General features: G+C 41.7%; 1 protein-coding gene across 2 annotated transcripts; it reads left to right on the forward strand.

The window, feature by feature from the left end:
* The first annotated feature begins 11,804 nt into the window (after nucleotides 1-11,804).
* On the forward strand, nucleotides 11,805-104,715 carry WNT7B (Wnt family member 7B). Of its 2 annotated transcripts, none has more exons than XM_056516193.1 (4): nucleotides 11,805-12,183; nucleotides 63,832-64,058; nucleotides 89,682-89,953; nucleotides 101,347-104,715. In XM_056516193.1, the coding sequence occupies exons 1-4, from the start codon at nucleotides 12,113-12,115 to the stop codon at nucleotides 101,824-101,826; spliced, it is 1,050 nt and encodes a 349-aa protein (XP_056372168.1). In that variant the 5' UTR covers nucleotides 11,805-12,112; the 3' UTR covers nucleotides 101,827-104,715. The 2 variants fall into 2 exon arrangements, with proteins under 2 accessions (XP_056372168.1, XP_056372163.1); XM_056516188.1 differs by lacking the exon at nucleotides 11,805-12,183 and adding an exon at nucleotides 19,079-19,161.
* Nucleotides 104,716-144,179: the final 39,464 nt, after the last annotated feature.

A 144,179-nucleotide genomic window follows, 5' to 3' on the forward strand; every position in this document is an offset into this window, starting at 1 on the left:
AGAAATAATACCCACCCTTAAAGCCCTCTAAATATTTGTTGTCCTCAATCAGATTTTCCCAAAACATATACTTACGCTACATACAGAAAACAGATTGCTCTGTGTTACGACAGGAAGAAAAGTAAGATTTTTTTAACAGGGCAAGCTTTACAAGAGCTGACACAGTGCAGTTCTAAAAAAGACAGACAAGTTTCGATTTTCACATTACAATGGAAAAGTACCCATACATCAATATAGTAATTGGAAGGAAACTTCAGGAAATTGCTTTTCTTTCTTCTTAATTGTGAAAAGTTAGGGGACATCTACAGCTGTCAGCCAAAAGAGGGGTTTTTGTCCCTACATATATGGAAGATGCTGTCTATGGGCCATTGCCTTTAGAATCAACCCAAGTTGCAACTTTTTAAAAGAAGAAAAAATGTAGTGGAAAGATACGATAAAAAACAGCCAAGAGACTGTGTTTAGTCAAGGCAATAAATAGGTTCTCACTTTATGACTCATGGAGGCTCAGTAGGCAATCCATAACAATCAACTGGAGTTTGAAAGGTCCCAAATAGCAAAGGGCAAAAGGCTGTATTAGCTCTGTCATGCACAAGAACAAGCCCAGAATGATTCTGTGAATAAAGCTTTTGATCACTTTAGAGGGAATAATTTACTCAGTATGGAATAATTTATTCAGTATAAAATTCTCCCACATCCAGAGATCCCATGGACACAATGTGAAGTAGTGAGGAACATTCCCAAGAGCGATACTGGGTGTTGGAGCTATGCTCTGGATTTGAAAGGATGTTGAGGACTACACTCAGTAATCAGAAATTCTGTGTTCAATTCTGTGAAGATCACAAAGCTAGGCTCCAATAGGAACTTGTAGCAAAATTAATTGTCTGCACCCAAAGAATGAAAGAATTTAATTAACACCCTGGGTTCATCCTACAGGAACATCCTCAAAGATTCTTCAATTCTTCACTTTTCTGAAAGCACAGGAAGGGGTGTGCAGGTACAAGCACAGTGGCACCTATTCTTACTTCCCCCCTTATTTTAAAAAAGCAGAAAGATATATTGATGCTAGAAACCACAGAGAACTAAAGGTTTCCTATGGCAAAGCCATGGCTGAAGACATTTAGTAAGTAGCCTCTGGTCTGTGCTTTTGTTTTTCTCTCAGGTGTGGTAGGTATGACAGGAGCCAGCAGCTGCCAGCCCAGTGCCATACAGGATTGGTTTGGTGTGCTTACCTAAATGACTGTCCCATTCTGGCAGCTTTCAGGGAGATACTGAGTGCGGGGGAAGGCCGGCGCTATGGTGGCCACATGATTTCAGATAAACATGGGATAGTTTAGTGGGATAGTTTGGATTGGAAGGGACCTTTAAAGGTAAGCAAATCCAAGCCCCAGAGCAGGAGTGCAGGTCTCATGCCAGAAAGGCTTAATGGGGAATCTCCTGCCCTTGCTCAGGAAGCCTGTGCTTGGTTTGGAAAGAATTTTTTAATGATTTTTATAATGCATATAGGGCATGTTAGGGCTGCATCCAAACAATCTGTGGAGAGCCTTCAACTCTAAAGGAGGTGATGAAAGAGTAGAGGCTGTCAACACCATGTAAAATTTAAACCCTGGTCTCTACAGATATCTTGTACTGAGTATAAGCAGATGCTGGAGTCAAGCAAAGAGTTAAATCTGTGAAGTATGCACTTTTAAACATCTCATAAATTGCTTGTAACTGCACAAAATACCACAGGGTGCATGTGAGCACCCCCACATGAAGCTGAATTGCAGCCAGATAAAATATCCTGCAGCTTTTGCTGATAATCCTGATGAAAGAGAGGCTTATTGTAATAGAAAGAAAATGTAGGAAAGATTTGTAGATAAGTGACCATTCTAAGTCAGTGACCTGGGGGAGGACATGATACAAATAACATTATTTGATGAATCATTGAAAGCTGTTAAGGTAAGAGTGACAAACCTTTTTAGGTAATTTCCAAAGTCTGGCTGTTCTACTTTGTTATAGAACTGCAGCATGACAGCACAGCTACCCTGATACTCAGAGGCAATGTTTAAAATATCTATGTAAAAGTGACAAATGTTCTGGAAAACAGATGGAGGATGAATGAAGAATAAACTTTGTTGGACACATCCTTATAAAAACTACTCACTAGGGGTCATCTTCACCTGAAAACCTCTTTAATGGGGCATTTATTTTAGATTTAAGACCCTAGAAATATTTCTAACTCCTAAGAAGTAGCCTAATGAATGGATATTTATTTCAGTACTGTAGCTGTAAATAAATTGCAGACTCTCCTAGGTAAGAGCAGTAGATGGTTTTAAATGATGGCTGGGGAAAGACAGCAAGCTAAACAAACCAATGTTCTCTTGTTGAAGTTGGCAACATTAATATCATCAATCCTGTGCTTTCAAAAATAATGTCTGGACTCTCCCTCCCCCCACTTCCATTATTAGATTTACTTTAAAAATAAGGATAATTTTAAATATTGCAACTCTAGATATGCTTTTTTTTCTTAGAAGGCAACAGTTTCTGTGAGCAGGGGAAAAAAAATAATATTTTAAAAAATAATAGTTTTTCTTGGCGTTTCATGTATATGGAACAAAATAATCCAGAGGTTCTCATTTGTCATTTAAAAAGATCAAGCATTGGAAGGCATGTGATTAGCTTTTGAAATCTAGAAATAATGTACTGTCAAATGTATATAAGTACAGATCATCAGAGTAATTTTTAAAAACAACCATGCACAAAATTGAGAGATGATATTTTTATTACAAACAGGAGGGCTCATATTCACACAGATTTATCTCAAAATAGTAAGCAGTATACAATAAAACAGATTAATAATTTCAATATGAATAAAGCCTGTAAAGTCATGTATTTTTATGAAGAGATGGTTATCAAGTCTGTTAATGAGTTATTCTTAGGAGAAAAATGAATGTTTAAAGGCTCAATTACAAGATAACGAATATGACCTAAACATAGGTTTGCTATTACAGTTTCTTACTGGCTGCTGAAATAAGTTGAATATTTTCTTTATATTTTCTTGAGAGGGAAAAAAATATACTCTTGAATCTGCACTATTTGCCTTTTAGGATGTTTGCCTTACAGGAGACTGCGCCAGGTAGCAAGACACAAATAAGCACTATGACTCTAGACCTGAGATTTCTGGGAAGAGTAGTTTAGAAATCAGAAAGAGAAAAAGAAAACAAAACAGGGTTCTTTTTCTCTTTTCTAGATGGTTATTTGCAATTAGTGAAATGACAAAGTTTCTGGTTTTGCAGTTAATGAAGCTGCAAGATTTTGTATTTGCAGTTAGTGAAAATTGAACATTTTTGTGTGTTTACACACAAAACACAGTGATGCTGTTCTTGTCTGGGGGCAATCCCAGAGGCATGTATTTTTTCTGATGACAGAAATGCTTTTAAGCATTTAACTGACAGATTATGAGCAATACCTTTAAAAACAGTAAGATGAATTACTAAAGGAGATTCACATAATTAAGATGTATCACCAGTGATGTATTGACAGATTAAAAAAGTGGTAAACTCATCCATATTGTAGTCAAGCCAGTGGGAAGAGAGTAATCTCCACACTGCTCAAATTAGAAACAAGTATATCTTCTCTTAGTGTGGCAATGAAGCCAGAACATGGATGGATGGAGATGAGACAGCGTAGGTGGAAACCTCATGATACCTTAGAACTCCAAATGTTGATGTCTAACTTGATTAGAAGAGAGAACTATTGTCACATTTTATTTGTCAATTAATGCTCTTCCACCCTGTATTTCTCTTGCTTATTCTTACTAAGGGGCTCTGTCTTCTTACAATGAAAAGTACATCTCTGGAGGGTTACCTGAGGAAGGAATCCAAAGGACCCTGAAACTCTAGACTCACAATCTCTCTGCATACAATAGGGATAAAACCAATATCTAGTAAGGGGACAGCTGCAGTGGTGAAAAACCTACAGCAGGACCTGGTAGGCTTTTCTTTTTGGCAATTGAAGCGTAGAAAGTTTTCTGTCATAACTCTGCTAAGAAGCAATCTTCACTTGGTAGAAGCATTGATAGAAGAGTGCCATGCCCCCTATCTAAAACTTGTCCCCAAATTTGGCACTGTGGCCACTTCGGCCTTGCACTGGGATGCTGACCTGGTGACAAACACTCTGTGGGTCTCACTGTGTCTGAACCAAGGGGAATATGTTGCTTAACTCAATGAGATTTCAAGGTTTCTCCCTGTGATGCAAACTGTAATTCTTAGTAGTGTTTGAAATCTACAGTGATGCAATTTCACTGAAACAGAACATCAGGCCAAACACAGAAGAGGTAGAGCTTTAGTCTTCTCAGGCTGAGTATCAATGCTTATTGGTTTGCAACTCAGAAGCTAAAAAGCATTTTGCATGAGATGGAGTAAGATTACAATAGAGAAGATCAGTTAGGAAGAAAAAACTGCTTAACAATGTGCAGCTTCCCATGTAATATTTACAAGAATTGCAGAACTCAATAGGCAGGCAAAACACAATTAGTATATCACATAAAACTGTTCAGTTCCTTAGCTTTTGAAAGATTATTTTAAAGGTTAACTGTAATCTAAACCCAGATGGTAGTCATCTTTCAAAACCATAGATAACTAAAAATGTATTTTCCCATCTAGACCTGTCTGACAATAAAATAAGAAAATAGGAATGAGCATGTAAATCACAGCAAAAATTACTTCTGACTCCTGATTTTTCCTTTAGTTGCATCATATGTAGTTGTAGGCCTCAAGACTTGCTGATTAGAGATTAAATTACTTAGATTAAATTACTAGTCTAAAATTATTTTAAGTTGATTCCAATAGAAATCTTGCAAAACTCAGTATTTAGTTTGCATTCATTTGATATAAGGCTTCTTTAGTAGGGCTAACCCAGGCAAGTCGTGGACTTGGGTTCAGTGATTGATGTCTCACTGTATTATCTGAAGCATGGATAAAAGTTGTTCACGAAACTTCAGAATCTACAGCCTCAAATCTTAAGTTTGAATTGTTGCACTGATTAGAAATGTGCAAAGGCTCCTTTCATTTGCTTCATGGGGACAGGGGAGAGTGCTTGGTGAAAGGATGAAAGAGCTTGCTTCATGAAATACAGCCTAGAGACAGCTGCTCTGGGTGTTCCTCTAAACTCCTGGATGCAAATTCCATCTCCTCTGGTCAAACTAGATGCTTTCTGAAACACTTTCAGAAGAAGTCAGGAAGCATCTCACCATGCTTTATGAAGGTGAAAGGAATTTTCACAGCACAGTGGTTGAAAAGCAGAGTCACAGAATCATAGGCCCCATGTTTAAAAGGATCCTGGATGTTTCTAGCCTGTGGTAGGATCCTGAACTACTAAATTTCTGTAGATGATTATATAACCTGATCTTAAATCTTGGCAATATTTGCCATGAAACTAATTTTGCCTTAATGCTGCTCAAGTCCATTTATTGCAAGAACAATTCCTTGCCTTGCTGTCTTTGCAATGTATTTTAGTACATTTGAAGACTATTAGACTCTCCCTGCTCAGTTTGTGTTTCTGTAAAGAAAGCAACACAACCTTTCCTCATGGATGATGTTTTTGTTTCGTTGTTGTAGTGGATCATCTTCCTGTTGTTCACCTCTGGGTCATCTCTAGCTGATCTATGTTCTTATTGAAGTTCACTGCCCAGAAGACAATTTCATACATGTCTGAACTTCCTGCTGCTGCAGAGTAACAGAACATGTTATGTTCATTCTCTTGCAACATGCCTGTTTATTCATAGTATTTTTCTTTTTTTTTCCAACCATGTGTTATTGCTGACTCACATTCCTTTTTAACTGCCCGGCTTTTTTCTGCAGAGAGTTTTTCAAATTAATACAGTCAATGAAGTAAGAAGTTAGTTCGCGAAGAACAGAAAAAATAATCTAAAATTATATTAAGTCTAGTGCAACAAAGCCAGTAAACCTTCAGTTATCAAGGGAGGATTTTGTGAGAAAATCTGTAAATTCCATTTCATGCTGCTATAAAGACATGTGTACTGTACCTCTGCTTGAACAGTGACTCTCATCTTGGATGAGACAAGTAAACAGAAATTTTCAAACCAGCATTTAGCTGTAATGAAGCACCTGTAGCAACTGAGCACAGACAACTGTGTTACTTAGTAATCTAATTAGGTGTCTGCTAAACAGGTGGAAGCTTAACAGTCTTGGGAATTACAGGAAGACTGATAGCTTGAGAAAGTGGAACATATTCCAGGTAATGGGATGTAAAAGAGAGAAAAGAAAAAGAGGGAGAGAAACAGGGAAGGAACTGAGGTGAAAAACAGTGGTGATCAAAGATGTGGCCAAATGCTGTTTTCCATTATACGAAGTGAGAGAAGAACTAAGAAAACAGTGGGCAGACCAGTTACTGATTCAAACCTTGACTATGGAGCAGGTTTTATTGCCATTAAGTTGTGCTGTGTAGGACACCATGCAGATGCACATGCCAAAAGCATAATCTCTTACCAGATGAGTTTGGTACCCTTTTGCTCAATCAAAGCTTAAAGACCAGATGATTGAGAACATATCTCAGTATCAGAAGCTCAGTGAAGGACATCCCGAGCCTGAAAAAATCTCTGGCATCAGAGAGTGGGTTTGATAGTCTTTCAGAAAGAATGGGCGTCTTAGACCCAGGAAGTAGGTGGGTAAATAAAATAGTGTGATTTAAAGAAAGACTTAGGCATGGTAACACATGTACAAAATATTAAAGACTTACTAGTATATGCATATATTTAACATGTACATTTGTTAAGAATGTAAGTTGTGTGTAAGATCCTGATCAGATGCAAGATACCTATATTTTTAAAAAATATATTTATTATTATTTATCATTATTATGCTTATTTAAAAAAAAAAAAATTCTTCTTTTTGTTATTTTCCTCTCTCTCTTTTTTAACGCCGTATGCTCTAGGTGTTTCCCCTAAGGAATGTTTTTGTGCAGTTGTTTTTATAGTGATATATGGGGCCTTTGTCTACAACTGCGTGGAGCAACAGTGCCAGAGAGTGGCTGGCTGGGATAAATGCAGCTGGATTTGCCTTTTTTACTTATACTTATTCTTAATATATATACTTTATACTGGATTTGCTTTTGATACTTATAACAAGCACACACAGAATCACAGAATATGCTGAGCTGGAAGGGAGCCACAAGGATTATAGAAGTCCAGCTCCTGGACCAGTGGTTGATCTTAAGCAGTATAAAAAGAAAAGAAAGGCACATAGATAGATAACAGAGTAATTATCTCTGTTGTCTGCATTCCCTAGAAATTTCACTGGATTTACTCTGATTTTGAACACTATTCTTGGAAAAATGCTAGGGAAGATGATGTGAGCTGTGACCAATGGTTCCTTTCCCCTTTGATCCTACTTGCTCATACTTCCATTTACAGAGCTGTTCAGGCTGCAAGCTGTTTCCATACTGTGAGGATTGCTCCTCCTGCTTGGGCAGAGTTCCTTGTTCATGAAACCCTATAAGCCATAGATCAGATAAACAGCACTGTGTCCCTTGTGACACATCTTGGAGTAAATGGGACCCATGCCTGGGCCAGTGACTCTCCTTCCCATTATCTTCATTTTTTAAAGACTTGCATACCTAAGCTGCCCTTGAGTGCCTGCACCCGATATTTACCTTCTGTTGACTAAGCTTTCAGATTCACAGCCTGACCAGTGACTTCTGAAGGTCACTTGGACTCTCCTCCGTAGGTAAAGGCTTTCCAGTTGAAGTGGGGGTAAATGCATTTTTGATGGATTGGGAAACTGAAGATCAATAGGGACTTGAAATATTTTCCCACAGGAGCCACTTTATCAAAAGGCTGTGAGGAGGTGTGGAAGGGTTGTGGGGACCAGCAGCAGTGGGTGTGGGTGACCTTTCCTTTGGCATGTTTTGGAGGCATGAATGTTTGTCAGCAGGTCAGTGGGTGAGAAAGTGAATTACTGGATTTTTAATTGACTATATTCCCTACTCTGCCAATAGTTTTGGATGAGTAATAAATAAGAATTGTATATTAGAAGTGCATTCAGCAAATGGTTTCAACTCACATCTACATTGTATTTAGGAATATTACTTTGCATCCAGAAAGTAATTTAGCGTTATTAAGGTGGTATTTGTTTAAAGTAATTCAATGGGCTTTATATATTTGGCACATAAAGTAATCTCCTGAATCTCTGAATACTAATGTGAGAATTAAGCCTTTTAATATTCTGCAGAGTTTTTTCTTAAATCACAGAATTATAATCCTCAGCCTAAGTTTTCAGGATAGTCAAACTGATATTCGAAGGTAAGGAGATACATCATTTCCCCCCAGTCCAGGATCTTCAAATCAGTTAGTGAAGATAACAGTGGAGTAAGGGTCAAAAATACAGAATTTTTTGCCATCTAAACGATGCTATAATCTAGTCTAGTTTCGGTTGTTGAAACTTCTTGGGTTTGCAATGAAGAATACTCACTAGTTCACAGAAGCAAGGGGGATGTGCTAGCTTGGTAGTCACTGAGGAGACGATTTGTATTCCCACTTCCATGGGGTTTGTGAGAAAAACAGACACGAGGGGTCTGTAGAGGAGACCTGTAACAACAAATACTTGTGATGCAGAGCCCCTCGCTCCTCCTAATCTCCCTGGTCGGTCAATGCCCAGCTCCTGCACAGGGCCGCACACGCGGGGGAGGCAGCCTGCCCCTCCACGACGGTTCCGAACCCACGCTCGGGTTTGTGCCGAGGCAAAGGGAGGTAGCCCTATAGGCAGCCTCCTATAGCCAGCGGCCGCGGGGCTGTCGGCCTGCGCGTCCCGGCAGCGCCGGTGCTCCCGAGCGCATCCCAGCCCGACAGGACGGGGCTGCCCCGCACCCTCCGCTCCCCGAGCCCCGCAGCACCCCCGCCCGGCCCCTCGCACCGCCGCGGGGTGGCGCTGTGAGCCCGCGGGACCGGCTGGGGCTGCGCCGCCTCTGCGGGGCTCGGGACAGATCCCTGGGGCACATCCCCGGGGCAGGGCTCGGGACAGATCTGCGGGGCACATCCCCGGGGCAGGGCTCGGGACAGATCTGCGGGGCACATCCCCGGGGCAGCACTCGGGACAGATCTGCGGGGCACATCCCCGGGGCAGCGCTCCGGACAGATCTGCGGGGCACATCCCCCGGGCAGCGCTCCGGACAGATCTGCGGGGCACATCCCCGGGGCAGCGCTCGGCACAGATCTGCGGGGCACATCCCCGGGGCAGCACTCGGGACAGATCTGCGGGGCACATCCCCCGGGCAGCGCTAGGGACAGATCGCCGGGGCACATCCCCGGGGCAGCACTCGGGACAGATCTGCGGGGCACATCCCCCGGGCAGCGCTAGGGACAGATCTGCGGGGCACATCCCCCGGCCAGCGCTAGGGACAGATCTGCGGGGCACATCCCCGGGGCAGCTCTCCGGGGCACATGCCCGACGTGCATCCCCAGGGCACATCCCCAGGGCACCTGCCCTCGGCATCGCCCGGCCCTTCTTCACGCCTCGTCCCTCCCCGGCCGCAGGGAAGATCTTTGCGTACCCCTCTCCTCCCGCTACCGCATCCCCGCGACTCTCGTGATGGACACATCACACTTCGTTTCCAAAAAGTTTCAAAAACCAGGAAAAAGATTCGCAGGTGGCAGGTGGTGGTCGGGCTGCATATCGTGAATGACCTTCTGGTGTTGGTGGAAGAATTTGGGAGGCAGTTGTGGGTAAAGTTAGGCGGCTGTTGGAGACATGGTTCTGCAGAAGGGAAACAGAATCAAAGAGTCGCAGAATATTCTGAGCTGGAAGGGCCCCACAAGGATCCTCGAAGTCCAACTCACGGACCTGCACAGGACAGCCTCAGGAATTGCACCATATGACTGGGATTCCTGTGGTTCTGTGAAATACTGCCTCATCTTACAAAAAATTTCCTAAAAATAGTGGGAATGAAGAACAAAAAACCCCTTATGCTGGGTCAGGAAAAAAAAAAAAAAAAAAAAAAAAAAAAAAAAAAAAGAATAAATTACATTTAAACACAAGGAAATGAGTGTGAAGGGAAGACTCGGCATTTTTTAAGGACAAATTGTCTGTAGTTGAGTATTGATGACAGTGTAGCCGAGTGGACTGGAGGAGAACTGGCTGTCTCCGAGAGCCAGAGTGATGATTATTAAAGAATAAAACTGAGGAATGCGGGAGGAAAAGAGCCAAACCAATCCGCAGCAGAGGAATCGGAGCTGGCGGTGGAGTGGGAAGTGTCAGCCACCTTCGTCGCTAATGGGGGACGCGTTCTGAGTCCTCCTTCCCCAGCATGGCCCTTCTCTGTCCCGCTTCGCTTTCCCTTCTCCTCACAGGGTGTCCTTCCCCTCTCTGCCTTGAGGTCTCTGCATTATACCTGGAGAGGACCCTGTTCTGTGGGCTGGGTGGGTGATGACAAGGTGCGGACAGCCTTTACTGTGGGAGTCTAAACATGACCTGCGATTTCACACTGCACCTCTTCAACCACGGCAGCCTGGCTGGCCTTTAAAAAATCCTTTGTTTTCTCCGTCAGGATAGATACTTTACGATGAAGTTCTGTATTCAGCCTCTTTTGCTTGCTTGTCACTGCGTGTTTTCCTTTCAGCCTTTCCTGGTGTGTGTTTAGCCGATTCTTTCTGAGAGATGCCTAGAGCCATTTGTGCTGACTGTTGCTACACTTATATGAATGTATATGTAGGAGAGGGCAGAGGTGCACGAGTTTTTCCGTATCTGTGTAACTCCCTACAGCCCACAGACTTGTATCGAAGTGCTATTTAAGCGTGCATATACATGCAGATTTGTGCCTCCGGACAGGCACACATTGGGTAGTAGACTGGAATAGATAATTCCACAGAATGCAAGAATAAACGGAGCAACTCAGAAATCAGTGAGGAAGAAAAATACAAAACAGCAGAGAGAAAAAAAGAAAAAGAAAGAAAGAAAGAAAGAAAGAAAGAAAGAAAGAAAGAAAGAAAGAAAGAAAGAAAGAAAGAAAGAAAGAAAGAAAAGAAAAAACAGAAAAGGAAAAACAAAAACAAAAACCCTTGCTTCACCGTTAGTGTCTGAAAACAAAGTGAGGTTTTGTCCCACCGATTAATCTCTCTAAGACCAGCAAACTGAATATCCCAAACTAGTGTTAAAAGCCAAGGGTATCTGTTTCTCAAAGAAGGAAGCATGTTTTCTTACTGCGGAAAATGGTACCAAATTTGGTGTCAGGCATTTGTGTCCAGCACGGTCAAACAGCCGAAGAAGTAGTCTGGGCACACGTTGTCTTTTAGGATACGGAGCTGCCAGCAAGTGAGGATTAACGCCTGCCTCTGTTTGTTTAGAAGGAAAGAAAGAAAGTTAAAAAAAAAAAAAAAAAAAAAAAGGAAAAGAAAAAAGAGAAGAAAAAAAAAAAAAGTGTAACAGTTTCTTTTGTGAAGTCCGTATATTGGAAATCCTGCCGCGTTACCATACTAGAGGAAATGAAAAAATGCTTCGGTTTGAGGGGACGAGTCCTTTATTTCCCTTATTGGATACGTTTCATGTGTTTTCCCCAACACTGCGGCTTAAGGACATGCCTTTTGAAACACAAACACACGCACAGCTCGCACACGCACACACAGATAAGATATGTATTAGATCCTGACACATGCAGGGTGGAGGGAAGAGCGGGAGGGAGAGAGAGAGAGAGAGAGAGCGAGAGAGAGAGAGAGAGAAAGAGAAAGATAGATCCTCCTACCTGGAGCCATAGATTGCAAGATACGTAGTGTTACCTGGGGAAGTCAGAACAAGTAAAAACAGATTGAACTTCAGGGCTCTATGAGGCAGTTGATCAAGATCTGTGCTTGCTCATTCTCTCCCTCAGACTGTCTGTCTTAGGGTTTTGTTTTACTGTTTTGAGCAGCCCTTTCCGTTTTTTCTTGCTCTTTAGCTTTAATATCGGAGCCGGTTTCGGTCACCATGGCTCTGGGAAGAGCTGCCTATCTGCGCGGAGTTGACTTTTTACAGCTCGGCCGGCTTTGCTTCTGGGTAGCTTCAGCAATGCTCTTGACTGGGATTTAATCGACACGATCACTTCGGCTTTTTGTGCAACTTTTATGGCTCAGTCCATTTTCTAGATCATGCACAGAAACTTTCGGAAGTGGATTTTCTACGTGTTTCTATGCTTTGGAGTCATCTATGTCAAATTAGGGTAAGTCCTTCTGCACGACAAATCTCCTTGGTTTTGGGTCACGTTAGTGCGAGGCTGGGAACAAAATATCGCAGAGAAAAAAAAAAAAAAAAGAAAAAAAAAAAAGAAAGAAAAAAAAAGGTTATTATTTCCCTTTCCGTCCCCGGGTGTCCAAGCGCCGGCAGCCCCCCGAAGCACGGCCGTGGGTCTCCCCCGGTCCCGGACCATGCCCGGCGGCGGGGCAGTCAGCCCGCCCCGAGCCTGCAGGGAGCCGGTCGTGGGTGATGACGGATCCTTTTATTTTGTACTGCTTAAGCGAACTTAAATATTATCTCTGGCTTACAGTACCCTCAGAGGAAAGAAAAAAAAAAAGAAAAGGCAGCCTGACAGAGTTAACTCAGGCGCTGCTGCTGGGACAATAGGGCAGAGCTGAGGTATTAGGCGAAAGGGGCGGGAGGAGGGGAATCCCTGCTCTGAACCTGCGCTCAGGGATTTGGTTTATGCAGGCCTAGACACAATTTGCGTTTCTATCCATCACACGGACGTGTTGAAATTAACTTGACAACTGGTCCGGCTACCTCTGCACTGGTGCTCCCGGGAAGCCAAGCGGGCTCCGGCGAAGGGACCGGCCCGGGGCCCTGGAGGGTGCGGCAGGGGCTCCCGGGGAGCCCGCTGTTTGCTCCTCGGTGTTTGATCACCGCAATCGAGAGCACGCGGTTATTTTGGTTGCCAAGTTTCGCCCTCTTTCTCTCTGCCTCTCCCCCCAGTGCCTGTATGCCCTTATTAATATTGCTCGTCGCAGTAGGCTGACTTGAGTTGAATTTCCACATTCCTGAGCCCCGGCCGAGTCCTTACCTGTCGAGCTACAAACTCTTTAAAGATCCTGTCTTTGCATAGCTGCGGGATTTTTTTTTTTTTTTTTTTTTTAATGATCAAGAATACATAAGGTGAGATGCAATCCAAAAATACTCTCTTCCCACCTTGAAATCAATACATGGAAGAGGAAGGGGGAAGTCAAAGGGCAGCTCCCAAAGGCAGGAAGACGGGCACAGTTCCCCAAAGCGGCGGGCAGGCTGGAGCCCGGCCGGGGCAGCGGAGCGGGAGGGTGACGAGGAGCGAGGAGCGGCCCGGCCCGGCCCTGCCGGCCGGACCCGCCGCCGCGGGCGCTGCTCCGCGCACGACGGCCCGAACAGTCCGTCCCCGCTGTCAGCAGCCCGGGCAGCGGCGGGAGGAGGGGGCGAGGGAGGGAGGGAGGGAGGGAATGTGCAAGTGGGAGCGCGCCAGAGCCAAGGATTAAGGTTAAAGGATTAAGGGGGGAAGGAATTAAACTGGGCTCCTCGGGGATGAGAAGGGGAGCGGCGGGATCTGTATGCCCCATCGGGAGCTCCCGCAGCTGCGGGCGGCAAAGGCAGAGCTGTCCTATTCACAGGGTACCGGCGAGACCCTCGGGCTGCTTCCCGGAGGGTTCCCAGCGGGTTGCTCGGCGGGCACCAGCCGGATCGCATCCCTTTTTGTTTGCTTATTTAGGTATTTCTGGCACGGCTCTCGGCCCGCCCCTGCAGCCGCAGGTGCCGCCGCGGTGGCCGGCGGAGCTCGGCGCTGCCCCGGAGGCGACCCGCGGGGGATACGCGGATGCGGAAAGGGGCACGGAAGATGCCTTCCGCGCTGCCCCCTGCCCTGTCCCGGTGGGGAGCCCGCCTCCGCCCCTGACCGGCTGAGCCAAGTGCCCGGGGGTAGCTCCGATCCTGCCTGGAGACAGGTCCTTTCAGTGCTCTAACCTTTGCGGGGCCGGGAACCTGCGCCGCTCTTTATCGTAGCCGGGGTCGGCAGCGATGGGCTCTGTCCCCCTCTAGGCTCCGATTGACGGGAGTTTAGACATGTAGTGAATTTGTTGAGGCTGTGTATCCATAAATAAAGCGATGTCAGGGTACCAAATCTACATCAATATTGTGAGGACTTTGTAAAGCATATCCCTCACAGAGAGGTAGGAGAGCTCAAAGAAAACGCTTTGCAAAATAAGGACAATGGTACAGCTACTGCTTTCCCTGCGGCGGGAGGGGACAGAGGATTTGGGTACATGTTGCAGTCTGGAAGGCAGATCTCTCTTCGAAATTGATTTTGGCTGTTTTAGATGGGAATTCAGAGCAAAAATCACAAGAATGCTGTTGGACTGAGACTGGAAGTAAAACAGAGCAGACATCAGGAACAGTAAAAGCCTTTGCGGGAACCCTATCAGATCCATCACCATGCCTGTAAGGCGATGAGGATACTTCACTTTCTCTGAACAATAGGAGAGAAATTTGCTCCGAGATCCAGGGCTACTTCTAGGCTAGGCATGTGGGATGCAATTATTTCCTCTTTCATCAGCCACTGGAACTACCATTTTGTTGAAACCATATCCTTTGGGTGTAATGATGCCTTTTCTGGTGAGCTCTTTGCTTTGAAAAGGGGGAGGTGAAGGTGGATAAAATGTTTTCCAGGGCATTCTGTTGATTTTCAGCGGGCAGGCTCTCTAGCCGTCGTGTCAGCCACGGCAAGGAGGGGAGGCTTGGCAGGTTGGTTTTTGTTGTTGAATTTTTCTTTTTTTTTTTTTTTTTTTTTTTTTTTTTTTTTTTTTTCATTGCTGCTGAGCACGTCTTCGTGTCTTAGTACAACGTGTTGAAAGCTCCATTTTCGATGGCAAACGTGACACCGAGGGGAGTGAAAACAACGCAATACATATAGCTGTTGGACGGGCCGGGGTGTTGCATGGGGTGACATGGCAGGGTCGCATGAAGAAGCCACTATCTCCTCCACTTAGGAGAAGAAAGCAGGGTCCCACTCAGGTAGTCCTTCCTCTCGGGGATCTTCCGTTGTTCCGGTTTCTATTTCCGGTCCCCAAGTTTGCTGGAGAAAGAGGAGTGAGGTGAAGCATCTCTTATCCTTTCTGTCGATGACATTTCAGGCACCGAATCATAAAACACCTGCAGCCTTGCTGACTTCATGTAACCCCCCGCGATAACAGGTCACATGAAATATTGACCTCAGGCAGGATTGAAACAGAAATATTTCCTGCCAAGATCGCAGAGCATTCGGATACCGTTTAATTAATAAATAAGTCAGAAATTAAAGTTCACAGCAGTGCCACAGACGCAAATCACAGCGGAAGCTCTGCGGATGGGTGATGTGTCTTTCAGAAAGATGAAGTCACGGACAATATCCGGATCAGAGATCTGGGGGAAAACCTTACCCTTTTCCTCTTTATCCTGGAGGAAAAGAAGGGTGACAGCCGGGCAGCTCCAAAGGGAGCGGGGAAGACCCCCTTTTCTCGCGGGGAGAAGGTCACTATGATGTTAGAGGGGTGGGGCGGCGGGAGCTGGCGCTGCCCAAACGAGCAACGAGAGGTGTCAGCACCCCTTTGGGGGGCAGCAGGGACGCTTCTTTCGTGCCCATTCGAGCTGTGGGCTCAAAGAGCTACGGGCGTCGGGGTCTCCGGCCCATTCTGGGAAGGCCGGGGCGCTCCGCACCCTCTACGGACTCCCAGGGATGGCTGCGGTGGGGAGCGTGAGAGCCAGTCTCACTCGCCTCCCCTGCGGCGAAGTTCGCCTTGGCTTTGCGGCATTTGCAGGAAAGACCAACGAAATCCTGCCCCCCTCGCCGTCCCCGGAGCTGTCCGGCCGCGGGGAGCCCGCCAGGGTCGGTCCTGTCCCCCCGGCCCTCGGCAGAGCTCAGCCTCGAGGGCGGGCAGCACGTGGAGCGCCGGGACCCGCGGCGAGGCCCCGAGAGGAGACCCGAGCGATTCCCGCCCGGAGCGCCGGAAGGTGCGGCCGCGGCCCGGGGCTGCCTGGCGCCGTCCTGCCGGCGGGACCGTGCGCTCCCCCGCCCCTCCACGGGCACCTGCCGCTGTGCTGCCGCCACCGCCTTCCCTGCTCTCCCATCGGCCGGTAATCGCTCATTCTGCGACTCATTGTTGCCTTCTTTCCCCGGGCACCTGACTTGCAGCTCGGTGAGATGCAAGAAATGAACGGTTCCGCCCGGACAGGACCCGGTGTGTTGCCCGCCTGGAGCGCCTTCCCGGCTTCCGACGTGCCCTTCTGCCCGACGTACGGACTCTCCCCAGACTTGGGGTAAAAAAGGAACAGCGGCTGGAAATAGATAGATAATAGGAGAAAAAAAAAAAAATAAAGAAGAAGGAAAAAAACAAGAAAAAACCACAAGAAAACAAAGAGTTTATTAGTGCATGCCCGACTATAGTGTCGGCAACTATTTCAGTGTAATTCTCCCTAATTTTGTCCAAAATGCAGCTGTTTGTGGAAAAATGAGCGACAGATGCTGAAGTGTCCATATTAGACGTTACCGACAAAACCTCTCTTCCTGTGTGACATTTTATTGAAAGGAATGTTTTCGTCTTCAATGAGTGTGGTTCTAGCTGCCTCGGCTGACATACGTATGGAAACCATTTGGATGGAATTTACAAGGTTATTGTCATCATTGTCGTCATAATCGTCATCCTCCTCCTCCTCATCATCATTCATCATCAGTAATTTCTCGACGTAATAACTGGCCCGGGATTTTAGAATAAATATTAACTTCCCGAAAAAACCTGCACGGTTTGGTTTCTTTAGACGACTTTTCTTCCCCTACACAACAAATCTGTGGATAAAGTCAGTTTCAACCTGAAAATTGCTGAAATTGGCAAACCGTCTTGGTAGCAGGTGGAATAGGTCAAACTTTCCCAGCACAAGTCCGAAGTTTTCCAGTGCTAGCATTTACTTTGCATTTTTACAGTTCGCTCTACCCCTCCTATCCCCCCGCAGGCACATCTTTAAAAGCAGACGCTCATTTAAAATACCTATCCGAAGAGAAACAAATGCTAGAAATAAAACATTCAAAGTGGCTACTCGTTCTCCTGTTTTTACGTTCAGCAGAGTTGCCCCAGCCACATGTCTAGCAGGGGAAAGGGCACTGCAGGAGATACATATCTCTAAGTCTTTTGCTATATATAGACTTGCATGCACACTTACAGAAAGTATAAATACGTCCATTTTAGAATCTTAAATAATTACGAATAAGACAGTTCTGGGATGCAAATAATCGTTGAAAAGTTTAAGCTTCCGTCTCTTGTGAATCGAGATCAGCGTTTCTCGAAGGGACAATGACTGCCCCAACGTCTGTGCTGAACTTGCAGATGAAACTGGTTAAAGCAACCAAACCCCGAGAAGATTTTTATCGCATATTGAGTGGCATACAACGTTTTTGCACCAGTTCTGCAATTCCCGTTCCATCTGAGGGAATATTTCGTTGTGTCGCTGAGATAGCTGCACCCATGTTCTGGGACTGGTTAACTGGAGGAGGTGTTACCAGGGTGTTTGGTAGAACTCTTAGCCAAGACGTCTTCCTCAGTCATTAGGCAATCCACCTGAGACGAACATTTACAGACCGAGGACACTTCGGAGTCTGGTTCTTGCTCATTTCAGCTGCATTTCGGTTTAAGTGTCTTCGGTGGCCGTTTCTTTTTTGGGGTTCGTTTTCAACCGCCAGCCCCGGTATCCGCAGCGCACCTGCTTCACCATTGCTCTCCGCATTTCCGAAATAAAGGACAGACGCCCAGCAAAGCAGAGGAAGAACGACTGTCTCCTGCTCGCCTTGGGCTGCTCGGGCTGAAGGGCACCCGCAAGCCGGAGCAGGAAGGGTCGAGCATCTCTTTGCGGCGGGGCGCGGCGGTGCCAAGTGACAGGAGTAGCTCCGCTCAGGGGGAAGGCGGGGGAGAGGCAACTAACCTGCCGGGAAACGTCTCTTCGGACTTGCATCTTCTCGGAAAAGAGAGACGGAGAGGGAAGAGCGGAGACGAAAGCTCTTTCTACGGAGATGGCGAGAGGTGTGGTGAGCCAGGAGCCACCGCCAGCGGCTCCCGGCTCGCTCACTTCAGCGGCTGTTCCACACTAGTCCTTTCCCTTCCCTGCTCTCACGCGAAACCAAATCGCTCCAGGAAGCTACGAGTGTGCATGTCTTTATTTCGCACTCAGTAAGGCTATGACTACATACATGTTCCTTTTTTTCTTGTCGTTGCTCCTGAAATCGAAGCCTAATTTTTAACATCGGGGTACAACAACAGCCAAACTCCCACCGAGGCTGGAGGGAGGACGGAACCCTTCAGTGGAACTGGGACAGCCGGCCACAAAAAAGCAATTTACCGAGAGTGGAGTTGGGAGCTGCCAGCTCGTTCAGTCTCTCCCAGGGCGAGCTGAGGAGACACAGACGCAGGGAGCTCTCAACCCACGGAGCGCTGGGGGGAGTTAAAAATGCCCCACGGAGCGCGAAAGGAGTGCTTGTATGAGAGGAGAAGCGTTCAGCGAGGGCTGAGCCAGGGAGCACGGATTCGTTGCAGCCCGGGCTAGATCAGTGTCTTTCCATTGTCATCCTCCCTCAGGGAAAAAAAAAAAAAAAAAAAAAAAAAAGGAGAGGGAGAGAAAAAAAGTAGGCGGATTGCAGTGACTGACTGCCCAATGGCAGCCCCGGGTCTCAGGAGAGTTACAGAGAGAGAGGGAGAGAGAGAGAGAGAGAGGCACTTTCTGCCATCCAAATCCCTTAAACCATCCTCATTCCAACACGAGAACCCACTGTAACAACTTCCAACCACTGAGACATGACAGGCAGGAGCCCAGAGGCAGCAGCAGCAGCAGCGAGAGCAGCAGCAGCAGCAGCAGCACACACTCTGCACAGGGAGCAGCATTAGCACCAGGGGAATACTACACACAACAATACAAACAAACAAACAAACAAACAAACAGACAAAGGCCCCCCAAGCCCAAGGGACTGGATTCCAACTCAGATTCAAGCCACAGCTGACACCAAAAAGGGTGGGGAATTACGACCAGGGGGGGCCAGAAAGGAATAACCAAGGAAGCGAACTCAAGAGTGTAAACGGGATTCAGCCATGATCCTTTTTTCATCTCGCAGTGTGTTACTCTCAGTGTATTACCCTCAGATTTTCCTCATCCTTACCAGTGGGAGTTACCTGTAAGTGATCCAGACTTTTTTTTTTTTTTTTTTTTTTTTTTTTTCAAATACTGTTTGCAATGCCCCCACTAGCAGCTACCTAGGGGCAATGCGCAGAGCGAGCAGAGGGAGCCGGGAGAAGCCAGCACGGGCGGCAGCTCCGTGCGGTGCGTGGTGGTGAGGATGGTGGTGGTGGTGGCGGCGGAGGAGGAGGAGGAGATGCTGTGCTGGTGGCGGTGCTGGCGCTGCTGGTCGGACCCCGCCGGGGGAAGGGACGCACCGCCAGGTAACTCCCGGGGCTGCCCCGCCGGCGAGGCCGGGGCCCGGCGTGCCCGCAGCGGGGGCGGCGCACCTGGGAGGGCGGCGGGGCAACGGGACGCGGAGCGGCCGGCGTCTCCCCTGGGGACTCCGACCCCGACTCCTCCTCCTGCCAAACCGGAGATGGGCATCTCTTCGCGCCCGTCGGGGGAAGGCTGTATGTGTGAGGAGATCCCGGGGAGCCGGCGGCGAGCGCCCAGCCCGGGCCGCCCGCGGAGAGCCCCCGCCGCCGATGCGCTCGCCGGCCGGCTGCTTTCGCTCCGGAGGGATCTCCCGTCCCGCAGTTAGAGCTGGCTCCAGGACCTTTTCCTTGTGAGGAAGGGGGTGGAGGTAGGGGTGGGGGAAATGAGAGTCGGTGGGTGGGACTGCGAGGAATTTCGGTCTCTTTTTTTAATATCTATATCTGTATCTATCGTTGCGGTGGATAAGAAGCAGCTGGGCTAGTCCGTGAGGGCTGCGGAGAGAGTGTCGGCCGTCGTCCTCCTGCAGGTCCCCCGGCAGGTCTCTGTGCCCGCCGGCCGCCGCGTTAGGGTGGCGGGGGTGGTGGGCCGGGGTCCCCGCGCCGGCCGGAGCGGAGCCGGGCCCGTCTGGGACTGCAGCCGGGGTCCGGAGGGGCTGCCGGGGGACTGTCAAGGGTTTCTGTTCTCCTGCAGTCCGGAGGAGACTTGGCCGCGCCGCGGGGCAGCCGTGCGGAGAGGAGGGCGCTGGGGCGGCAGGTACCCGGCGGAGGGAGCCTCTTTAAAATCGGGAAGACTTCTCCCTCCCTTGAGCATCCCCCATCCCCGGGCAAGAGTTTCCGTGCCGGAACGCGGGGATCTGGCCCAGGGGTGCTCTGGTGCGGTTCGGTGCCTGCCCAGGCTGCCGGGGATGCGGCAGAGGGGTTCACCCCTGTCGGTGATGTTGAACCCCGCTTTGGCATCCCCGGTCCCGCATTTATCTCGGCTGCCGGAGCCGAACGGTTTTCCCTACTCTACCAACCCCCAAGCCGACCTCAGTTTTTTTGTGCCCCGACGGATACGAATTTTAGGTCCTATCCCTGAACTGTATGTGTATTTATATATATTTGTGTTTTTTCTCGGTATGCGCACACAGGACCACATGCACATAAACAAGCACGTGTGCGTTCCTCTCTGTGTGTGTCCGTCTGTTTTCTGTGGGCTATGGAAAAAACATATTCTACTGCTATGGGAGAAAAGTAGGAATAAACACACCCATTAAAAGAAACTAAAAGCCTATTTCTACATTCTTAATTCTTAATGAAATGCACATGTCTTGGCCACCAGTTTTTAAAAGCGCTTAGTTTTATGGAAGCACGTTAGATTATTTCAGCTAGAGCTGTCTGTTTCTTGTTCACAGGCGGGATATGTCTGCTGCGTAGGTGACCGATGGCTTGTAAAAAAGCAAGCCGTGCTATCTTTGGTTGGTTGGGGTTTTTTTGTAGGTTTTTAAATTTTTTTTTTTAATACAGGAGGAAGGAGTTGTAATAAATAAATAAATACACCCTTTTAATATAAGCGTAGCCATATTTTTCTCAAAACCGTAGGAAATTACTATCCTACAAAGCTTTCCTTCTATAAATAGTTCAAATCTTAAAACAAAAGTTTGCAACCGCACACCAGATGCTGGGATGCTGGCGGTTTCCCTTGCTGTGTGACATAATTATAAGGTCCGAAAGCAAAAGCTATAGAAGTATAATAATAATACTAAGGCGATGGCTGAGGGGAAATACAAGGGAAGCAATGCCTGCTTTATTTAAAGCCAACTGCTTGGGGATCTTTTGAGCGCTACCCCGCGACAATGAGAAGTTGTGGTGGATAAATAGTACTCTCTCGCCTTTCCCTGGGCCGTCCCCAGTTCATCCCCTCCGCGGCAGGTCACTCGGAGCTGGACCCGCGGAGCCGGAGCCGAGGTGGCTATTGTAGCCCAGCAGAGCAGAAGCGAAAGGGATCAGGAGGTGAAACCCAACAAAGCGGAGCCCCAAAGCAACGCGCACCTCCCTCCATCCATCACTCCGGAGGGACGGAGCCGGCTGCTTTCCCGGGGAGAAAGCAGCGCGCCCGGGGCCGCCGCGGACAGGCTGCCCCGGATCCGACCCCGCTCTTCTCCTCCGTGCCATCCCCGGCCCCAGCCCCCGGCCACACTTGCTCCATCTCCGCTGTGTCCCCCCCATCCCTCCCAGAGGGCGGGAGAGCCGGGCGGGCTGCGGTGCTTCGCCTCACTGTCCGTAGGAAGTGAAAAGAAAGAGGGGTTTTATTTCAGTGCTTAATGGAGAGTAGCCTACTGAACTTGTGGTGTTTGTCTGGTGGGTAAATATACTTCTCTGGCTTACTAATGGTAGCTTTTGAAGATTAAAGCATAGTAGAGCCTGTTGGAGCATTATCTGCTCGTGTCTGTTTCTGCTACCCTCGCTCTCCGGAGGGGAGGATGCTTCCCAAGCTGCTATTTAGTGAGCTCTCAGGGACTGTCAATGGTTATGTTAATTTTCACCGAGATCTGTAACATCTTTTGGCTTCTGCATTTTGCATTGCTGCTCCTTCAGGGACAGAGAGGGCGAGCAAGCAAATGGAGTGTGGGGTGTCCGTGCTCAGTCTCTGTTGGTGCGGGGAATGCAGGCCAGGGGAAATGGGATGCTGCTCTGTTATTCTGTGAGAAACTCTGTCAGGCAAAAATCCCATTGTGATGAAATGGGATTTTGACGAAACGGGGTTTTTGGGATGGAAAAGGCAATGGTGAAATGAAATGTAACGGGCACCACATCTCAGTGTTTTTTTGTGCAATAGCTCGGTAGAAAGTTAAATTATAGTCATCTACATCCAAATTAATTTTAAAATAGACTCCTTTATAAAATTGATTTTTATATTGTAAGTGTGCTATCTGATAAAGTCATCTTCTTCAGTGTGCTTGTCTGGTAACCTCTGGCCTGCCAAAATTTTACATTGAACGTTTTTACAACCAGAAGAAATTAGTGTCTGACTCTCTGAAAAAGAAAACTGACTGTGGCTCCAATAGCTGATGCATTTTAATGCTGGATGTATTTTGGTAATCCAATTAAATATTTAAAGTAAAAGGCTGCCATTAAATAATATCAGTGTAATTAGTATAAATGTCTAAATGCCAGGATTATGCAGAACACTGGCACTGTTTCTTGCAGTGCATGTGGGAGTGTGCATGTGTCTGTATACATACACATATTTAACTGCTTCTTATGAAGATGGTGCTTGTCAGTTTTCCATTAGTGCACCTCTTTCACTGTTCATCTTATTTAGAGCTGGATGCATTCACCAGCAACATGAGAGTCGGCTCTGAAGAAGTGTATTTGGGGGATTATCTGCTGGCACATTGATACAGTTACTTCAGTTATTTGCTTTAAAATGATTTGGAATAACTCTTAAAAGTATGTGTGTGTATGTAGTGATAGCAGCACAAATCTTCAAAGCAGATACATTCTCTAACACCATAATGCAGCAGATCATTTATATTGGTGAATAGATAAACTCCTTGGTTAGGAAATGTAGGGAAGAAAAATCCTCTGCATGTTTTGCATTCATTCTACTGGTGCTTCCACATCCTTACAATTCTGTGTCCTTAACAACAGGGCTTCTTAACACTTGTGGGAAGCAGATTAGAAGGAATGCTGATTGTTCATATGTCTACAGGAAAGTGGTCATGCTGAATCCCTAGATTAGGACTGCTGTAGAGAGTCTCTGTAGTTTGCCTCTTAATTCATCAGTTCTGGAGGGAGCTGCAGAGGCAGAGAACAACCCAACTGCTCAATGAGGCAGAGCCTTCAAGGGGATAGTGGGCACAGCTTCACCAGTAATGCTAACCAGCCTGACTGATGCTCCTACTTTAGCTGGTGCAGTCAGAATTACACAGGCTGGCCCACTCTTCCCATCCTGGTTGGATCAGGGCGGGATCAACCTCTGTGGTTAAACTGGCTATTACGGGAATGGGATTGTCTCTGGCTCAGTCACTGAGCCGGAGTCTTAATCCATCATTTCCCTGCTTTTGCATCTTGTTCATTTTATAACTGGGACTTTAGGGCAAGCTTGCTCTCTCAGCCTCTAGTTATGCAGTGTAAAATGCCCAAGAAGAGCTCTGTTGAGATCATTAGATTCTTCTTTTACGTAGTAGTGTAATAATGATTCCCTATAAGAGGATTTGTAATAAGACTTCCTTCCACTTTACCATCTCTCAAAGATATGTTCACTTATAGACAGAAAAGGTGAATCTTCAAAGAGTATAAAGTATTTTCAGGCTCATCTAAAGCTAGTGCTTTTGCTCAGCAGAAAAAAGAAAGATAAAGAATATTTTTATGCTGGACTGCCATAAGCTTGGCTTACTTGTCTGACATGGGATATTTCCACATATTGAAGCAGCTACATGAAGATGAGACAATGATTGTGATATGATTTCTTGGTAGCTCTAGAAGGCAAAGTCCAGCACTGTGAGACCCAGAATAAAATTCCCTGTCTAAAACCAGAGAACTCTGGTAAATCTGTGACTGGCCACTCCTCTCCCTGCCAAGGTCTAGATCAAGCACTTGAGTCCTGAATATCCTTGAATCCAAATGCATTTGGATGAAGGAAACTGTCTTAATCCTTTACAACAATCAAATTCCAGGAATCAGCACACCTTGAAATTGAAAAAAAACCCAAAATTACTTTAGAAATTAGAATCCAGAATGTGCAGAATGGCAGGACAGCATGGAATTACTACATATGTTGTATTACTAACACAAAATAAAAGCTGAACACAAAGCAATATGAAATACTCAGATGGTTAGGTAAGGATGAATACAGATGTGTTTGCATATTAAACACCCAACAAGGCTAATCCCTCAGAAAAGTGACTTTGAAAAAAGGTGTTAAAGAGCTAAACAAAATGACCTGCAATTATACAGTTAGACTGACAAACACCTTTTCTGCAATGGGAAAAACATCATGTGTACCTGGAATGTGGTATGCTGAGGGTAGAATGGTGTCATAGCCTTTTTCAGTGCACGGGACTGTGTAATTGGGCTGAAAGGCAGCCAGAGAGCCTCCTGACCCCAAAATACAGTTTAACTCTCTAGTCCTCCCAAGTTACCCCAAGCAATAAAAACCTAGGACCAACTGTAGATCAAAGGAGTTCTACAGATGTGCTGACACTGTGAGTTACAGAACTGGTTAATGTTGCAAGCTCAATTTCTTCAGCCCACAACTTTTGCATGTTGTTTTACCCTCCGTGGACTCTCACCAGTGCCTTTCATGACTGCTGGCAAAGCATGTCTACCTGTTAATTACCTGACAGATGTATTTTTGCAATAGAGGTTCACCTGTCTGTTTGGTTCTTCTCATGATTTTTGCTCTTTTCCCCTTGATGCTTCACTGCCCTTCTGTAGAGCATCTCTCCAACCTACCCCAGGTATGTAACTTGCACAGTGTTACAGTAAAAGTCCGCATGGAAGGGTTCTATGAGAACCAGACAGGCCTCTGTCTGTGAGAACCATGACTGAAATGCAAAATTTCCATGACTTTTTTGTTCTGGAATTGTGCCATGCACATGTGAATACGCTGTCAATGAGCTGAAGAAACTTGTCTCTGAAAGCTTCAGGTATACAAGCCTAGAATTCTGTAGGAGGATAAGAAAGTCCAGGAATGTAGGCACAGGAGTACTCTGAAAGAAAAGCCAAGGAAGGCATGTTTCTAGAGGATGTCTTTCAGTCTTTTAAGGGTTGTTATAACTCTTATAACTTATATGTTATAACTGTTATAACTCTTTTGCTGTCCCTTCAATCCTCCCCCAAATGTAGAAGGATGTATTTTCTCTCCATTGTGAAGAGCTGCATAGAACTTGCTGTTAACTTCTTGCCAAGACAATTCCTATGTATTTGCTTTTGCTACAACATATGCCTAAGGAGCGTCGCAAATTCTGCACTAGCAAAAATGAAAAGAAATTCTAGATATAGAGACCTAGATATTTGCCCAGTAGGTTTTTCTGTCTGTATGCATTTCTATGGCTTCTTCCTTCCATTACTGCCAAAATGCTTTTAGGACAAACCTTTAGATAACATGTTGAGTTGCTTTTTATATGCTTTCCTCTTGGGCTTTCTTTCTAAAAGTCAGTTCTCTGGATGGAGCAGAAAGTTTGCTACCTTCTTCAGTTCTAACAGAGCATGGGGAGTTTTTTGAAGTTAAGATAGTTAAAGCCAAATAGTTGCTCTCATCATAAAAACATCTTTCTTCCACTAGGATCTGATAGTAAGATGATTATCACCTACGAATTATTTTTCAGCAAATCATACCTTCTCTAGAAAATCTCAAGAGAGAGTAAATCAGAGAGTTACTGTGTCTTTTTTTTCTGGAAATAATTTTAATAGCACATACAGTTTCTACCCTTATCGCTGTTACGGTTTTGAACATTTATTTTTGTTCCAGCCTATGCTTGTGGATCAGATTTCCCTTAAAAAAATGACAAACTTCACGTTAGTGCAAAATTTCCACTTAATCATCACGGTGACAATCTGTTACAGCTCTTTGTCCAAGGTGAGATTTTACCCTGAGCTCCTAATACGGAGAAAAAAGACATCCAGTGGTATAGCAAGTGTGCAAGTGAGGGCAGAAGTGAGGGTCAGGTGTTTGATAGGTGGCAGAAGAATTTTCCCTGTGTAGTGGCACCAAGTTCCCTGGTTCCTGTGCATCCCAAATGTTTTATCTGAACACTGTTACATGCCCACTGTTACTAGGCAGTGGCACCTTTTTCAAAGCTGATGGAACTCTGTGGACTTTACTGGCAGATTTGTGATGCAAAAAGTAATGATGGTGAGTTGCGTCTCCACCAGCACGTACTTGGAATACACAACAAAGGCATTCAAAATAATTTCCTTCTGAATGGCCATCACTGTGTAGCGTTTTGGGAAGCTCTTACATTTTGTCTTTTAAGTGTGAAGGGCCTGAGGCTTCTCTCCTCTGAGGCCACAGCTCAGCAAGCTAATAAAGCAGGAGTAACTTTGCACCAGTCAATGGTGTGACTCCAGTGCAATGAAGAGGAGTACGAAACAGAAATTCAGCACCAGCCTATTTCTTACAGTATCCATTTGAATGCAGCCTTGACACAGACTGCTATTTTATGCAATTTATAGGGAATCTGGCCATAGTTCACAAGAACATACAGTGAAGACCATATTAATAGGAGGCACTGCCAGACAAACCCCAAAATCAGTTCCATGGCCCACTGAAAGAATCATGGCCCTTGGAATCAGCAAGACCAGACATAAATCCAAAACCTTATTTAATTTTTTGAGGGGAGAAGCACATCAAAAAGCCTTGCAGCATTTGCTGTTGCGTGTGAGGTATTGCAGAGCACTCCAAAGCTGGAAGTAAGCATAAGCCAGAAAGATATAAACCACTGTCTGCATGCAAGCAGGGCCTGGGAAATGTTTTGAGTTGTATCTAATTTAAAATTTTGAAGTGCTGCAGTACTGGGACTGGATATCATATGCACCTTCCTAATCTGGTTGAAGTAAGACATAATTATCAAATGTGACTACTATTTAATAATAATTTATTTCATTCAGGGATTGTAAGTGAATTACTCCTACCAGTATTCAAGTGAATTGGGCAAAGATAAGCTGTATGGACATGCAGGACCAGCACCAGTCCTGACATTCCTGGCAGCAAGGCAGGAAAGCATCTGGAAAAGCCCAAGCACATCTCTAATTGGTCTGGACCATGGCCAGGGCCAGTCCCTCTAAAGATTGCACTTTTCCATGGTGGGTTTCACTCTGTGGTGAAGATAGGAACGGTCCAAGACTGGGCCGATGTCTGAGATGCTGAATAGCAGTATCGTGCCTTCTGCTGCCTCAGTTTCCCACAGCTTTAATAGGGCAATAACAGCACTGGCAAGGCTTGAAGGTAGGGGAGGGGCAGAAGAGCAAGAGCTGCCACAGCACTTTGGAAAGAGAAAGCGCAGCGTAAGTGCCGCGTCATTACTTTCAGTGACTCTCTTTCTGACCACAAGCAATTGTGTCTCATCTGAAACACGGCATCTCTTCAGCACCGTGCCCAGCCTGGCCCTGGGGAGAGGTCAGGGGAATGGGCTGCTCACCAAAGTCAGGGGCATCATTTCTGACAGTGCCTTCTCCTTCTGTGGGAACCAGACAGCCACTGTGGGCATCATGGAGCAAGTCTTGGCGTCGGAGAGCTCCTGGCCTTGGGGTATGAGGTGGCCGCTGGTGTGCTGGGCAGCAGGCAGGACATAGTTAAGGGAGAGCTGAGGAAAATGGCCACATCTCTCATGACTTCTTTGGCTGCTTGCCAGGGAGCCATGTGACTCCTTGGTCAAAAGAGTCCTCTCAACCATGAGACACTTTCTCCCCCTCTGGATGTACCTTTTATTTTCTGAAGTTAAAAGAAAACAAAACGTTCCCACAAAACTTTCCACATTAAAGTTATATTGTAGTCCGATGACTCAGGGTGAGAAATTCAAGGGGAGTGAAAAGGAAGGGAAACATTCCTGAATCAGGTCTGTTGTGCTGAGCCTTAAAGAAGAGGATGATTTTGCTGAGAACAGCTCTGCTGCAGCACAGTGAGCAAGAAGCAAAGGATGCGACTTAAATCCCTTCCCTGCTGCTGTGGACTACTGCTAAATCTCTCACTCAAACCCAGTGGACTTTGACGCTACCAAGAGGGCTGAGGGTGGGAGCGCAAAAAAAAAATGGCCTCATCTGATTCACAGTAAATTCCTTTTTCTCCACTCCCATGGCCTAAAGGGTACAACTAGCTTTACAGTTTTTGGTTAGCTTTTTTTTCATTGGCACTGCCCACAATAATTAGATTGGCACATCCCTAGTAGACTCCCTGGAGTCTTTTGTTCCTCTGCCTACTCTATCTCTGGGGAGCTCTGCCCAGGGTAGGTGATTCTGAGGGGAGGGATAGGGTCAGGTTATTGTTGTTAATGTCACTCTGGTTATGTTGTAAAAGATGTATCAAAGAGGAAGTTCTTTGCACTGTGACCTAAAGGTCATCAGACTCTGGATTAGGCTAATCTCTAAAAAATTGTTCCCCAGACAGATCCTTTCGACCGAGAGTAACTTACCTCTAGGCACAGAGCTTTGTCATGTGTTTTATGATCTCCATTGTTCCAGAGAAGCTCCACAGCCAAGGCAGAAGTTTGTTCTGTCTTCTCTTGCTGGGCCACAATCCACTAATTGTTGTGTTGAGTTTAGGCTTCACACCTTGAACTAAGGATGAAAAAGAACAGAGGGGAGATGAGAAGGACATGCATGCAGAGGTGCTGTGTGTGGCATAGCCTCACCCAGATGCATGCTGTTGTTGCTGAAGTCAGTATGCTGTTTTCATGGTTCAGAGCACTTTGGAAGTTATAAATTCTGCATCTCACTGTGGCTTTGTCCTCTCTTTGGAGAAAAAGGGCAAAGCTTTTTGAAAACTGCCAGCCAAGAAGTTTTGCAGGCTTGTCTATTTCTTTGGGATGCTTGTAGGATGCACTGAGTGGTTGGAAAATATGTGGATGGAGAACGGCAAATTCAGGGATGTTCATTAACCAGTAACCAGAACACAAAGTGTGCCACGGGTGTGGAGGTGCAGGACAGAATTCAGAAACAGCAATTTCCCCTTCCTTTGTAACCCCAAATACAGACACGCTTCTGAGCAGAGCCAAGGTATCCTCTTGGTGTAAATATTCACTTTTAAGGAATGCACTTAAAACAAGCATGTGTGCCTGGCCCTGTATGCTCCTCTACCCACCCCAGTTATGCAGTGTGCCAAAGTCAGTTCCTCAGCAACAGGAATTGGCAGGTGGCACCTGATGAGATAATTGTGCCCCTGAGACATTAGGAGTCATGAGGTGCAGCCAGGTGCTCCTGATGCATCCATGGGTGTGATTTTCTGTCGTAACCACACCCTCAAGTGCTGTCTTACTGAAATTAGGAAATTTGTTCAGTTTGGGTCAAATACTTCTATTAGGGTGCTCTTCACACCTAACATGTATTGGCATGGGAGAAGCATGTGGACAACCAGGGCCAGGAGATGAATTAGACTGAGGGGTGTTGCTCCAACTAACAGGGAAGAGATCCTACTTCTCACCACCTTGGTCTCCACTTATTTCCAAATCTGGACCTTTCCTTCATGAAGACCCATTAATCTGAGCATTGATTCAGGTGCAAATAATGAAATGGCTGCCTTGGACAAGATGGTCCATTTTGTGTGTAAGAGATGAAGAACTTTTAAGAGTTTGCCACTTTTGCTTCCTGGGATTTCCATTTTGCAAGGTCTTTTAAATCTTAAACATGTCAGGGCCACACAGCAGGAGAGATCAAATGACAGTTCCCTTTTGCAGTTTGAAGATGCCGTGCTGTCCCAGGCTGGCTTGCCTTGCTGCCTTATCCCTGGTAAGGAATGTAGAGATTGAATCAGTCACACCCTCTTATTAAAGATTTGGTGTAGCAAGGTCCAACAGAAAATGAAGTGCCCTGGCTATCAGGGAGGTGAGTAGGAAAGTGAGGCCTCCAGAGAATTGCAGAGTTTGCTCTCTGTGACTTTCTTTGGGCAGAGCAGTCATTGCTTGCCATGTTTGCTGCAGTGCTGTAGGAGGCAAGAAATGAGACAGTTGAGAAGTGGCTTGAAGGGCTGCCAAGTCTTCTGCAACTATGGGGAAGTCTTTCCTGACAGTGCACAGGAAAGTTCTTCCAGCACTGCTTGACCTGCAAGCAGGGGAGGATGGCTCTGTGCCTTCATGCAGGGAAGTGCACGCAAGGCTCGTGCTATTTACCCTTCTCACAGCCAGCTAGGTACTGCCTGAAGTTGAAGTTTAAACTTTGTTCCGCCCAAACATCACCTGAATAACTTCAGGATTTAGCTCACAGTATTTTGTTAGGAGAGTTCTGTTTTTTGCAAAGAGAGGCTGGTGCATTTTACCTCTCCAAAACTGAAGACCTCTTTCAGCACTAACCAAAGTCCTGCTTTTCTTTGTTATGCCCAGATAGGATTTTTTGAGGTGTATCAGATGTTTTTTACATGATAGTTTGCCATTGTATACCTAATTAGAAATCAGGTTTAGCTTTCTGACAATAGCTGGCACAGATTATGTATGCTCTAAAACATCTTGTGAGGTAATTAAAATGTTGACTGAAAACACAGCAGAGCAAAAGGAATGTTTCTCGTAGCAGAGCCACTTTACAGTTTGGTTGTGTGCATTTGGTCAGATGCAGCCCAGGCATAACTACCATGACTTGGATGAATTCCCCAGAAATTGGCACCTTATTTTTTGAGAAAAAAAATCCTGAAATTCTTTCAGTTTCTGGCTCCTTTTAAAATTAAACACATGTATATGAATAAACTGCTTGTGAAGGGTGCCTGAATCACAGCCCTGGACGATGAATTCTTCTTCTTACCCACAAAACCAGCACAGCACAAGCAGAGGGTGTGTGAGCTTCCCCACTCCACCCCATCCTCATGTCTCATCCATGACCTAGAGGGGCAACCTCTAGCTAGGCATAAGCGGGTGGCTTAGTCTCTGTACTTATTTAATCCTTGGCCAACCTGCCAAGGCTGCCAAAGAGGGTGCCAATTGTGGTGGTGGTTTCTGTGATGTGGATAGTCATCCACTGGGAACTGGATTAAGACCATCAACTCATTTCAAATACTCTAGGCCACAAAGCTTCTGCCAACCAGTAACCATTTTTTTGGTCACTACTGACTTGGGTCATGTTTGGATCAGCGATGAAAGGCTCCATATCCCAATACCAAGCCCCTGAGCCATACAGTTTCCCGAAATAATTTTTTAAAGAAGGAAAACATTATTTTTTTGTCCTAGAGTCTACTTTGATCTGCTGATTTTTAATGTGCATATTGGCACTTTAAGAGACATAATTTTCATTACTTGATTGTAGAGGGCTCAGATGATGGGGAGAAGTTTGGAAGATGTCAAGCGGCAGACTTATGTGGTGTGATCCAAAATAAACTCTCTGAGATAGTGGTTACCCTCTCCGGCACCCCAGCTTACATTATATTTTGACCTAAAACTGATTTTACACCTCGAAATTTATCTCACAATCCCTCAGGAGAAAAACTGCCATCGAAATTGAAGGTCAGATTCTCCATTGCTCTTATTCTTTCAGAGATACCTAGTTCTGCATCAGATCTGGTAGCATTTCCAGCAGTTGTTTATATTGTCAGTAGCCCTTGTTGAGCACACTACAAATCTCTGTGCATGCCCACTGGCATCCCGAGTTGTTGGGAGGTGATTTATTTCTCAGAGATAGAGACTAAATCCTTTTGCTCACATGGCCCAGCAGAGCATGGAAATGGAGTGGAGTTCCAGCTTAACCCCCAACCCATAAGTTCTCTTCAGCACACCTGAGAGGAATTAGGGCCAGCTGAAGTAGATTTGTTGGCAATAAATGGTATTGCTTCCTGGGACTGTAGCTCTTGCCCAGAAGAGACACAGCCCCAGAGACCACCAAAAGTGAGCAGCACGTTTTCAGCATGCCAGATGAAAGATTCTGGCTTTTCTCAGGTAATATATAACCAGGCAGTGTTGCCACCATCTCTCCCTTGAGCTGATGCAATTCCTGAAGGGTAGCTGGTTTTGTTTTTCTGGGGGTAAATTACATTTAATCTAGCATGAGGGCATTACTTCAATTGCTTTAATTCCTTGGAACAGTGAGTCACCTGTCTCTCTCTTCCCTATTACACATGGAAGTGACACGAGCTGGGATAACAAAGGAGTGACTGTTAAGATGATAGAGAATTCTGAGCAAATCCATTGCAGCTATGGGTAATCAGAAGCAATAAATAGAAGAAAAAATGACATTTGTTGATGGTATTGTGAGGCTGTGGTACAACCTGCTTTCTCACACACAGGTGAAGTGTCAGAGGCATCTTACCAGTGGTTTATTACTCTTGGACTGTAAAACACACATTTTGGGCTTCCTTTTATTTTGTTAAAAAGAAAGGGAAAAGATTTTATTTTATGTATCCATCTGCTGTGAAAAGTTATCACTGTTAATAGAAATAGTGGAAGATAAGGAGTAGGGTAGAAAGATTCTATGTAACCATATAGATATGCATAGAAATAATAATTTGTTTCTTTTAAATAAGTGTGTCTCTTCTCTTTTAGAAATTTCTCTGCTTATTTGGAGCCCTTTATATATAATTTTTCTTTCCAGAGTAGAAGCTTCCCTTATAGTAACAGCTGAGGCTTAAGTTCATGGAGAGCTGGAAATATGCATGCTTTGAACAGTTTGTACTTGCATTACACATTTAAACAGACCATGTCACACATGTAGAAAACACAGGATATATACAGTGCCCAGCATCCTTGTATGTTCCCTGAGTACAAAGGGATTCAAAGACATGCTTAACTCTTTCCTTAACCAAGCTCTAAATTTGAGTGGCATCTCTCATTTTCACTTTTTCTCTTCCAAACCCATGAAAAGTGAACTGAAAATGTACCTTGTCAGAGAAATCTCAGTTTGGGACACATGAGTTTATGTCAGTCAGATTTTTCCTTTCAGCCCATTGGCTGTGTGTGAAGACCAAGCTTACCATCCTAGGAGTTCTGAGATGAGACATGATGAGGGGTGGTGATGGTATGGGAGGGACAGCCAGGGAAGGGCCTGCATGCTCCTCAGGGAGATGGGAGTGGAGAGAAGGATGGAGTGAAAAAACCCATTTGGAAACAAGATTAACAAGTGAAAGGAAGAAAGTAAGAAGTCCATGAAACCTGGAAAAGATGGATCTGGAGGATGAAAAAGGCTTTAGGATAGCTGCCGGAGAGGGAGCTGGTTCTTGGTTGTTGAGCATTTAGCCAAATAATTTCTCAACCTGTCTTGTTGGTCCAAGCCATGATCCCATCAGCTGGTCTGAAATGTAATCACCTGGCAGCAGCTTTTTTGCCCCTCAGCATGAGGATCACAGCTTGGAGAGAAGCATACCTTGAACCAGAATGAAAGCTGGGCACTAGGAAGTATGATCAGGAGGTGTGAGCAGAGTGGCTCAGAAAGCCAAGCTCAGCCCAGAGACACGTGCTGTGCTGCTGTGGCTTGTTTGGTCCCAGACAGGATGTGACTGACCATTGCTGGCCAGGGAGAGAGACAGCACAGGATAGAGTGCAGGTCACTTCTGGCTAGTTTCAGCTAGCAGAGCACGCTCCCCTTTCTGAGGGGAGAAGTACAGGAGAGGGAATGTAAAAGAGATAAGAGACAAAGCACACTTTACATCAATAAGAGAATTTGGTATTGGAGGAAGATTTTCTGCATGACTGCTCCATATAAATTGTGCTCAGCTTTATGGATGCAGGATTTTGGTGTCTCTGATGAGGCTCTTGAATTGTCCTATGCACAATTTTGCAATTTAGCATCCAGGAAACGTAAGGCCTTATATGGGTGAAGTTTTAAACTTAAAGATTCAGAAATGCTCTAATACTGATAGTCAAAAGAGATATGGAATAAGAGCTGTCTTTACAGGTTTTAATTTGTGGGCATGGGGTAAAAATGCTGTTTGGCCTGAGAGTCCATGACTTCAGTGTATACTGGGAATACATAGTATTGCAGTCTTTGGTGAGACTGAACTCACACAGTCACTACTGAGGAGATGCTGAGCTTTGCCTTCCTCTAGAGCATAAATTCATTTCAAAAGCCAGCTTTCAGGGAGTATAGCATTGTTTGTGTGCAGCCAAACCATAAGGGAGTTTTTTTCCCAAGTTAAATTAATCTCTTTCCTTGCCATCTTTAGAACTATTTTCAATATTTCAGCTGACTGGGATTCAGTTTTTAAAATATATATGGGAGCCTTTGCTTGGCACGGAATAGAGACATTGGATTTTATAGCATCCGTGCACTACAAGGGTCTAGTTTATTACTTTGTAAAGTGTTTTTGGGATATATCTTTCTTTATATAAAACTAAGTTCAGTACAAATCCTATTTCACATCTCTCTTCTCTGTTGTTTTTTTTCATGGATACAAATATATATAAAATATTTATAACCTATAGAAAGACTCCAGAGAAGGTCTGACTTAGTGGTTTTGGGATCTTTTTAGCTTTTCTTAGAGTCCTCTTTGCAAAGTTACACACCATTTTAGTTGAGATTAGTTCCTCATCCGTACATATATGATTTTGGTGTGTGTCCAAGCCCGATCCTTAGAGTTTCTCTCAGTAGTTTTCACCAAGGACATATGTGTGTAGACATGAGACCAGGCAAATGTTAGCATAAGATGGCTGTTGTATCTCATCCCTTTTGGTAACTCAAACTCCTTGAGATTAGGATTGGTATCTGAAGTAAGCTATTTTATCCAGGCTTCTCTCAGTGTAGCTATGCCATATTAATCTTGCCATACAGTTGGAGAGCTGTATTTTCTTTTTCTCCCCCTCCTCTCTTCCCTCTATTATTGTTTCTAATGATCAAGGAAGGAAACAACTGATAGAGAAACACATAAAACTCAAAGGAGGCTCAGAAACCACCTATGATTCCCATTGGTATATTTTTCTATTTGGAATAAACCTCAAGTCACTTACTTTCCCGAATATGTGAACCCCAAAATACACTTCCCAGGGATCAGGAAACACCTGGCAAATACCTGGAGAGAGACATACTCCCATGGTCAGCAGCACATGCAGGCACACACGTGCAGTTGCCCAGGCAGAAGAGTAAATTCTGTCTCCACTGCTTCCAAGTTGAGAACGCATATCTGGGCAAGCATAGGTTATTATAACTCTGGACAGCAAACCACAATGGCATTCAAAGAATCACCACCACAACATTTTACAGAATATTATTACAACTGTCACTAGGAGTTCTCTCAGAAATCTGGAAATTACAAAGGACAAAAATTTAACCACTGAGGAGCAGGGAATTCTCAAAAATTGTTGGCACATTTGACCAGACTGAAAAGTGTCTGGTCTTTGCTGCTAATGATCCTGGAGTGTAAAGAGGGAAAGTAATATCAGACTGATACATGGGTGCCCCTGAATGATACTTATGTGCCCCTCTTCCTTCAAGATCCTAATGCATTCTCTTTAGTGTTTTCATTTCTGTTTGCTCTGCTCCTCTATATTGCACCACCTCTGGGCTGGACTAGCTCCAAGGTCTAACTTCAATACTGTTCAAAATCTCATATCTCATTAGAGCTGACACTTTGGAAACAAATTTGAGTTTTAAGAGAGAGAAAGCAAATGGAGTTGTTCTCATAAAACCTGCAGTGAGATTGCATTTAAATTATATCTGGTTGGACACGACCTCTTGTCTATTAAAAGCCTTATTTTGTGCATTTGTATATTCTGATAGGATGCATGGCATTTTGTGTTGCTTCATATTTTAATTTTACAATACGAATCCTTTCCTCTTGTTTCCTTGATGCAAGAGGCTGTCAGAAGAGAAGTAGGGATTGGGACACAAGGATCTGAAAGGTGGCACCTTTGAAACTTGGGAACTTTCTGTAGGAAAGGATTTTGGTAGTTTGAGTGCTTGGGATATCTTTTAGACAGGAGGTGGAGCAGGGCTGTATACCAAGGTTCAGAGCCTGAATTCCTTCCTGCTGAAGTCCCGCATCAGCAATGGCTCTGAGGAATCTTCTCCATGCTGCATCCCTTTTAGATACTACTTCAACTCAAAATGATCCAGGGGCACATTGCCTGAAAGCTTTTGGTTGCATTACTAGGAGTGAAATGATTAACACACTAATTACCATTTCTGCCAGATTTCAGGAAAAACAGATTTGTGACATGAAATAGCCAGCTCCTATTTCTCTTGGAGTTAAGGTTTCAGGCTCCTTGCAGGCTGAGGGGAGCAGTCAGCTGCAGTAGCTGGTGTGTTGAAGGACTAGTGAACTCACTTTGGAAGCATCAGTGATTAGAACGGGCCTGCAGCTCCAGCAGTGAGTGAGGACATGTTCATGTAGTTGGCCCTGGTTCTGTCTGTGGGAGAGCCTGCCAGTGTGTGTGCGCAAAGTGCTGCTGGGGGTGTGTAGCTGCTGGCAGCAAAGCCTTGCTGCCTCTGTCATCAAGTGTTCCAGGGCTGGCTTTCTTGGAGCCCCACACCTGGCACAAGGAAACTCTGTGGGTGCTCCTGTTTGGAACTGGGATGGGATTGCCCACAGTAAATCTGTACCTGCCTTTTGTGTTCTTCTGTGATGCTCTGTACAGAAAAAGGTTTATCTTGGAAATACCTGAGAGAGTTATGAAACATTATTTTTACTGCTGGTCATGCTCATCTCCCTCCAAAGCCAGGTGTCTCTAATACTGACAGGTCAGGTTCTTGTCTGTAACGCAGTACAGGCACTGTGGAGGTGTGAAAGTGCCCAGTTGTGCAAAATCCTTTTGGCTGGCACTGCCCTGATGACTTGTCATTTGATGAAGATTTGAAAATTGAAGTTCAACTTCAGTTCGACAGGACAAGAGGGTATCAGCTTAAGCTGTGCCAGGGAGGTTCAGGTTGGAAGTCAGGAAGAATTTCTCCATGAAAGGGGTTGTAGACATTGGCTGCCTAGGGAAGTGGTGGGTCTTCATCCTGGAGGTGTCCAAAGAGCATCTTGATTGATAGGGTAGGAATTGGTCACAGGCTGGACTTGATGATCTGGGAGGTCTTTTGCAACCTTAATGGTTCTATGTTCATATCCTCTCATCTTTACCCCATCTGGGACCATTTTGTTGTCTGGTGTTGTTATTTGCAATCTGGAGAAAATTGTATTTTTGCAAGTATAGAAAGCCTCATAAGCTACAGACCACAGAGTGAATGAGAATGTGTGGGACCAAGGGTGCTTTTTAGGCAACCTGAGGCCAGAAGCTATGTAAAATTGTGGATTGCTGCAGAGCCATATGATCCTATAAGGCCTAGAAACAGACAGAAGACAATTCCTAGCTCCTCAGGGATGCTCTTTTCCAGCCAAAATGACTTATGAGGTACTACACATGAAGCCTGTTGGTCATCCAAGGCTGACTATTTTGTCTGACGTAGGAAATACTGATTCTGGGGGGAAATATGTTTATGTATGTGCTGGTGGTTTTATAACTGCTTCTTAGGTTTGGGGCTTCAGAAGTGGCTCCAGGGAGCCTGGATTAATGGGTACAAAGGTGCAGGGTAAGTACTGTAGGAGGATTTCCACAGCTTAGCAGATGATATCACCACAATGTAAGTGATATCAATGTCTTGCTGAACAAAGCAATCTGCTTTACTGGGTTCCTGTCTAGGGTCAGTTCTGGCATTTTGTGGCCTAATTTCACCAAAATGCTCAAGTGTGGGAGTATCCAGACTCTGGTTTGAACTCGGTGGGAGCATATGGGTGTTTAAAACTTTCCACATACAGTTTAGAGCATGTCAAAAGCCCATGCCTGGTGTACTCCAAGGGGCCAGCACCAGGAGGCTGAGCGCCATCAGCAGCCACCAGTGACGTGCATGCTTCAGTCACAGCCTGCTCCCCTGGGTGGGTGGTTGCTTCATCAGACTCTTTTCATTTACATTTTTTTTTCCTGACTGGGGATGTTTTGTTTGTCCCTTTCCTCTTTGCTTACACAGTTCGTGTTGCTCTTTTCAAAAGCTGCCTTTAGCACAGGAGCTCAGACCTCTAGGGAATCTGCCAGCAATCAGCAAAGCTGGAAGCGACGAATCTGCTTTGGGAATGTGCTGAATGTGTAAAGTCACATACTGTCCAAAGGAGATATGTGCTCTTCAGGAAATCAGACTGGAAATATGCCTTTCAACTCTATGGAAAATCTAGCTGCTGGACAGATTTCCTTTTGATTATCTTTCTCTGAAGCATGGCTAAAAGCTCAGTGAAGGTAGTTACCTTCTCTGAAGGCCTGAAGAACATTCATTCCCTTGCATGTCTGTGCTATTGCCAGTACACTCAGCCACAGATGCTCACATTCCCTGGCTATGGCTATAGCCTGGATCTCATCCCAGTGCCTCTTTTCACAGAGGTGCCCCCAGGGCTGCCTCACCACCCCATCCATACACAAAGATGTGGTGTGACTCTTTATTCCTGATCTTCTCCATTTCTGCCCTAGGGGTGGTCACCCCAGCATTGTCCTTTCCCATTCATTACCATTCTAATATTTGCTATTTATTTATTTTAAGCTGGGCTCTACAGCTGCCCAAACTTCTAGCAGACTCACTCACCAGCACCCATGGTGTCATCACCCACTGCTCATCCTAGGGTCTAGCAGGGAAGGAAAGGGGAAAACATGTACTGGCAAGGTCCTGCACGAGACAGGAACACTAATACTAACACAAGACAGAAAGCATGGATACTACTGGCTTCCTAATATACTCATTGCCAGTGAGAACAGTAATTTCTTTGAAGTCCCCAGAGACTTGTAGACTTAAATGGATTTTGGCTCAGGTTGCCTTTTTTTTGATACAATAATTTGCTTTAATGATGCGAGTCAAATTACTCCAGTTCCCTTCCAGTTTGAGACATAGCTGATAGGGAGAGTGTGGAGTTGCAGCAGGGGGGAGGAAGAAGAAATAATCTCCTTTGAAAGCAGATAAATGTTACCACTTCTTCTAATTGCATAAAAATGAAAAGCTAAGCCATAAATTGGAGTGCAAGTCTGAGTTTGCTTGACACCCTGTTATTCAAACGCAGAATGCTGGATGGAGCAGATAGTTTAGCATTGGAAAAGGCACTCATCTTCACTTGTGAAACCCCTGTGTGTGTGAGAAGTCATCCCCAGCCTGGCAAAGGCAGATTAGTGCACACCCATCAGGATTAAAAGGCATGGACACAAGAGACTTTAACACCAGACCTACATGGCCCCTGATGGCACCTCAGTATGGCCATAGCTCAGGCCCCTTTATCATGAAACTTTCGCAACCCACCTGTCTGTCCTGTACTGATGAGCTTGTAAAGGAATAATTTTGCTATGAGAACTGAATTTCCAGTCCAATTAACCCAGTGGAAAGACTCCTGCTATTTTCAGTGAGCTTTAGATCAAGCCCAGGAGTGGCTGATAACATACATCATACACTTCTGCATGGCTCAGAAGGACTGCAGATATTACTGCTAATGTTTGCCACCTCCTGTTCAAGCCAAAGCATACCAGAGTGGCTCCTCAGAGATGACTTGCTGTGGAGTGACAGAAAATTGGCCTTGGTGTTAAAATCCAGAGTTGTTTTCAAAGTCAAGTGGAATACATTATTTGTGTGTCGGATTTTTACCTCGAAAAATTCAATATGCGGAAACCACAATTGCTCTACGATAAGAGAGAGGTAAACAAAGAGAAAAACAAAAGGAGCTGTGGAAGGCATGTTGCAATCTATTTGAATGTTTATCTGCAGCAACATGCAAAGGTGGATTCATGCAGCCAAATTTTGGCAATGAGGAAAGATTCTCTAGTCAGGAGTCCAGTCTCCCTTGGTGCCTCCTGCAGTTAATGGAGAGACAGGTCTGTGGGGTAATTCAATCCACCTCTGCTCTGAATCATCCTGGGAGGTGTCTGACTCTTTCCTTGATGGTAGAGGGAGCCTGGTGTACCTGGTTGCTTCCCTCAGTGGCTTCTGGTGGCACTGTGAATGGACAGAAAACAGGACCTAGTGAAGTAGTCTACCAAAACTCAGGATGTTCTATGATTCTGTGAAAAAATCTGTTTTTAATTCTCATTAAAATTAATTAGACCTAGCCTGGTTGCCTGAATGCTGAGCTGAAAGAGAATTAGAAGGGAGCAAATGAGATGCTAAAGAGGCAGAGGACCAAATTCTGCTCTGTGCCAGTGATCTACCACATATGAGGAACCCAAGCAGTGTTGGGGGAAATACAGCAATGGCAGTCTTAGTGCTGCATGGATTTTTGGGTTTCTAAACTGGAGCTGTAACAGCCCCTCATAAATTGAAATAGTTCTGAGGTGCTGCACCAGTGGCATCCTTCTTTAGGGTGCTGAACTGAGGAGTGTGACAATACTGACAGATGACTACAGTTCTTTGAAGGTGGGAAAGTGTGTCATTCTGAGCTGAAAGGAACAGACAAGGATCATCAAGTCCAACCTCTGACCCCCTACAATCCCACCCTAAGCATCCCTGAAAGCATTGGCCAAACGCTCCTGGAGCTCTGGCAGCCTTGGGGCTGTGACCATTCCCTGGAGAGCCTGTTCAGTGCCCAACACCCTCTGGGGGAAGAACCTTTCCTGATATCCAGTCTGACCCTCCCTGACCCAGCTTCCACTTACACCAATCCACCCCATTCCTGAGGCAAAGTGCTGTTTCGGTTTATCGATATCAAGTGAGAAGGAAGCAGAGCAAAGGTGTTTTCTCAAACAGGTTAGGAGTTCGGCAGCACTTTGGGCAAAGGGAACATAATCTCTAGAGCTGCCAGCGTGTGCTTGGGACTTCCAGGCAGTGAGGGTGAGTCACAGGGAGGGACAGAGAGAGAGAGAGAAGGGAGCTCAGATCTGGGAAGGTAGAGAGTGTGGGTGGAAGGCAATTACCATGAAGAGCGAAGGGCTGCTGTGTGAGTCAATTGAACCCTATAGATACTAATAGTTATCATAAATACCAAAGAGGTTTTAGCAAGCACAGTTTTCAGAAAGTAATAAAGGAAAACTGTTTCCTGTGGTTAGAAGGACCAGAGAAGACGACGTGAGTGGAGGAAGAGGAGATATCAGGACTGTGAATGCAAGGAAAGGAGTCTTGGGGAGGATGACATAATGGAATACGGATTAGCAGCAATTATGTGGCATGGACAACAAGACTGGATGATTAGCTTTTCCAGAAAGATGTTGTGCTGTTTTTCCCAGTAATCTCATATTAAATGGGTGCTAGAATGCATGAACAATACAAGAAAACCCCTTCTTTTTCTAGTGGCTTTTCTTTCCATAATTCAGTAAGTTTTGCCCATAAAACATTGCAGGATACTATTTTTTTTTTCTAGTCCTGCTTCATTTCAGTGTTATGTGTTTTGCTTACTTTGGTTTTCAGGGACTACCTCACTAAATGTGAGGCAGTCTGCAGAAACTTTTTTAACTATTGAAGTTTCTTTTTGAGAGTTCAGTCAATGCAGAGATCTCTGTTTACTGCTTTTACTTAAAACATTATCCCTTACAAAGGCCTGCACTGTGGGGTGCAATAGACTATCAGCAATTCATTTATCTTCTTTCTTTAGAAAATGCATTGAGAGGTGAATAAGCATTATAAGAATCTTTTTGCTCAGCTTTTCGATTTTAATAACAAAACAAACATTGTCAAATAAAAAAGATAGAAGTGCATCTTTGAAGCCAGCAAGACAATGTGTAGGACAATGCAGGGTTTTCTCTAACCTTTTTACAATTTAATAAACCCTAAATTTTGGACATTCTCAAAATTAAGAAGTGGGTTTTTTTCCCATTTTCTGAAGGACAGGATGCAGTGAATTTCAAATGGAATTATCAATAATGCACCTAAGCCATTTCAATGGATTCCTTTTACAGGAAGTAAATGAAGTGTACCAGTACTTAGAATGGATATAAGCATGGGAAACTGGGCCACAGATATGAGTGCTATGCATACAAACCAGAGAAGGTAGAGAGAATTTTTATCTGAAATTATAGGAGGAATTGTTATGCATTTGATATGATGTCAAGACTTTTCCTATTCTGTGACATGAAATTTCTGCCTCAGTAATTTCAGTATGATGAGACAGCTCAGAGGATGCTTAGAAAAGAGGCTACAGAAAGCTAGGCCACCCTGACCTTCATATTTCTGTCATAATATACTTTTGAACAGAGAATTGCAGTTGGTATCCAAGTTGTGTCCAGGTTTGGTATTTGAAAGTTCCCATTTGGATTAAAATTTCAGTCTAGCAGGTTATTTCGGGTTTTTTTTAAATTTTTTTTTTTATTGTTTTGTTTTGTTGGTTTTTTTTGTTTTTGTTTTGTTTTTTTTTTTGTTCTGCCAGCTGCCAATGGATCCTGAATGTGGTTTCCACCTAAGTGTGCATTAGTGTCTGATCTCTAGTCCAGTCACATGTTTCTACAGTATTTCTGCCTCAGGGCATTTACTTCAAGTAGCTTTGGGCTGTAGGCTTTCCTCAAGGGGCTCTGTCTGGGCATGGGCTGTGTAGGGGGAGCAGAAGGCTCCTCTGAGTCAAATATTTGAGTGTTGCTGCATGAAAATTTTTGTTTTTAAGTGAGTAGTAGCTATTCCCTGTATTTGGTTCCTTAATTTAGGCTCCCAGAATGTGACTTGCTGAAATGGGGAATGATCCCAGCTGCAGAAGAAGTCAGAAGAATCAGACCAAAAAAAAAAAATGTTTTGAAGGCTGAAGTCCTAAGAGTTGTCAAATTCAACTCCTTGGACCAGTGAATATTTCAGAGCTAAATCTTACTGAATTTCTAAGGTGGGAGGAATCATGTCTCTTGTCCTCAAAAGGGTATGATGGGATAATTTTTCTGCCATTCTCTCACAGGTTGCATTGATCATCACTATACAAAAGGCAAGGTCAAGCTCAGAATCTTTCAATAAAATGGAGCTTGAAATGCTGGTAAAGCCTGGGTGTGCACATTGAACAAGGAGGAAGCAAGACAATGCAATTCCTCGTCAAGGGAGGGTATCCACCCTGTGCACCAAGTGGATGAGAGGGTCCTGTGGAAAAAAAAGTTGTGTTGCTGTAGAACTGCAGGCTGCATTCCTGTGAATGCACAGGAGACAGGTGAATTCAAGTTTCACTGTCAGTCCTTGTCCTGGTATTTTCTGGCTTGAAAGTGTTTGACCTCATGACCTGAAAATGTTAGTGTAGAGTTGCTTTCTATCACTTAATATTATGTATGCTTAGAGAGATTTGAATGGAGAGAACTGGCAGAATGAATAGGACATAAAACCCTGTTGTAAACTTTTTATCTTTTTTTCCATTTTAAGGAAAAGTTCTTTTCATAGTTGATTTTCTGAGGCTTTATCTATGATATATCATAATATATTGGCTCACTCATTTTTAAATTATCAAGTTAATTGAAACCTGTTAAATCCTAGAGTTTAACAGCTTGGCATTTTAGGGCCATTGCTCAAATTCATCCGTCATATTGCTCTAATGACATTGATATTTGGCTTATTTCACCCTTTTCATTTTGGAAGGCTAATCCTGCTAGTCCTACTCACAGTGAAGAGATACATTGACTTGGGTTATTACACTGGACTCCTTTGTGTCAACACCTCAGTAAACAAAGAGACATATCTAGATGCCTTTGCAGGGAACAAAATAAAAAAAAAAAAAAAAGGAACTACTTTGTGTATTGCCAAAGAAATACAAGCATTCACAGGGCAAAGAAAAACTCTGCTACACGGGTGATGGAAAACCGCTAAGTGATAATTTCAGTAAGTTTGCTAAAGGTTGCACCCTGCTTGCAAGCTCTTGAATAAATCCATCCTAGCTCCTAAACTCTTGATCTAATTAAAACAGGGTGTATTTTTAGATAAAGATGTTAGAACACTCTGTAATTTCTATGGCTGGTTGCACTCTGCAAGAGCAGGAGAGGAAGGTGAATGGCTGGGTGTGTATGAGCATAGGTACGTGTGTACGTGTGTGCCAGTATCTGAAACAAGGTGGAGTCTTAGTTGAAAGAAGAAAATCAGCCTCAGCAATTTCTGGATTTGCTTTGGATGTTTTTTAAAGAGAGAAACCCTTGTAAAAGGTACAGCCTGCAAAGCAGCTTGGCTGTGTTTCCCAGGGTAAGTGAAGAAATGTGGTAGATAGCAGAAGCAGGATATTGAGGCACGTATCTGGATAGAAGAGTGGTTGACCAAAGTCCATTGAACAGAGATCTCCCAGCTTCACAGTGAGCAGCCCAAATTCTGTCTAGAGCAGTATTAGTTGGGGGTCATCACCACACCACAGCTGCTGGGTGGCTGAGGAGAAAATAGATGTTGTGGCTTCACAGCAGCTCTCCCATGGGACCCACCAGGCCACTTCTCTAACCAGTAGTAATTAACACCCCTATTTCCAGTCTTAGCTCCATGGCCATAATGCAGGCAAGGAAAGGTGAGAGCTTTCCCTCTGAGAGGCCCCTGGGATGTGGCTAAACTTGTAGAATGAGCATTGTATTATCCTTTGAACACAAAGAGAGCAGGCAGCTGAGCAGAACCTAAGATAGGGAAAGAGATGGATTAAACTTGCTCTCTTGCTAACTAACCGAGGAAGAAGCAGTGAGATTGGTTAGTGAAGAAAGAGAAAGCATCTATATCTTAAGATGCCACTGTCAGAGTCATAGGGCAGAACTGTATTTTGTATTGCAGATGTTTCAGTTTTGTTTTTGGCTGTCATTTATCTTCTGTGACAAATATGTGTGTCTGAATCAATGACTGGAGGCAGAAAACAGAAAAATTCCTACTTTTATGTTTCAATTGGAATTACTAGAGCAATCTACTAATGGGAAGTAATGGGCTGCTCGTCTTGGAAAAGGCTTATGAAAAATCAAAATCCATTCCAGCATGTGCTTTAAAGCTGGGTTTTTCAGATGAGTAATTTGTGACCTCTTCAGAGGTCAAACGAGGATTTGGGTGGTCCTACAAAGTGTTACATGGCATTGTGCAGCCCCTTGGCTCCTGAGAGAGAGGCAGTGCAGATATGGGTGTCCTGTAGTTGCACCAGCCAAGGCACAACACCATGGCTTCAGTGTATTATAGGAGCTCAGCTCCTTCAGACCTGTGGAACGTGCAGCAGGCAAGGACAGTGGAGCAGAGAAGAGGTGTATTATTGCCAAGTGCAGAGTCAGCACTTAAAAAGTCACAAAATTTGTGCTGTATTTATAATTGGTTCATCTACATTAAGAATTTGAGATTTAATATATCCTGGATGTCCTCATCCTTAGTGGGAGATAGTTGATCCACAAACTAGCATTAGTATCCTAGGCATGTAACTAACATGCTAGTTAGTATATGTCTGTTTAACATGGCTGAATTTGAAAATTATCCTTAAGATAGTACTCCTGAGCAACCTGCAGGAGGTATTTAGGATTTGCTGTGCCTACACTCGTGTACCTTCTCTGGAGCTGGAAAGCACTGACACATGTTTGGCAGGAGTGAGGGGGATGGTTTGTTTTAAAATTACTGCTTTGGCAACAACACCAGCTCAGCTAGGAAAAATCTATGGGCAGCTGGAGAGGCAAAACCAGATTCCAACCCAACGTCTTTCTTCTGTGCAAATGAGTAACAGCAGCTACAGCAAAAATGATCATTTAAAGGAATTTGAAAAGGATAGTTTGGATGGCGGAGAGAAGCACTAAAACTGATGGTACTCTAATTTTTATTGTCTCTCCTTTTTGCTGTCAGCCTGTTTGTTCCTGGTGGTATCTATGTGAGAGTCAGTTGATATATATCTTCCAATTAATTTTCAAATAAATTAATGCCTAGCATTCAGTCTGTAGCATGGAAGAGGTTGCAAGTACAGGCAAGTCACTGTCTTGGCTCACACTCTGTCTAGGAAGTTAAGACTGCAAAGGAGCAGGGAAGCAGCACAAGACAAGGAGGTGGCTCACTCAAAACAACACAGCATATCAGAGCCAAGAGTAGGGCCAGATCTGGTTACTTTGATCCAGTATTGGAGCCACTGGAGAAGTGGCTCTCCATTTCTCAGCTGTGGGTCTTCTGGAAGAATTGGTGAATAGGGAGAGCAAGTTTAGGCTGCTCTTCAGGACCAGGAGACTCAATATCCTGCACCTACTGGAGCATCCTTCCCACAACCTGTCTTAGCTTGTAAACATACAAAGTGAGCTGATGTTCTAGGTGTGAACAGAGCAGTGCAAGATGTGAGTCAGGTTGGCTGATTTTCTATGAGTCTGTGACTCCAGAGGACCATCTCAGATTTTCGTTTCAAATCCTATCCTATGGGATGAACTGGCCTATCATTCCCATGGTTTGATATCACAGTCCTAAGGTCTTTCATTTAGAAAGACAGCAGGAATGTAAATGCTGTGAAATACTGTCCTCAGTGTGTGTCATGGAGACTTCCCTTGCCATTTAGAAGCTGTAAGCTTCTGAAGCGTGGGAGATACTGGAGCAGACAACTAAAACCAGCAAAATGGAATCTCCTGCCCAGCAACTGCTTGGGTTTGATCCTGTAAAGATGTACATCTGCTGGAAACTCTAACAAACAATTTCCTACAAGCTCTTGCGTGGGTTTTCAATCCCTTCCTTTTATATTGCACTGTAATGCTTGGAATTGTCTCCAAAAAAGGATGAGTGATTCTTTAAATTTCAGTAATCACCAAGAAGCTGAGCAAGAGGTTGGTTGACAAAGATGTTGCATGTGGAACATGTCACTAAGTTAAGATGGTAAGGAGCCAATTAAGATAATTTTCATCAGCTTTTTCTTTAAGATTCATTAAAACCTTTGCAAACCAGAGGATGTTTTGGATTAACTGCCACATTCAAATTCAAAACAAACAGCTTTTTGCATAGTACTGTGCTCAGTATTCACATCTTAGAGTCCCACTTCTCATCTATTGCTATTGCTGGGAATTTTAGTATAATTTTAAGACTCTAGGCTTTTCTTTATTTCACACAGGATAGGTTTGAAGACTATTTCATTAGCCTTTACAGTGTCTCACCATGCTCAAAGGAATATTGGATGTTTTGGATCACACCATCAGCTGATGCCAATTAAGAAGAAATTATGGAAATGAACACATTGTAGCCAGGATAAAATTAGAGTTCCTGCAGCAGCACCACTTAATTCCTTGATAAAGTTGCAGTACAAAAATTGCTGGAGTCCAGCTTTGATTCCTGGCTTCAGTAACTCACAAGATCTTCTCAGGGACCTATTTCTTCATGTTTTCTTTTTAGTCAGTGTCAGGTTACAATTTGGCAGCTTTCTAGCCAGCTTTCCTTATAACTATATCCAGGCCAGGACAGCTGTAAGCTTGCAAGTCAACAGCTTGCAATAAAACCCAAGGATCTCAGCCACTAGGAACACAGTCTGTCAATAAGACAAAAATAAAAGCTACCCACCAGTTTACCATGCTTCAGTGTCGGGGACATTTAATTCCACCCCCTTTAGCTTGAAGTAACAGCAGTTTGAAAGTATTAGCTTACTTCTGTGTAAGTTCACCAAATTTAGTGAAGCGTGGGGAATGTGGGTGGAATTTTGGTATTTTGTGCAGAATTTTAAAGCCATGAAGATGCAAAGAATTGGTGGCCAATGAGATAAGTTATTATTGCCAAATATAGTGCAGCTTTTTATTTTCACATTTTTTATTCAGATCAAACTAGTAGTTTGGAACGATGTGAGTTTGGCCAGCCTTGGAATAATTTCCAGAACCCAGAATACCACAGCTGTTATCTGTCATTGCCTCATTGATGGTCTCTACACACAATTCAAGGACTTACTGGTTGTAGAACAGGAACTCTCTCTTCCTTAGAGAAGATTTTTCCAGTTCAGCAGGGAATACAGAAGTCATTGCATGTGGGTAGGGAAATAAAGGAGAGAGAATATCAGTTTCTAGAAACTTACCAAAAGACGAGTGCCAGAATTTTTTTTTTCTCCTTTCACTCTTGCATAAAAAAGAATACACTGGCTATATCTTGTAAAAGCTGAGCAAGAAACTTTTTATAACTGGAAAAAAGCCATCAGGCAAACACTGAATTATCACTTCTTTTTAAATATTGGCTATGCAGTGTTTTATTTTTCTCTGCAAGCCCTGTGTTTGTCACACTGAGTCATCTGAGGTCAAGCAGCTCAATCCTCTCTGCCATAGTGCCCATCTTTTCTGGGATCAACCTTGGCAAGCTGGCACAGTGCAGCTGTTGGCATTCCCAGATCCAGCTTGGCTTGGGTGCCCCTGGCAGTGCAGTCAGTGGTGCCTGGCATGGGCCAGCAGCTGCTTCAGGCCACACCGCATCACTTCCCTCTTCTTGTGCAGAGCTTCTCCTGGTGCTGTCACAGCTGGGAGCACATCATGGACACAGTGACACTGATGGTGGGGAGCAGAAGGTTCACTCTATGACACTTCTTTGTCCCAACATTTCCAGTTTTCTCTGGTCTGTCCTGTTTTATTCCTGGAATTTATTACCATTTCAGCCTTGCTGCAGACTTCAGTCAGTAAAAGTGACTTTAGTTGGCTGCAGTATGTTAGGACTTTATACCACATGGTATTTGATATCTCTTTTCAGTTTACATTTGCCTTCTGAGTGAGTGATTTTTTGGCATGGGAAACATTTTTATTCATGATTAACTTTTCTCTGTGTTAGAGTTTCGTGCAGTGATGCTGTTTGGACATACATGATGATACACTGCTGAATATTTGGCAGAACTGAGAATAATCCCTTCACCTAGGAACTGACTGTCAATGTTTGTCTTTCACTGAAAGACAAACAAATTGAAATAGCACAATGGTGGTTTTGATCTAAATAACCAAACTGGATAGGGAACTTATCATGAATCAAGTTATGATTCAAAAGTAGTCCATGGTGTAAAAATCATTATAAGGTCAAGTTTCCCATTTGAAATCTCTATATCTGTGAATCACTCTTTCCTCTATTAGTAAAACAAGGAGGATCATCTCTTCTGTGCAGTGTGGATTCATTAATTACCACTTCTAGAAAGCCCTGAATAAGCCTATTTAATAAGTCTGGCTCTTTTGCCACCCAAAATTCTTCTTTGGTAGGTTATGGCCAAAATCTATCCTGGCATTGTGTGACTTCTCCAGCTAGAGAGAACCCTAAGAAACACATAAAATTTTATGCCTTTTCTTTTTGAGTTAAACTCACATTCACCTATACTTTGTATGCATTTCATACAGATAAGTCATAAATATACAATATTTATGTCCCCAAATGAGTCTCAAAACAGTTGCAGGCCTCTGACACATGTGCTCATATTTTATATTCATGGGATTGTCCTCTTGGGCCATAGAGTTAAATCTTATGTCTGAACTTCTAGGTTGAGTCATTTGAATCTGAACTGGGAAACATCAATCCTTTATTTAAGCCATTTCACTTAAGTTATCAGCAGATGTCTTGCCCACCCCCCCAAAAAAAGCTAGGATGGTTTTTGTACAGAAAAAATGCAGAAAAACTTTAAACAGAAAGAACAGAAAAATACAACATCTAGTTAATACTTACAGGATTTCTACACAGGCAAGTTTCATTATCTGATTTTCCATCAGTTATTTGATTCCAAAAAATGTCTGAGGATTTTTAACACCACAAGAGATCAAGACCTCTGTTTCATCTGTGGGAGGCAACAACAAACTGTAGGACATGCGTCATCATCTATCACCATCTATTTTCATTGTGAATTAGGCATTTCATATCTCCAGAAAAATGGGATTTGGGGTTAGCATGAAATCTCATTGTTTTGTTCTATAACAAAGACACTGATTTTTGTTAGCTTTTGGGAGTTGGTTTGTGATGTTTGGATTGTATTATCAGGATCATGCACCATATGGGTTAGTTATCAGATCCTTCACAAAGTTATAGTTTTCCCAACACCAAACAAAAAACCCCAGAGGAGTGATTTTCTTACTCTCTTTCTGTAAGACAGAAGGAATGCTGTGGATTTTTTTTTTCTTTTCTGGTGACAGAAAATTTTGAAGCATAACAAACAAGATGCTTAGGAGAGTTCTAAAGCATACTTTAAGACATGGCATTAAGGTATTATTTATAATTATTTTTTTCCTGAAAGCATGCAAAACAATCTCTTCATTAAAGTAGCTGAACAAATACATATGTTGTATGTCTATTAGTGCAGCTAGTTTTTCCTTTAAAACAAGGATTTTTAGCATTCTGGAAGTATTTTTTAGAACATGCCAGAAGACAGAATAAAAGCACTCAGCTTGGAAAACATGGCCAGCCCAGGAAGAGCCTTGGGAAGATGGATTTTTGAACAGCATGAGCTGTGATTTTTTTTTTTTTTTTCCCTGTCTGTGGGGTGGGCTTCCCCACACAGAAAGGCAGTTTGTGTCTTATGGTCAAATTTTCAAAATAAGTGAGAATTCTGTTGACCCTCCAAATGGGTGGCCAACTCATCACAAAGAATTGTCTGTCAACTGAGTAGATTTGTGAGAGGGGTGAGTGGTCCTACTTACGGACTGAACCCATGACCCCCTAATCCTATCTCATGTGTAGTGCCTGCCAGACTGTTCAATGGTCATTAGACCTGGGTGAACAATTTGGACAAAAAAAAAAAAAAAAAAAGAAAAAAAATGGAGCCATTCTGGGGATTAAAGATCCAAAGAAACCAAAACTCAGCTCTCAAGGTTACTCTGGGCTTTCATCTTCCACTCAGTTTTATTTTATAGTAATGTCTTTCCCATGCTGCATGTTTGTTCTGCCATGAAAGTAAACTTTCATCCTGGATCATATAGGCTATCCTAGGAAAACTTGAGGATATGGCACAAATGCTTTATGTGTGAGGTAGAGAAACTGGAGTTTAATGATTCATGTCAATGGCATAATGCAATGGTAATCCAATAAAATCAGGCACTTTGATTTTTACTAGGGATGAAATGCTCAGAATTGGATGAAAAAAATATAAGCACTGGCTTAATTCTACAAGTGTTACTGGATAGAAAATTTTATATCATTCATACTTTATAGAAAATCCACGAATTGCAGAAAATTCAGAAGCATTGAATGATTTGAACTGTAAATCTTAACTCCTAGGTTCCCTTGAATGTACAGACTGGCCTAGAAATTAAACAAAGTGTGACAGTATTTAAGCCTGCAATGAAAAGACATTTTTTCACCAACACATGTAGTTCCTTACAAGAAAAACTTCTCTGGCTTTGTTTGGAGACACAAGAGAATGGCTTAGTAAGGCTGGAAGTGATGCCACCTCATCCTGTTAGCTCACAGATCTCCAGCTGGAGCAATTCTCATTTTCCTGAGCAGTTGCTCTGATTCTCAGAACTGCAATGAAATCAAAACAGGTCAAGCCTACTTTGGCTACTGTTTATTGGGAAAATTGATTCCTGTGCTGTAATTCCACTCAATACTGCATCGAAACTTGGTGTGGATTTATTCAGGCTGTGTATCACTGGGAGGCAATATATGCAATATTTTAAAGACTCTTAAAATAGCTGCTTTTAAAACACAAGCTTTGTGTATTTTAGGTACTTAGTGAAGATATTTTTACTAGACCTGTTTCAGACAGTAAAACCTCCAATGTAAATATTAAGCACAATGTAAGTAAATTGTTTTTCTACACTTTTAACCATACTTCCCCTCCATCTGCCCCATGTTCTCGAAGTCAGATGCTGCAAGTCAAAGGAGTGCTCATAACTGGACACTAATTGCTCAGCTGCTACTGTTCTACTAATGAGCAGGTGAGACACAAGGAGTCAAAATACTTTTGGGTTTGTTTTCACAGCTGCAATGCAGTCCATGTAGGAACTGAAGAACTCAGAAGCAATGGTAATTCACTTTAGAGTGAGGACTAAAGAGCCACTTTAGGTCTCAAGTCTGTTTTATTAAGTGGAGCTGAAGGCACGGAATGGCAAAACTAGTTATTTTATTTTCATATCCCTGAGAGAAGAGAGGAATGTAATTCCAGTCATGATGTGTAGTTTATCTTCTCGTGCAGAAGAGCTTGGACCAGTGGGAGGGAACATTGAAAACGGGGATAGAAATGATCAGAGATCTCATGCATGAGAGGAAAATTTGAATGAGGGCTGTTTTTCTCTGCAGAAGATTTATAAACAACATAAAGGATAGTGCAAGGCCTCTGGGGACAAAATATTCTGTTCCCATTGGGTATCAGAGAGGAAGCTCTGAGCTTTGGTTGCAGAAATTTCATAGAATAGAAACACTGGAATATTCTGAGTAAGAAGGGACCCACAGTGATCATCTAGTCCAACTCCTGGCCCTGCACAGGAGAACCTCAAGAACCTTACCCTATGCCTCAGTTGAGTTCTGTCAGCCTTGAAGCCATGACCATTCCCCAGGGAGCATGTTCAGTGCCCAGCACCCTTTTAGGGAAATTTAGGTTGGATGATTTATAAATTGTATGAAGTGTCAGGAGTGGGAAAGGTGTAGCTGATCCTGCCCAGGGAAGGTGAATGAACTCTGTCTCCTCAAAGTCACGTACTGTCCAGTTTGCTCCCTTCTGTGGACCCTGTGCCTTCCCAGCACCACTCAGACAGACGTGCTCACTTCATTGCTTTCTCACCAAGCTGTCTTGGGGGAATGCAGCCCATTCAGTCTCCAGCATTCATGGCCTCCCAACAGGAGCCTTTCCATGTGAGCACACAGGGGCCGGTTCTGCACTCACAGCTGCCAGTCTGACATGCCTTGGCTGTGCTTTCAGATCCCTTGGTGCAGGAGTTCTGCTGTAGTGCCTAAAGACAGGCGTGCTCTTGGCCTAACACCATGTACAAAGGCATATCACATCATTGGGGTAACCACTGGGGGAACTAAGTGGGCAGGCTGCAGGCTCCATATCTTAGACAATGTCCATAGCTGTCCTTGCCTATGACCACAACCCTTTTAAAACAAACTCATCTTCTGAGTTTACCATAGTGCTTGAAAGATATCTAAGTCATAGAGTTTTATGAAACTTTGGTAATTTCTCAGCTTCCTAATAGTCTGTGATGCTGCTGTTAGCTTAAGGTTTTCTTCTATGGAACTTCTTGTGGAAATGTAATTCAGACAGAAAACTAGCACTTCTCTTTCAATTCCTGTTTTACCTAAGGGTAAAAAGTTAAAAAGTGGCAAAAGAATGGTAGTATCAGGGAGAAAAATGAGGGTAATAAGTTAGTGATGAAAGGAGATTTCTGTGAGAGTGTGGGACTGACTGAAGGTGAAGACTAGAGTGTGACTCAGATGTAGCTGTTAAGCCTGGCTTAACCTGCTCTGAGTGCTCACTGGCTGACACTGTGTGCCACCAGCTGCCTATAGCCCTTATAGATTGCATGTGATTGGGTAGAGCTGTTTTAGTATCACCTCTGCAGGCTCAGCTGTAAATCCCAAACAATCCTTATCACTTACCTCTTTAAATCTCTTCATTCTTTTGATTGCATGGCTATAAAAGGATTTTTTCTTAAATTATTAGACTCAGAAAGAGAACTGGAGGAAAAAGAAATTCAAGATGCTCATAGTCAGCAGCATCTTCAGTTTGAAGGCAAAGAAGGAGCTAAATTGGGGTCAATATGCCACCTAACAAAAGGCAGGTAAATGCCTGTGTGTGTATGATTGAGAGTGTGTGCAGGATCTTTTGAGAGAGGATTTTAGAAGGAGAAGTATTCCATCCAGCTGCTTGCACAAGCTTATTGCGATTTGCAAAACACCAAGGACACACCCAGCACGGGCCACTGGGATAATAACACAGATGCACGATTTTTATGGCTGCATACCAAATTTAGAAACTCCCTCTAGAAAAACAGCTCAAAATGACTTTTGCTAATCCTTCTGAACACCTGGAATAGACTTAACAAGCCAGGGAACTAGAAAAGTTACTGTGTAGTTTACCAGGCCTCTTACATCACTCAGAATTACAATTTTGAAATAAGTAGCTGAAAGAAACCTTAGACATTCATAGACACCCTGTTTGGTGTCTCATTATTTTGTGCCAGTGTTGACAGTTGATTATAAGACAGAGAGTTTTTGTTCACAGAAAGCCCACGTCCTACATACAATAATGTTTTAAATTCTTGGAAATCTGCATAGGGGGTATACTTTTATATTCCACAGTTTCTGAGGGGTTCCCCACTTTTTGCCACACTTGAGACTTTATCAGGCTGCAGCTATTTTATAGTAATATCCAACTTTTAGGTACAGGTTTGAAGGTCTGATCAAACTGGTGATCAAACCCTATTTCCATGTCTAACCAACATGTATAATCTCAAGTAGACAAACTGTCTCATAACTTCAGTAGGATAATTAATGTAAGGAGCTAACCATAAATTATCTATCTGATGTATCAGAATTTCCCTTTGTGTGATCACCAATAGCTAGTGGGAGTTTTGCTGGGTGCAGGGAATGCAGGCCTGCTCCATGGAAGTGCCAAGCAGTTTTGCTTACAGCTGGTGTGGTGGTACAAGAAAGGCTGAAAATAATTTTCTCATCAGGGAACAGACTCAGAAAATGAGAGACAAAATTAGTTAACACACTAAGAGACTATTAAAAAAAAATTCCAGGTGCCTTTTGCTGTTTGCTTAAAATTATGTTGTATTTTTAAATTTTTCTTTTCAATAACGATTAATTAAAAGTATAAAAAACCTACCAAATGTAGCATTTCTGCACCCTGCATTTCTTAGGCAACTTCCTTAGTGTAACACTTCTACCTTCCTAATTTATTTTGGGATCTGGTGTTTAGCATGAAGTCTTTGTACTGGGACATATTCTGGTACAATGACTTGGGCTGACTTTCAGCTAAATAACAAATTTTCCATGGATTTAGATAGAACTACATGACCAGGAAAACACAAAGGGTGTCAGCCACACATCTAGCACCTTGAAATCTGTGCTGTATCTCTTGTATTTAGTAAGCTGGTCCTAAAAGCATTTTCCTTCCTAAATCAAGGCTTTGCAAGAGCTTAGCTGAGCTATGCAGGCTGAAATGGATTTTCAGGGCACTTCTGTTTGAAGTTGCAGCCAGCCCAGGGAAGTAATTTAAAGTTGCCTGTCCAGCCCTAGCACAGCCTCCTGGCTGTCAAACCTGCCAAACCTCAGAGCAGAACATGTACCCAGGCAATCTGAGCAACCTGCTCCAGTGGAAAATGAGGCCCTGGCACAGGTTGTCCAGAGGAGCTGTGGCTGCCCCATCCCTGGAAATGTCCAAGGCCAGGTTGGACAGAGCTTGGAGCAATCTGGGATAGTGGAAGGTGTCCCTGCCCATTACAGGGAGTAGGACAGCATGGGCTTTAAGGTGCCTTCCAACCCAAACCATACCATGATTTTGAGAAGCAGAGCAGCATCTATTTCTTTCTGAGATGATGTGGAAAGCATGTCTTCCCTCCTGTCCTTGGTGTTGGAGATGGAGAGTAGTTGTACATTCAACCCATGTCTCAGCCTTGTGCAGACACACACAGCTCTCCTGTGAAGGAATAAACTCTGAAATGAAATACTAAAAACATTTTAAAAAACCCACAGTTTTCCCCATTCTTACCCATTCATGCCAAGCCTGGAGAGGTCCACGGTTTCTGCTTCTGAGATTTTGTGTTTCTTTCCCAGTTTTTCCCATATCTTGAGAGCAATGCAAGTGTGTTCAGTATGAATGAGTGTCCCCCAACTACTGTAGTTTGACATAAAGGTGAAAGTGGATGAGGAGAAAAAACATGAGGGCTCAAGGCTTCAAAACCAAACTGTGACTTTGTCAAGGTGCCAGTGATCTCCCTGGTCCCACTTGGGTGGTGCCAAGGATGTGCCCAGTCCTCACACCTCCACTCACTTCCTTGCCTGCTGCACACCAGAGCAGGAGGAGCTGCCCTTCTGATGGTCTGTCATCCCAAAGCTTCCACAGTGTAGAGAAACATAGAAATAACTCATTCTGTTCCTTGTCCCTCCTGATAATGGTCTTGCCTGAAGTGAGGTATTTAGAGAAGATGAGATCAAACACTGCAGCTGGTTTGAGGAATGGTCCCATTCCAGATGTAGGAGCCAGTAAGTAAACCTGGCTGCACCAAGCCTATGGGTTTTTTGCTTTAATTTTGTTTGTGCATGTTACTTAATTCCATATCCTGAATTTTTATGGCTTTAGGAAAGCACCATGAAAACTGTGGTGAGGGAAGGAATAAAAGAAATAAGTCATGGCTCATATTAGTGGGGTATTCAGTGGATAAAAATTCAATGTCACTGACAAAGATAATTTAATTTTTTTCTCCTCAACTGCTAATTCAAGACCAGTAAGTCTTGTTTTGTGGTCATATATCCATGTAAAAATAGCAGCCTTCAGTGGTCATTTTGTCTGAAGTCAACTTTATGGGAAGTGTCAATGTGGCCTCTCCACTTTAATAATAAAAGAACATCTGAGATGACTTTGTATGGCTTTTCAGGTGTACCTCAGAGCTGCATACAGACTTTGATCTTCATGAATAACAGACACTGCAATGGAGTATCAACATTTTAACACAAAAGACTAAATTCTCCAACATAATGTCTCACTGGCAAATTTTCAGAGTTTTTTCTCATTGTTTCCTCAGATCCCAACAAAGATGAGTTCCTACCTGAACCATGACAGCAGTAAAACCAGCTGACTTTGAGAAGGAAGAGCCTTTCCTATAGACCCATTTTTACATGCTTTCCTCTTTCAATTTTTGTATCCCATTCATGAAAGCCCTATGCATGCAAAGATAAAAAGTTAAGATTTTTCACCAATGTTTAATGAATAACATCATGAAGCATATATTTTAAGATAGCTCATTCTAGAATGCCAGGAATCTAACAAACAGACAGCTGCTTCTGTGCAGGACATCCATGGTAGGACTGTGACAGGCTTTCATCAGACCTCACAAATTAAGCAGGGTATGGTCTTGATAAATCTTGGACTTTGCCTGAAGACTACCTGTTTCTTTCTTCCTCTTATCTGTTCCCTAAACAGAACAGACTGCTCAACTTTGGTCAGAGCCAAAATATGCACTTAAGTTTAATTAAGGCTTGGAATTGATAAAGCTTGGAAACTGTCCATATCTATATATATGTAATATATAATTGGAGAAATCTTATTTGTTCTTATTTATTATATGAAAAAGATGACAAATCCATGGACTTCACATATAGAAGTGTGAAATTTTTATTTTTCTATGATACTGAACTGTTTCTGCATAGACACAGAAAATCTGTGAGTTATCTCTTCCAGCCACTTTGGTATCTCAAAGTTGCATTCCATGCCAGGAGAACTGCAATATCCCACCCCAGTCATTCTGCAAGGTAACTTTGCTTTCCACAGTGGTGGGTTGCTGCTCAGCAAACTGTCAGATATCAGTGTGGCTCTTTCTAGTGGTAAAGGGGTAGAAAGCAAATTATAGTGCTAGACATCAACACTAGCTGTGTGTGTTTAAGGGGCATCTTGGCATTGAGGAATGGACTTTATTGTTAGTGGGGGTGGAAGCTGCTTGGTACTCTGCAAGGTAAGGCATGTGCATGTTTGCAGAACTGGACTGGTAACTCCTGCTAATGGTGTTTGTAGAGACAAAAAAAAAAAAAAAAACAAAACCAAAACAAAAAAAACCCTGTGCAAAAAGAAAAAAAGGTATTTCAGATTGATTTCTAAATCTGATGAAGTTCTGTTTGTAAAAGGAATCAAATAATTTCATATCAGCACTATTTTTCATTAAGCTTATTCGGATAAGTTCAATTACACTATGTATGTCACCACCTTCATCACTGACAAGACCAAAGCAGGAGTATTCCAGCCTTCCATGAATTTCCCAGGAGAATGCTAGAATTACTGCCTTCCTGCAGCTTTCCAACACTGGCCTATCAGTTTTCTCTGGTTTAGCAAACCAAACACTTGAAACACAAATTCCTTTGGAATTATTATTTGCCACACTTCAGCTATTTTAACACTTGATTTTATTTTTATAAATTTTAATATCTCAGGATGTGTTTTCTACCATATAACAAGATGCCCCTAGAGTAAAGGGATTCGAGACAAGAAAGAAAATCCTCATTATGCAGTAATTTGCTGCGAAAATTCTGGAGGGCAGTGAATGTCCAATGAAAATGGAAATGTAAATTTGCTAGTATGGCCTTTTCTACAGGACACATGAGGCCTGTGAGGCATTTCTGTTCTCCATGAACCTTTCTTTAGTGTAAAAAAGTTGAATACAGGTAAACTACAGATGTAACAGTCTTCAAGATATCCTGCTGTTACATATCGAGTGTTGCCTCACTGAAAGATTATTAAAAATAAAAAATAAAATAAAATACGTGTCAGATTTCTCTTGCTCAGTGAACAGTAGGAATTTGCAGGAGGGTGGTGCTGGTTGCTGTGCCGATCTGTGAATGGCATCCCAGGCAATATCTGCCCTCCCTCTTGCTGAAGCCTAATGGTTCACTGCTGGCTTCATAGCACCCATCCCAGCTGGCAGGTAGGGGTGGGTGTGATCCGAGCCTTTGCAGGTGTACCCCCATCACTACGGCATGGAGGGATGGCGGCCACGCCCCCACTCCTCTCCTAAGCAGGCATTTCGCTCCAGGCATGCTCTGCCCTTGTGTGTCATCCCCCAACTCGCTTATCCCACCTCTTTCATTCCTGACCGTGACAGCAAACACACTGCATAGGGTATCAAGTACTTTTTTGGGTGTGCTGCCCCGAAGTCCGGAGCCCCAGCAGAGGGGTGAGCACCAAGGGCTGTACCACGCAGCCTTACTGGATTTCTGCTTCAATAACACATGTGCCGAGCAACCATTTCCCAAAGCCAGAGTGGAAAACAAAACTGAAAGCCTAAACATATGCAGATGGCATTCAGAGCCCAGGACACTCCTGCCAATTTCTGCAACTGATATGCACTCAAAATATTTACTTAGGAATTCTTAATTAAGGCAACCATTTGGTAGTGGTGTACAGTTTCAGATGTGTCGCAGTGTCACCACAAAATACCTCGGTGGTTCCTGCTAACAAAGAACCCACTATGTGGATTTTTTGTCAGAGATGGTGGGGCAAGTTTTCAGTACAGTGTGCCAAAAAGCTGCACAACTCCCCTGCTGTTAATGGGGTTCATGTGGCTTAGTCCCTTTATTCCTGCTGAAAACAAACCCCCTGCCCAACAGCAGTTTCAGGTGAATATCAAGAAGCAGAGCTGGGGTGGGATCACAGTGTCCCTATGGTTGTTTGTCCAAGGGCTTGCAGTAAGGGTGGCTTGGTGGGAAGTGCTCACTGTGCAGTTGTGCAGCCAGGAATTCAAGAGAGGGAGGAGAAGAAGTTCTTGAAGCCAGTCCTGGGCTCCAATAAAATGAAATTTGCTCAGGGGACACAGACTGGCAGAGAATTTTTAAAGCAAGTTTTTAAGTTTTTTTTAGCCAAAAGATTAAAATCAACTTGATTAAGTGTTTCATCTGTATGCAATATGTTGTTGGTTTAATCTCTTATTTTACATATTTTGACATGTATTTGTTAGAATGGTATATTAAACTCCTTGGAGAAATCTCAGTACACATCTGTGCCTATGCAGGAGCTTGAGGGCAACTCCAAAGATTGGTTAGTTAATGTTCTTCATCTATAAGAAGACAATTTTGTTTCATAATTTTATCAAAATTCAGATTCTTTTACAAGAATAAAATTTAGATTTTTTTCTTCTTGTGTGCTTGTACAGCTGTCCATTACTAGGATTTACTCTCTATATGTTTTCCACTTGTGCAAAGACTCTGTAAACTGCAGTTCACATGATGACCTTGTTATATGTAAAATTAAGCAGAAGTTGCAAGGACATGATAACATTTGAAATCAATGAAATAACTCGAGCTCAAGTTAAGTGAATGTTTGTTTTTGCAAATACAAAATGTAGACTCAAGCTACCAGGAATGAAGAGTATATTTCTCTTCCAACAAGCAGTTCTTAAAACTCAAGTGACCTTAATGTTTAATTTCAAGCATTTCAAAGACCTTTACTTTTATATCTTCCTTAGAATATCTAATAATTTTCATTTAACTTTGTGAAGAGGGAAGCTGGAGTTGCTTAGGTCCTACAGAGGAGATACAACTGTAACAGGAAATACATTTGGAGGGAGGAGTTTCTCTTTTTGTGACAGGATTCATCTGTCTTTGCATAAGTAAACAAGCATTATTTCAGAAAATAAGCTGAAACTCGTCTCCCACTGGCATGAATTTCTGATTGCTGTGACACAGTCTTAGTTATTTTTTTCAAAGGATAAAAAGCTTGATATTTCAGAATTCTCATGCAGAAACCAAACCTCCCAAAATCTTGTTCATCAGGTTTAATTCGATGGAAGTTTGAACTGCAAGGTCCTATCCAAGCCCAGATATGAGGGGTTTGTTTTGTTTGTTTGAGTGTGTTTTGGTTTGTGTATTTGTTGTTGTTGGGTTGTTTGGGTTTTTCCTGTGTTTTTCTTTGGTCATTGATTTTTGGAGTTTTTTTCTTGTTGTTTTTAAATTTGGGCATAACTGCTTATAGATATTGCTCAATTTCAGTGCTAGTGTTTCCCTTGGATTCATGGCATAAGCATGAAGAAATGTGAAAGCGCTCCATATGCCAGACACTAATGCCAATTCCTTAGGAAATGTGCCATTATTCCACTAACTGTTTATCTGGATAAGCCATGTGGATGATGTCTAATTGGATAGCCCATGTGGATGACCCAGCAGAACACTGAGCCATGTGGAGACTGTCCCATGACAGGGACCTGACAATTGCAGGATGGTTGCAATTACTGTAAACTGCATCAGAAATCTTAACTAAATGCCACATTCAGGAGTTTCTGGTGATAAAAATCAAGGCAATTTGCACCACAAAGAAAGATTAGATGAAAGAAGATGCCAAATGTGGCATGGAGGATCTGCCTTTTGACATCTATAGAGTGAAACCATCTCCATCTTTGAAAAAAATAATGTAGCCTTCAACCTGCCAAGGGGCAGGAGCGGAGCCCAACCCTCCTGAATGTGTGATGGATGCACAAACTGAGGGATGCCACAAGAAATAGAGGAGAGGAAGCTTGAAATGCTGTTGAGTGCATTTATTTAATAAAAATAAAGTTTTCCAAAACCTCAGTTTCATGATTCAGCATTTCTTTTGGCACTGTAACAATTTAAAAGTAGGCTAAACAAGTCTGAGGGAATATGCTGGTAAGTCCAGGCCAGAGAGGGGAAAGTTTCTGGAAGTAATAACAGAAAAACGAAGACCCCTTCCACCCCCAATAATTGCAGTTTAATTGTTATAATACACTTCACAAGCACACAATAATTATAACACCCTCCCAATACCTTCTGAAGCAGATACATATTTCTGGATGAATAAACCAACCCACTGCATTAAAATACTTTGACCAAGTCCTGCTCCAAAAAACGATGGGAGACCAAAGAATATACTCTTTAACCTAATTATGAGACAGCAGTGACGTGTATGAAGGAAGCAACTTAACTGAAAATTATAAGTTTAGATGCTGTGGCCAATTCTTGCTTTCCTTTGTTTTGAAAGTCGTAAGGTTTTGCTGCTCAGCTTGAGAATAGTTAGTGGAAACTGTGGAAGCCCACCAGCTTTAAAAAAATTATGTCAGGAAATTATTGCACAGTTTTTACTGGTTTTTCAATTTTAAAAAATGTATTTATGTAACATACAAATAACTTTTAGATGTAATTTTTGCTAGTAAGTTGGTGGCATAGCCTCAGTAACTTGATGCCCATCAGGCAGCAGCAAGACCAGAACTGTGTGTCTTGTGCATGTGCCAAGCATCAAATAGAATTTTAAATGCCTTGTGCAAGTCTCTTTCTTAGGAGTCAACCCCAGATTTCCTCAGGGTTAGATTTTCCTGGAAGGGTCAGTGTCTGAAGCAGCAGTGGAAATGGGTTATGAGGTGGGAAGGTCTTGCAGGATGCTTAGGCACCTGGTCTGTCCCAGGGAACTGGGCAAAGCCAGGCGGAGGGGATAGGGTAAGAATGGGGCACAGCATTTTAGTGTCTTCAAAGAGTGTGTGTTTCTGAATTTGACACATCACCTATTAAGGAAAAATGCTTTCCTTTGTGTTTCACTGCAATATTTTCAGGATGTCTGTCCTACTTTGTGTGGAAAGTGGATGAAGTCAGAGAGAAAAAAAGCTCCATGACCTTTCTAAGAAAATAACGCTTTTACTTTCTAATATTGAAAAGTGTATGATTTTAAAAAAATTAAGTATTGATACTTTCCTCCATGATTTTTAGTAGCTTTCGAAGCCATAGCATAAAGGTCATAAGCCACTGTAAAGAGTATCTTATCCCTATATCAAACATAATACTTTTTTAAGATTATCATATCTCCTGGAGAGTCTTCATTTAAAGACATCACTATTTAATTTTATTTTTTTTTAATTTTGAAGTGGAGAAATACTTTTTGCCAGAAGAAAACCCCTTAGCTCAAAACCTGCATGAATCTCAGGGACTCTGGTTCCAGTTGATGTTCCAGCTTTGCTCCTCAGCACCCAGAGGCACACAAATTAAAGATGCAGGTCTGAGCACTCCTGCTCCAACACTGAGAGGGTCAGATTGAAATTACCTTTTGTTCTTACTTCTGTTTAATAGGCAGAACAACAGGGCACACACGCTCTGTGTGATACCTTATTTCTACATACATAACCCTCCTCTGTTGCCATAAATAAAAACCCACAAGTGGTGAATTTCTCATGAATTATTAACTTTGCAAAAGTACCCATTAAAGGCAGAGTAGATCATTATGGAATTTCCATTCCACAGGACTAGCAGTATTTAATTTTGTCCAAGGAAGCGTTCTCAATTTCACCCTCCATGTTCTGGCTTTACTGTATATTATTGAAATGGCAAAATTAATCACTCTGATTTCATTGAAATGTGGCACTTATGTAATTTTTCAGGTACCTTGTGATGAAGTTGACAAATTCCTATATAATTATTTTATTTTGTTTAGTCAGCATTTCCACAAGGGAGCATTTCCAGTGGGAAATTTTTAACACTGAGTTGAATGGCTTAGGCTGGTGTTCAAGGTGGGAAGTAGGATCATGGGGCAGTCAGTCTGCTTGTCCAGAGCCAGCTGGAGCATCCCTACACAGGCCTGGCAGGTACTCACTAGGTGTGACCAGAGGCATCACCAAAAGTGTACCCATGTTGTCCTATTCTTTTCAAAATATTACAATTTAAAATGTAGGCTGTAAAGATGTTGAAAAATGAGCCTGTGAAGATGTTGAAAAGCAAGCTGAAAAATGAAAAATTAACTTGCTCAAGTGAAAACATATGGCAGGTGCAAGTTATATGCAAATTTCATGATGAATTCTGAAAATATATTAGAAGAATGAGAACTGCAAATGTTTCTAGTCTGGATGGCACATATTAAGGGTCACTCCTTTGTGCTCCATGATGTTTGCCAGATCTAAAAGCACCAGTTATGTTGGTGAATTTCATTAATCATTCAATATCTTGAGCATAATAATGGGCAAGAGTGTTGGTAGTGTCAAGTAATTTTCTAAATTGTGCTTAACAGTTTCAAATGAGGGGTGGACGAACTGGCTGTGGTAACTGAAACTAAGTCTGAACCTGCATTCAAAGTGGACACGAGTTTCAGAGTTTTGTGGATGATCGCTTTTCACTATTTTTTGATTTTGAATAAGTCTTTCTTTCCACATCTCACAAGCTGATGTCTCTGTGTAGGACTGGAAACAAAAGTGCCAAAATTCAGTTTCTTTGTTTTTTTTTGGCACAAATCAGATTAGGAATTACTGCAAAATTTCCAGGCTGCTATACCAGACCAGAGGCATTGTGCCAAGTTGGCATAACTCCCCTTCTGCACAGCGCCTTGCCAGCCACACAGCAGCACCTGCTCACCTCAATTTGGTTATAACGTGTCTTTCTGCTTTTTTCTTCAGAGCTTTGTCATCCGTGGTGGCTTTAGGAGCTAATATAATCTGCAACAAAATCCCAGGCCTGGCCCCTCGGCAGCGAGCGATCTGCCAGAGCCGCCCTGATGCCATCATTGTGATCGGGGAAGGGGCACAAATGGGAATCAATGAGTGCCAGTACCAGTTCCGGTATGGGAGGTGGAACTGCTCCGCGCTGGGAGAGAAAACAGTCTTTGGACAAGAGCTTCGAGTAGGTAAGGGTGTCTCTACTGCCGTGCTGTAGGGATCTGTTTGGGGTGGTTTTCTTTTACCTTTCTTGCTAAGATCCTGCAAAAGTTTATAACTCTCAGAGTTCAACAGCAATGCTTCCAGCTGTGTGTTTCCACTCACTGAAAAGTAACTGGCAAGAGACATGAAGTCTCCAGTGATCTATAGATGAAGTCACTCCTGTTTGTGCAATTTCAGACCCAGAAATGGCCTCAGTGCCTGCACAGACATCCAAGGTCACAGCCCATGAAGAGAGTATTTCCAACTGTTGTCTTGTTAAAGGTTGTCATGATAACTGTGGTGAATATTATGGCCAATCAAAAGTGAACTGAAAGCAGCTCAGAAAAATCCCTCTGTAGACTTCCCACAACCTTAAGTAATGGGAGAGTCACAAATAATTAATGGAAGCACAGTGCATACAACACTGGCCTTCCAATATGTGGCAATGATACATTTTAGTGTTGCTATCACACTGCAAAGAAAATAATGCAAGTGATTTGAGGCAGGAAACCTAGTCAAAGAAAATAATACATGGCCTTGGCCTGACAAGCTGTTAGCTGGCAGAAGTTAAATCAATACATTTTCATTTACCCTATATCTGATCCTATTTCACAGGGGAGATTATGTAAATTTTTTTCCAGCACTGAGGTTACTATTTTCCTCATCACCCAGCTGGGTATCCTTAGTTTATTTCTGCCCTTTTCTCTCTCCCCCAAGGGCTGCCCATTCTCCTGTCTGCTGCGCTGGGTTGGGATAACACGTTGAACTGTGTAGCTTTCTCAAGGGCACTCAAAGTGATACCATCCAGCTTGTCAGTGGGATTGTAGCCTGTTCTTCTTTGTGTCCCATTTTTCTTTGGGTGATTCCTCTTGGATTCAGTGGTTTGGATGAACCTTGTGCTTCCAACACAGCTGAGTTTGGTCAGACACAAGATCTTATTAAAACTGTAAGAAAAAAAGGCATAACATTTAATTTAATCTGTGCAAAGAGGTGTTCACTGATGTGGTGCTTTGGTTGTTAGTGGTGCTTAAGGCTTCAGGGCTTTTTTATGACACCTTTGTGAAATGAACATCAGAAACTGAGGTGTGTTTGGGTCAACAAGGGAACCAAACATTTTTTGAAAGAACATCCAAATCTGAGAGTCTGGCTGAGATCTGGGCACTTTAAGGACACAGTGGTTCAGCTGTAAAGTGTTGTAAGGGAATAAATCCTTTGACATTGGGTAGTTGACTGACGTTTGAAGAGTGTCATATTCTGTGAGCTTTACATTAAATTCTCAAGGCATTATATTCAGGAATTAACCTAGCTTTTGACTTCTACCTTCAAATTTAAATGAACCAGAAGAAAATCTAGTCACTTGTGTTGACTGTTAGAAGCATGGTCTGGTTGGTATTATGTTTGTTTCAGTTTAATAACCAGAATTACATTGCTGCCAGAAAACATACATTTGCCAAGAATTCTGTGCTTCTTCATGCTCTGTTTTAATCTGCCAAGGCTTGCAGGCATGCTCTGCTCTTAGATAAGTGAGTAGTCTTATCTTCTGTGAGATCCCTTATGGCCTGAGAAGGGCCACTCTGGAGGGTTGTACCAGTGTTAATGTCATCCCAAAGCTTTCCAGTGAAAAGGCTTTCACCACTTCTGCTCTCCTCTTCAAGCTGAGAATCTCGTGCTGCCTCACCATCTTCACCACTGTGCTTGTGGGTAGCAATCCTCTTCACCAGAGAAACCCCTTTCATCCTCCAAAACTTTGCAAGTGAGTGCAGTTCAAATGCCTGAAGAGGACAAGTTGCAGTTGTGCTGTCATTCTCAAATGTTTCTATGCAAAGTAAGAGCTACAAGGAACAGAAATTTTTTGTCATCAGGATGGACCAGCTATCAGGCTGGTCAGACTACACAAATTTGGAAAAAAACAGGGTTTTCTTGAGCCACTGATCAAGCCATATTTGCCAAAATGTTTACCAGATTCTTGACCTCTTCACTAAACCTGGGTGGTTTCTTGCAAGGCTGAAATGACTGATGTGGAATTTGATGGGCTCTTTTATGGGTTAACCCAAACACAGATGAAACTTGGCTGTTGCAGCTGAGTTCTGCTTTGACATTTGTTGGGTGTGAAACCACACAGACTCTAACAGTTGCAGGAGGTTTACATGACCCCTTCCAGCAGAGCCAGATGAGTTCCATGCAGGTCTATAAAGGATCCCATAACCCACAAGTCTTTATTTTTTTATTACTGAAGTAACACCCAGAGATGATGGGGTCAGTACCTAGGAAAAGGATGGGGTTTAGGAAGTAGTGTTATTACACTAGCAAGGGGAAGAAAGGTAAAAAATGGACAAAGATTTAAAACCCCAGCTACTTACAAGTACAGGATACTTCTAAGCATAAATATTCACATGTATAACAAAACATACCTGTGTCTGACACAGAAACACTAAACCAGCCATTCAGTTCTGCCTGAACACACTCAAGAAAGGACTAAAACTAAAAAAAAGACAGGCATGTTTTTCACTTCATCCCAAAGGAAAGCTTTGTCCCAGAGATAAAAGTGACAGAGAAATGTAAATTACTAGCATGAACAAAGGCTGTAGCATGGGATGAATTAGCCAAGCATTGTGTGTGCATAGCTTATTTTGATATATTTATAGCTGGGAACTCTTCCATAGTCATGCCATCCCCAAAGAAGGTCAGTCCTACACTAACTTGAGTGCATGAGTGCATGCTGTCCTTGTACATACTTGTGTTTGTCACCTTCCTGCACTTATCCCTAGTTTTCATGCCAGCTTCCCACACCATCTTCTGTACTCTCCACTCATTCTTTTGCTTTAAAACTCTTTGAAGATTGCCCCTTAAACAAATTCAAAAATTAAAAATTAAAAAATTTAAAACTAATTAAAAATAATTAGATATCAAATGATATTACTGATCATAACTGTTGAAAGATAATTGCTCTTCTTACATTTTGAAAGCAAGGACCCTGATCTGGATGAGTAAAGCCTCAGGTCCTGTCAGGTGACTCACCTACCTCCAGCATTAGGTCTCTATTCCCCCAAATGATGGGGAGAGCAATTTGTCACTTACACATCTCTAAAAACTGCAAATCATTGATAACATTGAAGGCAAAGAACTCCACCCCAAAAAAGTAAGCAGTGCAGGCTCTGGACTATGAAGTCCAAATCAATAACAGAAATGAAACCTACTGTTGTTCTTTGACAGTGGATTATTCTGGCTAATTATCTGTGCATTGACCCTTTTCACTGGAATCCTTTAAACTGAAGTGCTTAGGAACAGGCAGCTCTTACCAGTGCCAAATCCAGGGCAAAAGTGAGTTGTTCCAAAAAATATATCTATCGAGATATCCAAAGTGGTCTGTACTTGTCTCCTTTCTCGGACTCATGATGTGGAAAATGATCACAACTTAGCAATATTTGGCTGTGTCACTGGTGCAGTGATTTGGCAAATCATTAAACTGGACACCTGACAGGGAAATATTAACAAGTAGGCCAAACCCAAGCGAGTTCTGAAGTTGAGCTTTTCTTTTTTTTTTTTTTTTTTTTTGTTTTTTTCTTTTTAATGTCTTGCCCTTTGTTTTGACCTGTAGTTTTCTGGTGTGTTGGAAGGATGCATCTGAAGGGAAGTCACAGCTCTGCCTGCAAGGGGAGGTTTGGGAGAAGAACATCTTAAGAAGTTTCCTGTCTCTTCCCATTTGCTCATCTTTTGATCCACTCTCCAGGCAGAAAGGGGGAGGGATAGGAGAAAAACCCTACAATTTTAGAGACAAACAAAATCTGTGCATGGATTTTATTAACTCCCAGGTGAAGACATTTGGCAAACACAATCAGAACATAAACTTCAATGTCACAGCTCTCTACAAGCATGCACTTGTAGATGTGCACCCATAAACTGGGGAGAGGGTGAATAATTCCAAACGGAGGACTGGGAAAGGGAGGGGGGACAACTTCTGAAGGAGAGATGCTCATAATTACAGAGATTCTGGCTTTTTGTACTGGAAACAGGTAACACTGTAAGTCCACTCGATCCCATGTTTCAGCTGCAGGCCTGGAAAAACATGGGAATTGGGCATGAAAGATGTGAGTGATGGCGTCATGGGGAAATGGTTGGCATCTTATCATACATGCTGAGGGGGTGTCAGCCAGTAAATTATTCTTGGTTCAGGCCATATATAGGCTTAATTAAATTTGAATTCCACATATGAATCCAGTAATATTTATTCTGGGCTATGATGATGGTTTAACCGAGATGCCAAATGCTCATAAAAACTTCCTACCAAAAATGGGAGGAGTAGAGAGGCTCATTATTCTCCAAAAATGGATATTTGGGTCCAAGCAGATGGATTAATCTAGCACAGTAGTGTCTAGTGTGGTATGAGTTGGCCGACTTGGAAAGCTTGGCTTTCAGTGTGAGCAGAAAACTTCCAATACATGAAGACAGGCAGCATTCTTAGGAATGCTTTACAACCATAGTTGTGCTTTAATGCTATCAGCAAGTCAATAAAGGGAACCATAAATGAATCCAGACAGTTTGCTAAAGTAAGTACAATTCTAGCTCATTTTTTGCCTTTATTTTCTCCTGCCATTTCGTTCTCTGCCACTTTATGTTCTCATTTTCAATTTTTTAAAATCAATTTATGTTGTTTGTTATATGTTTGTTAAGGCTTAGTAATATTCATATATCAGGTTGACTGTATGTTTATTATTCTAACATCTGTGTATTTATTATGGGAAAATCTATCTTTACAAACTTGCACTATATCCAATAAAAACAATATGGGGGAAAAAAGGAATTGTACAGCTGGAAACAATTTGGAGGGGGAAAATGAGTTGGAATTAGATTATTTTAAATATGATACAGAGCAGAGTACACACTTCACTGACAGAAAGGCAGTAATTATCTTTGTCATAGCAGTAGGTGCTATGATTGGTTTAGGCATTTGTCAGCTTTGGGGAACCTCAATTGCACAGTGGCTTTTGAACCTAATGTGGAAGAATTTGGGGTTTTTTGTTGTTGTCGTATAGCATGGGCCCAGAAAACAATGTCCTTTGGGCATTCAAACAACTAAGCAGAAAGAAATTTGTTTTCAGTAGCTTGAACTGGATTTCTCTGCTGGTGCTAGGATAGAGTAAAAAGCCTTCCAGAATAAGGGGTGGCTTCTCAGGGCATGGCATCATCTTTCAGCTCCTAGTACAGCAGGCTGTCTGGGATTCCAGGAGAGAGGTGCACAGGACGAATTCAATCAGCTGCAGTCTGTACTAAGGATGTGTGCAGCTCCAGAAGATGATGTAGGACCAATACAAACTGTGTCTTTATTGCTCATGTAGCCAACTTGGAGTGACTAGTGATGTCCATTTCCTAAGATGCCATGTGGAGTCATTGCATTTGCATCTTTGATTTAGTTAAACTATGAATACTATGGCAAATTAAATGATCTATGGCTTAAGCAAGCATAACTCTTAACAGAAGCAGAGTGGTGCGTAACAAGATGTGTATTTCTTGGTTATTTGGAGAGGGAGCATTTTCTCACTGCTAGCTTGAATGAAAAAAAAGAAAACCAACAAAACAAGACATAGATTATGAACCTTCACCCCTAGCAGCTAGGTAGAGGCAGGTATTAAAGAGGTAAAACCTCCAAAATCTGTGAACTTCCTCCCCATGCTCATTTTGCAGGAAAGATTTACCACCCTGCAAACAGTCATTGCAAAGCCTTCTCTTAAAATGTCTCAAACAGCACCTTTATTTTCACAACTGGCATGTTGCTGCTAGAAGAAGAAATTAATTATCTTTAACCTTGAGAATGTTCAATCTATTTGTTCTTACCTATTAGTTGTATATTACCACAGAGGAATTCTGGTGTGTCAGTGGCTATCTCACCAGTTGCCTTGCAGAGGTAGAAAGGCCATGCTGGAGCAAAGCTGAGCTGTTCCCCCCAAAAACCCTGAGTGCTGGTCTGACTACAGGCAGTGAGAGAAGTCCTCAAAGGCAGGCTGCCTTAGCAGAACAGTTTCCTCAGTGCACTTCTCAGCTGAAAGCTAAACACCGGGGAAAAGGTGTGATAATGTAGCAATTACAAAGCAAAGTATAAGAGAGGGTATTTCAGTTTGCATTATCATCTTTGGGGGAAATTGAGGAGCTGATTCAAACAGTTCATACTTTCTTGCTGTAGAAGGGAGGACAATGTTTTTACTATCACAAGTAACAAAGTAAGACAGTAACCCAAACCAAAATAAGAAAATAAACCGTCCCAGCTGGTGGTAGCTGAGGTTGTGAAGGTCAATAAAAAAATTATGAAACCTTTAAGATGACAAGATTTTGTATTTTTTTAACTGAGAAGACAAGTTATTGTAAGAGTAGTAGGTTCAGATTCTTAGTGTCTGTCAATTGGATGTTTTTAGAAAAAGAAAAGTATCTTTGTTCTAAGAAAGTACTGTTGTTTTGAAGAAATATCCTATTTGGACAGGACGGAGAGTCCCAGCTTGATGAATCAATCTGAACATTTGTGGGTGATAATTTCTCTGTGCTTTAAAAATTTCCTAGACATCAGAGCCTCAAAATTATTTAGAGAAGCCTTAGTAATTTTTTTCAAAATACATTGTAAATCATACAGGAAAAGAGAAACATAAATGGACGGTATGACTTATAAATTATGACTTGACTGAAATAAATTTTGTTTTGTTTTACTAGAAAAACTTTCAGTTTGCTGCATTAATTTTATAATATTTATTTCTTTGTCTCCCTATAAAAGAAATAAAAGCATATATAGTCTGCAGCATATAATAATTTTCAGCCATGAAGATACAGATTTTTATATATCTCAATTTATCTTCTCCACTTCCTTGTCTTTTTCTAAGGTTTTACTGTTTAGTTCAGGTATAGCTCAGTAATGTCTTCTCTTCCCTCAAGGATCATGTGTGTGAAGAATAGTATAAATTCTCTTAAATTAAAATGTTCTTGTTGCCATTTAAATATTTACCTATTTGGCAGCAGACTTTCTTTAAAAGGCAGATATCCTTATTCCAAACACAGCACTTAGTGAGCTGTGTGGCTTGCAGCTGGATGAGGAATGGTAGTTATTGATCTAAATGAAATCTGGAATTTCCTTTTTAAGAAAAGGGCTTCTGTTTCACTCCATTTCATATAAAAGTGAAGATTTTCTTGGAACAGGTGTTTTTCTGTAAACATTTTCAAATTTAAATACACTGACACACCTGACTGCGAGGAATTCCATTTCTGTTGTCAGAACACTTAATTTTAAATTTGTTCCATGCATTGATGTAAATTAATGCCAAGAACTGTCACTTGGGAGACTTAAGTCTCTGAATCTCCTGAACTCTGCTCTCACATGCTTCCATGGGTATTTTGGGATGTAAGGTCTCAGGACACTGCACAGCTTGGTAGGAAACATCATATAGTACAACACATTGTCTTCCTGTGACCCTAAACCTCAGATCTCCTGAAAAACCAATGGGCTGACATGGGGATGGGCTCTAACACATTGTTCAAACTATGGTTCAATGGACCATAATGAACCTTCCTTACTGTACAGAATTGCTCCATTTGAATCTTAGTATGGAAAAGAAGCATATTTTGGGAGGGAGGGGTGGGTACCCCTAAGTTTTGGCATTTGATCATCCTACTTGTGTACTTAGGTGCAGTGGAAAGGGAACAGGAACATATGATGGGGCCTTGGGTCTGTGATGATCATTTCCTGCTCAGCATTGGCCAGAAAAAAAGTACTCCTTTACTCTTTTAGCTTTGTCTGTAGCTATTCAGGGTAACATTTTCCATATTACTTTTCCAGTTTCCCTGGGGATGAATCAGTCAGAGGTCCTGTGGAAATGCTTGTATGCAAATTCTAGGCTATGGTTTAATTGAATACTGTACTGAAATTTGGACACAGGACTAACTTTGCATAGCAGCTTTAAGCTTGGCATTTCCTTACTTCCAAGTTCCTCCAAGGAAGATTAATGTTAATTTAGTGTCATTTTTTTCATATCACTTTTTAATAAAATTGCTGAGTACAAATGTTCCATAGCACGCTGACTCATTAATTACTTCAGCATCCCAGTCCTATTGGTCAATTACTTAGAACATAATGCATGCTTAAACCAGGAAGACAAATGACATTAAAAGTCAAATAAAGCGGGGCTGGGCTTAATCCAAAAGAACAGGGGCCAAGTTCTCGTCCTATTGCTGTCAGTAGAAATTTTGCCATCAGTTTCACCAGAACCACTGAAAAGTCTTTTGGTTATGAGCAGAAGTTGAAAGTGAAGCTGAATTTCATAGAGGGACTCAGCTAAAACCCAATTAGTTGAATGGCAATCAAGCATACAACATTTGACTTTCTAAGTACTGAGCAACTTTACAAACAGGCAGGTGCTGCCAAACCTTGCCACTGCAGGGGAAGTTCTTTATGGAGAGTGACAGGGAGTGCAGGACAGCACCTGCTGGTGTGTGATCCCATAATAACTTGGGATTCTAATGACCTTAGAGATTCCCTGAGCTTTACTACTGCGGTTAAGTGTGTTGTCAAAATCTCTTCCCTAGAATTACAGATGATAGGTTTGGTCATCTAGTCCAACCTCTACATCAAGTAGGACAGGCTAAACATAACATTAGACTTCAGAGTTACATGTGTAGCAGCATCCCTCCCTTTCCTCCTCTGTTCTTAGGGATAGGTTCTGTTTGGTAAACTATCTGTTTCTAAATTGAAAAGCTTGAAATGCAGAGAGAGGCATGTACAAGCATTACAAAAAACACAGCATTTGTTAACCGCACATTTTGGTTTGCAAACAAATATTTTAGCATTCAGGATTAGATCACTGATCCATGCAGTTTGCCATCGTGCCTCCAGTCACGAGCAATTTGTTATCCTAACAAAGTGACTGGTGCATTGCAAAATATTACATCTGACAAATACCTCATTTTCTAATTGACAAAATTTCCTTCATGCATATCATGCCTGACCTTTTAGCATTGGATTAAATTGTGCATGACTGTAGTTTATTTCTTACTGACATTTGTACTGTGAAGTATAATATTATTGTTACTGATGGAAGAGGAAAATTTAAAATAAAAAATAAAGCAAGCAAGCAAGCAAGAGGACTCTATAATCTATTATTTGGAGACTTGAAAAAGTGAATCTAGCATTGTAGTTCTAAGGTAGTCATTCTCTGAGGATTCAAACTGGCCCCTGACTCCAGCTGTGCTTTTTTTTACCCAATATGTGCTTAACTTTAAACCCTCCACTGAAAGTGCTGTCAAAGAGGCTTTGAAAGTGTTTAATTTTAAAGGCAGAATCAAGTGGTTTGCAGAATATAGAAGACATAGTGAAAGCCAGCATGCAAGCTCAGGCTGGCGATGGGTCCTTCTGCCCATCCCAGATCCACTTGGAGTGGACCTAGGAGAGTACTCTTAGCCACAAGTGTAATTTGTTGCTATCTATAGTTCTCTCTTCACTGCAGACGTTCAAACTCTGATTCTGGGATTGTGTGAGAGGGATGATTCCCAAGACTTAGCCAGTGTCAGTTAAATGGGCTTGAACTGCAGAGGTGTCTTTTTGGCTTGCTCTCACCCCAGATAGCTCACTGGTGCACTGGGACAAGGCTATGCTGTCCCAAGACAGAAGCTCACAGACATGCACAGAACTGATGTAGACTTCACAGCTTTATTCAGGTTGCTGAAACAAAAAAAGTGTACTCATGGATCATTACTTATTTTTTTACCTGCTCACTCATTTCTTCACCAAAATGTGTGAAGAAATGAACTAATTTTCTGTCTGATTCAGCCTCCATCCATCTTGTTCAGAAGAGATCTCCATTGCAAGTCCCATCAGACGTGGTCAGTGCAACCTTCGCAGTTCCTGAGGGGAATGGCACAAGAGGTAGAAGTGGTTTCTCTTTGCTGCTGAGTTAAAGGGTTTCAGAACACAAAGGCAGAAAAATGAGAAGCCCCTTCCTCATTTCTTGCCTTTGGCCCAGTTTCACATCACACAGCTCCAGGCATTTGCTTGAGATGTCTGAGATAGAAACCTAGTCAGGCTGTATTCCTTGTATGGTCAAAGAACAGGGAGAAACACTTCCAGAGGGTGATTTGGATCTTAATTTGACTGCACAAGGGTCCCTGTTGCCTATCCCTGGAATTTAGACTCCCTCAACACCTAATTTCTCTTTGTGTTTGAAATGTTTCCATCTCTATGTGTGTAGTTCCTCAGGGGAGCATTTGGTCCTCTCATAAAGTCACAGCTGCTTGCCCCACACAGCAGACACAGAAACTTGATCCCTATTTAAAGTCCTACTGATTCTTAGTACTCAATCACCAGTAGTACCTGCAAAAGTTGTCTTAGCCGAGGACTTTTAGACAGATAGTGGCAAAACCCAAAAATAAATGCTTCAACCACAGGCGTAGCTCCACCGCTACTCTTTGGAAATTTAAGAAGTGGGAGTCCAAAATTACCACCAGATGGTGCACCTATTTAGCAAGTGACAGAGACATGTTCCATGAAAAACTGGAAGCCACGACCTCCAGCAACCCACCAAGTAGCTTCCCCTGCTCTTTATTCTCAGTTGTGATATAAATTGAATGTGCTATGAAACATGGACCTGCTGGTCATGCTATCCTATTACATTTAATATGGAGTATGTTTTCAATCTTTGATGGAAGCCTTTCAACTCTCTGGCTAGGGATGTGAGGAAGTGGGAAACAGTGAAGCAGACCTATAAATGCTAGAGAAGGGAGAGAGAAAGAAAAAGGGATGGGCCAGAAGCAGGAAAAATTGGTAATGGTGAAGGGCAATGACAGGATTCAATATCAGAAGTGGCCAGCACAGAGCACTGGTGCATTGCTGTTTTAAGTTGAGGCAGTTCTGGATATCAATGGTGGGTACCTGCCAATGCATTTCTGAAGGATAATCTTTATATATTATTATTTTAGATGCTAATGCTAGCATCCCAGGCAGAATCCGACAGGGTATTTCATAAGTGAAAGGTAGTGAAATTTCCTAAACAGTCAGGTGGGTTTTGTTCTTAGACTGCTTCTCATTCCTTAGCATTTGGGTCCTCCATACTCAGAGAAGGATTAGCACAAATTGACAAGCATATATTTTCTGCCATATTTGTCACAATGACAAAGGATCATGTGGTTCTTTCAACTAGAATTTCTGGACATCAATACATTATCATGTGTAGCACATGAGCAGGAATAGATTTCCATTCTACTTCTTGCTTTAAGAAAAATTTGAAAGTAATAACTAGGTTTCTGGCAATCCTATTTCATGAACATCAAAAAACTTATGAGAAGAAAATATTCTGTCTCTTCCTTTGCTTAGGTGGGTCCTTTACTGCTTTCTATTATTATGGTGTGTTTAAAGTTATGCTGTAAATAAAATATAGTATATCACTAAAAAATTATTAATTAGAAAGATTGTTCTTTTAGTTACAACTTCACCAGTGAAAATGAACTGAAATTTTCCTCAGTGAAAACATTTGAATATTCTTTAACTTGAAAAGTATTCATGCAGAATGGATAAAATATTTTTCATTCTCTTTATCTAAGCTGAGAGGAAGGCATCACGCTGAGAAGCTTAATGCCATTTCCTTCCTATCCTTTTTCACATGCCTGTATCTCCTAGTTCAATGTAAGAACAGTAATTTTATGGTGAAAGCATGGACCAGGAGATGATGGACTTTTCTTGTGACCTTGGGTAAGTCCCTTGCTCTCTGGAAACTAAAGATAACTAATTTCAGTGAGGAATTGAAATGACTGGGGATTAACTTCCATTTAAACATTTAGGATATATCCTCAAATAAAACTAGTTGCTGTTAAAGTCTTCTTATTCAAGAGGAAAGAAAAAGGAAAAGAAAGAAATACCGTGGAGAAATTTGGTCTTCTAAAAAGTGAATCCAGGCCTGAAAAAAAAAAAAAAAAAAAAGAAAAACCTCAGTAGAAGAGGCCTAGTAAGATTATTAGCTTGGTTTGCAGAAGAAGGAAGTTTGAAAACCTTAAGTTTTTTCCACTCAAATTTCACAAAGAGAAGGTACTGAACCTACATGTGACATAAAAGAGACAGAATAAAGCCCACAGGGAGGGTAAATTCTGGTTACTTACTGTATATGGGCTGTGATTCTTTGAGCAAATCTTCCTGTCCGAGTTCCCTCTTTTTCTAGCTACTGGTGCACTGCAACATCCTGACACCAGAGATGGGGCATTAACACTTCTTCCCTCTTTCCCATTCTCTTTTTTCCTTGCTGTCTCTCATTTTCTTTCACTTCAGCAGTTCAGTAACGCTGAAACCTGGTTCCCTTCCCTTTTGTTTGCTTTTCCCTTGTCCACTGATCAACCATGTTGATTATTACACTGTAGTATTAACTATAGTATAAACAGAAGCTCTGAGCAGGAGATTTAGCCGGGTTTTCCCTGCCCTTTTATGCAACCAAAGGTTCTGCAGCACTCCTTTCTTGTTTGTTTTCAGGGATTAGTGGCAATACCCCACATACTGCTGACATAATGAGGCATAAGCTTCACTCACAGAAGGCAAGACACTTTTTTGAGAGACCCTAGACTACTGTGCTAGAAGGGATGGGAGTGGAAAATTTGAAAGGTGGCAGCCTACCCTCAGAGCTGATGGCAGAAAGATTGCTTGATGGGGTTTTACACATTGTGAAAGCATTCCCATGAATACTGTCTTCACCTTGAAGTTGGATTCAAAGTGTCTGCATGGAATATCTCATACAGCAGCATGTGCATGCTGTCAGCTTGTATTAACCAGAAGAACATGACATCATGTGATAGACAAAAACACCACTTGGTACCATGTAGCCTGATCCAAAACTTTTCACGTGAAACATTTGTTTTGTTTTGGTTTTAAGACATTTGCCTTTCTAACTGGTCTGTTTTAATTAGAGCTCAACCTGAACCACAAACGATAGATTTGAACTTTCCCAGAGTTCAGCGGTGTTCAGATCTGGCTTTTGGTTTGGCCCATCACAAAGAGAGGGGTCAGCTCCAAAGTTCAGATCTGGAAATGAGCTGCTGGAAAGTGAGGGGCTGGAAGGATTATTTAGTGAGACCTGTATCTTGCTTTAATGGGGGATTTGCAGTAGAGACACTTGCTAGTGGCTTTTAGAAGCAGTTTTACATAAGCAGCATCTTGAAGACTGGTATGAATACCAATATATCTATTGAAATACTCATGTACAGCAGAAAGGGCCTTGTTCCTCCTTTCTAGTTCATGAAGCCTGGATCCTGGTCTGAAGCTGGAGTACCTTAAAAACCTATAATTTTTTCTTCTTGTCTTTGTTTAAAACTCATCATTCCTTTCTAGGAATGCTTAAAAAAAAGACCTTGGGCTAGAAACTTGATCTTTTAATTCTTATAAAATTTAGTTTTTTCAGCAGATAACTTGCAGGGCTGTTATGGCATCTGCTATTTGTCAATCTCTTGCAGGTTTGGATCACTATTTTAGGGTGAGCTCTCTCAGTCCATGGCAAGACACGAGCTTAACACTACACAAATAATAAACAGCAACCACTTGTCTACTAGATCAGATAACCTGACCCGTGGGGTTAGCTGGACAGGCTCAGATTAAGCACTGATTCAGTATCTGTCGTGAGTCCTGAGAATACTCAGATAACTCTTCCTTGTTTATGTGAATCTTGTCACTTCCCAACTCTAGTCAGGACCAGAAACTCCAGAGCTGGAAAAAAAAAAAAAAAAAAAAGACTTTGCTCTTGTGATGCTTCCAAACTCATTTTGCAAACCAGAGAGGTTTGGATCAGAATCTAAACTTTGTGTGTTTATCCAAACTTCTCTGAGCTCTTTACTCTTTTAAATCTCTTTCATATGTTTGATTTGTGCTGTGTCTTACTCCCTGGGGTTACAAATGTGACTACCAGGCAAGAACCCTTTAAACACCAAGAGGGGTGGACATCATTACTTGACCCTGTCTCTTCACCCAGCAAGATATACAGGCAAGTCAGATGTGTCAGAAAGGTGAATACAGCCACACAAGCAGTGTGAAACAGCATTTGGAAAATATTCAAGCAAATTCAAAAGCAAGTCTCAACCCAGTCCTTCCACCAGAACTTTCTCATTTGCTCTCCACCATCTCAGCTCGGGGAGAGGACTGCAGTGACTTGCAGGGTTACTGCCCTGCCTGTCTGCTGAAGCCCAGGAGATGTGACCTCTGAGCAGGATTAGCAGAGCACAGACACATGCTGGGGGTCTGCCAGCCCAGCCTCTCTGCTGCAGCCACCAGGAAAGGGCTGGGTAGGGTGGGCTAAAGCCAGCGAGGCACATCTGCTGCCATGGGCGATATCCAGAGAGTGAGAACATCATAATATCATCCACAGAGTGAGCCTAAACTGCCACACAACACTTGCTGCTGCCTCTCCTTCCAAACTCTGCCTTTTCAAGAATGCACCAAACCCATGAAAGCCCTCACAGCTATAGGACAGGTTACCTGTGACAGTACAAGTAACTTGCTTGTGGAATTTGAGGTGGTCCTCTAAGGTATCCTGCCAGGCAGAAGAAACAATGCCAGGAATTTATGTGAGCTACAGATTTGCAGAACAATCTTCATACAGAATTATCCTCCAGGAGACAATACAGCAATTCCCAGGAAATGCAGCAAGAGCCTCTCAGCTGTGTTCCTGTGCAGAATTTTTTACAGAGGAAGACAACATTCTGGCATACTATTTGACATAAATGATTTTTCCTTTTTTTGGTCAAATGTAAGTCTTTTGTCGATGTCTATGCACTTTTACAGAAGAAGGCTGCCTTAAAGAGCAGAGTCACCAGACAAGAAAGCATAACAATCTCTGTGCCTGGAAAGTGCTGTCCTTGGCACACAGGAGCTGTTTCTCCATGATCAGCAGCCTGAAATGCTTTTCAGAGCCCCCAGTCTGGCTATCACCATTTCTCTGTTTGGGCACTATGTTCTCCATATTCATTGCTCGTACCACAAAATGTTGTGTAGAGCAAGTTATTTCTAGAGAACATTAACTCATAGTTATTTGACAGAATGTTCCTCTTGGGTTGCTGTTGCAGTGAGAACTAAAAGGTCAGTGGTTATTCTATCTCATGGTATTTGCCTGGATTTAGATCAGAAATCTGAAAGATAATTTAAATGAATATATATATTTATTAGACCCTTCTTAGAACACATAGATGCCTAGTGTATGTGATTCAGTTTAATAAAAGATACTGCTACTCTTCATAAATCGTACTTTAGAAATGTCATGACTAAGTAGAATTAGTACTTTATATAAACTCATCTTAATTCTGTACTTGATAGAACCAAATTAAATGATACTGAAAATACCAACACTAGAAAAATACATTAGAAGAAGTGATATTATGTTCAGAAGAATGTCTTTTTTCTAATCAGTGAGACCAACAAAATCATGTAAAGAAATCTTTCCCCAGTCAGAATATTTTAAGGGTGGGCTCTCCTTTTCTGAAACCACCATGTGCCCCCAGCAATTACACTAAGATGATTGCTGCCAGCATAGTTGGAAAGACTCGCTGTGCAGGGAAATCTGGCTTAACTCTGATGGGATAAGTTTAGACTCTCTCTTTTTTTGCATTTTCTACTGCCAGTTTCGGGGCTTCCCCATGCAGCTTGATACCTTCTGGGAACCTTGCTTTTTTGGTTTCCAATTCTCTCAGTGCTTGGTGAGGTTGGATTTTTGTGCCAGCCACATGGAAAATGCTATGTGGAAGAACATCTAAAAGACCGGCTTTTAGAGCCACCACCCTGTTGCATATTTAGCTCTAGGTGATTAGCTCTTGCCCTATAGATGTAAATTATTTTGTATCCCATACACATTAGGACCTAGTCTGAAAGCAGAACCTCATACTTGCTAAATGTCCTGGGCTATGCTTGCTTTGTATGTTTCCAAAAAGGGGTTTCTAGATTTTTTTTTTTTAATGTATGTATGTATGTATATATCTGTCTGTCTGTCTGTCTATCTATCTATCTATCTATCTATCTATCTATCTATCTATCATCTCAAATGTTTGTGGTCTAGCATAAAAAGTGAGTACAAGAAAAAAGTATGACAAACAGACAAAACAGACAAAAAGCTGACAAACAAAAGATCCAGCTTGAAGCTGCCCATATCTTACTAGTAGTCAAGAAATGTCATTTCCAAATGGGGATGTGAAATTACTCTGAAACAGAACAAATTGAACCTCAGCAATTCTTCTGGGATGACACATTAGTTATTTTTTAGTCAGTATTTTTTCCAAATTAAAAGTGGAGGAAGGATATGGATCCATGCTAACAAGGTATGGCATGTGAGGATGTGTGTGTGTGAATGTAAGGAGTGGACTCCAACCGCCATGTCCTTCTCTGGCAGGCACTGGGATGCTGAACTTGGCTGTGTCAGATCCCCCTGTGTCTCTGGCAGTAGATACCCAGTTCAATACTGTATTGAACAGTGGAAGAGCAGAGAAGAGGATTCCCAGTCCTAGGACTGCTTCTTCTCTCTGGGAGGGCTCCTATACCACCATGCTGCTCCATGGATATTCTCCCTAGCTTGAATTTGTATTTCAGTTGCTACTTGAGAAGATTGCAACTGAAGTACTCTGTTGTCTTCTCACAAAAAGAATCCAGCAAGAGGACAGCTTGTCCTCTTGCAGGTCCTTCTGTCCTTTGGACACATATCTTAACTTCCTCGTGCCCCTGTGAAAAAGGGGTAATAATATCTCTCTTCTCTTGCCCTCTCCAGCTGAAAGATGTGTCTCCTTAAGGCAAGGACTGCCTCTTGCAGAAACAGATTTGTGTCTAACACCAATTTCCAGGTATCACTCAGATATTTGTAATTCAATAATTCAGGCAAAGTGGCACTGGCCCATTCATAGGCTCTGCACAGAACATCCAGGTAATATTCATGATTTAACTAAACCACCTCAGGAAGCAAGATCAGAAATTTCATCTGCAGAATATACAGAAACTCATCCACAGACATTCTGGCATGCCCAGGTATAGGAGCTTGGTACTTACAACAACCTGTAATTCAGTGGACCCTTTAGAAGGTGTTATCTTACATGTTCCTACAGCAAAGGACAGGTATGCAGAGTGATTTACAAAACAATACGGACATGACTGCTGCCCTTGGGGATTTGGGGTTAGAAATGACATAAAATAACAGAGGAAAAAGATGACTTCATGCAAATGGCAGTGCAGATTTATTTTTATAGAGGTGCTCTTCAACACAGTACAATTATGCCAGACCACAGAGATTTTAAGTTAATTAAAGTACTGACCCAGCAAAAAGACCAGTGAAAAGGTCTGATTCTGCATGGTAGTGGATTTTTAATATTCATGAATATAATAGAAGAAATGACAGAGTATTTGTGAAATGGGGTCCACAGCAAAGTCAAATACAGTCACAAAATCACAGAATAACTTAGATTGGTAGGATTCTACCTAGAGTGCATCCATTCTGAAATTATTCACTCATGGAAGGCTCAAGTCTCTAAAATCTATGCACGTGAAAATGGACAATGTTTCCCTTGCTGAGCACCACACAAGTACCTCAGAAACCTTTAACAGGCCATATTATGTGGAAAGAATACTATCAAGAGAAACCTAAAAAAGAGGTAAAATATCTGCCCTCCTAGTTAGAGATTCCCTACCCTTTTTCCTAAATATTTGACTTCTTATTCTCAGTGAAATGTCCTTTAAAAGAGAGACTGTAAGGCATTGTCAAATCCTACATAAGAGCTGCTGTTAACAGGTTGAGGCAGTTGAATTATTCGAATAGAATAGAATAGAATAGAATAGAATAGAATAGAATAGAATAGAATAGAATAGAATAGAATAGAATAGAATAGAATAGAATAGAAGAATAGAATCTATAACACATCTGGTTCCTCACAGACCCATTTAATTTAAGGACATTGGAATACTTTAGAACTTAGTTTCTCTGGGATGCCCTTGGGATTCCATGCTTTCTATCAAGGGGTGCAAAGAACTTTTTAAAACCTCAGTACAGTGCAAGATGTCTCCAGCTGAGTTTTCACACACAATGACATATCAAACCTCTTGTCATCGTTGAAAAGAAAAGGCACCAAACATTCAGCAGGGAATCATTGAGTGCCACAGTGGGACACCAGCAGGTCCAGAAGAGAACACAAGCAGGAGACGATCTCTCTGCTGCAGCTCTTGCTTCCCACATGCTACTTTGATAGTATTAGCAGCAGCATTGTGAAAACACAGCCTTCTGTGACACACACACAGGCTCCTCTGAAAGGCACAGTGCATCTGGGAACTACCCCCTCATGCTCCTCGAGCCATGCTCTTGTGCACTCTTTAAATGTGTGCTCAGCACCATGTTCTGATTTAACTTTGACAAAAACAAGTAGTGGTGATTTGGGACCAAAATTCAATTTCACCATTTTCTGTAAGAATGGGATATAGTTTGCTTCTTAGGGCTGAGCTGGTAAGTAATATTTGTTACGGCAAATATAGTTTTACAGTGGAAAGCCCAAAAATTTCATATTTCTCTGGGCACTGCTAAACATCCTTTCAAAGATTACAGCAAATTCACTAACTTCACAGAAACTGTCCCAGAAAACTTCACCAAGGGACATGTTGCCAAAAGACCATCAAAAACACACCAGAATTATGCTCACTGGAACAGAAATGCTGACTATTGTTTAAGGTTGCCAGGACTTAACTGAATAAATTAGTGGGTAAATTAAGTAAAAAATCCCTGTAAATCCTTGGAAGACTTGTTACAGAAATCACTGCGGAAAGTAATGCCAAGCCTTTAGAAAATAACCATGACATTCAAAAAATGTTTGAAAAAATGTGAAAAGAAGAGGCAGAGTAAGTGTCTATTTTTAATAGACATGCTTTCAAAAGCATATAAAGAGTGACAGCAAGAAGCTGCAATAAGGCTAGTGTGAAATATTTCTGGCTCATGTACAGCCCATTCTAAAAGAAGATTTAACAAACCCACATGAGCAACAGAAAACAGTCCAGTTGACAGAGCAATTCTAAACTGATGGCCAAGCTCCTGGCACCTCCAGCCATAAAAGCTTAGTGGGAGCCTGGAGATAAAAAATGCCAAATAAGAGCAGAATCTGTAAATTAACCATTATGTCATATCACTACACATTCTAAACTTTGAGATCTGCAATTTTCTCTGTCCTGGCCATATGTAATTGAAAATAGAGATCACAGACAGCCTAGGAAGAAGTTGCTGTAACCAGAAGAAGCTGCTCTAGCTATAGTTCAACTAAGCAGACCTATCTGGACGAAATAAATAAGCCTATTTTAATTAGACTGTAGTAGAAATTAAGGGGTTTAAGGAGGCAAATGAAATGAATGAATAGGGTAAAGATAACATTACTGAACATGAACATCAGCAGGCTCCATCAGACCAGATATTCCACCAGATGTTCAGCTAGTACCAAGTCCATTGTTCAGGAGCGCTTCTGAGCATATGTACTACAAAGGAATCTCACAACCATGGAAGGGTATATCTATATCTATTTTTTTTTTTTTTTTACAGAAGGCTATACAGAAATCAATGACTTAGTAGTACTTTATCAGTGAGTTGGAGATGTAGAAAAAGGGCTGACTCACTACTCAGTGGAGTGGACCCCTGAGGAGAGTGCAAACCAAGGATAATATCAAGAAGGCCAAGCACTTCTTGTCTCAGACTTCACTAAACAGGTGAATGGTGAGCAGATGGTTATAAACCAATATCATCAGCACAGGAGCACCCTGTGAGCATTAGCGAGCAATATTTGCCCATGGTGATTGCTTTCCAGTTAGCTGTCCCTCATCTCAGAACATTTAATGGAGTCAGTCTATAGCTGGTTGTCCTTAGAGCCACAAGTGCTGAAAACTTGCAGAGAACTCTAATTAAGAATTGAAAAGATAAATGTATTGCCTTTGTCTAAAAAAAGAAAAAAGAAAGAAAGAATTGTAGGTCAAATCAACTTAACTTCAGTAAATTAAAAAAATAAGGTGAAAATTCCCCATTTGTAAGCTCATAACTAAGAACAAGGACATGAGTAAGAGTCAACCAGGATCTGTCAAGAACAAATCACATTAAACCAATCTAATTTCCTTCTTTGGCCACCCAGGGCCTCAGAGGCAGAGCAGAAGCAGTTTATACCATGTATCTTGGACTTAAAGGCAGTTTTTGACATTGCTTTATATGACATTCTCATAAGAAAAATAAGAGCATGCCACCTGGATACAGACCATCTAGAAATTGTACTTGGAGGGTAGTTACCAAAATGGAAAGGTGTGCTGACTAGGTTTCTAGTATCAATGGAGCTGGTATCAATGAGCATTATACTCTAGACTTGACCAAGAGCTGTGATCATTGCATTTATGAATTATATTATGTTGAGAAAGACTATAATGAAGCTGGAGGAAATTGGGGTCAAAAATGAACATGATTATGGATAAGTGACCCAGAAAAGAAGAAAAAAGAGTTAAAGCAAAAGAAGAGGAGGCAAATCAGAAAGGCAAAGATCTGTATGTGGGAATGATCATCTGCACAAATGCAAGATGGGAAACATCTGGTTTGAGAGCAGCTGCACAGAAGACAGCTGCAAATTGAGCGAGAGTCAAAAGTGTCCTGCTGCTGTGAAAAAAGGAATGCTGGCAGCAATAAACAGGACTGCAGCATACAAGGCATATGAAGGGCTCCTTCTTTGGCCCCAAGGAGGCAAGACCTCAGCTGAAGGGAGCACACTGTCACATCTCCAACACTGCAACACAAATCAGCCAGTTGGGAGAGCAGGGGCAAGGAGCAGAGCTCTTGGGGATGCTGGGCAAGAACTGATGATACAACACATCTGGGAAGTCTTTACATATTTCAACGCTGCTGCTAGAAGGAGGGATTAACCTGCTCTTGGCAGCTCTAGAGAAAGAAGCAGTGGGTTTGCACTCAGAAAACCAATTTCAGGTTAATATTAGTGAAATACATACCAATCGGGGTCCTGAGGTACTAGACTAGACCCTGGAACCTCCTCTACTGAAGATCCTTAAGGACAGGAAGAATAAAAGTTGTTGTGAGGAACATCTGTCTTATAACCCTATGTCAGGGTTGACAGAGTATAGACCCTCCTGAGTTTCCTGCTCTTCTGCCTTAATACTTCTGTCTGTATAAAGTGGTTTCAGTGGCCTTTAGTTCTGACATGTAGCATTGGGTACAGGAAGTTAGAGGGATAGAGAAATTAAATTAAATTAGTCTCTACTTTTATAAACCAAGAAGCTCAAAGTTAATTATACTGAAAATGCAAATAAAGTAACTGCTCCAGACAGTGAGAAAGCTCCCCCTGACTTGGATCCCCTTGGATCAAACCCAAAAAGAAGAGCTTGCATTATTTTCCTTAGAATTGTTAATATGTGTGTTGAATAAAATACAAAATTACAAAAAAAATAAACTTGTCTGTAAAACTCTTCATCCAACACTGCTCAGGGTGCTGTTGTCTGAGTTTTAGTTTACTCATTTAGTCTAGATGTATCCATTGTCTTTTGCCATAAAAAATTACTTAATCTGTCATCAGCTTGCTGGACTTGTTGAAAAGGGTAGGTTTGTCAAAAAAAATTTATTTCTGCTGTGGTTCATTTCTTTTTCCCATTGACCTATGTTGTATTGTGCCATATAGTCAATCTGATGTCTTGTGTAAGTGCATGAAGAATTTGTGTTGTTTAACAACAGTGGGTAGTATTTTTTCTATCATTGGTGATGCAAGATCTAGGAAATTACTGGCCAAACACTGTATGTTCTGTAGTTTAATATTTCAAGTTAAACTACAGTTCTAATAGCTGACATTCAGTAGCAGCCTTATTCATCTAGCTGCTGACATGATCTGTGCAACAGCAGAATTCTCATCTAGTTACCCCAACAAATAGATATCTTGCAAATAGCTATGGAACAGTTGAATCTTTAACCCTATGCTCACAGCTGAATAATTGAATATGTGTTTAGCCTATGTGATTCTCAGCTGCTTGTGGCTTCAGTCTCAAAATACTCTGCTGGATCTGTGCACGCTCGAGTCTGGTAAACTACAGAAATTGTGGAACTTGTAAGAATTTCCACATCAAACCATACTGAGTTTAGAGCTCAGTTAGAAGTCTAAAACTTAGTCAGAAATGGCATCCAAATGAGGGGCTACTCCATGATTCCAACGGCAGATAAAGGCTCCTCTCCGCCCATCTGCTGGAAGACTTGCACTAAGGATTCAGTGGTCCAACATCTGTCTGAGCAGCAGCTGCCTGCATTGCTGGCTATTAGAGCACTTTTAAAGTACAGACCTCTGATAGAATGCAAATGAACTCAAGAAAATGGCAGTAACTCAGACTGGCAAACCACAGACTCCTCTGATGTCCTGGCAGATTGCTAGAAGTGGTCTTGTGCACAATCACCAAAGGAAAAAAAGGCTTAATTTTAATTAATACTGGCAGTCATCTCCTTTTGGAGTTATTAGATCAGACAGTTATCAGATCAGATGGTTATTAGTTCATGTTACTCATGAAAACATCCCTTCTATGTTTTGGGTATAAAGTCAGAACTGTCATCTTTGACACCAAGGCAGGCATTTCTAACAGAGAAATGGGTGAATCCAAGGGTTGCAATAAATGCCAAAGCAGTGCCTTTTTCACCTAAATAAAAATCTCAACAGAATTATTCTAGTCTATGTGACAGAAAACTTTGGAAGTCAGATGATAATTTTTCTTCTGAGACTAAAAGATTAAGTGTATACAGTGCCAAATAACTAGATAATCTGGATATTCATTGGAAAAAGAAAAATCTAGCCCCAAATTTGGGTCAAATCCCAAATCTGCTGCTACTTATATCTTCATTACATGAACACTTCTGGAAAGACTTGTCTCCTTTTTGTTGCTGACCAAGAATATTTTTGAAAACTCAGAAAATTCTGTAAAATGAGATTATTGCTCTCCATTAAGGTATCACAGCAATCATTACTTAAATATTTTTAGCTGCCTAACAAAGACTTGCTTAGAACTGATTCCAAGTGATGACATGCTAATGGAAAGCTTTGTGTGCAGCAGACATTATTTGAGACAGAGGTTCCCCTCCTTTCCCCATCAGATATTTCTGATAGACTCCACTGATCTTGGGACCTTAGCAAACTGTTAGGGAGCACAAGTGAACTTTTAGAACATTCTCTAGTTAAAAAAATACTAATCCCACAAAAAACTTGTATCTATGCAGGACAACTTAACTTGCTAATTTCTGAGACCTTCTTATTTTAGAGCTGACAAAACCAGAAGAGTAATCTCTTAAGAGAGTCAGTGTGGTTTGCATTTGATATTATCCCATGACTTGAGAAAATTCCATCACTGCTATAGCTCTCAACTGGATAAAGGAAATATATTTTCCTTTATTGTTGATGGTAGTCAGGAGTAGAATGGGAATGAGGGAGAGAGAAAGGAAGATATAGACATGATTTTCTTTCATTTTATAGAACAGATAAGGGAAGCCTTGTGAATTTACAAAGGGGTCACAGAAAAAAAATGTCGTACCACGTACTCTGGAGACATGGGGAATATATTGAGCTTGAACACAAAATATAAGCAACTATCACTAAATCTCTGAGTAAATTTACTGAACTGTAGGTCACTGCTGCTTTGTTCCCTCACAGGAATAATTTCTTCTTGTTAATAAGCCTTTCTACGTGTACTTCATGCAGACCAGAATTTCCCTGGGTCTGATTTTACATTGTTGTTCACCCTCACCCTGAAGAAAAGCAAACTGTATCTATATACGTAGCTTCTATCACATATCATACTTCCAATATTTCAATTTATGGATTAGAAATAGAATTTTTAAAAAGGAGAAGAATGAAATCCTGCAAATCAACAGAACACACGTTAAAACAAGAGTCCCAGATTTGAATTCAGCTGGCAAGCAAAGAGGAGAGGAGTGAATATCAACATGGGAAGATCACACTAGGAACTAGAACAGTGGTTCCATAACTGTTTTGGATTGCTATCAACCCTCGGAATTTCTTATGGACCACCAGGCATTGTTATCATCAAACTTTTAATTGAAAACACTATTTAAAATAGTGTTTAATACGGCTCTGTGGATTAGCTGTGAACCCTTTACCGTGGCCTCCTGGACCACCAGTGTTCTGCGGACCACGGTTTGGGAAGCACTGAACCAGACTGCACACATCGTACACCCCGACAAAACACTGCTGTGTCTGAAAGCAGAGGCACTCCTGCAACTGCACCATCTACTCAAATAATGCACGTCAGTTCAACCTTCTTGGTAGCTGAAGAACACAGAACCCTTTTGTTTTGCCCTACCCAAAGTTTCTTTTTTATTGCTTTGGAGAAACAAGTGAACGGTGCCAAACCTCAGTTTCTGATTATTTCTTGTGGGATCTTCTTCATACCTGGCAATGACGTAATCTTTCAGGAAGATATCTATTAAAATAAGAAATATAAATCCCCCCCATACACAAATATCTCCGTGGGATGATCATTCCAGAATAGTTATGAGATCTATGAATCCAAAAATTAAAAAATTAAAACTAGCTTCTAAACCATTTTTCCCCTCCTCTGGAAAATTTGTTCCTTTTTTTCCTCTCCCAAATCCACTAATGATGCTAGAGCTCTGTGTGTGGTCATTAAAGCATTGCAGCAACTTTCTGCAAATTCTTTACAGTTATTCTTTGGCTGCAGCACTACAAGATTGCCTGTTTATTACCAAAGAAACACACAGAGGGAAGCACTGAGAAGGAAACTTGTGGGGAACTGTTATAAATAAGAGCAGCAGAACACCACGATCCAGCCCTATGTGAAGTCAGTGACAACTTTTTAAAAAATAATGTGCTTCCATGCCAGTTTCTCACCTACTTTGGAGAGCAAATAGTGCTGTCACAGAACTTCTATGTCCTTTGTATACTCAATAACCATGGTAATGCAGAGCTTTGTGTCAGAGTGGGATTGGAAAAGGGTCACTTCAGTAAAACTAATGCACAGGAGAAGGCTGCAAGGGAAAGGGCTAACCTGTACCTTGAAAGAAAATGAAACCTATCCAGTTCTTGTCTCTGTAGGTCTCTTGCAGTACTTTACACTCAGCATCACTATGGATGCTACTGGAGCATTTATAAAGTTACATTAATAATCAGCCCCATTTGTGTCCTAGGGTTTTGTTTTTTTTTTTGTTGTCAGTGTCAGAACAGTTCTCTTTTCTTTTTTTTTCATGTAGTGCCAATGCTTAGAGGTAGCTATTAACTCACTTTTTATTCATCTGAAACAGATAAAGTTCAGCTTGCAATGCTGACTAGACAGTGTGAAAACAAATCTTGTGGCCTCACCTCACCACTGTCCAGATTCATTGCCAAGTTCCCCTCTGGTGAGGGGGTTTACGTGGGGACTATCACATATTACCTGGGGTAATATGCCCGAGCTGAGCCAAGCATTTCAAATATGTGTGGAATTCTGTAAGATGAGAAATCCACAGTGAGGAGCGATGCCCTCCTCGCATTGCTGCCTGACCCCCTTGCTGTAGGTAATGTGTGTGCTTTCTTTAGTGAGTACGTGCTGCCTTTCTGCCAACCCATCAGCTTTTGGCTTCTCTCCACAGGAAGCAGGGAAGCCGCGTTCACCTATGCCATTACTGCTGCCGGGGTTGCACACGCTGTCACGGCCGCCTGCAGCCAGGGCAACCTCAGCAATTGTGGCTGTGACCGAGAGAAACAGGGCTACTACAACCAGGAGGAGGGCTGGAAGTGGGGAGGCTGCTCTGCGGATATCAGATACGGCATTGAGTTCTCCCGGAGGTTTGTTGATGCCCGAGAAATCAAAAAGAATGCACGGAGGCTGATGAACTTGCACAACAATGAGGCTGGAAGAAAGGTATTCCAGAAAGGACAGGGGATGGGGAAGTGTGTGCTGGAGGACGGGGGGAGGCTGGCTTGGTGGCAGGAGGCATTCCCTGAGAACTTACCCCTCTCCTGATGTTATCCCGCATCGAGTCCCCGCATGGCATCTGTTGTTCACCTTTTATTGCTGTTTCTTTTTATTCAGAGCTGGTCATCTATTATAGCTGCTCCTGTAAAAATTTCTCCTTCTTCAGCCTTCTTTCCAGCCCCCTCTGATAACAGGGAGGACCTTGCTGGATCTGTTTGACATAATGATAAATCACTGCTTTTCATCCAATTTGCAAAAAATCTAGCAAGGGATGTCGGGGTTTGTGATGGGACAGAACTGAGTTGTCTGCATTGCTCAACTTCCACAGGGTTTCCAGATATTTATTCCAGCAAAACCCAAATCACTTATTTGACCCCAGCTCTAATGAAATACATGTAGTAGTACACAATGCACTTCTTAGCAGATGCACAACTGTCTCTTTGTAACAAAAAATCTACAAAGATCTGCATAAGAAGATAGCAGCTTCTTATCTACAACCATGACTGAATTTCTTGTCATGGAAACAATAAACATCATGGAGCTATGCTGATTTATGTTCACCAACAATCCTCATAGCTCTCAAAGCTTGTCCTTTAAAAAGTGTAACAAATTTTTCTGCATCATATATACTTACCTCAGGAGAGATTATAGTCTTCTAAGTGTTTTCCCCCAGGAAAAGCCCTCCACTCCAGTATTGATGAAAAATCCAATATACCAATACATCAATCCAATAAAATCCTCCTCCTGTAGTCCCCAAAGTAAAACTGAATTTTCCTCCTCTAAAACCATGTGTGCTTTCAGTCCTGCACTGAGCACTGTGCAGAGAGAATAGAATTGATGGTGACAGAAACAATGCAATTATCTTTCTGCCTGGGTCTTGCTTATTAGCACAGTTGCATTGGCCATGCACAGACACTGAAGGTTCTGTATGGGCAAGACCTCACTAGGATGGAAATACTGCATAAATTCAGTGTGGAGAGAGAGGCATAATCTCAAGTGTAGAGACAGGATTGGTACTTCAGTGATAGTTCACACTGAGGTCTCCAGACGTGCAGGGGGAAGCTGGCTGAAGAGCCAAACAGAAAAACAGCCTTGAGGGGAAGTATTTTTCCTAAAAATTTCTTCCATGTGTATAAAAGAACTTCATTCAGCAGCTGACCATCACATTGGAAGACCAGCTCCAAATCTGATCACTTCTCTTAGGCTGGGAATTTCAGCTCAGCACCATGAATTGTGTTTGGAGGCAAAAGAAGATGGAAGGCAACTCTTAAACTTGCCAGGGAGAGTTTATTACTGCTAGATGCATTATCATCCCTGCTTAAACTGGCATCATCTCTGGTGTGTGCTGTGCCACCCCCATGGAGATCCTGATGCAGTGTGAAAGAGAGACAAAAGAGCAAAAGCAGATACTGAGATGGAGAACAGTGAAGTCCTAAGGACAGAAAAAACTCATTATGAGAACCAGGCACAAATCATGGGTCCCCCAGTTCTAAATACAGCCCTGAAACACTAGACCACATTGCTGATTCTTATTAAGCACATTATATTTTACTTCTCATCAGAATTTCATAGGCAGAGGGACATAAGCAAACCAAAGAGGAGCATGTATTTACAGATAATTCTGGTAGCAGCATTCATGCAAATAAATTTTGTTTAACAATTCTAAATTTTTTTTCAAATGTTCTTGCAAAAGACAAATTATAATACTTTCATATTTTAAGAAAGGAATAAAAAAGCTTGAGATACTGAAAATATACTTTTTCCATTTTTAAAAATATAAATAGTATTTTCAAATTTATTAACTTTTTTGTTGCTGGCATTTTTTAGTACTTATTTATACCCATAGCTACTCATTAATTCATTGTATTATTTTCAAAAACTGAAAATGACTGAAAGGATTTGGTGTAGTTTTTTGGTTTTAAGTATAATCCATCAAATCCAGAGGAATGTGCTAATATAAAAGATGGTTTTGGGGGTCATATTTAGAAATAATGTTGGTGTTATATATTCCCATTAACTGAGTATTCAGACTTGTACAGTAAACAATATTTCGTGATTTTGATTCTTCTGGTATAATTTGCTATTTGTATAAATTAGAATATCCTTTCTGTGTTTCTGGGTTGGACCCTTAGAGAAGCAGTTGCAGAGTTTTCTGCAATGTCAGTGTGAAATCACAATTTCCTTCTGAGAACTCTTGCAAACTTGAAATCTGACCTACATTCACCTGAAATATGGCAGTTTTGGGGGTCCTTGGTAAATCTGGACTGGACTGTGAGCCTGACACAAAATTTGAAACCAGGAGATTTGCTCGTGTATAGATGTCATTCTTACATACCCCACAGGGTCCTTATTCACACTCAAGCCAGAAATCACAGAATCACAGAATGGGGAAGGTTGGGTGGGTCCAACCCCTCTGCTCAAGCAGGATCCTCTAGACCATGTTACTCAGGGTTGTGACCAGATGGTTTTTGAGTATGTCAAGAGAAGGAGACTCCACACCCTCTCTGGTCTCTGTTCAGTGCCTAGCACTGCCCAGGACAGAAGTTGTGCCTCCTGTGCAGGTGGAACCCCCTGGGCTCAGTCCCTGCCCGTGGCTCTGGTGCCATTGCTGGGCCCCCAGAGCAGAGCCTGGCCCTGCTCTGACCCTCCCTGCACATGTCAGAGCCAAACTTCTGGTTCATGACTGCTATTATAAAGAACCAAAGTACGGATATTTTATCCGTGTTATGAATAGGAATGAAAGGTAAGAAGGAAAACACAAGGAACTCAGTTTATTTTTTAATTCCTTCATTGCTTTAGAAGTTGACAATATTTTCAAATAAGGTATTTTCAACCTTAGAGTGGTGATGGACAGTAAAGAGAGTAAAGGAAATATATGCTTTTGTAGCTTCCTACAGAGATTTCACAGCACTTTCACCATTTAAAAACCCCTGCATGCACATCTGTAATGGTAAGTCTTGCAGTTCATTTTCGTCATACCAAATTGAGTTAATTAAGAAGAACAACTTTTAGCCAATAAATGTGATCCCTTCCTTTTAGCCTTCTTTTTGAATCTCAGAGCCTTTCAAGACAGAAACATGAGGAAAAAAGGACATCAAGATCTCCCAACCCCACATTCAATTGTTTGCAACTTGCTCAGAAGTCAGTGGTAATCCCTTGATGACCTCACTGGACACCTCCCACATGGCCAGAGGTTCATTGCTAAGATCATTAGTCAAGACTCTGGCCACTAGTTTTGTGCCCCAAACAATAATTTGAATGTTTTCTTATACCACCACAAGGACTTTCTCATGTGCTGTCAGAAATCTTGCCATTCTCAATCTCTCCCAGTGCTTGTCCCACACATGCCTGAATGTCAGAAGGGTTTTTAAGTACAGCAGTATGGCTCTAATATTTTGCCTTGATGGGATGCTCTCAATAGCTGGCCTACTGGTATTTCACTGTTGCTAAAAACAGAGCCCAGAGGAATTTTTCTTTGGGGAACAAGCAGCATGCTGTAAAAATAATTGCACAAACTTAGCGAACAGAGGAGGGGAAAAACAGTCTTGGGGGAATCTTTTACTTCAGTCTACAGCTGAGATGTTCAATAAAACCCTCTAATAAATTATCTCCTTGGGAAAAAAAATACATTTAGGCTTCTCAGGGAATTTCTGATCACTGTGGGATGAATGAGTCTTATAATTGCCCCACACTGCATCCTGAATGGCTCTGCATTGAATTTCTAAGAATTGTTTCAGCTAATGGCAATTTTGCAAAGTTTCTGATAAATTCGCAATAAACAGCACCAGTGACAAAATCATAATCTTGCCATGGGTGTAATTTGGAGTGCAAAAGTGCTCAGGAATTCCTGGTGACACAAGACTCTCCTGGCAGAAGATTTATGCTTGGAGGCAAAGTGGCCCCGCACGGGGTGAAAGAGCAGATGAACAAACTTCCCTGTCAGTTTCTAAACATCCTCTGTGATTTGGGATGGAAAGTACAAGTGTGGTAAATGAAAACAAGCCCTCAGAGGAGAACTAGTATAAGTCTAACACAAATGTTACTGAAAGAACGTTTTGTTGCAAATCTGAAAGTTTACAGAGAGATCTGTGGGCAGAACTTTGACAGAGTAATGAAAAATTAAATACCAACAAACCAAGTCAGCTTTGATGCTTTTTTATGAGACAGCTTTCTACCATGTATTTTTAGAAATAAGTGTCTTTATTCTGGGATAAATGAACTTAGAGTAACATCTGGGAACACACATCATTAAGCTTAACTTTTTGCTGAAAGCTTCAAAACAATGACTGTCTCTCACGGGAAATCTCATTTGTAAAAATTGAGGTTTCTGTTTGTTTTTATGGGGTGAGTTAAAAGAACAAACTGACAAATTGGTAGCAGATTGCAGCTTTTACCAACAAGTAGAAATGTTTCTAACAGTTTATCAATCAATTAGGCTCTTACAATAGACAGGATCTGTGGTTATGTGGAGAAAAAACTGGCCCTTCCAGAAACACACCCATCACACTGACTGCCAGCCACTCAGCCTGACACCATCCCAATATTTACTCCTTTGTAACAGCAATGGGTTTTTCCTGGTTTTTTTTTTTCTTTTTTGAATGCCTGTAAGATGACAACAGCTTATTTTTCATATGAAACAATAACAATATGAGGAAAAAACAACAGACTTTCTTCAGTAGAGATTTTTCAATTACTTGGGACAACATTTCTACCTAAGCCATGGCTTTTTCAGTTTCTGGTGCTATAGGCCTGTGGTACTGGGAAGGGGATTTTTTTTTTCTCACTTGCTTTGGCTGTAGATTAGCTGATGAGGTGATTTGCTGATGACCATTCATTACCTATATGAACATCTAAAGATATAAAAATGATATGATTGATATGATTTGATATGATATGATATGATATGGCAGTACAGTATTGCACAGTATATTTACATACACAGACATAAATATATGTAGTGTATATGCATGTAATTATGGATATTTATACATATTTATGTGTATTGTCTGTGCATTATGCTTCACATCACATGAAGCACTATCAGCTCATTCCTGCAAGAGGCACAGTGCCTAACATGCTGCAGACTGCCCACACTGTCACTGAAAGGATGTAAAGATAAGAAGCAATGCCCAGAAAAAGACTCTGAATGAAATGTTCTGAAGTCACAGTGGAGGCTGAATCTCAGTTTCAAACATGAAAGCCAACTAATTTTATGCCCAAAATATTTTTTAAAATGTGACTTTGTTTCCTAAGTCATTTCAGGGATGCAAAGAATGTTACTTTCCAGGTTTTACAGCCTCGAGTCCATCATTTGCTGAAAGTTTCTTTTTCTGAAAGTGACAAATTATTTCACTACACATCCCTTGTAAGACCACTCATGAAAGAAAAGCTTTTGATAGTTGTGCTTCATGCCATACTTTCCATCTTCCCACTTAAAGTGATTTGCAGACAGTTACATAAATCCAATTTCAAAAATTTTGGTGTTACAGCTTGGGTGGGTTAGATGAATAACTAAGGACTTATCCATATGTCTTGAATATGCAAGCTTTGGCTCAAAATCTCATGAGGATATATCTCCTGCTTCCAGTTGGGCTGGATTTGTTAGCTCATTTTTTCTCCCAGAAACACACCCTTAACACAGACTGCCAGCAGCTACATCTGGTACTACCCTACTTTTGAACAATTTGCTTTAAAATTAGAGGGGGGAGTAGCCAAATATTTTAGGACTTGCTAAATGGTTTTATTCAAGAAATGTGCATGCCCATCCATACCATGTAATGCATGCAAGGCATGTATCAAGCATCTAGTGAAATATCACTGCACGACCTCAAACCTGACACATCTGTTCTGCCCGACAGAATAAAACTACCAGTGAAATATTTTTAACTATTTCAGGTGATATTTTACCTTTAAGGTTTACAACAAATCCCATAGAAAAGAGAGTGGAACACTGTAAGCACACTTGCTTTGGGGATGACTGGGAGGATGCTTCTGAAGGAAATTCCTTTGCAATATTTCACTGTAAAAATAATATTCAGAGTGTTTTAACCAAGTACAGCCCTTTATTGCTCAAACAGCTATTTTCTCTCCTAGAAAGTAGAGAAGAAACACTGATGGATTAGGCTATTGTTCATCCTCATAACAGCAGGGACATCCATCTAATGGGCAGTAGGTCCCAAACTGCTGGGTTAACTTTCCTGCTAGCCAAGAGGACAACTTGCGTACAGAGTGCAGTGGGCCTTCCTCAGCTTTTTCAACACATTAAGTGGGGAAACTATGGAAGAGGGTGCCTTACCTAGGGAGGCAAGTGGAGGAGATTAATTGATACATCCTGGCACCCCTGAGGGACCCCAGCCAGCTCTGGTCAGTGGCAGGAAAAAACCACCCCATGTCTGCTGCAGAGTAGAGGACCCCTGCTCCCATTAAACTGAACAATAAGAAAAACACGGGCATGACAAGAGGAAAAAACACAGTAACTCTGTTCCTCATCCCACATCCCACAGAATATAAATACTGTTGTGATGCTTGATGGAACAGCTTCACAGAGGAGCAGAAGGAAAACCATGCAGCTGAAGTACTCTTATTCCTCTCCTGCTGGGTCCATGCTCCCTCTTTACAGGGCTGGGCACAACCCAAGGAGACATGCCATGAACTGCTCCGTTTTGGGCTCTGTGATCTGCTGTTAACAAAGAGTAATTTCAGGACATTTGTATTAGAAGAGTAGCATTAAACCCTACTAATCTTAGTTACACCCCTGCCTATCCAAGATAAAAATCCAACCCCAAACAAACCGAGCTTGGATTCCCAGATAGGTCCAGGAGACCAGCACTTTGTCAGCAGGGGTGGGCCCCAGGCTGCACTGAGACTTGGGTTAGCCAGTGCCCACACATCATCAGCAAGACATCAGCTCTCGTGGCTGCAGCTGCATGAGCATCAAAGAAGTGGTGACATCTCACAACCAGAATCCATCTCCTTTGGTAGTTATTACCCAAAACAATAGTTGATCACTTGTGTATTTGATGAGGCAAAATTCTTCAAGTCTTTTATTTAGTTTTGATACTTCAGTCAAAAAGTTATATGGATTTTGTTACATTGAACACTTGGTCCAACAATGTGCATTTCCATTAAGGAAAACAAAAACCAGCAGGAGTAAGTCAAAACACACACACACACACACACACACACACACACACACAATGTAACTATTATTTTTACATACTTTCTCCAAATAGGATTTTTACTATGTACAGAAACTGTATCTGATGTTATGCAGTTGGTCTAGATATGGAACTTGAAAAAATGAATTGATTTTCATACATATCCTTTGGTTTTATTTTGGTCTTCACAAGCCTTTTTCTACTTTACTGGCAGCAGATAGCCCTCAAATTGCATCTTATATGTATGATTTATATAGGTATAAAAAGATGTGGGATTAAGAAAGCTTTAATGTTCTATTTCACAATTCATTTAACTAAGTAGCAGTAGTTAGAAAATTTTACTTGGCAAGATCATTCTGGGGTGGGAGTGGGCCTGTATGTGGAAAAGGGACCTGAGGAATGTTCTTACAATTAATCTGAGGTAGCACAGCCCAATGATGGGAAATTGCTCTGGGAGGTAGATCTTGCTGTAAACCATTCAAGATTAGATACGAGGCACTGACATATGACAAATGAAACTGCTGAGAGAGTGGCTCATATGAGCTAATGATTTTCAATCTTTAATTAAGCACCTAGCTTGGCATAGTGTCTTAGATTTGAGTAAATAAGTACCTTTAAGGTTCAGGGTCAGAGCTTCAATGGGAATTTTCTGAGCAGGAGGGACTTTTAGGAAGCTAAATGTTGGCTGCTCTTCATTCAGAGCATTGAGCAAACAAAGTCAGATCTGGTCATGGCACCTCCCTGGCAGGTGGGAAGCTGCTGAAGACACCAGGCAGAGAGACATTCCTCTGGAGGGCCAGACCATGCTGGCCTGTCAGCAAGGAAAGGCACTCTGCAGCATCTGGGTGGAAAGAGGGGAAAAAAATGTTGCTTAGAATCTGCTTAGTTTGGGCCTTGTATTCCCTGACCTCCAAGCTTTTGGGCACAATTTTATACCCACAGCTGACTGTGGGCACACAAATTATAGCATTCAGGAATTTAACTACCTGATGATTGGGCCTCTGCTCAGTGTTGTAACCCCAAGCATTCCACATTCATGAGAGAAGCCTCCAAAAAAATTAAAAAAACCTGCAAGATTGGCTTCAGGAGCATGAATTAATACTTTTTGAAACTTCTGCTTTTTTGAGCCTGCATGGTTTGCATTTGCAAGTCCTCCCACCATCAAAAACAGTGGGAATCTTTGAAAAAACACAGCAGCGAAATCAGGTTTCAGCTCACCAAAATAAATCACAAAACTGGACCTCCAGAAAGACAATGGCAAAAAGAAAAAAAAAAATCAAGACTTAGGATAAAATTGCTGGAGATTGTACTATACAGGCTGCCAGGCAGTGTCTATAAATAATATACATATAATGTAAGTAATAATGTATATAAACATCAGCATCTCAACTAAATACACACAGGCAAACAAATGTTATATAGGCAGACAGGCACCCATATATGAATACACATTTCCAAGGATGCCACCCAGGACACCAAAATGGGTGATGTCTTTCTTTCAGGAGCAATGACACTTCCTAGTGTATCAGGGAAGCTCCTTGGGGCAGTACCCACAGTGTTGAACCCACAGAAGAATCAGGAGCCTCATGAACTTCACCGAACTTCACCTCCTCTCACTCTCTTAGCAATTTATTGGCTTGGCCTTTTCCACCAAAATGTGGACTCCAGAAACACATATAGAGCATATTCACCAAGATTTACTGCTCAAAGAGGAGTACAACTCAGGGGTTACAAATCCCATTGACAATGCTTTCCTGGAAATCCCTAGATCCTAGTGCTCTTTGGTGGAGGTGTAAAAGTCACCTCCACCCACCTCTTGTCATGGATTTTTGCTGCAGTTCTTGCAACTGCAACTGCATGCTGAAAAAGCTGTAGGAATGGGTTAGTTTCAACAAAAACAAACATTTTTCAGCAATATCAAGCACAACTTCTAAGCATATTTATATATATCTACAAGTACATCTAAATATCAATAGGTTATTTGAATCCAGATTTGTGAACAGGATTAAAATCTTATTTGGAGGTCTTTGGAAAAAGACTTTCTCCATAGGCTGGAAATTGATACAGAGGAGACCCTGAAGACTCCTAAAAGATCCCAGAATATGTGGCAGTGCATCCATCTCCTCACTGCCACTGAAATGCTGCTGCTGCAGAAGGTGGCAAGTTTTCTATCAGTTTGGAAGACAGGAAGGTGATACAGGGCATTCCAGTGTCCACAAAAGACCCAGGTCACCACAGCCTTGCTGATTTTCTTCTTTTAGAGCATTTGCAGCTATAGGAATTTTTTTCCCAACTCAGTAAACCTTGCTGGGAAACACCTTTTCTGCATCTGATAGGATAATGTGACCTTGACCCTGGTAAAGCCGGTGGTTCTAGAAGGTCTAAGGTATGAGCAGACTGAGGTCAGCGCTCAGAGGGGCTGCAGCTCCTCCTGAGAGGCAGTGAAGCTCCAATCTCGGCTCTCTGTGACCAGGGACAGGACCTAGGAATGGCTGGAGCTGGGTCAGGGGAGGGTCAGGCTGGATATCAGGAAAGGCTCTTCCCAAGAGGAAGTTGGGCACTGAACAGGCTCTCCAAGGAATGATCAGGGCCCCAAGGCTGCCAGAGCTCCAGGAGCATTTGGACAACACTCTCAGGGATGCACAGGGTGGGATTGTGGAGCTGTCCTGAGCTGGACTCAAAGGGTCCTTTTCAACTCTGGATATTTTATGGTTCTTGCATAGGTTGCTCAGCTATCTTAGCATACTTGCTACCGTATGTTGCTAAGGGAGAATCAAATCCAAATATTCTCTTCAATATTGAAACCCCAGAAATTTGGGAAAAAACAAACCATACAATTTAAGTGAAACTCAAACAACTCAGGAGGGTGCCCTCTATTTGCAGGGATAACCAGATCTGTACAGCTTTTATTTTAAGGCCAGTTTCTGAAGCAGTAAGCATTTTTTCTCCCTCCTACTTCATTATGCCATTGTACTCAGATTTCGGCCCTTTTATCCTTTGCCCATTTCAGTCATGTTCTGGGATCTGCAGCGAAACCACGACAGGAGATGGTCTGCAGCATCAGTAATGCTTTCAGACAAGCTCAGTAGCTCATATTTCTTTGTTAGCGTCCCATTGCGAAGGGGAAAGATCAGCTCGCTTTGTTCTTAGGCCTTGATTTTCATAAGCTAATGATGACTGTGGGTGTAATTATGGTCAGGCTTAAGTGGTAGCACAAGGGCAGAAAAACAGAGAGGCGCTTCCGTGGGGCTGGCTTCCCTCTGCTGCACACACGGAGCGGGAGGACATCGCTCGCCTTCCCCCAGGCACAGCCTGGCCAGGGGAGGAGGGATGTGCCAGTGGCCTGGCTGCAGCAGAAACAACAGGATGGCAGTGGAGCCCGAGCAGCCACCATTTGTGTCCCTTCTGACTCTGACTTAAACCCCTCTGGCTCAACCTCCTCCACAACAGCAATACATTTCTCTTCAGTTCACTGTTGAGCAGGACCCTTCAGTGGATTTTTTTCCCTGATTATTTGCTTAATGGTTGGACTAATACTACAATGAATGCTGCTTTTAAAGGGGATGAGACATTCTGTGGGTGGAATAGTCCATAAGTTTACCACTGGTGGTATAGGTATAGGGATATAGGCAAAATCTTTAATTATGCACTGAATAAAGAATCATAAAATGGTTTGGGTTCAAAGTGACCTTAGAGATCATCTAGTTCCAGCTCCCTTCATGTAGGCTTATTCAGTCACATAATATATACCCTTTTTAAGCATTCTTTGGTTGCTACTTAAAGCAATTAAGTATTTTGAATCTCATGCCCCTTAACATCCAAACCCATTTTTTTTTCTGCTTTCAAAATGAAAATTATTTGAAAAATATGAAGTCCCCTGTGGCTCTAAAGAAATGTCTTTTAAAACGTATGTAAATACTCTCAAATATTGGGAAAAAAGAATGGAAATATTTTCCCAAAAAAATGATAAAACACTGTATTTCCAACCAGGTGCCACTTGAAACAAAATGTGTTAGGAGCATTCTGCTGGGAGGTGAGAAGATTTATAAGCATGCATCTGAAAAATTTCAGCAGTAATTTCAGCAGTGATGAATATTCATATGAACTAAACAGACCGAGATTTAGGCAGGCTTGCAATATTTTTTTCCTGCAGTAACCATATGCAAATATCTGTACACATAGGTTCTCGAAGAGAGAATGAAATTGGAGTGCAAGTGCCATGGAGTTTCAGGTTCCTGTACAACTAAGACCTGCTGGACCACGCTTCCTAAATTCAGAGAGATTGGATATATTTTGAAAGAGAAATACAATGCTGCAGTGCAAGTGGAGGTGGTACGAGCCAGTAGACTGAGACAGCCAACCTTCCTGAAGATCAAGCAGATTAAGAGCTACCAGAAACCCATGGAAACAGATTTAGTGTATATTGAAAAGTCACCCAACTACTGTGAGGAAGACGCTTCCACAGGGAGCGTCGGTACCCAGGGACGACTCTGCAACCGCACCTCTCCCAACGCGGACGGGTGCGACATGATGTGCTGTGGAAGAGGGTACAACACACACCAGTACACCAAGGTGTGGCAATGCAATTGCAAATTCCACTGGTGCTGCTTTGTGAAGTGCAACACGTGCAGTGAGCGGACAGAAGTGTTCACCTGCAAATAACGGCATCGTGTGCAAACCCACAGAGCGAACTGCCACGAGTGAGGAAAGTGGAGTACGACAAACAACGACAGCATCATTTTGCACATCTGATCCTCTTGGGGAAAAGAACCCCAGCCAACACCACAACAACCACTCCCTCCCTACTACTACTTATACTTCTAAGGATGGTGCATTTTGGCTGGCTGGCTGTTGTAACTGCTTTGGAAACAAGGGCAACAGGATTAAGGTGATGTTGACAACCACATGAAACTTTCTCTCTGTCTCTCTCTCTCTCTTTTTTTTTTTTTTTTAATTTTTTAAACTACAGTCTGGATGTTGTAGAGTTCTCTTTGTGTTTTAAATTATACTTATCAGAGAAGCTGATTGCATTGCAGCTCCCATGATGTTTAAAAGAAAAAGACACTTTCTTCTATTTCACAGCAACAAAATTGTCTAGCCCTGTGCAAATGAAGACTTTTTTAAGGAAATGAAATCTTCACTGACTAGAACACAGAATTCTCACTGCAAAAACCAAAATTTCTATGAAAGCAGGTAGAGAGCAAACAACTGGTAGGGAGCAAAATCTATGGCAGAAATACTCCACTATCAGTTTGGAAAAAGACCCCAACAAACATTCACAAAATTACATCAGCTGCCAGTAACACTGGAACTCTTTGAATGAACATTAAAAATAATTATTTATGTTTTTAATAGTATAAAAAATTTCTAAGCACTAACGGGTAGCTATGTCTTAATTCTGTACTAAATGTAAACTTATTGGAACTCTGACTTTATGACTTTTGTATTTGGTTCTCCCTAAGTTCTTCAATGCTACTGATCTGTTATCATTCCACTGTTAGACAGCTCAATTACTGTAGGCCTTAAGCAATTGCCAGAACTGAGTGAAAACATCACATGAAACTTTGGTTACCAATGTTTGATATCGACGTTTCCTACTCGCCTCCTGAATAAGAATGACTTTTTTAGACTCAGGCCTGAGGTGTGGAGCACCTGCTCACAGCTTCTCATAGGGAGTTTTAGGATACAAAGATGTGCTTCAGCAAACATCAAAGGTTTTGCTTTGACATTAAATGCACTGGCAGGATCTTCCAGGCATTGTCTTTTCCCTTTAGTGGCTGAAAGCTAGTATTTCCAAGACTTCTAAAAAACTTATGCTCAGCATGCACCCAGAAGTCAATAAAAGTCTGGCAACTGAGCTCTAGGTTGCTGCAACCTCTGGGCTGTCATGGCTTCAGGAGCATAAGAAAGCCAAACTTTGGTTTTGTCTCTGTCATCATTATTTTAAGGTTGACAATAATGTACCCCTGGTAAGCACATGAATGTTAAAAGAAAAAAGCTCACTTCTTTATAGCACTCAATCCTAATTCCCACACCTTTTCCCTATGAGAGATTTTTAAAACAGCCTCAGATATTTTACTACTGTAAAATCTAGTGTTTTAACCCCAAGAGCCCAGATATGCCCACTTAGAGCACAGCCCATTTAACCATGCAGTTGTCTGCTTGTCCCCAGGGTCCTTGCCTGATTTTCTGAAAACTTGGATTAAAAATGTCCTTACATCTGCATATCTGCATTTTTAGCTTTTGGTTCATTTCATTACATACATTGAGGGGCTGCAGAGCCATGAGCCCTCCCCACCTGACACAGAAGCACTTGTCCATCACATTGTGCTCTTGGGGCAAGGGGCTGGTGGACCTAGAGCCCCACCAGCTCCTGTGCTGGATATGTGAATGAGCCAGAATCACCACTCTAATTTGTGGACCTAATACTAGGTAACTATTAGTTACTAGGTAACTAAGTATTTGGGGACCTTCACTTGAACACTTGTGAAGACGTGCCTTTCTGACCCCAAGCACTTACCCTCTGAAAATCAGACCCCTTTGATGACTCTCTCACAGAGCAATGCAAAATTGCTTATTTTTTCCAATATTGCTGTTGATTTCTGAATACCAGCCTTGGCATGAATAAGTGCAACTTCACAGATGTCAACAGGGGCCCCCAAAATTCTAGATTCATTCCATGTAATTTAAAATCCCTTGGATTCATGGGTATTGTTGTTGAATAATAGTGATAATACTGTACTTTCACTACATTCTTGACAGGAAGCAAATAAAGCTCCCAAACACAGTGATGCACAGTCTTATGGTACTAGATACTGTAAATATATTAGAATAGTATTTGTTAAGTACAATTGAGGAATCCAATTAAGTTATATTATTGTATATCGTTTAAATGTCTATAGAGTATTTTAAATTATTGTGAACTACACTGCGTTAAAAAAAAAAGAAAAAAAAGGAAAAAAGGTTATATATTGTTACACCAACCACTCTGAAAAGTGGACTAAAGTGACACTTTCTCTCTTCCACACCCCTATTTGAAATAACTCTGTCTGCTACTGTAAGACCACTGTGACAGTGCCATGACTGGCTGAGCAGTCTAGAATGTAATGTTTCAGAGCATCCTACAAAGCTTTGCTCGTGTGGACGTGCAGCATTCAAAAAGGTACTGTATGGAAGAAAGCAAAGGCTGGCAGTGGGAATGCTTGGACTTTGAAATATGTCCCATGGAAAAGCAGTTTAGGTCAGAAAATACCATTACCACTCATATACTGAAACACTTCCCAGAATTATGACTTTTAACAAAGGTGTCTGTGAATAGAAGTGGGTTACACAAAACTTTTATTTTTAAAAATGTAGTTTGATGTCAAAGGCCTGTGACAATAGAGGTTGGAACATGACCAGCAACATGTGGTTTAACCATACCTTAGCCATGACAAAACTCAAAATACTTTATGTTATTAAAGAACTTAAGAGCAAAGATCAATTTGTTTACTATGTTAATGTTTTATGGCAAGCAGAAAAAAGACAAAATGTGTTTCCATTAAAACTTAATTTTTTCCCCTTCCAGTTCCTTTTATTTGTTCTTTGTTCAGGAAAAAAAAAAAAGACAATAAGGTCTTATGAAAAGACCATTTGGGTACAGGTTCCTCCACATGAGAAATGATAGGTGAATTCCAAGTCCTAAGCAGTTTTTGTGTTTCAGGAAAAGTAGTAATGACTGTGTGTGGTGTCAGTCTCAAGCCATCTACCTACACCAGTGCTACAGAGAAACAAGCACCAACATTGGCACTACCAGAGACTTCACCTGGCTACAATGAAAAGATTAATTTTTTGGTGGAAGAAAATAAATGTTTCATGCTAGAAATTTGGCATCCAGCTCAAAAATGGTGCTTGACCATGAACCTCACATACAAAGAGGAGTAGGAGCCCTAGAGGAGAGGATTGAAGGCCCTGACTTAGGCACTTGTACATGCTCCAGCTTATTCAAGCCAGCTATGGACACATGAAAACCCTACCTGAATCTGAGCCTGAAGGATTTTACAGCATTTACTTTGGCTAGAAAAGTTACAACATCTTTGATATTGAAAATAGTGTCTTCCTATACAAAATCCAAAGAAACTGTACAACTTTTGCTGTATTTACCCCTCAGGGAAGATACCCAGATATAGATAGAGCTATACATGAACTTCAGAACTCAGTTCTACATGAACTGAGTCCAAAATAACTTCATTAAAATGAACTAAGTTGGCCTGGGTTTACAGCAGCATAAGTATGCACAGTATTTTACTCACAGATGCCAAAAAAAACACTGCACCTTCTTTCTAATTACATCATGGGAAACTTATTAATAGAGCTGCAGGAAGTTTTTGTAGCACATGGTAATATTACATTTGTTTCTATGATGACATCTGGAAACTAGATGAAACTCATCAAGAGCTTTGCAAATCTTTTAACAAATCTAAAACATGTTGCAAGCAGGTCACCTAAAGTTTTAAATATATTTTCATGGATTTCTTTCTTAGTTGAAGATTAAAACCACTAAGTGGTACTGAAGGTAACAAGTCAAGACCTTCCCTTATAGCAGTTTTCCTGTGCAAATAACTCAGTGTGGCTTTCACTATTGAAGGTAAAATTGGCATTCAGCAGAAAATGCTTTCTATGAAGCTAATTTGCATTCATAGCAATTTTCATAACTGGACAGAATGACTGCACGTTTCCTTTCCAGCCCTTCAGAGCTTTTGTTGCAATGACAGTTCCCACATCGAAGGCGATACAGTAAATGGCACAGTAAAGACCCAACATTCTTCTCTCTGAGTGATGGCCACAACAAGATGTGGGATATACACAACAAAAACTATGCCTAAGGAAAAAAAAACAAACATCAAAGTTGGAAAGGCAGGGGAAGTTGTAAGCAATTTCAGTTTATGTTACTGATATTGTAGTAAACCTCCTGTGTGCTAAACAAACCACATTGTCGGCTGAGCTTCACCCACAAGCTCTATTCCCTTCAAATCCAAGTCCCTGTCTGCATGTCTACACATTCAGACTTGAACAAAGCCTACCCAAAGGTTGGCAAGCATTTCCTTCTTTGTGTTTTATCTACTATTAGGAAATGGTAGGAGATCATTTTCTGGCAGGGAACATATATTTGCAAATTTAAAATTTGCATGTCATTTTTTAAATGAAGATTTAGGACTCTCCCCCCCTGCACATTTCTGAAGAACAGATATGTTTGCTTTAAAGGATTTGTTCAGTGAAGAATGGGAGTTCACATAATACATGGTAATTATTTGCAATGTGTTCCATAGAGCACAAAGACAGAGGGAATAGTACTACTGTAAACTAAAAATCTTTAGTTGTGCTTTTTTTATTAAAAGCAATATACTAATTATTGGCTGTTTGGAGACCCCAGTGTGATCATCCTTTTCAGAAGATAGTGTTATGAAAGACCAAAAAATTGCAATATTAAAATTTGCTTTGTTTCCAGGTCCTCTTGATGAAACAGATCCTCAGATCAATAAAAAGCCAGCTTAATGAGATTTAAACTCACATAGGTATTAAAAATGATTAAGATATTTCTTTTATTGGTGATCCCAAACAACTGGCAACCACACCAGACATGGGAAATGTTTGCATCAAAAGCCAGCTGTATGATTAGCCTCTGCCTTCATTTGCCCAGCAATTTAGGGAAAACCCTGCATTTTAGATCCCATACAACTAAAAGGAATTCCCAAGGAGATTACAAGATTTTGATCTTATTGTTTAATTCCTGTGGCTGAGGATGAAAAGGAGCATTGCCTCAATCTTTGGGTGAAGGGAAACCCAAAGGCATTTTGAAGGCTATTCACACCACTCAACTTAAGAGACTAAAAGACAGGCTAAGGGAAGTGACAGCCTCTCTGGAGTCCCTCTACAATAGGGAGTGCTCTGGGGGGGGCTTAGGTCAGCTCTGACAGACCTTCTCCCTCTCATCTGGAGAAAAACTCTAGGAAGAAAACACTGGATAATTTATCTGCTGAAATTAAACACCAAAAATTGTATCACAGGAATTAATTTCCATTTCCTCTCTACCATTTGCCTTAGTTGCTCTTGGGCAGCAATTCTATTTTCATTAGGTTTTCTTAAGTGCAAGATTTATTATTTTATATGTTGTGGAATAGATACTCTACTTCATCAGTGAAATTTGCTTTGCTTTTGCTTTTTACTGCCACCCTCTCTCTTCCAAACAAACTCCAGCTCCCGATTTAATGCACGGAGTCTTTCCCTGCAGAAATTATTTCAAAGAGAATTGTTAAAGCCAGACTACTATCCAGTGATTTGATTGAAGTAGCTTCCTACAAAGCATCTTATTTTTGATTTTGAATTTCTCTAAACATATAAGCTGTCCAGAGAACACTTATTCAAGGCATTAACATTTAATAGTGTCATGATATTGGCTGTGGACAATCCTAATAGTTGTTCATGGCAATCCTCCACTGGTTCTTTCACCAGAGTGGATCCAGACTGCACTGAAAGGCTGTCACAGCAACTGCATCCCAATCACCTCCAAGGATTTCACCCTGCCATTGCACCCAGCTGAGTTCAGTTTCCAGGTTAGGCTTGTTCAAAAGGCAGTGAAATGTAGCAATCGTGTATTTTCAGTAGTTCTAGACATAACACGGAATTTCCCATAGTGTTAAACATCATCTCAGTACTTTGCAGAGGTAAGTGTTACATTCTCTTAAGACACAGAAATATGCACATAGCAGGAGGTTTAGGCTGAATGTCAGGGAAAAGTTCTTCCCCCTCCTTGGGCACTGCACAGGCTCCCCAGGGAATGGTTCACAGCCCCAAGGCTGCCAGAGCTCCAGGAGCTCAGGGATGCTCAGGGTGGGATTGTTGGGGTGTCTGTGCAGGGCCAGGAGCTGGACTCAATGATCCTTGAGGGGTCCCTCTAGCTCAGAATGATTCTGTGATTCTATGATACTTGGAGGAATTAGCATACCCAGAGAGAGGGAGAAAAGGTCAAAAAAAGTCTTCAAATTCCATCTTATATCCCAAATAAAAAACCTAAAATACATGCACATTACCTATGTATTTCCACATACAGATACATGTAAATACATAAAAATACATATGTGTGTATATATCTGAAAAATACTTACTGCAGATATTCAGAACAATTTCTGTAAGCTCCTTCCTCAATTTTAGTTTTCAAGGGGAGTGAATTTTGTGGCCTCCTACTGAAATACAGGGATACAAATTTTCTACATTGTCTTCCATATGTGTCCATCATCAGCACCCAATAACTTCTGATAAGACCTCCTCATTTTCTTTGTAGGGTTTTTTTTTTTTAATTAGTAGGTCTCAATGGAAAACAAAAGGGGAATTGGATCTAGATGATGCATACAAGCCTTTTCTAACCAAGAATGTTCTGTGATTCTATGATTTTGCAGTTGCTAAAAGGGGATACGTGTGAAACCTCTCCCCCTCCACCTAGTCAGGACCAGAAGGCAGCCTAATTTAGTTCTAAATCCCTTGCCAAAGGCCCCAGGAAGGGCCAAGAGCAAGGGCTGAATTCAGATGTCCTGGTTTTCAGCTCTGTTTCCAGCCCTACCTGCTGTGGCTGCTGCAGCCACAGGAGCGACAGTTGTGATGAATATATGTTTATTGGCAAGCACCTCACAACCCTTCCTCCTTATCTCTCTCTTTAAAAGATAAGCTACTTAATATTTGCCCCTGGCTGATACCAACAAATGTGTCATGATGTGCACTTGATCTGCACCCGTGTTAACCTTTTGAGCAGATGCAGGCACTTTCAGTCAGAAAACCATCACTGGTATGCTCTGTTAGTACACTTACAGTAATGAGTCAGATAAATGCTTTCTGTTTTTAAAAGGCCAGAAGCAATGCAGCAGGACAGGTTTGTCCACCCACTACATTTTGTTCCAGCAATTCTGGCACTGAGCTGCATCTGGGATCAAATAGTCTTAGGAAGCCAACATGCCAAGCTTGAAGAGTAGCGTAATGTAAATATATAATGGCGTGGGAAAAAGTCTTTTGTTTGCTAATATTAGGTGATATAGAATATCTGTTGCTCAAGACAAGGAACCAGAGAGTTGTTGGTTTGTGTTCAACAGTGCCCAGTCGTCGTTTTTTTAGTGCCTAAATTGCTTTACTCTCAGTGCATGTACACACATGCAAAGGGACTCGGCAAAGATTTACTGAGTCAATGCATTAATAAACTTTACTTTTCATGAAAGAAAGAAAAGAAGAAGGGGTTAGGGGGAATCTAAGCCACAAGTACCTGGAGATGGGTAAGAAAATACACGCTTAGGAAATTTCAGCTGACTACCTAATCCAAACCACTCCTGGAGGACGGAGAAGGAATGAGGAAGTCAGTTTGCGGTTACCAGCTCCTCTGGCTGTGATATCCAGTACATAATTATTACAGGGCTACAGTTCAGCTAGCTTTTGACAAATGAACTACCAGGAGTTTTCTCTGCATGCTTTCTATTCAAGTGTGTTTAGTCATAAATACTTGGTTCTAATGGCATTTTCTTAGTCAAACAGAGCCACTCCTAAGCATTAATGTTCCTGGTATAAGCCTCTGTTCTTTTATTCAAGTTGAAGATCTTTTTACAGAAGTTGAATATCCTGGGCTTTTTTCAGCCACACTAATTTTGGATAATTATACCCCTAGCACCCTGCATCTCAAACCCTTTGCAACAGTTCATGTAGTCTCTGCTGAAATGTTTCCATGAAATAGAAATTATCACTGAGGTGCTCAATAGAGTTAAAAAGTTAATTTAGAAAAGGAAAAAAATGTAGCAAATGGACACAGCCATCAGGTCATAACACCAAATTCCTTTGTTCCTAAGCACCTTATTCAAATTCAGCTTCTCTAGTCTTCAGGATCATAAACCAGAAACTCCTGGGTTTGTAATGCTCCCATTAACTTACCAAGAGGTATTCCCATTTTAGAGGTATCTGCAAATATCAACTTCCAGTCCCAAAGATCTGGAAGAGGAAGCAATGAGCCATTAAAAATCCTTGGTGATGCCACTTTATGCTTTGGCTCTATTTGCAAACTTAATATTAAAATGAAAATTTTCCACACATGTGGAAAATATTTATTTTTAATCAATGCATATTTTTCAAATCATATTACTTTTTACAGTGAGAGACAGAACTTTTTTTGATTCTTTGCAATTTTACAAGCAGATAATAAGAGGTCATACACCCCTCTGGGGGTGTTTTCCTGAAGTCAAAGTTAAGATTAAGTGAATTGAATGCCCTCCACCAGTATTTGAATAATTTTTGTAGTTTTTGATTCTGCATTAGGAAGTCATGTATACATAAAACACATTTAGTGAAGGCACCAGGACTGTCAATTTTTGTTTTAGATAATTCCTGAAACTTTTTCCCCATCCCTAACTACCCACCAGCAAAGAGAATAAACAGAAATAAAATTTTTCAAAACCCAGCTAAATGAATGCTATCCCAAGGACCTGCATTTGCTTTCCTCTAAGAGCAGCACCCTCAGGTTTCTGTTTAAAGCCTTTTGCATTTCAAAGCTGCCTCTTTTCCCTAGGTGGGTTCACTTGAGCTTCTTTTTCCACTTCATCTTTTTAGTTGGCTACGCTCCCTCTGAACCTGGTACCTGTTCAAATGTCTCTACTCAAGCTGAGACAGATCCACAAGGCACTTGCAGAGGGTGTTGCCCACTGTCCTGGAAGCCTTTCTGCTGGCACTTCAAAGCAGTGAAGTGTTTGCCTGCTTCCAGTGTCTCCAGCTGAAAGGAGGGAGCTGAGCTCCCCCTTCCACTCTGGATGACTGCAAGATAAGACACATCAGCTTAAGGAGCAATAAATCAAACCAGGCCCTGCTCAGGCTCCTGCCCTGGTGATGGCACCTGCCCAAGGTGGTGGTTTTCACCAAATTCAGCTCTGAATCTACACCAAGCAAAGCCAGACTAGAGGATGCTATGAACCAAACAAGGACATTTTCTAAGTCTGGTGTGCCTCTCAATCTTTGCATAAAAAAAAAGATAAAAGACAGGTTAATCAAGACCAAAATAGAGTTGTGATGCATCTCTTAAATTCAATATAAAAACAGAAGACTAGGGAGTGAGGACATTTTTTAAGGCAACCTTTCTCAGTCCTAATTTTTGCATTATTTAAATTTTATATTTTAATGTATTTAATCTAAAAGCTTGGAAAAAAAGAGGAACAAGATACAGAAAGATTTCCAACTATCAAACTGAAATTAATTGGTTGGCCCAACCAGACCCTATCTTGAATCAAGAACTAAAAATTTTTATTCTTCCTTGGAAAGAGAACAATTATCAGGATTCTCTTTTGTGTGTGTGTGTTTTTTTGTTTTTTTTTTTTTTGATGGAGAAATCATCTTACTCCTAGTGAAGAAGCATGTTAGCTTTTTGAACATTTCTATTCCAATGCAGCTGATAAGATTTATTTTCTCCTACTTTTTAAAAAACCCTGACTGGGTGACAGCATGAAGTTCCATATTTCAGTTCCAAAAGAAGACAGTCCTGTATTTTTCATCTCTCTAAGGTTTCTCAGATATATTCTGTTGTTATTCTTCCAAATTCAGACATGCAAATCAGAAAACACTGGAGTATACCACCATCTTCATCTTAGAGAAATATATGAAGCCAAAAGGTGTTAAGAATACTTTTTAAAGATATTAAGATATAGAGAAAAAAAACCCAAAATACAGAAAACAAGATTTAAATAGCCAAAGCCTATGATTAAAACAAAGCCAGGCTATCATATTCTGTCACAGTTTTAAAATAAAAACAACTGATTGAATAGGAGCTTACTGGCCTGACCTGAGATGTCATTTATGAAATATTGCCCAATGACAGGGTATTTTCCCCTTTCCTGGATTCAGCAAATCCTGGTAAAACTCAGTCCTGAGGCCAGTTGTAGCAGAGCAGTTATTGGAGAGATCAAGGAGCACAAGGTAGGTGCAGCAAGGCACAGACTTAGCAGGGATTTATAACCTCACCACAGCTATTTGTGGAACACAGGAATACTCATACCAACAGCCACACCACAGGCAATCTATGGCTGGAACTATTTTCAGTCATTTTCCATATTTCCAAGATGTTTGGCTTCTCTGTACTTTTTGGTTAATGACTACTTCTGCATCCTCTGGGGGAAAAGAGGGCAGAAGGCAAGACTTTGAGAGCTACAGGAAAACTGCTGGGAAACTTGGTGTGGTTGTTTCTGCTGCTCGTGGCACCAGCTCAGGAGAACACTTGGAGGCCAGTGATGGAGAAGTTATTTATGACAGGGAGGGACAGGATGCAGTCAGTGCCCAAGGCTCCCAAATGATGCTGCAGCCCTGTCACAATTCTAACAGACCTTTACTGAATTATTTAGCCTTATTATTTGGCTTATATTTGTTTTCTTGGCACTTTCCCCAAAACCAAGTGCTTCTCTTTTCCAGGCCAGCAAGTAACAGTGCAAAATAAACATACTGCCTGTGGCTACAGAGCTCCAGCACAGGTTGAGGAGTCACTCTGAGTGTGGATGAGGCAAACAAACAACTCTTGCCCAGAAGACAAAGCAAATACTCCGTTTGTGCCATTTTGGCCATGGCTTGTGTCAGGAAATGGAAGGCACAGGGGACCCCACCTGCTCAGGGGAAAGGGCTGGGATTGCTGCCCTTGGGAGCTGCCCTGCCACCAGCAAAGAGCAGGGTGTGGGACCAGGAGCCAGAGGGGTACTCAGCCTCCAGCACACCTCCATGCTTTGCCTGCAGCTCACACTGAGGAGACTGAGCCTGCACACTCAGGGCACGAATAAAGGCAAAATTTCCCAAACTATTTTAATGTAAATACAAGGGCATCCACAGCTAACCAGCATGGCAGTTCAACTGGGACGACTGCCAAGGAGCAAATTTAATGCAATGTATTTCATTTACTCCTTCACAATGGGTAAATGGCCCTCTCCTGCTGTTTCAGGGGTGCACCCACCGCTGTCTACGTGTCTGCCCACAGGTGTCTGCCCCATCAACACTCAGGCTCAGTTAAACAAATCTGCTGGCTTGCCTTGGCTTCCCTCTTCCAGCCTGGCAGCTGAAGCCAGCAGGTCCCAAGCCAAACAAGCACAAATGCTGCTTGCAGAGGTGCAGGCAGCAATGGGAGCTTGCCGAGGTCCAGGGAGCTCCACGGAGCTCTGCTTCCCCAGCCATGCAGCAGGAGGGAGGAGGAATCCCCTTCTGCCTCCCAGTGTGCTGATAATGACAGAGCTGTGCCTTCATCTTTGTGTTTCTAGCTGCCAGTGGACATTCACATGCCCCTTCCTAAAATTTGCCTTCTCTGCCACCACTCTGGCAACCCCCTTGAACACTCGTAGTAGCCCCATTTCCCTCGGATCACTAGCAAATAAACAGCAACTGCAGAGAATTTATTACATTATTGGAACAAATACCAGCAGCTCTTTGTTGGTTTTGGGAAAAAGTCATGGAAATTCATGGCTAAATCTAAACCAGAAAATATTTTCCTGTTAAGTACTAAAAGGTGGAAAAAAACCTATTTTGAAACATCAAACTAAAATATTTTTTCACTTTACAAGCTTAAAATTAGGCATGCACAGAAGCATTTTGCTGAATCATAACCTAAATGTTTTTTATCTTCTGGAACAAAACCCCCAGTACAGTAATGATTATGAGAAGCAAAACCATCTGCTAATTATGTAAGTTTTCCTTTCAATGATCTTTTTCCATTATTGAGTGTATACATTATGAAAGGAAATAGATTTAGCTCATGCAGTTTTTCCTTTGGACATAGACATGGGAAAAAATAATAATCACATGAGCACATGCAGTGCTCACGAAACTTTCAGCTTTCTGTTTGCTCTTCTACTGCTGTGAAACAACTATAAGTGCATCCCATACATTAGCATACAAATAGTGTATATAATTCAGTGTAAACTGAATTGTTTATAAACATCAAACATTATTTATGGTACTCACACACGTTACCATGGAAACAAAGTAATTGCTATACCATTAGGACCCAATTTCTCTGTGCAGCAGGAGAGAATGGCAATTTATCTGCATCTGGGTGGTTTCACATGGATCTCCCCTCCAGAGCATCTTTTGGATGTGGAACTAGTTTTGATTAAAGAAGAAAAGATTAGATCAATACAAGAGTGAAACGACTAGAAACAGCAGTGCACATGTGAAAACACTGCAATTACTGCACAGGAGTGATGTGAACTATTCAGTGATGGGAATTCAAAGGCAAACTGAGGAATTTCAAGCCCAGTCAAAGGTCATTGTAGGCCAGTGTTTCCCATCTCACCATTGCCAATGGTCAGTGGCTGCTGCCATCTGTTTGCTGCTCAGCAGCCTCCAGGAAGCAGCAGTATTGATTGCAGATCCAAAAGGTAGAAAATTAGCAAGAAGAGACATCCTTGTTTATAATCCTTCTAGTAAGGTCAAGGGTTGAATGAACCAGAGAAATATTTTTACTCTTTAGTAAGAGAAAGGAGTATGTGCAGTGTCAATATTTAAAGGTAAACAGAACTTTATCAGACAACTATTTGTAAAGGACAGATACGTCTGCATATAGAGGGAGACATCAACTGGGATTTTTGATAATATGAGTAAGAATATAAGGCATTAAGAGCATTGCTTTCCTTCTTGCACTTCAAATGGAGGCTGTAGTAAAAAGAAACCTGCTCTTGGACCTAATAGTGTTATTGGCAAGATTATCACACCTGGGCAATAATTGCTTCCAAAATGGTCTTTTCTGCCCAACCAGAGCCCCTTAAGAGAGTTAAGAGAAAACAGGTAGCAATTCATCACAGCATCATACCAGACTGCATCAAAGCATGGCTTGAAGTGATCATATGTGCTTTACAGAAGAAAATATGATACAGCTCTCCGCTGAAATTATCATTCCCTTCAACTAAGATTTATAAAGATGAGCAGACAGGACCCTTGCTGTTTTAAGGAAAGGTTCACACTGAGGCTAATTTTGCAATATCACTGCAGGCACAACTCCTAGAGATGGTAAGTTAGAATCACAAGGTTACTCCAAAAAGACTGCACTGAAAGTCCCATTACTCCATGAATTGAGCTTATTCCCCAGCTAGATTTCCTAAGAAGTGTCCTGCATTTTGTCTCATCAAAAAGTGCTCCTAAATTCAGAATGGAAGATTCCTGTGTGCAATCTGTGCCAGTAGCAGTAAAACCAAAACGGTTTCTGTATTTCTGACAGAGATTTTTGTCTAAGGGGAAAAAAAAAATCTCCCTCCTTGCAGATCTAAATGCTGCAAAGTACTTCAGGAGGCTTTAGGATAAAAAACTGGCTGATGTAAGCACAGGGTATAATTATCATTATCGGTCTTCTCTGCAAATCCATACATTTTATATTCCATTTAAAACAGAAAAAAACCCCTCAATGGGATGTCTTCCAGTGAACCATTTTAGCTAATGAGAGTGAATATCAATGACTGCTGCTAATCAGAATGGTATTAGCATAAATTTTACTTAATGAGGACATATTTGCCTGGTGCAAGGAGCAAAATGCTACTGAGATTTATTGTAAAATGCAATGGATGGATAAGTCTCATCTGGAAAAAACCCCAGCAGATCAAGTAAACAGAACTGTATATGTGGTTCCTGCTAAACAAGATTTTTTTTTTTTGCAGCCCAGGATTTTAACCCCACTTGAGGCTTTTCAAACGTCTCCATTATAATAGAATGCTATCAATTCTTTAAATGTGATGAATTAAACACCCTGGGGAACAGCTTGACAAGAGATTCCATTGAACTCTTTTAACCTCGTGTGGGTAGGTAGATCACTGAGGGAACTTGCTTTTTTCAATTTAAAGCATGCAATACATGTATTCTGCTGCACAACAAAAGTGTATTTTCCCTTTGTGCATTGTGTGAGGCTCTTTTCTGAAAAATCCTTGCTACTCCTCTCAGCTTCAAAAGCAGCAATGGTACATTGCCCTCTGTCTGCCTGTGAGCAATCCTGGGGAAAATTCCCTTTGGCCACAATTGTCTTGAAGGAGTTAAGTCCCAGCAGCATCCCAGAGCTGCTCAGCACACTGCATTTCTTCCTCTTTACACAGAATCCCTATTAGACAGTCTGAGGAGGCTCCATGAACAACATGAAAGATTTTTGTCTACAGTAACACAAAGGGGTTAGAGTTCAATACTCTCACAAAATATTTATTCTTATGAAATGCTATTTGTAGTGTCATTCTTGTATATACCTGCTTTGAAATTCCTAACCTCAGATTCTTCTATGTAAAGGAATATAGGGCACAAGTGTTCTTACCTTTGATATGCTATAGGATCTAACAATATTTAACTGGTGAAGTCATTTTTGTTTCCAAACCTGTGTCTCAAATATGCTTGGGAACGTGGAAACTCACAATGCCCTTATTCATGACATCAAAATCAGTTCCATGGTAACACATTGTGATGACAAAATACACAGATTGCAAGGTCACAAGTCACACTTAAGAACAGGCAGGGGAGAAATTGTTAGTTTAATGAATAACATTAGCCAGTTCCAATAGGAATAAAAATAAAGAAAAAAATAAAGTGCCTAAAGTAAACACCCTTAAATGCACTTCAGAACCATTTCATCTTAAGTAGTTCTTCAAAGGCAGAAGGCTTCCACAGCTTTCACCTCTGTAGTAAGAGAAGCCAATGTTAAGAAGAAAAAAGAGGTGCTGTACATTAATGATGGCTCTATCAGTGCTTTTACATGCACAGAGAGAATCAGCAACTGCAGGGAAAAAATGTTGGAAGAAAAGGAGTCATGTTAATTCCAGGCTAAATTCCTGAAAGCAACTAACGATTCCTACGCTCAGCAAGGACTGGGTTTTTGCACCTAGTGAGAAGCCACTTCTGAAACTTTCACATCCTTGTTCTACAAGCAGGTATTTGGAATATTTCAGTCACAGAGCTCAGCAATGACAACTGAAGTATGACTCCTTCTGCTGAATTCGAAGTCATTCTTTTGTTGCTTGTTTTCTGAACACTGCATCACAAGAAAGCAATCCAAGTTTGTATGGTTTTAATGTCCAAAGGCCACCTCTGACATTGAAGCCCTTTTGCTGCAAGGACCCCACTCTTGAGAAATTCCTGTAACCAGCTCATCTCCTGTAACCAGCTGCAAAAGAGAGAAAGGAAAAACACAAAAGAGGAAATGACCAGCCCAGTATTCGAACAAATGCCAGGCACCTCTAAGGCCTTGTCACCACCATCAGATTCACTTGTGATTTTCTAGGCAATGACAGGAAAAATTTTGAGTTCTTCAAGAAATGAAGCAGAAAAATCTGTGGTTAAGGGAATGTTCTTGCATATGGCATGTCTTAGTCATTAGGTGGTTGGTCCATGAAGTCACTGCACAAAAAAGTAACAAGAACACATTTGAATAGGTTTTCCCTCCTGACTCTTACATCTAAACCTTCTTTGAAATCACAGTTCAAATATGTCACATACAATCTATTTGATGTGACTGTGTCGTAAAATTGGCACTGTATGTTCTATGCTAACCACAGTCTGAAAGGTCAACAGGGAGGATGGATTTCCTTTAGCCTCTCGTTTAAATAGCATCTTATTTTTATTAGAAAAGATGATTTTGTTTTCTTTACCATATCATGGCAGACAGCCCTATCCCAATACATCCTTACATAAACAGCAACTGAAGAGCCAAAAAACAAATTGCAACTTAAACTCTATAAGGAGAACCATGTCAGACTGTCCTTCATTCCATAGATCAGAGCAAAGGATTTGAAAGGTAGGAGCATTTCTAGATCAGAAAGCAGCTTTGATTTTATTTAAATTATGCAAAATCACTGGATTATTCAAAAACAATGAAGCATGCTTTGGTAATGCATTAGCATTTTAAACATATTCTTGTACTCTGGCAGTGAAGGGAATGGTAAAATTCCCTCTATATTAGATAAAACAGCTTGACAGTTGCATACATACTCACCCACAGGTGGGGGGCTCTTCTTAATTTGGTGTCTATCATGTGATGCTTCATAAGCAAAGAATAGCAGGCCATGCTGCTTTATTCAATTGGGTTATGCTTTTACTCTTTCTTCCTGCATGTGAAAAGCATAACAGAGAACTAGCAGAGCAGAAGTAAGATGTGTTTTGTTAGTTGTCTGAAGCCCTGGGGCCCGGAACCGGATAAGTCCTGATATTATACCCTGGATTGAGCAGAATAAATCCATTTTGTTTCCTCCAAACATTTAGCCATTAAAAAAATATGAGATAGAAAAACAGACTTTGCTGTCTGCATGCCTTCTTGTAAAGCTTGCATTGTGGAAATGTCAGAATCATTAGGTCATTGGCATATATTTTGCAAGCTAATGCTTCGACTTTAATTCTCACTGGGGACTGCATGTCTGCTTTTCAAATAAAACCCAGACTGAAGAAGGTGAAGAGAGCTTAAAATGATGCTGGTAATGCTCTATAATGGCTGATAACACGTCAGGATATGCATAATTAGGAAATATCAGCCAAGGCTGATACAACTACAGCTATTAAAGTGCCAAACCCCACTGAAGTAATTGGTAAGTGTTCAAATTGCCTCATAAATATTTGTGGCTCCTTTTAAATGCACAGAGAGGCACATGACTGAATAAAGTTTTAAAATAAATGCAGGACAAGAAATAAATTTAATATGTGAAATCATGCACGTAATAGAAGCACAGCAGGTTATACCTCAGAGGAGACAAGTGTATGAATTTGCTCCTGAATCACCCAAGACAAATGCAGAACAAGTGGTCCCAGGAACACAAGCCCCATTCCAACAAGAGCTGTTTCTTTCACAAAACACATATTGCTGATAAAAATCTGGCATGAGTTAAAGAAAGAGGTTAATAATAGCAATAACATAATAACACAAGTAGAAACACTCTCAACTCACAACTGGATAAAAGTCTGCAGCTGCAGCTGCTGCACTTCTGCCTGAGAGCTCGCTGCCCAGACCAGCCTTTCTGCCTTTTGCAGACACACACTCACTCTTCATTCTCTGCCTGAGCACCTCTGCTGGGGGAGGAAGGACAGGCTCCTCCACTTGAAGCCCTTCTATGCAGAAGCAGACCCATCTCCCCTGCTCACTCCTGCAGCCCTGCCAAAGGCTTGTGGCAGGGAGCAGGACAGGTTTGGCACCTCCAGGTTTTCCATCTTGAGCCTGGGGCTCTACTGAACTCAAAATAGCTGCTCAAAACCCATCCAAAGCCACTGGGTGCTACCTCGTGTTTACAGCATGGCCAGTTTAAACTGTTTGAAACCACAAGTTTAGTGAGATTTTGATACCAGCTTATAAATCAGCACAGATTTATCTGAAAGAAGAATTCAGAATCATTAGACAAGTTAGTGGACTTGAATAAAACTTCAGACAAATGCAACCTTTATTCTGAATTTCCAAACAAATCCTCAAACTAAAGAAATCTCAGGCAGTTTCTGTTTTTATTGTGGATGTCTTGCACAGCCCAAACTAGTTGCAGATTTCTGTGTCCATTTGTATGTTTCTGATCCATATTTCCTGACTGCATGCTCCATAACAATCCTCCAGGATATATTCCTACTGATTTTCACAGGAACTTCATGTACTGTGACATATTGGCTTAGAGTTACATTGCTCCAAAACACAGGAAAATCAGCTGTGAACACTGGAAAGTGCTATTTCACCTGGTGTTTTTCAAGGTATTAATTTATCCTATGGTATTTTAATAACCCAAAACTTTAAACTTCTTTAGAGTGGAAAGGCAAGACCCAAAGAGATTGTGAGCATATGCATAAGCATAACTCCACAGCCATCAGAACAGGTTTATATGGTAAAACCTGAACCCTGGTCAGTGTTTTTTTAATCTCCTTCTTCAACCTGATCTCCTTTGTATTTACTTGAATTAAAATCAGTCTGACTCCAACAACCTATGTAAAACCCATTCTGTGTCATTCCTATGAACCTGGATGAGTAAAAGATGGGTTTACAAGCTCTTGGCTTTTAGCTGAGGCCTCCCCTTTTCTCCACTGCAGAAGTGCTTGAGATCAACAGTAAATAACTTGTTAGAAATGCTAAATTGAGTTTTACTCAATTTTTCTTTTGATTAATTTCTTGTCCTTCCATGAAGCATATTGGGAAAAGATGAATTCCCAAAAGTTTGAATACTGGAATGAAGTATTTTTCAGAATGTATGCCCCAAAACCATTAAAAATGTAATCTGTGCACTGTGAATAATCCTGTTAAAGGAGTGATGTCTGACAAAGAGCAGAATGTCCTCTTAAGCATTAGTACCTCCAGTGAATGATTGCAGACTTTTCAGAGAGGAAGATGGCTCACAGAAAAATCTGAAGAATTAACAGTTTTTTGAAAAATTGTGGAAGGAAAGTTAGTTTGAAAAAAAAAATTCAAAAATGAACACGTATTTTCAGAAATGGTTTTGGATATAAATTTGCTCAGTTTATTAGCTCAGCAGCACATTTATTTAATCTTAGCTGCTACACATAAAGAGTTTGCCAAGTATTGGCCTCAGGTATTTTCCTTTCCAGGTCAAGCACAAGAGCAACTGGAACATGATAAAAAAGAAGCCCATGTTATTGCTCCTGTGAGCATGATGGCAATGCTTTTTGTGGCTTAGGGCAAAAGAGGACACACTCTGCAAGAGCACTGGCCATCCAAAAGGCATGGAGCATTTCATTTCACCCTGGCCTTAGATGTTCACTGACTTTGTGGCCAGCCCTCTCTGCCTTGGTTTCTCACTAATTCCCTCTTCTCACAGTTAGCTTATTCTAGAAGAGACTATCTGGCTTATAAGTAGCAATGCAAGATTCTCACTGGGCTGGTGACTGAGCATCATCTGGTCCCACAAATCTAGAGGCAGCCTCTGGAACCTAAGGAGAAGATAAAGGGATGAGTGTAGGGCTCAGGTCAGTCACAGCACTGCTTCACCATATCTGCTGCACAACTGAAAGAGGGTCAAGCAACATTCTCTTCTTCCTGAAGACAGTGAGTGAGGATAAGCAAAAGTGGCTATTATTACATAGAACTAGGTCAGAAACACTAGATTTACTGAGCAGAAGAGCAAACTAGTTGCCATTCTAAATTATAGGAATCACAATTCTGCAGTTTTGGGAAGAATCAAGCTATGGAGATAGAAATTTCCTAGGAGAGACCAAAAGATGGAAAGACTTCTGACATATTTAGCACAACTTTTTTGACGGTGACTGATTAAAGCCATAATCAGATTTTGATTTACCTCTGTGGATCACAGAACCAAAACTTTAGCCATAGCTTTAGCCAAATACCAAGACAAAAAGCAAAAGATTGGTGCATGCCAATACTATGAGAAATAAAAGAGAAGAAAATGTTGTGGAACTCTTTTCATAGATAGCTACATGTTTTTATAGGTTAGACTTGGGTTCATAAGTTATTCTCACACCCTGAGAGTGTGTACAGGATACTAGTCAGCTGAAGTTATCAAAATAATTTTGAAAAGAAAACCTATTTATAGGGAAAGCATTGATAAAATCTTTCTTTGATGACACTAGAGTAAAATCAAACCATACCACGTGGATGTGAACTTCATGTGAAAGTATAACAAAATCTAGAAGAAATAACATTTATAATTGTTTTCTTTTAAAACATTTTCAGGAAAAGGAGTGTTTACCCAAGGGGTGAAAATGCCAGATATTAGGTTGTTAAGAAAGTGAATACAGTAGGAAGACAGAAGCCATTAAAAGCTCAAAAAATATATTCTCAGATGTTTTTAATGGCATAGAAAAGCTATCAACAGAACACAAAATAAAGTTAACAGAATTCAAATTCCCTGTTATATGTGTGCCAACACATACTTAGAAGCATACTTGGATGAAAACTTAAGGAAGAAATTTTGACTTAGTTCTCTGAATCCAGAAGAGAGTACTGATGCACTTTTAGAATGGGTCTTTTGTCTGTCAGCTCCAGAAGAGGAAACAGAAACTTTTTACCCACATCTTGAGCTCAAAAGACAGAGGGAGAGAGACTTTTTACAAGAGAGTGGAGAAAAAGGGACATGGCTTCACGCTGAAAGAGACTAGATTGAGATTGGCTATTAGGAAGAAAGTTTTCCTCCTGAAGGTGAAATTTTTCCCCCTGAATGTGGTGGGGCCCTGGCACAGGCTGTCCAGAGGAGCTGTGGCTGCCCCATCCCTGGAGGTGTCCAAGGCCAGGCTGGATGTGGCTCTGAGCAACCAGAGGTGCCCTGTCTATGAGAGAGGGTGGGATGAGAAGAGCTTTAATGTCCTTTCCAACACAAACCATTCTGTGATTTTATGCTCTACCTACCTCCTAAGGAGCCAAGCCAATGCCTTTACAGATCTCCACATATCTACCAGGAACAATGTTTCTTAATAAATGCATTTTCCCCCTCTTACTCTCATCTCACCGTAATTAGTTCAGGGGGTGGTGGAAAATTTCTTTAGAAGGAAAATTATAGTCTTTTAATTATAGAAATTTTAACTTAGATCCTCTAAACACAGTGCTTCACTGTAAATATTAGGCTATGCTCTGCACCCATATAATTTCCTGAAAGGATATCCAGACATAGGAATACACTGAAGTTTAGTGATGGTATTTTGCTGTGAGTATAAACAATAGAGCAGTATCATGGATAGGGAGCTGGTGCTGTGAGCTTGGAACACAACAGACAGTAGTGTAAAGGTAGGAGTGAATAATTAACTTCTATAGGAAAACCAGGACTGATCTGGGGGCCCTTGTAGGCCTTGGGGGATTAGAGATGGCTATCAATATTTCTTTACTTACAGAGAAGGAAAGTACACATGAATGATAAATATGGGTGGAAAAAAATTCTATCCAAATTGACTGTTGATCTAAAACACCTTAATCTGCAAAAAAATGTGTACAAAACACATTAATCATAATAATTAGCTTAGCAACAGCTGATGGAGAAGACACCCTTCCTTTGATTTTCTGGTGGTAATTGTTATACAGAATCATCACCTAAACCTGCTGTGTCATGTCTTGCAACAACATTTTGGCAACTGTGGAAATCATCAGGGTCTGTAGGCAATGCCACAGGAAAATTAACAGAGGGGATTGCCAGCAGATATGGGCAGGAAAATTAAAAGCTTCCAGGGCTAATGCATGCACAACCCTCCAGCTCCTCATTTGCCAAAGCAGGCTGTAAACCACTTATGCCAGTGGTGGAGAAAAGAGTTTCACAAACAGAAAAAGTTATTTCAATTGCAGATGGATGATTTACAGCCAGAATATTAACCTGGAAAAGATATTGTGTCAGCAGACATTGACTCACAGCAGTGAAAACTCTAAGTTTTCAGAAAAAGAGAGGTAGTACAAACACCAGAGTCTGATGTTGTTCATGTAAATAGGGTCGAGAAAGTTTTCTCAGTCTCAGACAGGATGCAATGAGTCACTGCAAGAGACGGTAATGCAGAAATGAGACTTTGCAAAAGGTAATGCCAGTGATTAAGGCTGGCTGACTTCTGTGTAAACCCACTCCTTATAACAACTTTGAAGGAGAAATTTATGTGGCAGACAGCACTTTGCTCAGAGATTCTGGACCATTGGTGTGTAATACTGCAACAGAGGAAAGTGAGTACATACAAGGTCTGTGGACACCAGGAGTGGAGGAGACTGGTTTAAAATCATATGATACTTGATTTCAAATTAGTGCAGATTCAGGGAAGAATGAAGCCCTAACAACACAATAGCAAATGTCAAAAACAGGAATATTCAGAAACTAGAGGGGTGGAGGAGAAACTGCATTTATAAACAAAGTAAGACCTACAGACCACATTTGATGTATAGAGACGTAGATGAATGGCTATTCATGTTTTGGTTGGCAGGACAAGCAGATGGAGACTCATGATGTGCCAGAGGAAGTTTAGGTTGAACATGATGAAGATTTTCTACACCTAAAGGGATGTTAATCATCAGAAGGGGCTGCCCCTGGGGGTGGTGGAGTCCCCCAGAAATGACTGGATGTGGCACTCAGTGCTCTGGTCTGGGTGACAAGGTGGGGCTTGGGCACAGGTTGGACCCAATAGTCCTGGTCTTTCCCAGTCTTAAAAGTTCTGTGATTATATGGTTATTCATAATTTCCAGAAATATGATCATTAGGATACTAAACCATGTAATTTGACTGCAGATGCAAAATCTCTGTTTGCATAGGAGTTACTTGCCTTTACTTTGGAGAAGCAAAGACGGTGTTAGTGCATTTTTGCAAATTTGTATACATACATTGAAACAAACTGATGCAGAAGAAATACTGTGACAGTATATCACGACTGAAAGCCTTTTTACGCACATAAGAGCACACTGAAGATATTCGAGAGCAAACACAGTTATGTGTTTACAAATCACTTGTGTCCTGCAAAACAAGATCATTCTTTTCTCTGGGATTACTAAGAAAGTCCACACAAATAATGCCCACCTTAAAGCTGCACAAAAGAAAGAGGGAAAGCAGACATCCTGAGGCTCCAAGATCTGAATCAGAGCAGATTAGAGATGGAGAGGGTGCTAGCCAGCATCAGTCTGAGAACTGAACAGAACATTGTGGAGAGCTGCAACCAAAGGATCACCAGCTCAGAGCCCAGGGGATGGCTATGAAGAATTTGCTGCATCAATTTTGTCCACCTCTTCATGGAGAAATGAAAGTTCTCAGTGAGGTCCAAGACCTTATTTTAGTTTACACCTACCAATGTAAGCAGTCTGGGAGCCATCTCCTTTTCTCCCAAACTCTTCCTTTGAGCTGTTGTTAGTTTATTTTGAAAACACAAAAAAAGTGATTTTTTTGGCCACCAGCTAAAGACACAAGATGAGCCTCTCAGGATCTAGAGTTCAGGTAGACAACCATAATGAAGGTAAATGGGAAGAAGCTAAATGTCAAGAGACAGGCAGAGGGAAAGGAAAGCTTCTAATTCCTTTCACTAAAGGTTTCCATTTCCATCTCCAACAGCATCTTTTTCAAGGCAGCTTAAAGAAACTGGTCATCTTCTGGGCAAACTGAGTTCTGCAAAAAGAGGGTAAGAGGCAGGCAGTATTTGTAGTGCATGTAATAATTTGCTTCACAGGAAATTGCCCAAGAATACGGGGTGCAGCCATCCTGCAAAGTCTGCTCCTGCTCAGCTGTATTAGTCACCCAGAGTTGATCAATATTAGCAGTTCAAGATTCCTGAAGTAACTTTCTAGATGTGCAAGATTTATTATAGCCGTTTTGTCTTGATCCCTCCCTAGATTTCCCCCCTATTTTGTGTATTTAGACCTCAATGGAGGAAAATAATTTAGAAATGTACTTAACGTTAAAGAGGTGATTAATGCCTAAAGACATCAATAGCAGGTAAGCACATAATTACTTACATCTAAAATAAAAGACGAGATTTGTGCACTTTAAGTGCATTCCTAGAAGGATTTCTTAAGGGAGATATTTTTCATCTTGTTCTGCTCACCTGCAAAGTGCCTAGCACAACAATTTCTGTAAAAAAAAAAAAAAAAACCAAACTAAAACAAAAAAGTAGAAAAGTTTCCTTGCAATGATGTTTAAAAGAGAAACAAGATTTTTATTTGCTTGGAACATAGTATATTTTAACACACATTGATTTCTTCAAACATTTGAAGAATCTGTACGAGGGGATTTTCAAGCCAGTGTAATTTGTCTTTTGATTTTTCAAGAATAGTATCTATGCCTGTACTTTTGATTCAGCCACATTAAATAAGTTTCCTTCCCTTTTTTTCAAGGCCTGTTTGATGCTGTCACTTTATCTTGAATTAGTTGTTGACTCATATCAAATGCAAATCAAGTCCTTTTACACTATGAATCATCGCTGCTCTTGGTTAAAGGGTAAGAAGAGAAGGGAAACAGCATTTCTGGACAATACTGCTGATTGAGGGCTGGCATGACTCATACTTTGGAAGTCTGCTGCATTTTCAAGTCAACAACTGAGGAGATTAAGAAGCAACTTCAAACAGGGCTTTTAAAAGGAGAAGAAAACAGGAACTGGGATAAGGTACAGAGTAATGCACACAGCCACATCCTGAAGCCCTCACTGATGCAAAATTCCCAATGATATTACCTTTATGGTTTTCAAGCACTAAGCTGAGAGTTCATGGTTTGAGACTGGCCCTCAGTTAGCTGGGAGTTCCAAAGAGCCCAAAGTCCAGTCAGTAAAGTTTTAAAGTAATTATTTCTTGGTCAAATTTTGTAACAAACAGAAATCCGCAGAGCTGTATGTAAATTTCCTTAAAAAACACAGTTTCCTCCTCATATACGTGGCATTGTTAGAAAAAGTGTTGGCATATCTGTGGTTAGAAGGAAGAAGATATGGATGGTGATATTTCCATTTGCTGAAAATTAGGTGGGGAAGACAACTATCAAGGAAGTATCAAATAAATAAGTTTTGTATCCCATCTAATTTTACTCTATATGGGAACTTAATATGGAACTAGAAAGATATCTGTACATGAAGCAAAACATCTCTTTGCTGATGAGCAAGAGATAGAAGTAACATATTGCAAAATCAGTAAAGTCAGAAGTGTACCCACTTTGCTATTTACCCCTGACAGATAACATTTTTTCTCAAACAGAGGTGAAGAATACATTTTTTTTCAGTTCTAAATATTGAAAGAAGTTTTGAATATTCCCTTTTAGACTGTCTGGGGGAGGGAGGTGTTTGGTTTTTTAATCAAAAATTGTTCCATGCATTACTTTCCTACCTACTACATACATTATGGCACATGAACCCTTTTGTACACCAGGTTTGATTGCAGAACCGATACTGCCCTCTTTGGAGACAAGGAATCAACAGTCCTTCTGCATGCCTCTTAACCCCATAATAATTTTCTAATTCCTTTCATATTCTTGTCAGTGGTGTTTAAGGAAAAACTTGGCAAAAGGGCTTTAAAAAAAAAATCAAGGTATTGCTCAAAAGTTTAAAAAGAGCAAGGAAGAAGAGATTTACTGATTCTTAGAGGAGCAATGAAACAAATGCTTTTCCTTTTAAGAGTCCAGATGACTTAGCTCAGATTAATTTTGGATTAAAGAGCAAACACAATTAGGATTACTTGGCAATTACACTGGGGTACTCAGCCAGTGATCCTGCACAGAGATATCTTACTGCTATCACTTTTACCCTAAGGAGGGCATTGTAATGAATGCCAATGATCCCACCTGTGCCTGCTATCAGCAGGCAGCCATCCATCAGCCCTCCTCCTCCTCCAAATTCCCTGGCCACAGTCTTGTCCCCCTCCTGCTTGCCAGGCTTGCCAGCTGCTGGGGATCCAGGAGCAGGAGCTGCCCTGGCTGCTGGCTTCACCTGCTCCATCCCCTCCTCCAGACAGTACCAACCAGCTGCAGCAAACCACACGCTCTGATATGACAGATTAAACACCAAGAATGAGGAAATCAAACAGCACACGAAATCTGCCAGGCAAGTTCCCTGGACAAATATTTCCAATTAACTCTGCAATGAGGGCCAGGTTCAGTGAAGCTGGCTCTGAAACCAGAAACCTCATGGTTGGCCAGGTGGGTTTCAAGTGGCTGTGCTGTGCTGACACTGAAGCAGTTTCTGAAAAATACACCACAGATAGCTTCTAATTCGAAAATATTTGCATGAATAACAATGTATTTGATGTGCATTCAGCCAGCTGTATCCTTGGTCAAAAGAGTAAAGCCTCTGCAAAATGTTCGAGAGAGTATGTGCACAGAAAGGACTATACATTTGTTGTATCTGTTCTTGTCTGTATAAAATGAAAATAGGAAATCAGGTTGCCTAGGTTTTCCATTTCAATGTAACTTTCTAGTTACCATCTGATGTCAAGCTGCTAATTACACACAGGTGGTGTAACAGTCAAGTGGTGAAAGTTTGAGGCTTGTGGCACAGAATACTTGGAGTTTGCAGAGATTGTAACATTTTCCACTGAGCAATGTGATACCAGATTTAGAACCATAAAGTTATGACCCCAAACACCCACTTGCAAAGGCACAGCCCAGTGAGTAACAACTCCCACTATCCAATAGTATCTCTTTTGCACCTCACATCAGCCTCTGATGGAACTGGTGCATGCTTGTCATTCATTTAGGTGAACTCTTACACTGGGTTTTCTGCTTTAAATTAGGTAAACTTATGTCTTAGTTTTTCTTGCATTAAATACCTCTTTAAAACATTGATTCAAATATCTTAACTTGCTCTTGAAAGTGCTGGAGGAATAAACTCCCCGTCAATTTCTATTGGTTTGTTTTTTTGTATTTTTAAAAATAAATAATGTTTTGTCATGCAGCATTGCTCCAGACCTGGCAGCATGAGCAAGGAAGAGACGTGGGAGGACAAACAGATGACAAAGACACTGAACAGCACTCCAAAAGGCTGAAGTAGTTTAGGAGCAGAAGCCTCACTTACTTTCAACATGGCTAAGGGGGAGGGAACAAACCTAGATCCCTAATTATTCTTATACAAGGAACAGAAAGTCATAAATTTAAGGAACAATCTTGAATTCATGTTTGGGTTTTCTTTAATGCAGTATTTTACTTTTCTTATAGTGTTTTTTAATTCTAGCATGATGTCAGCAATAGCCAACTATATGCTGCAAGAGATGGCTGTCCAGGTAAGTAATGAAATGGTAAAACACAGCCTTGCAGTAAAGAATATTTCAAATTTACACCACCATCTTCTCCTTCCCATAAGAGTAGTTCAAATGGTGAACTTCTCTATTATTATTAATTCTTTGTATATTACTCCTCATGTTATCCACTCCACTGAGCTCCATAGAAACACTCAGGTGACTAATGCTCTTCTGTAAACGATCCTGTTAAATGGATTCACAATTGGCAATTTAAATTCAACTCTGCTTTAAGTACAGCACAGTCTATTAGTCCTGCTCCCTCTTGCTCAGGCATCTGCCAACTATGTGATGGCAATGTTCAATGGAAAACATGCTTTTCTTTTGAATAATGGCAGATATCTTCCCTTGAAATATCCAATCCTGCAGTTTGGTTCTGCTTCAAGCATGCCAGCTCTCAGGAACAGAATCTGGGGGACAACTCCTGAGCTTTGCTGTGGGAAAGGCAGGTTGCTTTCACTGAGGGCTGTTTGGAGCCCGGGGAAAGTGAGTGTGAAGCAGCATTCAAAGAAAAGGGAAAATAATTCAAAATAAGGGAGCATTCAAAAATCCTTTCTTTGGCTAACACTGGCAGTAAATTTCTCACTTGAAATACTGCAAGGAAATTCGGCTTGCCTTCATGGGAGAGCTATGGCAGTCCAGGAAACTAAACACAGTAATTAAGAGTGAGATTATAGCTCTGACAACGTAAAGCATAGCACAGCACCAGGAACTTTCTAGTATTTTACATTTCTCTATAAGAACAAGGGTAGAGTTTAAAATAAGGCAGGGGGCTTGGGTGAAAGTTAATCATTCAACAGCAGCTACTAGCAAGGATCCTCTGAATCACTTTTGGAATGGTGTTGGGCTCTTTGCGGGCACTCAGGTCTACATAAGTAGATCATGTTTTGCAAAACTGGTGCCTGATATGCCAGCTAAAACAATCCAGCCTTATTGCTTATGCAAAGAGTGGTCTGAAGAGGATACAATAGAAGTACAAGGGAAGGGATACGGGACTTGCCTGACCATTCAACCGTAAGGGTGTGCTGAAAGATTTCTTTCTGAGCCTCCTCCGGCACAGCCCCACACAGAAAGCTGCTGCCCAGGCCCACAGAAGTCTGATTACTGTGCACACTGTGCACTAGCTCGGCAGTGAAGTCATTCAGTAGTCTGATTAAAATAACATCTTCTAATTCCCTTTTTGTTGTAATTTACAGTCTCTCTCCTTTGGCTGAACCTGCCAGCCATCCTGGAGGTGAACAAAGAGAATGTGCTAAAGTTGCCAATTCTGGGGCCTGGTGTGAGAGAAAGCTTTTGTTTCCAGAGGTTGTATTTACTCTGGAGACAGTTAATCAAAGCTCCACAGAGCATTGTAATTCTTCTGTTCCTTTGGTACGGGTATGAACTCTCAGTGTCTGATCCCTGCGACTGTCTTTCAAATCCCCTCAGTAAGCTCACTCCAATGTAACTTACACTAGGGCTGGTTAAGAAAGATCCAAGCTTTTTCAAAATGGCTTTAGATAACTAAATTACATCACTTGTGTTGTTGTATGTCTTATTAGCACCATGGACACCAGCTAACACAGCTGAAATGAGTGTCAGGTATATTTCAGCAGGAGGACATTCAACACAAAAGGGGACTTGGATGGAGGCAGCTCCATTGAGGAAGTGAACATTTGGGACAATATGGCAAATTCATCAAATGACTAATGAAAAATTGAAGGACAATCCATACAGAGACATACAAAACAGATAGGTGCTAAAAGTGTCTCACATCTTCTTATCTTCTTATCTTCTTATCTTCTCCTAATTTATTATTAACCCTCCCTTAATATTCCACATTGCCTTCAACCATAAAAACTGCATATTCAGAATCAATGTGTGATAAGCCATTTGTCTTTCATTTAAAAATCACACAGAAAACTCTCTCTAAAGTCCTCTGGTGATGGCTTCGCAGACTTTTTTTCAGGTACAGCTGAACAAAATAACAATTCTAATTCAGGCTCTTGATTTGATTTAATACTATATCTGGACTCTATGACAAAAGACTAAGGCAGAGCAAAACTAAACTGAAGCAACTTGTGCTGCTGAGAATCTGACAAGTTTAATTTGCTTTGTTTTGTCAGTAAGCTTTGTTACAAAGCACAACTTTCTCTTTTCAGCACAGCATTATATAGGGAAGAAACTTTCTTGATAAAAGAAATTCTGTGCTACTCAACATGCAAATATTATAAGCCTCATTTCAAATACAGATACTTAAATAAACAGATTCATAAAGCCAGCAAAGGTTTTTTAGCATGGACATGGATGCCAGTTATCCTAGATAAACATTAGCTATGAAGATCACTCACTTATTTTTAAACTGCTATTTATTTTTTAAATGGTTCCATTACACAAATGGAAACAAAGCACACCAGAAACAGAGTGCTCTGAGACAAGTCCCCTGAGCACTGCCTGCATGCATAAATCCAGCCCAGAATATGCCCTATGGGCAGTGAACTCCAAATAATTTCAGCCTATCTCCTTGGAGAGAATGCTCTTGTATCTAGGATCAGTTCTGGGTGGTCTCCAGTTGCATTGGAGAGACTGTTTTAATACAGATAATTCAACATTGTGAAGTATTTTGTACTCTGGGGAACAATGATAGTGAGAAAACTGTGGAAACTGTGGTATTTAACACATTCCCTTCACCATCTCTGTGAGATGAACCACACCAACACCTGCCTATGTCACCTTGAGTTTGTTTGGACTGAAATTCAGCCAGTTAATTCCAGTGTTAGCCAGATGCTGAAGCTTGGAAAGGTGCCCCAGCCCACCGAGTTTGGTGGAAAAGGCATTAAACTGGGACACAGAGCTGTGGATTTGTCCTGGATTCACTCACTTCTGGCCCTGGTTCACTTCACCTCTGCTCCAAATTCAGCTTTGGGGATCTCGCAGGACAATTTTGTAGGAATTTCTGCAACTGCAGGGACAGGCTGGGGCTTCTGTGTGCTACAGTACTGAACCCAAAGAGCAGCAGCAAAGCACCAAACAGACTGTGCCATGAACTGCTGCTCAGAGGGTGCCCCCAAGCCAAAGAACAGCTCAGAAAGCAGCTCCCACCTCTCCTGCAGGGAAAGCATCAGGGCAGTGCAGCTACACTCCACATTCCCCAGGCTCAGGTCTGCTGAGAATCACATGGCATTTGCTCCTTGACTCTTGAGCAGTGGAAACCATATACACAATATCTTTCCTGCTTTCCCAGTATCACATTTCTATTAAAATCTTTGCAACAGATACTACAGAAGCACAGTCTGTGCTCATAAACAGCAGGAAAGGTGATCTGTGATACAAGCTTTGTGTGAAAATGTAGTCCACCACACGAATGCAATCAAGTCTCTGAAAGACAGGAGAGGAGGGCAATACAACCCCAGCCCACAAACCAGGGCATTCAGATGAATTAACAAAAGATTAGGGCCAGTTACATAAAGATACTTGAACACAAAGCCCTTTTGTGGCATCAGAAGATGATTGTTATCTAATAAGTCCAGCTCAATATCACCTGTAGCATTCTCAATTTGCTTCTGTGCTTCCTCACTTTTACTTTCTAGCAAGAAATCCACATCAAACCTGAGAAAAGCTGTTTTCCAATGAGACACCCAAATTCTTATCCCATGCACTTTCTTCACAGTGTGCCAGCACACACAGTGCCAATACAGTCACAGAAGCAATTCCACAAACAGTTAGTTACCTGGGGGCTCCTTTCCTTTGCAGTGTGCTGCTCTTTGAAGTGGCAGCATTTTGACTCTGTCAGAAGCTAAGGTTGGGGAGCTGAAAATCTATGGAGAAATCTGTCCCCTATGGAATGGCAAAACTCCCAGCAATTTTAGCAAGGTCAGGAACATGTTTCATGTCCTGCATCTGTAGCAGCTCAGAGGCATAAATTGCATTTGTGGGACCTTAAATGTCAGAAAGCTATGGGTGGTAATCATAGTTAAGTTGTTTTTCCCAGGATTCTTAGAAAACAGAAGACAAGTAAATAAAAATCCAGAATATTTTAACATTTGATTTCCCCAATCTCTGTTCATGATCAGCTACAAGTCCTCAGACTTTCCCACTGCCAGTGGTCAATGATATCATTCACAGTGATTTTTCTACAACTTTCATTAGCTGGTCTTTCTTAGTGCTTCCTGTGGGCTTTGGTTTGACTTGTTTTTCTTGGCCATAAGTTGACCTGAAAATATGAGGCTAATTTGGGCAAAAGTATCAAAAAATAAAGTACGCTTTTTCAAACCCAATGGCCACACCCCTGTGTCTCCTGCCATTCTGTCCAGTTAGCATTTTAAAAGCATGTTATTAATTTATTTATTTGACAAATCAATTGAAATAGCAGGATTACTGGAGGCAACCAGAATATAGTTACAGAAGATGCAATTTGGCAGTAGAAATCATGTTCTTTCAAGAAGAATTTCAAGTCCATGGGGCCAGATGGGATCCACCCAAGGGTACTGAGGGAGCTGGTGGCAGTGCTCATGCAGCCACTTTCCATCATTTCCTGGCTCACTGGTGAGGTCCCAGGTGAAGGGAAGTGTGACACTGCTGTAAAAAGGGCTGGAAAGAGGATCCAGGGAACTCCAGGCCTGTCAGCCTGACCTTGGTGCTAGGAAAGGTCATGGAGCAAATCCTCTTGAGTGCCATCATGAACACATGCTGGACAACCAGGGCATCAGCCCAGCCAGCCAGGGTTTGTGACAGGCAGGTCCTGCTTGACCCACCTAGGACAGAGTGACCCCCTCAGTGGATGTGTCTGCCTGGACTTTAGGAAAGCCTTTGATACTTTTCCACAGCATTTTCCTCATGGCTTGGACAGGGACACACACTGTTCACTGGGTAAAAGACTGGCTGGACGTTTGGGCCCAGAGAGTGGTGGGGAATGGAGCTGGGGCCAGGCACCAATGGTGTTCCCAAGGCTCAGAACTGGGGTTAGCTTTTTAACATCTTCAACAATTACCCTCAGTCAATTTGCAGATGGCACCAGATTGGGTGGGAGTGTTGGGTGCTCTGCAGAGACAGGCTGGAAGGAGGTTGTAGCAAGGTGAGGGGTTGGTAGCAAGAGATAGGGCAAGAGGAAATGGCCTCAAGTAGTGCCAGGGAATGTTTGTGTTGGATAGAAGGAAAAATTTCTTCGTTGAAAGCATTATCAGGATTATCATTGGAACAGGGAAATGGTAGAATCACTGTCCCTGTAAATGTGTAGATGGGACATTTACAGGCCTTGTCTACTGGTGGAGTTGGCAATGATGTGTGGACTTGATTTTAGTGGTCTTTTCCAGCCTAAATAATCCTGTGATTTTGTAAGTTCTCACAAAAAGACTCAGAAGCTGTGCCATGACCATGTCCATTGTTTCTCCCATCACCCAAAACAGGCTCCTCTTGCTACAGGATGACACTTCATTCCACAGTGGAAAAGCAGCCCTGCCCCTGACGACCACCAGCACCAGTCTGGGTGTTCTTTGGGATTTTCTTTCCCATAGCTTTCCCCATGAGCAGGCTCTGATGAGATGGCAGGCTTAGGTGATACCACATACTAAAACCTTCACTTCCAGCCTCCCCTTCCCTTCTCAGGAACCTTCCAAACTTGCCATAATACAAATTGACATAGTATTTTAACAGATTGCCTATGTCTATGTGGACAACCAAACATATAATTGAAAGAATATTCTAATATTCAATTAGTCATATTTTTCAACTGGTATGAGCCTAACACTGTAATCATGACATTACAGGACACTTGCATATTTTGATGTGGTTGTTTTATAATAATATACAAGGCAATGGCATCATTTTGTCCAACAGAAAATCTACATGGTAGCACTGAATCTAAGTTTTTCCAGTTGCCAAAATGAATCTCACCATTCAACAAGAAGAGATGAAAAAGCCCTGAAGTGAATAGTATTTCTAATTTATTGAAAGCTGCACATAAAAGAGAACAACCTCTCACCCAGAACTCTGTGGATTTATTTGTCCAGTCTTCCTTGCATGTAAAGGTTCAGTCACCAAACAGCTGTAAATTATTCAGTATTTCTCCTTACTGAAGAAATTCACATACTCAAGTAGAGACCAATCTAACTGCTGTAAAACTACTCCGAAATAAATGAAATAAAGTGATTGAATAAAATAGGAACCAAAGTTACCAGTGGGATGAGGTAAGTGCAGACTGTGATATACTCTGAATTTTGTCAGGCTTTTACAGACTTGTAGGAGAAGTCACTTATGCTATGATACAGCAAAGCAGATGAGCACAAAACCAACCCTCTGAAAAAACAGAGCCCATTAATTTACCTAGGGTAGAGTGGGAAGCCTTTGATAGTATCCACCACCTGGAGGAGTCCTGTAGAATTTTAACTCAATATGGCTTCAGAAAACATCCAGTTTGTGGTTGCAACAGTCTATCTAAGATTGTTCTATGAACAAAAAACTTGTGAAAGAGCTATCTGGACAAGGCCAGTGAGACAAAGTTCTCCCATCAGAGCCAAATAAGCAATTCAATTGGTACTTGGCAGCCTCTCAGTCCCACAGCCAGGCAGGAGAGATGCACAGGCAAATACCCCTGAACTACTCTGCACCTGAGCTGGCAACTTATGTCTTGTCACTGCTCACCTTCCAGAAGGAGCTTTGTCTGAAGACATCAGGAGACTGGGGACACACCACTTCCTTCAGTATTCTGTTGCAACACAGAATTACTCTTCATTTAATCATTTCCTTCAACTGCTCTAGTGACTCATTACAGAACCAGTGATACTCACCCACATAAATGCAAGCTCATAGGGCTTCAGACAAAACATGCAAAGCTTTTTATCTCTGCTTTTCATCTGCATCTGACTTCTCTGCAGCCTTGCTATGGCTGCTTTGATCTCACATTGGCCAGCTTCCATGCCATCTTTCATTTCTTTTGGGAAAGACTGCACTGAGTCATTGTCAGTGTGGTTTTATGCCAAGCTCCTTCTGTTCAGAGATGAAATTCCCAAAGTGGTGCCTAATTCTCCTTTCCTAAACTCTTATTTGAGCACTTTGTTAAATGGTTTTGGTTTTCAAGGATTTGGAGTATAAGGCATCTTCTGACAGGAGCTATCAGGTGCAGGCCCAGATTTATGGAAAACATAGATCTTGTTTTCATGTTCCTAAATATCAAATTAGAATTACAGGTTTTCATTTGTGGGCTTAAAGATCTTGACAGGAATGCCTATCCACTGGATTATAATTCCACATCATTTGGCAGCAATTTCTCAAGTTGCCAAGTTTAAATCTCCACCAGTCACATAATTTGCTCACTGGAAAGCAAATAGCTGGGTAAAACCAGATGGCACAGGATCAAAATGTGAAGAGGTGTCCACATGGCACAAAGCTGGGTCTAATAAATATAGTTACAAGACCTCTAAATGATACCAGAAGTAGGTGAGTGCCACATCTCAGTTCCATAACTTCATCCAGTTTCTAAGTATTTCTGGACTGCAGCATATTGCTTTAGAGTGGGATTCCAAACTTTTATTCATCTAACATATATATGTTCCACCACCATAAGATCTATTTAAAAATATTTTGTATATTTACATTAACTCTGTGAAACACTAACTTTTAGGGTTAGCCTGAATTGTTAACCTGTCTGTAGAACAAAACTCATTGCTTTTCTGCATTGACAGTTCTCCAGCTTCTAAATCCAATGGCATTCTGCAGATTTAATGGTATCAACATGGCTAAATTATCTGAACATTATCAAGGTACAATATCCTCAATGGATATTTAGGGAAAAGCACTTCAGCCCAAGGAAATATAAAACACATAGTACCCATAGAGTAGCAGCAGGCAAAAGCTTTGCTGTGGAAATTCTCCTACTGGACTATATTAATTTAGGAATAAATTTCCTGGGCTAACTTGACTACTGCACCTCGATAAAGACTTTTGTGATTACAGAATAAATTTGTAATGAAGCCAAAATTTGAGACCACCAATATCACTTCTTAGCCAGTGTCCTCCTTTCTGATCTATCCTTCCTCAAAACTACCCCTGCACAGCACCTGTCATCCAAAACTGCAGCTTCAGGACTACTGAGCCAGCAAGCAGAACCTTTACAAGGATGGCAGCTGAGATGCTCCCAACACTCTCAGTTTTTAACTGGACCCCAAACAGAGGCTTCCCTTCCCAATAGTCCTACTGGGCAGCATCAACCAAGAAAAGCAGCATTCCTTTGAAGTCCAGCAACCACTGAGTGCCTCTCCTCCCCCAGGGGACTGCACTGCACAGGGACTGGATGGTTCAATGACATCACCTGGCACTGGCTGCACCTTGAGCATCATGAAGCCTCCAGGAAAGTGGAGATGAGAACAGGACAGCAATATTCCCACAAAACAAACTGGGCCACTCTCCATCAGGCTCTGTAACACTGGTGTATGTGCAAGACATTCTTGCAGCCAAAGCCTAAATTAATATCAACAGCCCCAAATCCTGTGCTTTTTTTGTGCTACTGTTGTCACTTAGTCTTGACCAGGCTTGGATGGACTAGACATAACAACCTGACAACTTTCCCCATGGAAAGTGGAAAGTAAAGAAACTGCATTAGGCTGATTAGATTTCCTTCACATCCCTACCTTTTTCCTTGTTAATCTAAGGTAGCTAAAGCCAATGCACAAAAAATCTGGTGAAAATGTTAATCTTGATCTTTGCCTGCCAACAAAAACTTGTAAGTTGACTGGTACAAGTTTAGGACATTTCCCATATGCCTACTAAAATTAATGGCAAAAGATCTTCTACAAGCATATTCACTGTAGTTTTTTGATGGGATGTATGATTTAAAATCATATTGCATTTCATCTTAAAAGCATTAATTAACATTCACATCATAGAAAAGAGAAAACTCTTCACTTTTAAAAGAGCCATTGCTCTCATCTGTCTGAGATGTAGGTGAGAGGCTTGCTGTCATCTCTGTGAGATAACATCTTGTCCCTTGGGAACTGGAGTAATATAACTTCATGCACTAAGAATTGTCCTTCAAATCTGCATCTTCTGCTCCTGAGTCTGAAAACAACTGTGGTGTTACACATTGCAGCCAGAGGGACATGGTCTCCATGCCTTTGGTTCCCTGCAGCCACGTCCTGTGTGAATCTAGGACAAGATCATGTTACTTCAATTACTGGAAAACTGCACAGAAGTCAGGAAAAGAATCGCCAGTGTTAAGTGAAAACAATCTTGAATCAATGCCGGGCTACAGGATGTTCCAGATGGATTTTAATGGCCAAAAGTGCAGCTGTACTGACTGTCAGCTGTACTGGAAACCTATGCTGAGTCTGATTTGTAGATTTTTCCTCTTCCCCCTTTGGTCTTCTTCACCCCCACCTTATTTTCATCATGTCCCTTTAATCGTGTTCTCAAAGATCCCCATGTGAGTTTGGTTCCTTTGGAACAGAGCCCTGCACATAAAATTATCTAAAGCAATCTTTCTTTTATTCTAATACTGACATTCATAATCCTCTAAGGACTTAGAAGAAATAGAAGGAATAATATCAATTATGGGAAAAAAGCTTTCATAAACTGAAAAGGCGTTTTGATCTATTAAAAAAAAATAAAAATCAGTCATTTGCGTTACATTTCCCAGGCTAATCCCTGGTATAATTCAAATGAGATGGTTTAGCACACAGAAAATCACAGAAATCCTTTTTATGGGACAAACCCACAAGGTTTTGTTTATTTAAGATAATTGCAGCCATGGAATAAAGATCTTTCCCTGTCCAAAATGATCTTCATTCAGATATTACCAGAAATTGCTTCTCCTCTTCATTCCTTTTATAAGAGAGAGGTGATTACACAGAAAAAGAACTCCAGCAAACCTTAGTTGTAGATAATTGCAGCCCTTTGGAAGACACAGGATCACCTATACTCCCTTCAATTGTATTGGAAGGAACAAAAAGAGATACCTTGAACAAGAGGAGAACATCATCCTCCTCCTCAGACAAGTGTATTCATAGCCCTGGATGAGCTGCCTTCTGAGAATAGGCTTGTTTTGTGCTGATAACTAATGCTCCAACTCCCCAGCTATCCAGCTACACCATCCAGCCTGGGAAGATGCTCTTTGTGTGGTAGGTATGGTGCTGAAACAAATATCTTAGAGCAAACATAATCCTTGGCTCTAGACTGCCTCTTGAAAACACAAGTATTTTAGGAATAAACCTAAAATCATTGTTCTTCTCCCCACTTCTACCTACACTTTCACTCCAGCACATACCAACAAAAATCACCATACTTGCAATTTCACTTATGGGTTAATATTTGGGAGGGCTTAGCTTAATTCTCTGCATTTTTCCAATTTCCATATTCTCCCATGTTCACTGAAAGAATTTGTTAAACAAATAAACAAAATAATTAAGTATTTTTGCACTTCCCTGAAGAACAAACTAGGAGAAGTTGTGAGGTCTGGTAGCCATATGCTTTTTAAAGCTGGGACAGCTTGAGGAATCATGTGTCTAGATTATACTTTTATACCAAGGTATTCTCATTCAAAGTGAAGAGCAGAGACTTAATCCATCCTCTGGGCATCTGCAGCTAGAGTCAGAACAGGGACTAGGATTCACAGTTCTCTACTCCTTACGCTTTCTGTTCCTCTATATCAAAGCACAGTTTTAGAGTTGTGCATTTGCAGTCAGACAAATCACATTCCCAAAGCCTATGGACCCTGCAAGCCTGCCTCTCTCTACCTGATAGACCCCTCAAGCCCCCCTTGGAAAACTCGTGTGCAGTTTTATGAGTGCTGAAAAGGAGTGGTGAAACCCCCAAAAAAGTTGCCCCAGTTATTTTTTCCTTTGACTGCTGGACGCAAGTTGTCCAGCTTTTATACTCAGCTCTTCTGTAATTCCCAAAAGAATATCCTGTTCTTGTGTCATATCTACTTCCAGCTGAAAGACAGACTTTTCAGGGCAAATACAAAATAGAAAAGTGCGGGAGCAAGGATAACAGGAGATTTCTCAAAGTTCATGCTTAACTATCCACAGAACAAACAGCAGCTCAGGTGAAGGTAAGAGCAATGCATTCACTTTTCATTAACAGATTTCAAATCAGCTCATATTTTGTGAGGGTTTTATTACTGTAACCCTTTAATCACAGAGAAATACTGTCTCTCATTTTAGCATACTCCAATAAATTAGTATAAAGTGCTTTCCTATATTCAGGTGAACATTGACTGCACAGCTGACTGTCAAACAAACAAAATTAATTGGCATTAACCTCTTTCTATGGAATTGCACTGACACGTCTCACAGTATTTGATGTTGATACATTTTACAGCCTCTAGGAATTTAGACCTCTACTTTTTAGAGAAAAATATACTGCTGAACAAGACAGCTGCAAAAAATAGCTAAAAAGTGTAACCAGTGCTTATGTCCAAGTTTCAACTGTGCCTGTTTCATACTTTGCATTTCACATTTTTAATCCAATCATCTTATTTATAGTTAGACTCATTAGTCCTGAACACTGAAGATTCCACAAAGAATTCACAAAGCTACCTAACTGTCAGATTTCTTTCTCATCTTTCACCCATTTCATTGCTATGAAGTAACCAGAAAACTCACTTTTGTGCTGCCGTGTATCACACACAAAATCATATGAGCCACAGATATGGTCAGATTTTGCTTCTTACTTTGAGTTTAGCAAATGCAACACACTTAAGAAGCAGAAGGCCTTAAAACTTCATGTTGTACTATTAGTTTCATTTATGAATACTCTGCAGCCAACTAGTTTCCAACCACTTACTCCAAAAACTATCAAACCTTGAGACGATTTAAAATACTGAAGATTTTTGTAAGACTCATAAATTCACCATAAGTAAAAGCAATTGTCTCCATCAAAGGCAAACAGATGTTGCTATAACCTTTTTAAAAAAACCCTGCTCTTGGAAGTGCTATAGTAAATATGTAAATATACTTTGAAATTGAATATCCTTCCTGAAGTGGAAGGCCTGGAGTACAAGAGCTCTTTGAGAGTATGTTTTGGTTTCATGGGGTCATATGTATGCAATACTGAGCTGTGCCCAGAAAGGCCTGGAGTCATTGCTACCATATCCCCTGGCAAGAAGGTTGCAGGGAGGAGAGCTGTCCCAGAGAAGGGAACAAGTAATGAATGTGTGCGCATTGTGATGGCATCCAGATGCCTCTGACCAGGCAAGAATACTTTACCCCAACATTCTGCAGGTAGATGCTTTCTGCTTCTGTATAAAACAATCTGAAGCATTTTGTATTTCTCTTCCTATCTCATTCATGTGGAGTTCATGTTCACCTCACACAGCTTTTTACCTGTCTGTTTCCAGGAATAAAAGCTCTTAGATCTGACAGAAACTGCATTGCCATAAATTCTAGAAATTTTAGAAATTAGTTGCACTTTCTTTGTTTACTCTGAAAGAGAAATGAATTTTTATTCTTTTTACACAGAATCATAGACTGGGTAAGGTTGGAAGGGATCTCATCTGGTGCCACCTCCAGCAGGGCCATCCCAGAGCACAGGGCACAGGATTGTGTCCAGCTGGTTCTGGAATATCCCCAGTGAGGAGACTCCACACCCTCTCTGGTCTCTGTTCAGTGCCTGGGCACTGCCCAGGACAGAAGTTGTGCCTCCTGTGCAGGTGGAACCCCCTGGGCTCAGTCCCTGCCCGTGGCTCTGGTGCCATTGCTGGGCCCTGCTCTGACCCTCCCTGCACACAGGGACACCCAGGGCTCAGGGCCCCTCTCAGCTGGGGCTCCTCTCCAGCCTGGGCAGCCCCAGCTCCCTCAGCCTTTCCCTGGCAGAGATGCTCCAGGCCCTAAATCATCTCTGCAGCCTCCGCTGGCCCCACTCCAGGAGCTCCCTGTCCCTGCTGTGCTGCTGATCCCAGAGCTGGACACAGCTCTCCAGATGTGCCTCCAGGGCTGGGCAGAGGGGCAGGAGCACTCCCTGACTCCCTGATCACTCCTGACCTGCTGGCACTGCTCTCCCTGATGCACCCCAGGGTTCTATTGGGTCTCTTCTCCCCCATGGCACTGCTGGCTCACAGACAGCTCATCCAGCAGAGGCCTCAGGTCCTTCTCAAACATTTTCCCTTCTCAGAGGTTTTCCCTCAAAGGGTTCTACCCACCCATATGCTGAAGAAGACTGAGAAGCAGAAGTTGCCTTTGGTCTTTGTCCCAGGGGACGGTTTCCAATTGCAGAATATGGGTTAGTGCTGCTATGGTGAGTTAGGTCCCAGGTGAGATGCAGGAAAGGACATTTCTTGGCCAGGAGAAAAGCAGAGAAAACCCAGATCTTTTAGGGTTTTGGGGCATTCAGGAAGAGCAGAAACACAGGCACCATGTGGAAGAGATCATGCTGGTTCCAGAGAAAGCCCTCCAAAGGGATGGCACAGGACGATGATAAACTGTTTTCTGTCAGTCTAGAGCACTGAATTTAAAAACTCTTCAAGGGGCATATCTTGCCCTTGCAAGCAGCCAGTCTGAACAGTGGGTAGCTCATGATCAGCTCAAATGACTGAAACCAAATCATGTTAAAAAGCATTTAATTTTCTGTTCAATTCATCTCATAAATTTAAGGCAGGGGATTCTTAAGCTACTCACTGCTTGTGAAGTATCTTCCACAAATATTCCCTTGGATCACCTCCAGGGAAAAAGGGATCTCTTTTTCAGTTCTGTCTGTAGCTCCTTCAGAAACCTACAAATGGCATCTGGAGGAGCTCACATGCAGAAAGTTCTAACAACCCTTTGAAATTTTGGGGTTACACCCGTAAACAAAGGGCTTCTCAGAGGGGTTGCCAAAACTTTCTCTGTTCCCACACAGGGATCAGGCAGTAGCACAACAGTGCCCACAGCTGTGGGACCGGGGGTGAGGGCTGGGCTGAGATGTCCCCCTTGAGCAGCATGGGGAGGCTCCTGGCAAGACTCCAGGGCTCCTTCCCAGGTCTGTCCCACATCAGGGCTGGGCTGCAGCTCTGGCAGGCGAGCCCTGAGGAGAAGCCAAGGGAAGGAGCTGAAGAAAAAGCTCAAGGAAGAAAAAGTGACTGTTTGGCTTTGCTTTGGGATAAAACACAAGCAAGATAGGAAACAATTGATTTATCTAATCATGTTTCTAATTATCACAATAGAAAGACAGGGCACACTGACAGGGCAGAATAATCCATTGTGGACCAAAATCATCCAAACTGCAGTCTCATTTTTTATTTTTGGCCTTTTCTGCACTTACAGAAGGGCTGGAAGTTGATAATGGGCAGGGTCCTCATCTGCACTGTACTGACTTGCAAAGGCCGTCATCCAAAACTAATATTCTGGGTTGAGTTCCTGGAGAGGGATGTTGGGGTTTTGTGGTGGGGAAAGGCTGGCAACCTTGACTCTGATCTGTAAAATTCTTCCTTTAGCCCTTACACATTTATTAGCTTGTTTTCACACCTTGCTCTCTTTGGAGGATTATATGCAGTAACATGATGCCTGGAGCTTCAGTTTTCAAAGGTGCATTAAGCTTGAAGCAAAACCTGGCACCCCAGAAAATCCCCCCCACTGAAGGTCAGATCTACATTGCCTGGCTTCCTAAATTTTCCCCTCCTTTCTGTTTTTGTAAGAACTGTGCAACTTATGTGTGTTCTAACACATCCTTCTTAACTCAACAAAAATGCCATATCTAAAGCTTAAACTGCCATATGTCCTATATAGGCATATGAAGCATATTTCTCTTTAATTCATATTTTATTGGAAGCCTTACAAAGCACACAGAACAGATGCCAGTACATCAAATTCATCATGCTGAGCCTTGATTATAGAGACCCCGAAGCCCCAGCACTGCCATACAATCCTTCCTTTCAGGAAATAAAAGCCAAAGACCAGTTTTCCCTCAGGACCACTTGTGGGTAGAAGCTGAAGCCCTTATTACTGGAGGTTCCTTGGATACGATTTAAAGTTTGAAAGTTCCTCATATAGCTGTTCACTCATCATACCGTGCCTCTCAAAGCCTAGGCATGCTGCTCCAAGGAGCAACGCCCATCCAAAACCAGGGAAGCACTCAGCCAAGGATCTACTGCAAGCTTAGTAGCAGCAGCCTTCTCTTCCTCTGAGCAGGAGTGCAGCAGATAAGGAGGGATATGGTGGAGTGCAACATCACAAATAACCACCACCAGGAGCTGCTACTGTGTGCAAGGAAATGCCATGTGAGTCACAACAAAGCAGGGTTGTCACTTGAACCAAATCTACTTTGCAAAGAGGAGGGAGATTTAAAACTTCCCTGAGAGCATGACATGCAATGCCATGACAAAATACCAATTAAAAATAAATGAATAGAGCAGATTCTCACTGGCCTGGGATTTCCTCCTATAGTTTGTGGTGTAAATCAAAGCAGGATATACTACATAACTTTAGATATATTTACATGT

This window comes from Oenanthe melanoleuca, chromosome 1A, assembly GCF_029582105.1.
Source record: "Oenanthe melanoleuca isolate GR-GAL-2019-014 chromosome 1A, OMel1.0, whole genome shotgun sequence".
Classification (NCBI taxonomy): Eukaryota; Metazoa; Chordata; class Aves; order Passeriformes; family Muscicapidae; genus Oenanthe; species Oenanthe melanoleuca.

Coding starts and splice junctions, on each gene's coding strand:
- WNT7B (XM_056516188.1), top strand. CDS start 19,079: ATGATCCTTTTTTCATCTCGCAGTGTGTTACTCTCAGTGTATTACCCT. Junction 19,162..63,831: donor CTTACCAGTGGGAGTTACCT/GTAAGTGATCCA, acceptor TTTTTTCTTCAG/AGCTTTGTCATCCGTGGTGG. Junction 89,954..101,346: donor ACAATGAGGCTGGAAGAAAG/GTATTCCAGAAA, acceptor CTGTACACATAG/GTTCTCGAAGAGAGAATGAA.